This window comes from Pristiophorus japonicus, chromosome 17 (assembly GCF_044704955.1).
Source record: "Pristiophorus japonicus isolate sPriJap1 chromosome 17, sPriJap1.hap1, whole genome shotgun sequence".
Lineage (NCBI taxonomy): Eukaryota > Metazoa > Chordata > Chondrichthyes > Pristiophoridae > Pristiophorus > Pristiophorus japonicus.
The window spans coordinates 41,214,629-41,358,807 of NC_091993.1; the positions used below are offsets into that span (position 1 = coordinate 41,214,629).

The 144,179-nt window shown below is 48.4% G+C and overlaps 1 protein-coding gene across 1 annotated transcript; it reads left to right on the forward strand.

Annotated features, from left to right (window-relative positions):
- Positions 1 to 8,072: 8,072 nt before the first annotated feature.
- On the forward strand, positions 8,073 to 104,452 carry LOC139228166 (transmembrane channel-like protein 3). Its single transcript, XM_070859353.1, has 22 exons — positions 8,073 to 8,188; positions 9,333 to 9,479; positions 26,659 to 26,734; positions 27,196 to 27,277; positions 29,007 to 29,113; positions 30,342 to 30,440; positions 30,553 to 30,695; positions 35,674 to 35,821; positions 36,713 to 36,756; positions 36,862 to 37,009; positions 37,092 to 37,201; positions 38,136 to 38,214; positions 47,044 to 47,265; positions 52,780 to 52,908; positions 52,993 to 53,060; positions 55,088 to 55,216; positions 77,640 to 77,750; positions 77,886 to 78,011; positions 89,866 to 89,944; positions 90,052 to 90,094; positions 102,086 to 102,347; positions 103,582 to 104,452. The coding sequence occupies exons 1-22, from the start codon at positions 8,073 to 8,075 to the stop codon at positions 104,450 to 104,452; spliced, it is 3,339 nt and encodes a 1,112-aa protein (XP_070715454.1).
- Positions 104,453 to 144,179: the final 39,727 nt, after the last annotated feature.

A 144,179-nucleotide genomic window follows, 5' to 3' on the forward strand; every position in this document is an offset into this window, starting at 1 on the left:
CACATCCAGGACCCTAACCCGACGAGCACAGTGAACCGAATGCTGCCCCAAGTCCCGCAACCCTGAGTCCGCCACATGGGGCCAACCGGCTAGCCCCGTGCTGGCGCTGTGGAGGAAACCACAGGGCCCACCAGTGCCGATACAAAGACTATACCTGCAAAGGCTGCAACACTAAAGACCACCTTCAGCGAATGCATAGAAGAAGTTTTACTCACTGAGTCGCTGAAGAGTTGGCCGGTCACCCGGGCTCCAGCGCTGATGAAGACGAAGTGACTCAGCCCCTGGAAGAAGCGGACGGAATATATACCTTCTCCACCGAGAGTTCACCATGGAAAATGGAAGTAAAAATCGACGGTGTTCCAGTCTCGATGGAGATCGACACAGGGGCGAGCCAGTCGTTGATGAATCAGACGGCCTTCGAGAAACTCTGGGACAATCCTACCAAACGACCCAAAATGTCCCCAATCCAGGCAAAACTGCTCACCTACACAAAAGGCACCATCCCAGTCATTGGCAGCGTGGAGGTCCAGGTATCCCACAGCGGCGCGATGCACAAGCTTCCCTTGTGGATCATTGCCGGTGATGGTCCAACGCTGCTGGGAAGAAGATGGATGAAGCAAATCCATATCTGTTGGAGTGACGAAGGCCTCCAGGCCCCGGCGATCGACATCCCACGCAGCCCCAAATTTGGATCCATCGCAGCACCTGAAAATCCTACCGTCCGACTCGACTGCGCTGGCGACGACACAGACTGCACAACTCAACAGCGAGATGATCCAACCTGAATGACCAGACCTCACCTTCCGGGCTCCAGTGGCAGGACTCTGAGGGAAGAAGATCGGCACAGAAGGTAGATTCCCGATGTCCGTGGCAGAACCTGGGGAGAAAAGGATCATCGCAGCCTACCTAGGGGAGAGAAAGAAGATGGCGCCCGCACCACGAAGTGAAGCATCTGAAATCAAGATGGCCACGACCAGACCATGAGGGGCAGCGTTGAGGGAGCAACACGTGTTACTGAGCAGCGAACCAGATTGGGGTAAAGATTGCAAGGCCCTGTTAAAGGAGACCGGCAACCCAAAACAATTAAAGGGACAGTTCCACTCCTGGAACAGCGATGCCGATGACACTAATGATAAAAGTGTAATTAATGAATGCAGGGATATAAATGTACTGTTGAATGGTGATGCCAGTAATGCTAATGAGCAACATGTAACTAATACTCCAAAAAGTGATGTAAATGACAAAATTGTACTGTTGAACAATGCTGCTAGTAATGCTAACGAGACAAATGTTACTAACAAAGGCAGGTATCCAATTGTAACCATGCACAGAGATACTGATAGTACACAAGAAAGCATTGTAACTGACAAATGTGAAAGTGTAAAGAGAAATAACAATGTCGAGTCGGCTGGTTGCAGTCGGAGCCAATGTATCATGTATCCTAATGATAGAATGAGAAACGATACCAGGTTCTACATGTATACTGACAATGCCAAAGGAAACCCCCCGTGGGAAACACCCAGGTCCAGCGAGCTACCTTATCATGTAGCCTGCGCTTCCAGGACCAATGTGATGCCCCAGGGAGGGCTCACACACACCCAGTTGGGGGTGGGTGGGTGAGATTGATGTGTGTAGCCATGAACACATGGATCGCACCCTACAGCCACACAACCCTCACCACAACCTCCCACCGTCCACTACGGATCACCTCCCCATGTCATGGCAATAAGGACTTGGGAAAGACTTAGGGGGGAGTGCTGTTATGTATGTATGTTAATGTATGTACTGTAACACTAGACCACTAAATGTCCCTTTACCCTGCATACACCATACCTGTACCACCAGAGGGTGCTACTGCTGGAGACCCAAGGGTCACCTGTACACTGCAGGTAACCCAGTATAAAAGGGAGCTCAACTCTTGGTGTCCTCACTCTAGGAGCTGCAATAAAGGACTAAGGTCACTACAGTTCAAGTACTATACCCTTACCTCGTGGAGTCGTTATCACAGTGCTTGCATATACTACAGTAATCACCCGAAATGTTGGTGACAATTCCCTTTCCAATTGACCTGCATTACCATAATTTTCTGTTTTGATTTCAGATTTCCAGTATTTTTACAAAAGCAAAATACTGCGGATGCTGGAAATCTGCAATGAAAACAGAAATTGCCGGGAAACACTCAGCAGGTCAGGCAGCATCTGTGGTGAGAGAAATAGAGTTAACGTTTCAAGTCGATGTGTTTAACCTTGTGTATATTTACAGTATGTTTACACTTGTGTATATTTGCATTATCTTTACTCCTGTGTATATTTACAGTGTGTTTACCCTTGTGTATATTTACAGTATGTTTACCCTTGTGTATATTTGCAGTATTTTTTCTCCTGTGTATATTTACAGTATGTTTACTCCTGTGTATATTTACAGTGTGTTTACCCTTGTGTATATTTACAGTGTTTATCCTTGTGTATATTTACAGTGTGTTTACCCTTGTGTATATTTACAGTATATTTACCCTTGTGTGTATTTACAGTATGTTTACCCTTGTGTATATTTACAGTGTGTTTACCCTTGTGTGTATTTACAGTATATTTACCCTTGTGTGTATTTACAGTATGTTTACTCTTGTGTATATTTACAGTATATTTACCCTTGTGTGTATTTACAGTGTGTTTACCCTTGTGTATATTTACATACAACTCTTTTATGCTGATTTTCATTTGACTTTCTATCCAGTCTGAACACCGGTACATTCCGAGCCCAGCTCTGCCCCGACAGGCTTTTTTTTCTTTTTTTCAAAGTCGCAATTGTTGATCAGACACCGACGCCGAGAAATGACCGTGGGCGATATATGTGGGCAAACACTTAACACATTTAAGCTTCCGAAATCCGCTCTTTTAACGCAGGAGTGAACCGTTTATTATCAATGGCTTAACAATTGTAAAGTAGCAGGAGAATGGCATACGCTTCCAGCCAGTGTTTTCTGCTGAAATCTCCCAACATTAATGTATAGGCTGGGATAAAGAAAATGCTACAAGGTCAGAATCGTAAGTCCAAACATCATTTCACACCTTGCTGCATCAATATGGCGATGTCTGTACCAATTATTGCTTTACAGATTCACCTATCTGTAATCGGCCGAACCCCGGATGCAATATCCCATTCAGCATGGACTAGAATTCAATAATTAGCTGGTCATAATTCCCCGCAGTGACATTCTGGCTTCGCACACTGTGCCAAAGATTTAATTGAGGGCCACGGTGATTGATCGGTTAATAACCTTATTGCCTATTTCTAAAAATGTTAGCATAAGTTGTCTGAAAATTGAAGGCAGCCTTACCCACCCCGGATACCAAGTGTCCACATCAAATATTAACATACACAAATAAATGACGGCAGGAATTGCGGAGAGGTAATAGTACGTGTCGCACCTACCAAAGTTTACGATGGGCTGATCATTGAAAGGAAATATGTTTGTGGATTATGTTTGCCAGGTGCTGTACCAGAAGATTAAAGAGGAGGTTAATCTATTTCACCGGTATCTGTCTGAATGATATATGAGCCCATGGTTATACTCAAGTTATTGTAGAACTAATGACAAAAGACCAATAGTGCAGCATTCAGAACTGTTTATAAAGTTGTCCCTTTATTTTGACACCACGATGCTGACTGCAGAAAGCCGAGAAGAGTACAGTAAGTGTAGGGGTGAAATTAAACAGAAAATTAGGAAAGCAAAGAGAGGGCATGAAAAATACTGGTAAGTAAAATCAAAGAAAACCCCCAAAATTTTATAATTACATAACGAGCAAGAGGATAACTAAGGAAAGAGTAGGGCCTATTAGGGACAAAAATGCGGATCTATGTGTGGAGACGTAGGATGTGGGTAAGGTACTGAATGAATACTTTGCGGCTGTCTTCACAAAAGAGGGAACAATGCCGATGTTGATGTTAAGGAAGAAGAGAGTGAAAAATTGAATGGGATAAACGTAGGACGAGAGGAAGTATTAAGAGGTTCAACATCTTTGTAAATAGATAAATCATCAGGACCAGATTAAATATATCTGAAGCTATTAAAAGAAGCAAGGGATGAAATTGCAGAAGCTCTGACCATCATTTTTCAAGTCCTCCCTGGCTACAGGAGTGATGCCAGAGGATTGGAGAACTGTTAACAGGATTGGAGAACTGTTAACGTTGTACCAATGTTTAAAAAGGGAGGAAACGATAAACCAAGTAATTACAGGCAAGTTAGTTTAACCTCTGTGGTGGGCAAATTATTGGAATCAATTCTGAGGGACAGGATAAACCTTCATTTAGAAAGACACGGATTAATCAAGGACAGTCAGCATGGATTGTTAAGGGAAGTACGTGTTTGACTAACTTGATTGAATTTTCTGAGGAGGTAACAAGGAGGGTCAATGAAGGCAGTGCATTTGATGTAGTCTACATGGATTTTAGCAACACTTTTGACAAGGTCCCACATGGCAGACTGGTCACGAAAGTAAAAGCTCATGGGATCAAGGGAGAGTGGCAAATTGGATCCAAAATTGGCTCGGTGGCAGGAAGCAAAGGGCAATGGTTGATGGGTGTTTTTGTGATTGGAAGGCTGTTTCCAGTGGGTTTCACAGGGCTCAGTGCTCGATCCATTGCTTCTTGTAGTATATGTCATTGATTTAGATTTAAATGTAGGGAGCATAATAAAGAAGTTAGCAGATGATACAAAAAATGTCTATGTGGTTGATTGAGAGGAGGAAAGCTGTAGACTGCAGGAAGATATTGATGAACTGGTCAGTTGGACAGAAAAGTGGAAAATGGAATTCAATCCAGAGAAGTGTGAGATAATGCATTTAGGGAGGTGGAACAAGGCAAGGGAATACACAATAAATGGTAGCACACTGAGAGGTGTAGAGGAACAGATGGACCTTGGAGTGTATGTCCACAGATCCTTAAAGGTAGCAGGTCAATAAGGTAGTTAAAAAGGCATAAGGAATACTTGCATTTATCAGCTGAGGCATAGAATACAAGAGCAGTGAAGTAATGCTTGAACTGTATACAACACTAATTAGAACTACGTACAGTTCTGATCATCACATTACAGGAAAGATGTGATTGCACTAGAGAGCATACAGAGGAGATTTATGAGAATGTTGCCAGGACTGGAACATTTTATCAATGAGGAAAGATTGGATAGGCTGTGGTTGTTTTCTTTGGAACAAGGAGACTGAGGGGAGATTTAATTGAGGATCTATTTCCCTTAGTAGAGGGTCAATAACCAGGAGGCATAGATTTAAAGGTAGGAGGATTAGAGGGGAGATGAGGAAACATTTCTTCACCCAGAGGGTGGTGGGGTCTGGAACTCACTGCCTGAAAGGCTGATAGAGGCAGAGACCCTCACCACATTTAAAATGTACTTGAATGTGCGCTTAAGGAGTCATAACCTACAGGGCTACGGACCTAGTGCTGGAAGGTGGGATTAGGCACGGACACAATGGGCTAAATGGTCTCCTTCTGTGTTGTAGTTTTTCTACTGGCTGCAGGGGTTTCTGACTGAGCTAGCTGTCCTTGTATAAAAATAAACATAGCAGTTTTTTTATTCATCTTTGAGTAGATCGGCACTGTCTTGTGTATTGTGGCTGGGGAATTGGATTGAAACTTCTTTCCTTTAAATTAGCTACTGTGTTTCTGTGCTTAAAACAATTTGAATTATTGAATCATTTTGAATTAAGCAATGCAAATAACACAGGAGGAGTGGGAAGGTAGTGCTAAAGGAATTGAATTATCAAATCATTTGAATTAACTTTAAATTATGGATCCAGACTGTAATATCCCATTAAACCATTCTCCTATATCAGACTTCATTACTGCTCCAACCCAGTTTATATAACTCTACCTTTGATCATCTTTTGATCTCATCTGTTCAAGTGCTTTGAAACAAACCAAAAAAAAAGGTGTTGTGTTTGTCTTCTTATGGCAAAACAATTCTTCCAGGTATTATGTGTTTATAGGTTCGGCGCTGTGGGCTTTGGTTGTACTAGACTCATAAAATCATAGAAAAATTATGACACAGAAGGAGGCCATTCGACCCATTGTGTCTGTGCCGGTTGAAAAAGAGCCACCCAGGCTAATCCCACCTTCCAGCACTAGGTCTGCAGCCCTGTAGATTACGGCTCTTCAACTGCACATCCAAGTACCTTTTTTAACTTTTCATGCAGTGAGTTCCAGACCCCCACCACCCTCTGGGTAAAGAAATGTTTCTTCATCTCCCCTCTAATCCTTCTACCAATTACTTTAAATCTATGCCCCCTGATTATTGACCCCTCTGCTAAGGGAAATAGATCCTTCCTATCCACTCTAAGCCCCTCATAATTTTATACACCTCAATTAAATCTCCCCTCAGCCTCCTCTGTTCCAAGGAAAACAAACCTGGACTATCCAATTTTTCCTCATAGCTAAAGTTTTCCAGTCCTGGCAACATCCTCGTAAATCTCCTCTGCACCCTTTCTAGTGAAATCACATTCTTCCTGTAATGTAGTGACCAGAATTGCACGCAGTACTCTAGCTGTGGCTTAACTAATGTTGTATACAGTTCTAGCATAACTTCCCTGCTCTTGTATTCTATGCCTTGGCTAATAAAGGAAAGCATTCTGTATGCCTTTTAGCTACCTTATTGACCTGTCCTGCTAGTTTAAAGAGTTGTGGACATGCACTCCAAGGTCCTGCTGTACCTCTACACCACTCAGTATCCTCCCATTTATTGTGTATTCCTTGCCTTATTCCACCTCCCCAAATGCATTACCTCACACTTTTCCAGATTGAATTACATTTTCCACTTTTTTGTCCAACTGACCAGTTCATCAATATCTTCCTGCAGTCTGGAGCTTTCCTCCTCACTGTCAACCACACGGCCAATTTTTGTATCATCTACAAATTTTGATATCATGAACCCTACATTTAAGTCTAAATCATTAATATATACTACAAAAAATAAGGGACCGAGTATTGAGCCCTGTACAACCCCACTGGAAACAGCCCTCCAGTCAGAAAAACTCCCCTCAACCATTTTCCTTTGCTTCTTACCACTGAGCTAATTTTGGATCCAATTTGCCACTCACCCTTGGATCACATGGGCCTTTAATTTAAGCCTACCATGTGGGATCTTGTCAAAAGCCTTGCTAAAATCCATCAAATGATGTAAACTACATCAAATGCGCTGCCCTCATCGACCCTCCTTGTTACCTCCTCAAAGAATTCACTCAAGTTAGTCAGGCACGTCCTTCCCTTAACAAATCCATGCTGACTGTCCTTGATTAATCTGTGTCTTTCTAATTGAAGGTTTATCCTGTCACTCAGAATTGATTCCAGTAATTTTCCCACCACCAAGGTTAGGCTGACTGGCCTGTAATTACTCGGTTTAGCCCTTCCTCCCTTTTTCAATATTGGTACAACTTTAGCAGTTCTCCAATCCTCTGGCACAACTCCTGTAGCCAGGGCGGGTTGAAAAATGACGGTCAGAGCCTCTGTGATTTCCTTCCTTGCTTCTTTTAATAGCCTCGCTTATATTTCATCCAGTCCTGGCGATTTATCGACTTTCAAGGATGCTAAACTCCTTAATATGTCCTCTCTTACTTTGTTTTTCCCATCCACTATTTTACTAACTTCCTCCTGAACTTCAACATCGGCATGCCCTTCCCCCCCACCCCTTTTGTGAAGACAGCTGCATAATATTCATTTCATACCTTACCCACATCCTCCACCTCCACACATAGATCAGCATTTTGGTCCCTAATAGGCCCTACTCTTTCCTTCGTTATCCTCTTGCTCTTGATATAATTGTAAAATATCTTTGGGTTTTCTTTGATTCTACTTACCAGTGGGTTGAATTGGAAGGGCTGTGGGTTTATGGCTGTGGGGAACCTCCCCTTTAAGAGGCGGTCGGCGAGGTTCTGGCTGCTCTGTGCTTGCTGGGGATCCAGAGTCTCTATGCACAGGAACGGCCAGTGATAGTGTGGACGGGATTGGCGAGCAGGGAGTGACTAGACCCCTCTGTACCGGACCGGGCAGTGCACAGCGCGGCATAAATGAACGAGACTGCGATCAGCAAATCTTCAAAAGCATCGCAACGGCTCAAGAATATTCGCAAAAACTCTATCAACCGCAGGTTCTACTTGGGGGCTTACGAGGAGCATGAGAACAGGTGGGGCTGAGCCTAGGAGCGTATTTTGTGGGGGACTCTTGTGAAAAAGCGGAGTTTGTGCGTTAAATACATCCAAGCATCTTTACTTTCAGTTTCCAGTATTTTGGGAGGTTGTGAATTATTTTTTACGGTGAACATGGTTTCATTCCAAACACACACACAATGTTTAATCAACAACTCATTCTAATTAAGTAATATATATGCTCAAATATATATGTGCTTACTTAAATATATATGTGAATAATTACTTAAGTATATGTGTGTTAATATATATGTGCTATATATAATATATCCAATTACTTAAATATATATATAGCTATAAATAATTACTTAAGTATGTGTGTTATATATTATATCTAATTACTTAAATATTGATATGTATAAATAATTGCTTAAATATGTGTGTGTGAATATATACATATATATGTGTTATATATAATATATCCAATTACTTAAGTATATATATATATAGCTATAAATAATTACTTAAGTATATGTGTGTTATATATTATATCTAATTACTTAAATATTGATATGTATAAATAATTGCTTAAATTTGTGTGTGTGAATATATACATATATATGTGTTATATATAATATATCTAATTACTTAAATATATATACATATATAGCTATAAATAATTACTTAAGTATATGTGTGTGCATATATATATATGTGTTATATATAATATATCCGATTACTTAAATATATATATGTATAAATAATTACTTAAGTGTATGTGTGTGAATATATATATGTTATATATAATATATCCGATTACTTAAATATATATATGTATAAATAATTACTTAAGTGTATGTGTGTGACTGTGTGTATATATGTGTTATATATAATATATCCAATTACTTAAATATATATATGTATGAGTAATTACTTAAGTATATGTGTGTGAATATATGATATAGATAATTTTCTGATGGGGAAAGATTCTCATGCATTATTTGCATTTTACAAACTGCAGGGAGGGTTTGGGGGGAAAACGTGATGGGTTGAAAGTTGAAATGATTGATTTGCTGGGAGTTGGGCTCAGTGCGTTGTACTTATTTGGGTCACTTTTGATGCTATCGTCTTCTTCAATAATGGAGTGAGTGCTTTTTGCCTTTGTCTATAATGCAATCACAGTAATTCGGAGGAGGATGAACACGAAGACGAGAAGGCCGACTGCAAGGATCCGGAGGAGATCTTCCAGAATATTCAGATTCAGAAGGAAATTATCTCTAATATTCGCGGCAGACCGTGGCCAATGGGTCAAAAGCTGAAGGTGCTCAGGTAAGCTGATTGATGGGGCGGGCAGTCCTGGCTCAGGGATTCCTTTCACTGCCGATGGAATAAACATTCAGTGGACCCAGTGTGTCCGGGCAGCTGGTAGACTCCAGAGTCGTGTTACACTTCAACCTTTACTTGTTCATTTCTGGTCAGTTTCATCTGCTCCGAAAGTGCCACAAACACACATGGAGGGTCCAGAGGCATCTTGAAGAGAGGCAGGTGGATCTGTGAGATCACAGTCTGCTTTTGGCACCTTTCCTGATTCAGACCCTGACAGACCTCTTGCTGCTGTGCAATTCCAACATTTTCTGCCCCTGCTCCAGATTTCCAGCAATGAAATGTTTTATCTACAATAAAAACAGAAAACGCTGGAAACGCTCAGTAGGTCAGGCAGCATCGGCGGAGCGAGAAACAAGAGTTAACGTTTGGGGTCAGTGTTGCATCCAATCGGACACAGCCTGGTGTGCTGGTGTTCAGAGTGCCTGAGACCGACAGCATTAACCACATCACCAGAACCTGGGGAAAGGCTAAGGGCGGACAGGCAAGCTGAATGCGTTCAGCCCATTCCAGATTCCAAAGTTTAATACATCAGCCTGAAAAATGATACTTGCAACTTTTACAAAAAGGTGGCGGGATGGGAATAAATATTCTCGCATCTTATTGCGATTGCAATCTCCCGTTACCTTTAGCATGCGTTGTTAAGTAATATCCTGAAACATGCATTTGGGAGTTTAACTGTTTTCAGAGGACTCTGCATTGCAGTCGCCAGAATAGTTCGTCTCCACCTGGAGTGGGCTGCGGAATCCGGTGGATCACACATCCCCAGGACAATCTTCCCACTAGCTATTTTACTTTTCCCTTTCGTTTTATTCTCTCTGTGCCTAAAATCTGTTTGGCAATAAACTCGTAATGTCAGCGTTATTCCATGACAGGAAGATGTGATTGCACCAGAGAGGGTACAGAGGAGATTTATGAGAATGTTGGGACTGGAGAATTTTAGTTATGAGGAAAGATTGGATAGGCTGGGGCTGTTTTCTTTGGAACAGAGGAGGCTGAGGGGAGATTTAATTCAGGTGTATAAAATTATGAGGGGCCTGGATTGAGTGGATAGGAAGGATCTATTTCCCTGATCAATAACCAGGGGGCATAGGTTTAAAATAATCGGTAGGAGGATTAGAGAGTCATTGAGGAGAACGTTATTCACCCAGAGGGTGGTGGGGGTCTGGAACCCACTGCCTGACAGGATGGCAGAGGCAGAGACCCTCACCACATTGAAAAATCTGCACTTGAAGTGCCGTAACCTACAAGGCTACAGAGCAAGAACTAGAAAGTGGCATTAGCTCATTTCCGGCACAGACATGATGGGCTGAATGGTCTGTTTCTGTGCCATAGATTTCTACGATTCTATGATTATTCCTGTAATGTTTTGCCTCGCCCAGAAGATTACATAGTGGGGCGATGAGGTTGGGTGTGGGGGCAGTGTGGGTGTGGGGGAACGTGCGTGTCGGGACGGGTGGGTATGGGGTATTGGGTGTGGCTGGGTATGGGTACCTAACTGTGATGCTCCAATCATCGTGGGTGTGTGGGGCAGGCTCGCTGGACCAGCTAGTCTTTTCCTGTCCTTTGATATCGTATAACATTTTGCATTCCACTGTTGCGCTGCCTGTAACGGTTTGATGCTAATTGTCAGCCCGTGCAAGTGTTCAGCTGCAGGCTGATCACTAATCATTCAATGCAAACATGATTACCCCCAGAAAATGCTGAAAACAGTCAACGGGTAAGGCAGCATCCATAGAGAAGTTAACGGGTGATAATGGCCAAAGGCTGTAGCATAAAATGGACCCATTGACTTCAGTGTGATCGGAAATCGGGCATGGTCTAAAATGGGCTGCTGATTCGCTATCTTTCGCACTATTCGCAAAGACCAATCTCACCCTCAATGCGTCAATTTCCAGACTTCCTTCAGCCTGAAAATGTAAGATGAACAAGCATTTAAATAGAGTCGGAACAAAGTGGTAGAGGGGGAGGGGGATAACACTGAGCAAGTGTCTAGGCAACGTCCTGTAAACTGCTTAAAAGAAACTCAGGAGGTTGATAGATGACTAGGTTAATCTTTGCATAAGACAACGAAAAGATGGATCAAGGAAAGTTAAGACATTGGGGGGGAGAAAGTGGCCTTCTTTGCGCCTCCCGTTTGCGCTTCCGGGGGGGAGGGGGGTGGACAATAACAGGACGCTAAGGTCTTAATGTCCGGGCACGGCAAAATTACCGATGCCCGCAAACTTCCATGGTGGGTTAGCCTGGCACTAAATCTTACCAACTCAATCTCTTGTGCCCCAGGGAACGTGACATCATCCGGTGCGCAGTGCCCCGTTACCGCCCAAGATGCAATATTCGCTCCCGCCCCACTGCGGCATCGCCGGACGTCAACAGCAGCAGTTGCAGGAGGCGTGGTCACCTCGGCTAGCCGCTTGGGGATCATAGAAACATAGACATAGAAACATAGAAAATAGGTGCAGGAGTAGGCCATTCGGCCCTTCTAGCCTGCACCGCCATTCAATGAGTTCATGGCTGAACATTCAACTTCAGTACCCCATTCCTGCTTTCTCGCCATACCCCTTGATCCCCCTAGTAGTAAGGACCTCATCTAACTCCTTTTTGAATATATTTAGTGAATTGGCCTCAACAACTTTCTGTGGTAGAGAATTCCACAGGTTCACCACTCTCTGGGTGAAGAAGTTCCTCCGCATCTCGGTCCTAAATGGCTTATTAAAGGCCAAAATGTAATAATGTCCCCAGTGTGCTGTATTTGTGATTTATTCCAGCCCGTGAATGATCAACCCTGCACTCACTTTGAGTGCATGGAGCTGCTCTGCGTGTATCGCAGGTGCTCTCACCGACTATTCGCAGGTTTAGCCTCCAATGACCTCAAGCATTGGCCCTTCCCTTTAAGGGAGGGGAGGAGCCTGTAAAACCGGCAACGTTGCCCTGAACATTGCTCAGCGCACTGCCGACACTGCCCCTCTCACTCCCTTTAGCACTCTAAGGGAAGAGGTAGCATTTGATTTAGTGTGCCACCTCTCTCTTGCAGTGCTAAAGCAGAAATTCCCATCGGAATCAGTTATGTAGCACCCGCCAATGCTTTTGCGCTCCCACAAAAGTTACCGCCCCAAACGGGGTACGATGCAATTTCTAGCCCGAGGTGGCCAAATGATTAAGGTGATGGGTAAGTTATCCATTGTGCTGGGTAAGGCAAGGGTTACATCGGAACACAAGGAGGCCCTTCATCCACTCAAGCCTTTTCCACCATTCCGTTAGATTATGGTAAACCTGTATCTCAACTCCATTTACCTGCCTTTTCCCCATATCCCCTGACCCAACAAAAATCTATCGATTTCAGTCTTGAAAATTTCAAGAGAGTTCGAGATTTCCCCTACCTTTTGTGTGAAAAAGTGTTTCCTGATTTCACATCTAAATGGCTTAGCTCTATTAAGCCATTTAGAAGTGGCTCTTCCTATCATTGTGAAGCAGAATTCACCAAGCCTTGGATTGTTCACCCACTAATAGGGAACGTGAGATGGGTTTAGACCGTCGTGAGACAGATTAGTTTTACCCTACTGATGATGTGTTGTTGCACCTTGTTCTGGATTTCCTCACACAAGGAAATAGGGTAGAAATGGAGAAACTATTGGATCCCTTAACCAGTTTAAAGGCCTCTCCACAGATGCTGCCTGACCTGCTGAGATTTCCAGCATTTCCTGTTTTTATTCCAGATTCCAGCACCCGCAGTATTTTGCTTTTGTGTTAATTGAGAATTGAGTCCTTGCCAATAGGGTAGTGTCAGATGTTTGAATTGTGGGCATTGCGCTCAATTGGGTAAACTTGGTTAAACTGCCATTGCACGGGTAAAGCGATGGGGCCTCATCCATTGTGTGAAGGAAGCAAGGGTTTGATTTCCAACCTGCTCTACAGAAAAGAAAGGAAAAGAAAGACTTGTGTTTATATAGCGGTTTTCAGACTTCAGAATACCTCAAAGCGCTTTACAGCCAATGAAGTACTTTTAAAGTGTAGCCACTGTTGCAATGTAGGAAACATTTTCACACATCTAGGTCCCACAAACAGCAATTTGTGATAAAGTGATAATCCGTTTTAATGATATCGCTGAGAGAGAAATCCCCTGCTATTCTACAAAATAGTGCATTAGGATCTTTTAATACCACCTGATAAAGCAGACTATGGCGTCGGTTTAACGTCTCATCTGAGGATAAGTGGGTGAGAGCGCTACCCACTGAGCCACAGCTAACACATAGATCTTCTTAGGCAATCCCTCGAAATGAGGATGACTTGCTTCCACGCCAAAAAAGGATGTGTTCATAGCTGTTTCAATGAAGGACCGAATATTCCAGATCCCGAACTACATCTTGGAGGGTGGAAGATGCCTGTGCGTGGATTTTTTTAACGTGTGGTGGCCGTTGCACACCAATCACCACAGGGGCTTGACAGAGTTAGGTCTTGGTCCAGTAGCAAGGATTACCCAAGGCAACTAGAGACCAGCTCTGCTGCACAGATGTAGCGCGCACACATATCACAGTGTGGGCTGGCCCATACTGCCCCTGGGCCCTCGCCGCTTCTGGGTCCCAAACTCACGCTTCTCCTGGGCCCCGATCACGTCACTTTGCAATGTCTCACCGCTCCCTCGCTCCGACCTCGCCGCTCCTGCTGTACCTGCCCACGCTCCAATCAGTGACCTGGGTTATAGTGACATACAATCCAGTCGCCCTCTTCACTGCTGTCACCCTCCTGCTCCAGCACGTGCTGCTCTCTGGGGTGAAACTTAGAAACATAGAAAATAGGTGCAGGAGTAGGCCGTTTGGCCCTTCGAGCCTGCACCACCATTCAATAAGATCATGGCTGATCATTCACCTCAGTACCCCTTTCCTGCTTTCTTTCCATACCCCTTGATCCCTTTAGCCATAAGGGCCGTATCTAACTCCCTCTTGAATATATCCAACGAACTGGCATCAACAACTCTCTACGGTAGAGAATTCCACAGGTTAACAACTCTCTGAGTGAAGAAGTTTCTCCTCATCTCAGTTGTAAATGGCTTACCCCTTATCCTTAGACTGTGTCCCCTGGTTCTGTGTTCCCCAACATCGGGAACATGCTTCCTGCATCTAACCTGTCCAGTCCCATCAGAATTTTATATGTTTCTATGAGATCCCCTCTCATCCTGCTAAACTCCATTGAATACAGGCTCAGTCGATCCAGTCTATCCTCATATGTCAGCCCTGCCATCTTGGGAATCAGTCTGGTGAACCTTCGCTGCACTCCCTCAATAGCAAGAACGTCCTTCCTCAGATTAGGAGACCAAAACTGAACACAATATTCCAGGTGAGGCCTCGCCAAGGCCCTGTACAACTGCAATAAGACCTCCCTGCTCCTATACTCAAATCCCCTAGCTATGAAGGCCAACATACCATTTGCCTTCTTCACCGCCTGTTGTACCTGCAGGCCCACTTTCAATGACTGATGTACCATGACACCCAGGTCTCGTTGCACCTCCCCTTTTCCTAATCTGCTGCCATTCAGATAATATTCTGCCTTCATATTTTTGCCACCAAAGTGGATAACCTCACATTTATCCACATTATACTGCATCTGCCATGCATTTGCCCACTCACCTAATCTGTCCAAGTCACCCTGCAACCTCTTAGCATCCTCCTCACAGCTCACACTGCCATCCAGCTTGGTGTCATCTGCAAACTTGGAGATATTACACTCAATTCCTTCATCTAAATCATTACTGTATATTGTAAATAGCTGGGGTCCCAGCACTGAGCCCTGCGGCACCCCACTAGTCACTGCCTGCCATTTCGAAAAGGACCCATTTATCCCAACTTTTTGCTTCCTGTCTGCCAACCAGTTCTCCATCCATGTCAGTACACTACCCCCAATACCATGTGCTTTAATTTTGCACACCAATCTCTTGTGTGGGACCTTGTCAAAAGCCTTTTGAAAGTCCAAATACACCACATCTACTGGTTCTCCCTTGTCCACTCTGCTAGTTACATCCTCAAAAAATTCTAGAAGATTTGTCAAGCATGATTTCCCTTTCATAAATCCATGCTGACTTGGACCGATCCTGTCACTGCTTTCCAAATGCGCTGCTATGTCATCTTTAATAATTGATTCCAACATTTTCCCCACTACTGATGTCAGACTAACCGGTCTATAATTACCCGCTTTCTCTCTCCCTCCTTTCTTAAAAAGTGATGTTACATTAGCTACCCTCCAGTCCATAGGAACTGATCCAGATTCGATATACTGTTGGAAAATGATCACCAATGCATCCACTATTTCTAGGGCCACTTCCTTAAGTACTCTGGGATGCAGACTATCAGGCCCCAGGGATTTATTGGCCTTCAATCCCATCAATTTCCCTGTCACAATTTCATGCTTAATAAGGATTTCCTTCAATTCCTCCTTCTCACTGGACCCTCGGTCCCCTACTATTTCCGAAAGGTTATTTGGGTCTTCCTTCGTGAAGACAGAACCAAAGTATTTGTTCAACTGGTCTGCCATTTCTTTCTTCCCCATTATAAATTCACCTGAATCTGACTGCAAGGGATCTGACTGCAAGGGACCTATGTTTGTTTTCACTAATCTTTTTCTCTTCACATATCTATAGAAGCTTTTGCAGTCAGTTTTTATGTTCCCAGCAAGCTTCCTTGCATACTCTATTTTCCCCCTCCTAATTAAACCCTTTGTCCTCCTCTGCTGAATTCTAAATTTCTCCAGTCCTCAGGTTTGCTGCTTTTTCTGGCCAATTTCTATGCCTCTTCCTTGGATTTAACACTATCCTTAATTTCCTTTGTTAGCCACGGTTGAGCCACTTTTCCCATTTTATTTTTACTCCAGACAGGGATGTACAATTGTTGAAGTTCATCCATGTGATCTTTAAATGTTTGCCATTGCCTATCCACCGTCAACCCTTTAAGTATCATTCGCCAGTCTATTCTAGCCAATTCACGTCTCCTACCATCGAAGTTACCTTTCCTGAAGTTCAGGACCCTAGTCTCCGAATTAACTGTGTCACTCTCCATCTTAATAAAGAATTCTACCATATTATGGTCACTCTTCCCCAAGGGGCCTCGCACAATAAGATTGCTAATTAGTCCTTTCTCATTACACATCACCCAGTCTAGGATGGCCAGCCCTCTAGTTGGTTCCTCGAAATATTGGTCCAGAAAACCTTCCCTAATACACACCAGGAAATCCTCCTCCAGCGCATTTTGGTTAGCCCAATCTTTATGTAGATTAAAGTCGCCCATGATAACTGCTGTACCTTTTTGCATGCATCCCGAATTTCTTGTTTGATGCTGTCCCCAACCTCGCTACTACTGTTTGGTGGTCTGTACACGACTCCCACTAGTGTTGGGGGTATGGTGTGCTCCTCGCAGGTTGGGGCCGTGCCGGGTGCTGGGCCGCCATGTTCACTGCTCCTTTTAAGGTGCGGACCTGCTGCAGACGTTCCTCGTGGGTCGCGGATTGATATGGCATTGCTCAATGTTTGCACTGGGGCACTGCATCCATTTGGGTAGAATCCCTGGAAAAATAAAGAATGTGTGAATGGCTGAGGGAGTGGGAGGCAAGGTAAGAAAGAGGTGAGAAGACAGGGAGACATTGAAAACGGAGAGACAGCAGAAAAGGGGCTAGATTTTCGGTTCTGGTCATTTCGGGACGGTAATGGTGGCGGGGCGGTAAAGTTTGCGGCAAGAAATGGTTTGCATCCTCAGCCACAAAATTCACCAGCTGGGTCCTGAGTGTGGAGCGGGGCACTAAGGGAGGTGTTGGGCGCTAGGCCGGCTGAGCAACTGAAAATCCTGAGCTAAATAGCCGGCCCCTGAGTGCCCAAAGAGAGGCTTGCTTGAAGAAAAAAAAAAATCGGCACAAAACACACAAAAAACTTTCCTGTCCCTCTGGGACATTAACAGGGGCGGCAGAATACTGAGAATCCAGCTCAAGGTCTCAAAATAAATAGAGAGTGTTTGCAAAGCATGGTGGGCTCCTCGAAGCGTGAAATGAGAATCAGCACCAAGAGTAAAGATTCTGAGGAAGGGTCTCCACCCCAATTGCCTTGTGGCATCAAAATACTTGCCCCACATCAGCACTACTCACTGCCTTAAAGAAAATGGAGTTAGATAATGTCTGAAGTTACTAATGTCATTGTTCAGGTCAGTGGGCTGTAGAGTGCCTAGGAGGAAGAGAAGGGTCTGTACCTCGAGCTTGCATTGAGCTTCATAGAAACATAGAAAGTAGGTGAAGGAGTAGGCCATTCGGCCCTTCAAGCCTACATCACCATTCAATGTGATCATGGCTGACCATGCAACTTCAGTACCCCATTCCTGCTTTCTCTCCATACCTCTTGATCCTTTTAGCCATAAGGGCCACATCTAACTCCCTTTTGAATATATCTAACGAACTGGCCTCAACAACTTTCTGTGGTAGAGAATTCCACATTTTCACAATTCTCTGAGTGAAGAAGTTTCTCCTCATCTCAGTCCTAAGTGGCTTACCCCTTATTCTTAGACTGTGACCCCTGGTCCTGGACTTCCTCAACATCGGGAACATTCTTCCTGCATCTAACCTGTCCAATCCCCTCAGAATTTTCTATGTTTCTTTGAGATCCCCTCTCATTCTTCTAAATTCCATTGAATATAAGCCTAGTCGATCCAGTCTTTCTTCATATGTCAGTCCTGTCATCCCGGGAATCAGTCTGGTGAACCTTCGCTGCACTCCCTCTATAGCAAGCATGTCCTTCCTCAGATTAGGAGACCAAAACTGTACACAATATTCAAGATGTGGCCTCACCAAGGCCCTGTACAACTGCAGTAAGACCTCCCTGCTCCTATACTCAAATCCTCTCGCTATGAAGGCCAACTGTAAGGAGAGGTCAATACTTAAAGACATATGGAAGGCCTTCAAGTACTGGCGATGTTGTTCAAAAAAGAGCCGGCTACCCTGTCAGTCCTTTTACTGTCTTAATGCTAAAGCTGCCTCAGTGGGACTGTTTAAAGAGTTTTCGAATTTCAACTTGGCACCGACACACAGAGGTCCCACATGACTAGAAAACTGAAGTGAGTGGCAGTGCTACATCAGAGTTACATTCTTTGCCGTACAAAGATGTCATGTATCTCACACTACTGTATATAACTGTATCTTACCATGCTATACATGACTGTAACTAGATACCACCAGGGGTGCACTTGCAGGAGACACTGCATACCTGTTCCACACAGGTATATAAAGGCAGGTCTCAGGCGAGTGTGGCACTCAAGAGCTGTGAAATAAAGGTGCAGGTCCAGAGTGACCTTGACTTCAGCATGTTCCTCGTGTAAGTCTGTACTGCAGGGTCAGGACTTTACAGTGGCGACGAGTTACGGGATCACAGAATCCACAGAATGGCTACCAACGTCTCGGATGAGAAATACAATGCTGGAGACAATTGGGAGGACTTTATAGCAAAGCTTTGTAACCAAAGACTGGTTGGGCGACGATAAGGCAGACAAGAGAAGAGCCCATCTCTTGACCAGCTGTGGCTCGAAAACATACGCCTTAATGAAGGACCTGCTGGCACCCGAGAAACCAGCAAGCAAGTCGTTTGATGAGTTGAGCACACTGGTGAGAGACCACCTGAAGCCAGCGAGCAGCCTACATGTGGCCAGACACAGGTTCTACAACTACAGACGCTGTGTGGGCCAGAGCATACCGGACTTTGTGGCGGAACTTCGGAGGCTGGCTAGTTTATGTGAGTTCTCCGATGAACTAAGGAGAGAAGTACTGAGAGGCTTTTTTATTGAAGGAATAGGCCACGCAGGCATATTCCGAAAGCTTATAGAGACCAAGAACTTGACCCTAGAGGCAGCAGCACTGGTCACACAGACATTCTTGGCAGAAGAAGAAACGAGGTTGATCTACACTGCGGGTACGACAACTAACGAAACATCGGAACAAGGGGTTCACAGTGTGAAACAAGCCGCTACCCCCATACACAGACAAAGGCCTTCAACAGCAGGCAGTGGCGCCAGAAGCCATCAAGGGCCACATGAACGGCTGTTCACACCTCATCAACCCACAATGCAAGCAATCAACTACAGACTGAGAGAAGCTCAAGAGAGATCAGCCAGACGCAGCTCATCCTTCGGAAACAATGGAAGCGGTCTGTGCTGGAGATGTGGGGGAAGGCACTCAACAAGGGGGTGTCGATTTCAGCATGCTGTTTGCAGAAACTGCAACTATACAGGGCATCTGGCTCGCATGTGCAGAAAAACGGCAGTTCAGCTGGTATACGAATCGGAAGGGTCAGAAAGCGGACCAGAAGACGGTGGGGACAGTGCCCGGGACACCGAGGTACAGCGGGTCAACACGATCAATGTCCACTGTTATTACAACAAGATGCCGCCAATAATGATGAGGGTCCTACTCAACGGGATACCCATCAACATGGAACTGGACACGGGAGCTAGTCAACCTCTCATGAGCGTCCAACAATTTGAACAGCTGCGGCCGCACAAAAGCAACAGACCAAAACTCACAAGAATCGACACCAAACTAAGGACCTATACCAAAGAAATCATCCCAGTCCTTGGCAGCGCCATGCTCTCAGTCACACACAAAGGGACGGTGAACCAACTTCCCCTGTGGATTGTCCCCGGAGATCTCCCAGCACTGTTGGGGAGAAGCTGGTTGGCAAAACTAAATTGGAAATGGGATGATGTTCACGCCATGTCGTCAGAGGAATGGATCTCCTACTCAACAGTTCTAAATCATTTTGAACATCTTTCAGCCAGGTGTGGGCATCTTCAAGGGGCTAAAGTTAAAATCTACATCACACAGGATGCCAGACTGGTCCATCACAAGGCTGGAGCTGTGCCTTATGTGATGAGGGAAAAGATTGAACACGAACTGGACCGGCTTCTGCGGGAAGGCATTACCTCACCTGTGGAATTTAGCGACTGGGCAAGTCCCATCATCCCCGTCATGAAGCCTGATGGATCCGTACGAATCTGTGGGGATTACAAGTCTACCATAAACAGAGTCTCGCTACAGGACCAATACCCACTGCCCAGAGCGGAGGACCTATTTGCCACATTGACTGGAGGAAAACTTTTCTCGAAACTAGATCTCACATCTGCGTATATGACACAAGAACTGACCAAAGAGTCTAAGCTACTCACCACCATCAACACACATCGAGGCCTTTTTATGTACAATCGATGCCCATTCGGCATCAGGTCGGCAGCTGCTATATTCCAGCGCAACATGGAGAGTCTGCTCAAGTCCATCCCGGGGATGGTTGTGTTTCAAGATGACATACTCATCACGAGCAGGGACACCGACTCCCATCTCCGCAATTTGGAGGAAGTACTAAGTTGATTGGATCGGGTAGGCCTAAGAGTTAAGAAATCCAAGTGTCTGTTTCTCGCGCCCGAGGTTGAATTTTTGGGCAGAAGGATTGCCGCTGATGGAATCCGCCCAACAGAATCCAAAACCGAAGCAATTCACCTGGCACCCAGGCCCCGGAATGTCTCGGAACTGCGTGCCTTTCTTGGGCTACTCAATTACTTTGGGAACTTTATGCAGAACTTGAGCATGCTGCTGGAGCTTCTCCACGTGCTACTCAGAAAGGGGTGCGATTGGTTTTGGGGGGATGCCCAAGAACGCCCCTTCAATAAGTCACGCAACCTTCTGTGTTCCAACAGTGTTTTAGCCTTTTTTGATCCAGGTAAAAAGCTAGTTCTTACATGTGATGCTTCAGCGTATGGGATCGGGTGCGTTTTACAGCACGTCAATGATGCGGGTAAATTACAACCCATTGCTTATGCCTCCAGGTCACTTTCGCGGGCGGAGCGTGGGTACAGTATGGTTGAGAAGGAGGCGCTCGCGTGCGTGTACAGTGTCAAAAAGATGCACCAATACCTTTTTGGGGCCAAGTTCGCGTTAGAAACCGACCACAAACCCCTCACGTCCCTGCTATCCGAGTGCAAGGCAATAAACGGCACTCATGCTGGCGTCTTACGACTACACAATAAGGCACAGACAACTGTGCCGACGCGCTTAGCAGGCTACCCCTGGCGACCACGGAAGGGTCCAACGAACAGGACTGTGAGATGGTCATGGCAATCAATGCCTTTGAATCCACAGGTTCGCCCATGGTGGCTCGCCAAATCAGAGCCTGGACGACCAGAGACCCCACGTTATCCTTAGTCAAAAGATGTGTTTTAACTGGTGACTGGGCAGGGGCTCGCGATGCCTGCCCCCAAGAAGATCAAACCTTTCCATAGGCGCATGCATGAACTATCACTACAGGCAGACTGCCTGATGTGGGGCAGCCGAGTAGTTAGGCTCTTGCAAGGCAGAGAGCTCCACCGCGAGCACCCGGGGATCGTCCTTATGAAGGCCATTGCCAGATCCCACATCTGATGGCCTGGCATTGACGCGGACTTGGAGCTCTGCATCTGGCGGTGCACCATTTGTGCCCAACTCGGTAATGCCCCCAGGGAGGCCCCCCTAAACCCCTGGCCCTGGCCCACCAAACCGTGGTCGTGGGTGCATGTAGACTATGCGGGCCCATTCATGAGCAAAATGTTCCTCGTAGTCATCGATGCATTTTCAAAGTGGATCGAGTACACCATATTAAACTCGGGCACCACCTCCACCTCGGTGGAGAGCCTTAGAACCATGTTTGCAATGCACGGAATTCCTGACATATTGGTCAGTGATAATGGTCCGTGCTTCACCAGCGCAGAATTTCAAGATTTTATAGTTGACTACGGCATAAATCACGTTAAGGCGGCACCGTTCAAGCCGGCCTCCAACGGCCAGGCGGGGCGAGCAGTGCAAATCGTTAAACAAGGCATGCTAAAAATCCAAGGTCCCACGCTGCAGAGCCACCTGTCGCGACTGCTGCTGGCATACAGATCTCGTCCGCATTCGTTGACTGGGGTTCCCCCCGCGCAAGTATTGATGAAACGGACCTTAAAGACTAGGTTCTCCTTAATCCTCCCAGACATGAATGAAATTGTTGAGGCAAAGCACCGGAAGCAAACTGAGCACCATGACCGAAATTCGAGGTGGAGGTGGAATGAGATAGGGGACAAAGTGTTTGTGCTAAACTATGGTGGGGGTCCCAAATGGCTTGCAGGGACAGTAACAGGCAAGGAAGGAAACAGGCTACTGGTTGTACAAATGGACAATGGCCAAACCTGCCAGAGGCATGTAGACCAAGTCAAAAGTAGATTCACCAACAACACTGCAGAACCAGAGGCAGACTACAATGTGGAACTCACACCACACCTGGTGGACAGACAGAGGGAACAACCTGAGGAAAGGGCAATCTCAACAGACAGCCCAGGCGAGATACCAACAATCATACTGAACGAAACAGACAGCCCAGGCGAGATACCAGCAATCACACCGAAAGAAAAACAGGCACCAAGGCAAGCAACTGAATCACAACTAAGACGCTCCATGCGAGAGCATAGACCACCTGAGAGACTGAATCTATAAAGACTATAAGACCTTGGGGGAGGGTGATGTCATGTATCTCACACTACTGTATATAACTGTATCTTACCATGCTATACATGACTGTAACTAGATATGACCTGTAACCACAAGCTTACTTTATCACCAGGGGTGCACTTGCAGGAGATACTGCATATAAAGGCAGGTCTCAGGCAAGTGTGGCACTCGAGAGCTGTGAAATAAAGGTGCAGGTCCAGAGTGTCCTTGACTTCAGCATGTGCCTCGTGTAAGTCTGTACTGCAGGGACAGAACTTTACAAAAGACACGATGCTAAAACCACTGCAAAACACACGAAGCATTAAGCCCCGCCCGGCAAATATCTCCCATTGACTGATGTATAATCTTGCTGTATATGCAAGAGTGCGAGATTAAATTAATTTTAATTGGGAGCTCCTTCGATTTTTTTTATACACTGAGCATTTTTAAAAGTTGAAACTCTTCTGCTTTTCAAATCACATTAGAATTTTCAAAGAAACACATTAACTGGTTAAGTGCCTCTTTGTTACAATTTGCAGAATGGGCTATTTGCGGCTGAAGATATTTATTGCTAACAGGAGTCACATTTGCAAATCCAATTTGCAGCCATCTGCTTGTGAATTTCAGGTCAGCCGATTATATTGGGTCTCATTTGGGAACCGTGTACAATCACCACACAAATGAGCGATGCTTTATCTGTATATTATGGCCCGGAAATTGCGGTCCGTGGAGAAGCAAAGACATTGGCCGCTGGGTCCAAATAAGCTTCCCACAAAGATCTCGCGATCTCTGCGTCGAGAAGTCCCGCTTTTCCAATGCATAATTGAAATCAATGCAAGTTAATGGGGAATTCCTGACGCGAGTTGCTGTGACATCAACAAGCTCTCTAAGCAACCAATCAAAATGAATTTTCACAGACAGCAAATCAGGAAGTGGGTAAGTTCCTTTGGGGCTGAAATTGATCAACTTACCGCTGTTTACTGCCGTCGACATTCCTCTGCTCGAACCGCCCAGTGTCACTTTCGACACGGCCTGGAGCGGGCGGGAGGGGAGAGCCGCCGGGAAGCGCTCACTGACGTCAGCGGACGGCCGAGTGGCGCAACTGACCTCCCGCCCGCCGAGTTCCCAGACTTATGCAGGTGGGAGTCTGTGGGAGTCGGCGGCAGAATGGGGGTGGACCGCTAAGAGGGGGGGGGGGCGATAGATTATGAAAGTAATCTAGCAAGGAATATAAAAACAGATTATAAGAGTTTCTACAGGTACATAAAAAGGAAAAGTGTGGCTAAAGTAAATGTTGGTACCCCTGGAGGATGTGACTGGGGAATTAATAATGGAGAACAGGGAAATGGCAGAGATATTGAACAAATATTTTGTATCGGTCTTCACGGTAGAAGACACTAAAAACATCCCAATAATAGATAATCAAGAGGCTATAGGTAGGGAGGAACTTAATACAATCACTATCACTAATGAAGTAGTACTAGGTAAAATAATGAGACTAGAGGTGGACAAGTCCCCTGGAACAGATGGCTTACATCCTAGGGTCTTAAGAGAAGTAGCTGCAGAGATAGTGGATGCATTGGTTGTAATCTACCAAAAATCCCTGGATTCTGGGGCGGTCCCAGCAGATTGGAAAACCGCAAATGTAACGCCCCTATTTAAAAAAGGGGGCAGACAAAAAGCAGTAAACTATAGACCAGTTAGCCTAACATCTGTTGGGAAAATGCTGGAGTCCATTATTAAGGAAGCAGTAGCGGGACATTTGGAAAAGCATGATTCAATCAAGCAGAGTCAGCATGGTTTTATGAAAGGGAAATAATGTTTGACAAATTTGCTGGAGTTCTTTGAGGATGTAATGAGCAGGGTGAATGTGGTGTATTTGGATTTCCAGAAGACATTCGATAAGGTGTCACATAAGAGTTTACTGCACAAGATAAAAGCTCACGGGGTTGGGGGTAATATATTAGTATGGATATATTAGTACTGGCTAAATAACAGAAAACAGAGAGTCAGGAGCTAAATGGGTAATTTTCCGGTTAGCAAACAGTAACTAGTGGGGTGCCGCAGAGATCAGTGCTGGGTCCTCAACTATTTACAATCTATATTAATGACTTGGATGAAGGGACTGAGTGTAATGTAGCCAAGTTTGCTGATGATACAAAGATGGGTGAGAAAGCAAATTGTGAGGAGGACACAAAAAATCTGCAAAGGGATATAGACAGGTTAAATGAGTGAGCAAAAATTTGGCAGATGGAGTATAATGTGGGAAAATCTGAGGTTATCCACTTTGGCAGTGTGAAATGATGCTGTAATTGTGCACAGTGTGAAATGATGCTGTAATCGTGTGAAATGATGCTGTAATAGTGCACAGTGTGAAATGAAACTGTAATAGTACACAGTGTGAAATGATGCTGCAATAGTGCAGTGTGAAATGACGCTGTAATAGTGTGAAATAATGCTATAATAGTGCACAGTGTGAAATGATGCTGTAATAGTGTGAAATGATGCTGTAATAGTGCACAGTGTGAAATGATGCTGTAATAGTGCGAAATGATGCTGTAATAGTGCACAGTGTGAAATGATGCTGTAATAGTGTGAAATGATGCTGTAATAGTGCACAGTGTGAAATGATGCTGTAATAGTATGAAATTATGCTGTAATAATGCACAGTGTGACATGATACTGTAAGAGTGCACAGTGTGAAATGACGCTGTAATAGTGCACAGTGTGAAATGACGCTGTAATAGTGCACAGTGTGAAATGATGCTGTAATAGTGTGAAATGACGCTGTAATAGTGCACAGTGTGAAATGATGCTGTAATAGTGAAATGATGCTGTAATAGTGCACAATGTGAAATGATGCTGTAATAGTGTGAAATGACCCTGTAATAGTGCAGTGTGAAATGATACTGTAATAGTGCACAGTGTGAAATGATGCTATAATAGTGCACAGTGTGAAATGACACTGTAATAGTGCACAGTGTGAAATGATGCTATAATAGTGCAGTGTGAAATAATGCTGTAATAGTGCACAGTATGAAATGACATTGTAATAGTGCACAGTGTGAAATAATGCTGTAATAGTGCATAGTGTGAAATGACGCTGTAATAGTGCGCAGTGTGAAATGATGCTGTAATAGTGCGCAGTGTGAAATGACGCTGTAATAGTGCGCAGTGTGAAATGATGCTGTAATAGTGCACAGTATGAAATGACACTGTAATGGTGCACAGTGTGAAATGATGCTGTAATAGTGCGCAGTATGAAATGATGCTGTAATAGTGCACAGTATGAAATGATGCTGTAATAGTGTGAAATGATGCTGTAATAGTGCACAGTGTGAAATGATGCTGTAATAGTGTGAAATGATGCTGTAATGGTGCACAGTGTGAAATGACACTGTAATAGTGCACAGTGTGAAATGATGCTGTAATAGTGCACAGTGTGAAATGACACTGTAATAGTGCACAGTGTGAAATGATGCTGTAATAGTGCACAGTGTGAAATGACACTGTAATGGTGCACAGTGTGAAATGATGCTGTAATAGTGCACAGTGTGAAATGATGCTGTAACAATGCGTATTGTGAAATGACATTGATTGTCTGGTGCTTTTGTTACAGACAAGCCAAAGAGATTGTTCTGAAATATGAAGGGAGGTTGACAAGGACAAGAGGCTATCAGGCAGCGGGGGCAGAAGTAAGTTGATTTTTACACTTGGAGACAGCCATTAATTGAAATGGATGTCCTGTGGAAGGCTTTGAAAGCAGCCCAGAAGAGATTGTCTGCCTGAAGTAATTAAACGACTCCCACCCTTTGAATATTTATAACACTATTGTGCTACAGGTTTAATTAAGATGCTCAGAGTCTTGTTATAAAAACATCTCTCGTTATAAAATTAAATGACCTTTTTGTTATGTATGTCAGTTAATGAATTATTTATTTAAACAATTAAGTATTGAATCCTTTGATGTTTTGAAGTCCGTTATAATAAATCTTTAGGTTGGTCTCATTGCCAACTTTTCTGATTGATTGAAGTGATGGTTGTACTGTTTGTTTTGGAGTTCCTCCCATCTTCGAGCTGGTTTGTAGAATCTTTGCATTGGTAGTTTGTGGTTGCAGTGCTGTAGCTCACTCCCAATGTCTATTTTAAATTTTAGATGTGGAAAAAATTTGGGAGACTGGTGTACAATATAACAGTGCTTTTCATCCCTTGGGAAATGAGAATCAAGAAGATAGAAAGTAAGTAAATGGTGCAAAAGCTTAAGATTGTGTATTTAGTTGGGTAGTTGTTTGATTCACTCGTTCCTGTGCCAATGTCCAGGCCCTACACTTTAACCCTCTTACTGCGGCACCGACTGAAAACTGAAAGCAAAGAAACCTAAAAGTCTTGGCGGTAAAAATTTGTCTCAGGTGGTGGCATATAACAGGTTGTATCGGATTGGCTGCCCGTTATACGCAGTGCCTGGTGTTTAATTCCACTGACTGCAATGGAACTGACTTATCAGACACTGCATATAACTAGCAGCCAATCCGATACCGCCATTCTCCCCCACCCCCAAGACGAATGTTAATTGGAATCAAGTGGTGGGTATTAATTGTGATCCCCAGGTGGGCAGAGCAAACGTTACAAGGACACCCTCAAAGCCTCCCTGATAAAATGCAACATCCCCACCGACACCTGGGAGTCCCTGGCCAAAGATCGCCCTAAGTGGAGGAAGTGCATCCGGGAGGGCACTGAGCACCTCGAGTCTCGTCACCGAGAGCATGCAGAAATCAAGCGCGGGCAGCGGAAGGAGTGTGCGGCAAACCTGTCCCACCCACCCTTTCCCTCAACCACTGTCTGCCCCACCTGTGACAGAGACTGTAATTCCCATATTGGACTGTTCAGTCACCTGAGAACTCAGTTTTAGAGTGAAAGCAAGTCTTCCTCGATTTCGAGGGACTGCCTATGATGATGATTAATTGGGGACTCTCTCGTGTATATATATTATATATTAGATATATATGGGAGTAGGCTGGTGAAGGGCTGTAAGCTTATCTTGGAGTGCACAGTATGTAATTTGTATCGCTATAAATAAAGGCTTGTAAGCAACTAAAGACTAGGCTGTAGTCTTCAGTCCTTCACCAACTGGCCATCCAACTTTCGCAACGAATTTCTACCCACTGCAGTATCATTCCAACTTCACATGGAAAAGGAACAGGATAATGTATGAATCTTGTTATATGGTTCTTGCACTCTTGAGATGAAAGGATAAATTCGCAATCCATATTATCCTGTACCTGGTCATGTCTCACCAATCTGCATGAGCGCTTACTAACTGAAGGCTATGTGTGCACTCCGACATTTATAATGGGGAACTGGGGGGTGCAGTGGAGCAGGCACTGGTCTTTCACCACAAGTACCTGGGTTCCAATCTAACCCAGGCGGAAGGAATGAAAGTCTTCTCCAGCTGCATGATCGTAAGTGAAATGAGTTTGGAAACATCAATCTCCAGCGGGCGGAGTTTACTCTGTCTCACTCAGAGAGCTCACCGGACGCCTGGTATGGGAACCGAAGGGCAATGTTACATTGGTGTGAGAGGGCTGCGGTTCTAAGGTTGAGTTTGAGGAACATTGTTGGGACAGAATGGAGGTGGATTTACTCTCCAGCTGTCTGTGTCCTTGACCTGGGAACGCTTGATGTTGGCACTGGGTACCTTAAGTAGGCAGAGTCCCAATCCCAACACACCCCTTGTGCTGAAAGGGAAAATAATGCATGGTAACATATATCGAACGATACTGTTTGAAACACAAACACCGGAGCTTATTACTAATTTGGAGTTGAGACGATCAGCCACGATTTTATTGAATGGCGGAGCAGGCTCAAGGGGCCTACTTCTGCTTCGATCGCTCATGTTCTGAATAAGACATTGCACCGTTGGACGTGAGTGCTGTTGTGTGTGCTATTGAAATGTTTTGTCATTGTTAGGTCACTTTGGTTCTGGAGTTGCTTCTTATTTTATCTTTTTGAGATGGATGTTTGGCATCAACATAGTGCTGACGATAATGACTGGAGCTTTTGTTATATTACCAGAGGTAGGTGTGCACTGCATGGAATAGCTGAACATGTCTTGTTTGAAGTTGATTTGTCCAGAACTCCGCTGCCTGTAACTTGTCCCACACTAAGCCCTGCTCACCCCCCAGTAATTCCTGTCCTCGCTGATTTACACAAGCTCCCTGTCCCCCATTGTACATATTGGGGGTGGTTTTCAGTTTTTGGTCGGAGTGTAACACTAGCGGAAGCAGGTCGACCACCCGTTACACAGCCCGCCCAAATTTCTCTTCCCATTGGGGTCATAAGTTATCCACTTGCCGAATGTGAAAATTGGTCCCATTGAGTATAAAATCAGTCTCATTATCTTCAAAACCTTCCGTGTCCCAGGGTTCCCAATTCTGGTGACATGTATTCCTGGAGGTTTTATCACATGACCGCCCCGCCCCGCCCCCACAGTCCCGCCATTGGTTGCCCCATGCGTCTATCCTCACAGAGCCCCGCCTTCCCGCTGCGAATTGGAAATCAGCAGCCTCTCCAGTACGCGATTGGATGAATACTGGAAAAAAAGCACCATTTCTTTTACTGCCCCAGTGATTTCTCTCCTGGGTTGTGCTCCCAGCAGTGTCCAACAGATTAATCTTTAATTCCTGGAGCCTCCGGGACTATCGCGGAGGGTTGGCTACCTATCTGTGGCCTCACACACCCTACCTCAGCAACCTCCTCCAGCCCTTATGTACCCTCCTGTGTCTTCCTCTGACTCCTCTCTCTCTTTCCTCCTTCCTGCCACTCCTCCATCTGTGGCAGCTGCCTCCAGCTGCCTCGGTCCAACTCCCTTCCTAAACTCCTTTTTCTCATTCTGACCTGCTTTCAAAGTCTTCTCAAGCCCCACCTCGCCAGTCCCTTCTCCAGGCTCCCTACAAAGGCCTAGTCTCTGTTTCCCTTCTCCTCTGCAAAGCACCTTGGCACATTTTCTCCCTGAAGGACGCTCGATAAATGCAAGTTGTTGCCGGGTAAATTGAACTCAAAGGAGAGCCGGTTATGTGCATGCAAGTTGCTCAGTTAGAACAAGATTTAAAATAGCATGAATGTTTCAGGCAATATTACAAAAAGAGGCATATTCTTTAATTAAATAACTTTTAAAAGTAATATTTGCATTGTGTGTTAGCAGCTTGCAAACATCAGTGTATTCAATTCCCTTTTCAATCAGTCTGATATCTGGTGCCATCAGCTCAGTAAAGTCGCTAATGTGCATCTGTTTTTTTTTGCAAGCTTCTAGCAGGTGCTCCATTTGGAAGCACTCCAAGCAAGACGATCCCTGCAGGATACATCGGGTCCGCACAAGATCTGGACACCATCTGGTCACTCGGGGCAAGCCTGTCTACATCTTTTACTGCTTTGCCAATATTACACCCCAGTCAATTGCTCAAACTTTTCATGAAGTCAGTGCCTTACTGTGACTTTCATTCTCTCCACCGTGTAGGGCTACCTCCAGTATTCGGTTATGTTTTACGGCTACTATGGCAACGAGAGGAAGATTGGGAGGGCAGGCTACCGTTTGCCGCTGGCCTACTTTATGGTTGGGCTAGCAGTGTTTGCCTACAGCTTCATCATCCTCCTGCGGAAGTAATCATCGCAGCACACATCCTGTGATACCAGCACGGGTTTCGAGTTATTTGCTGTATTTTCTGCTCGTTTCCCAATGTTTCTATGACTATTAACAGGGAGGGTGCAGGGGAGGGAGGGAATGTGGGAGAGGGAGGAGAGCGAGGAAGGGGACAGTGCAGGGGAGGGGAGGGTGCGGGGGAGGGGGAGGGAGGGGAGGGTGCGGGGGAGGGGGAGAGCGGGGGGGGTGCGGAAGTGAGAAGTGTGGGGGAAGCGGGAGTGCGGGGGAAGGGGAAGAGCAGGGGAGGGGGAGAGCGGGGCAGGGGGAGTGCAGGGGAGGGCCGAGGATCGGGGAGTGTGGGGGAGTGGGGAGCGCGGGGTAGTGGGGAGCGTGGGGGAGCGGGGGAGTGGGGAGGACGGGGAGGGGGTGGGGGAGTGGAGAAAGTGGGGGAACAGGAGAACGGGGGAGGGGAAGTGCGGGGGGGAGAGCAGAGGAGCGGGTAGTGTGGAGGAGGGGGAATGCGGGGGAGTGGCAAGAGTGGAGGAGGGGGGAGTAGCAGGAGTGTTGGAGGGGGGAGTGCAAGAGGGGGGAGTGGCGAGAGTGTGGGAGGGGGGAGTGCGGGGGAGGGGGAGAGCGGGGGAGTGGGGGAGGGGTGAGAGCGGGGAGGGGCGTGCCGTGGAGGGGGGAGTGCGGGGGAGGGTGTGGGGGAGGAAGGAGTGGGGGGGGTGTGTGGAGGAATGGGGAGAGCGGGGAGGGGGAGAGCGGGGGAGGGCAAGAGTGGGGGGCGGGTGAGTGCGGGGGAGGGAAAGAGCAAGGGAGGGGGGGACGGGGGAGCAGGGGAGGGGGCGTGCGGGGGACGGGGAGAGCGGGGGAGTGGCGAGGGTGGGGGAGGGGGTAGTGCGGGGGAGGGGGAGGACGGGGGAGGGGGTAGTGCGGGGGAGGGGGAGGACGGGGTGCGGGGGATGGGGAGTACGGGGAAGGGGGGAGTGCGGGGGAATGGTGAGAGTGGGGAACGGGGGAGTGGCGAGAGTGGGGGACGGGGGAGTGGCGAGAGTGGGGGAGGGGGGAGTGCGGGGGAGGGGGCGTGCAAGGGAGTGGGGGGGGGAGTGCGGGTAGGGAGGTGAGTGAGAGTGAGGGGAGTGCGGGGGAGGGGGTGTGTGGGGAAGGGGGAGTGCGGGCGGGGGGGGTTTGCAGGAGAGGAGGGAGTGCGGGGAGAGAGCAGAAGAGCGGGGAGTGCGGAGGAGGTGGAGTGCGGGGGAGGGGAAGTGCGGGGGGGGGAGCGAGAGTAGGGGGAGTTCGGGGGACGGGGGAGTGCGGCGGATTGGGGGAAGGGGGATAGCGGGGGAGGGGAGAGCGGGGGAGTGGCGAAAGTGGGGAGGGGGAGCGCAAGGGAGTGGCGAGAGTGGGGGAGGGGGGAGTGCGGGGAGGGTGGAGAGCGAGAGTGGGGGGAGTGCAGGAGCTTGGGGGAGGACGGGGTGCGGGGGATGGGGAGTACGGGGAAGGGGGGAGTGCGGGGGAATGGTGAGAGTGGGGAACGGGGGAGTGGCGAGAGTGGGGGAGGGGGGAGGGGGGGGAGGGGGCGTGCAAGGGGGTGGGGGGGGAGTGCGGGTAGGGAGGTGAGTGAGAGTGAGGGGAGTGCGGGGGAGGGGGTGTGTGGGGGTCAGGGCGTGCGGAGGAGGGGGGAGTGCAAGGGAGTGGCGAGACTGGGGAAGGCGGGAGTGCGGGGAGGGGAGAGAGCGAGAGTGGGGGGAGTGCAGGGGGCGGGGGAGTGTGGGTGCATGGGGGAGGGGGGAGCGGGGGGAAGGGGAGAGCGTGGGAGGGGAGGGTGCGAGAGAGCAGGGGAGGGTGCGGGGGAGGAGGGAGTGCGGGGAGAGAGCAGAGGAGCGGGGGAGTGCGGAGGAGGGGGAGTGCGGGGGAGGAGGGAGTGCGGGGGGGGGAGAGCGGGTGAGGGGGAGAGCGGGGGAAGGGGAGAGCGAAAGTGGGGGGAGAGCAGCGGGCGGGGGAGTGTGGAGGCTTGTGGGAGGGGGGAGAGCGGGGGAGGGGAGGATGCGGGAAAGGTGGGTGCGGGGGAGGGGGAGAGCAGTGGAGGGTGCGGGGGAGAAGGGACATTGGGGGAGGGGGAGTGGGGAGAGCGGGGGAGGGGAAGTGCAGGGGAGGGGTGTTTGCAGGAGAGGAGGGAGTGCGGGGTGAGAGCAGAAGAGCGGAGAGTGCGGAGGAGGTGGAGTGCGGGGGAGGGGAAGTGCGGGGGGGGGGAGAGCGGGTGAGGGGGAGAGCGGGGGTGAGGGGAGTGCGGGGAGGGGGGAGAGCGAGAGTAGGGGGAGTGCGGGGGAGGGGGAGTGCGGGGGGGGCAGAGCGAGAGTAGGGGGAGTGCGTGGGAGGGGGAGTGCGGGGGGGGGGAGCGAGAGTAGGGGGAGTTCGGGGGACGGGGGAGTGCGGCGGATTGGGGGAAGGGGGATAGCGGGGGAGGGGAGAGCGGGGGAGTGGCGAAAGTGGGGAGGGGGAGCGCAAGGGAGTGGCGAGAGTGGGGGAGGGGGGAGTGCGGGGAGGGTGGAGAGCGAGAGTGGGGGGAGTGCAGGAGCTTGGGGGAGGGGGGCGCGGGGGAGGGGAGGGTGCAAGGGAGGTGGGTGCAGGGGAGGGGAAGGTGCAGGGGAGGAAGGAGAGTGGGGGAGGGGGTGTGTGGGGGAGTGGGGAGAGCGGGGGAGGGGGAGTGCAGGGGAGGGGAGTGCGGGAGAGGGGCGAGAGTCGGGGGAGTGAGGGGCAGGGGTGAGAGCGGGGGAGGGGGAGAGCGGGGGAGGGGAGTGTGCAGGGGTGGGTGGGTGTGGGGGATGTTGCGAGTGAGGGGAGTGTGAGGGAGGGGGGAGGGAGGGGCGAGTGCGGGGGAGGGAGGGGGAGAGCAGGGGAGGGTGCGGGGGAGGAGGGAGTGCGGGGGAGGGGGAGAGCGGGGAAGGGGGGAGTGCGGATAAACCTCTGCATGGCTGATCTTACCGACAGGGCCTTATTTAAATAATCCACTGCAGACTCCCTCCTGTTGGCCGGCGAGCAGCGACTCAGACAAGCGGCAGGTGGCCTGAGCCGGAGACCCCGGCAGCCCGTACAGGACGAAGGCTCTGGATCGTCATCGGTGGGGGGCAAGGGATGTTGACCAGGCCACAATCCAGGCTAGGGTAGGGGGCAGAAGGTTTCCGTGTGAGGCCTGTGGGCAGCACTCCTGCTCCTCCAGGCCCACAAGGAGAGCTAAAAGGAGCTGATCTGTAGCACATACCATGGCCAGTCGCCCCCCACCCCCCACATCACCCCCCATCTCGGAGCCCATGGCACGGACCTCCCCCTCACTGTTACATTTAAGCTGCGGCACCAGTGATGTCATCAAGCCCCAACTTTTGAACGTTTGACATTTCTTATCTCATAACACTGCTGTGAAGCATCTTGGGACGTTTCACTACATTAAAGGCGCTATATAAATACAAGTTGTTGTTGTTAATTAGGCCCCTGCTGCTGATTTGTGTTTGTTAAATTTTAAATGGTCGGGTTGTTCAGTTGGTGGGGGAGGGTGGCTTAAAATCGAGGCCCACGTGTCTGTTTAGGGATTTGTATACCTTGCTTTTTCTGTTCGTTTTTGGTTTCATCCCTTTTATTTCATTCTTGTATTTGTTTGGTTACAAGACACTGAGAGGGTTATTATCGACACTTACAAAATGTGAATTCAATTTAGCCACACTGGTGCGAAGGTTGTTCTCGGCTTTTAACATATTTTGCTGGCGATGAAACAAACACACAGTTAGAAAATCACAATACAAACAGTGGAAAATTACTAAACCATTTCTTAATTGCCAGTGCTCTGAATAAAGCATTGTAACCTTTCATGTGTGTGTATGTGTTCAGCCGTGTCCGTGTGTATCTGTATTTATGTCTGTCTCCAGCCGAGATGGTCAGCCTCCTAAGCCTCCAACATGGCGGACAGGAAGCCCACACTCTTTACAAGCCAGAGGTGTGCTGCCCGCCATATTGGTAAAGGCCGGAAAATCGTTGTGCGGTGCCCACACCTGAAAAAGGCATGAGACTCTTTGCAAATGCAAATAACAGGCCTACCGCCGGTCCGACACCCCGCCTCCCCCCTCCCCGCAGTTTTCTTTGGCCTGAGGCAGTCGGCTGCACTCCAAAAACCAGGCCTTAAAGGGATCGCTGCGCACCTCAACCAACAAGGCGAGCTTTTAAAATATACTTACCTGAATGTGGAGCCGGGAGGAGCAGGAGTGCTGCCCCCGACCCCACATTCAAACCACGCCACCTACACCCCACACCGACCCCTCCCAAATTTACACCCGGTCCGAACGCCCCTCTTCCTCACTTGCCTGTGGGGGGCTGCCACACTGGCAGCAGCCCCCGAGCATCCATCGTACGTCGCCAATGAGCTGCGTGAAGCCCTCCTCAGCTCAGCAGCTCGGCGACAATGAAGCCTGAGGCACAATATCAGGGGCAGCTTAGACCTCAGTATTCAGCTGCATAAGAACATAAGAAATAGGAGCAGGAGTCGGCCATTCGGCCCCTCAAGCCTGCTCCACCGTTCAATAAGATCATGGCTGATCCGATCATGGACTCAGCTCCAGTTTCATGTCCAGTCCCCATAACCCTTCACTCCCTTATTGCTCAAAAATCTGTCTATCTCCACCTTAAATATATTCAATGACCCAGCCTCCACAGCTCTCTGGGGCAGAGAATTCCACAGATTCACGACCTACTGAGAGTAGAAATTCCTCCTCATTTACGGTTTAAATGGGCGGCCCCTTATTCTGAAACTATGCCCCCTAGTTCTAGATTCCCCCACTGGGGTAAACATCCTCTCAGCATCTAACCTGTCAAGCCCCCTCAGAATCGCGTCCGACTATCTCGGCCTCTGTGTTTGTGTCTCTCTGACCTGTGTGTGTGTGTTTGTCAGTGTGTGTGTGCGGGTGTATCTGTTAAAATGTAGAATAACTCTTTGCTTGTTTTGCTGCTTAGAATGGCAAAGAATTCGAGGTTGAGCATGGCCAGTGCGTCTGATGAGAACTATACCTTCTGCTGGAAGGTCTTCTGCGCCTGGGATTATCTGATCGGCAATCCAGAGGCTGCGGAGAGCAAAACGGCCGCAGTGGTCAACAGTATCCGAGTAAGAGGCACCTAATGATCAACCCCAACTGCTACAACTATCAGAATCTCAGAATCACACAGCACAGAAGGAGGCCATTCGGCCCATCATGCCTGTGCCCGCTCTTTAAAAGAGCTGTCCAATTGGTCCCACTCCCCTCCTCCTTCCCCAAAGCTCTGCACATTTTTCCTTTTCAAGTATTTATCTAATTCCCTATTGAATCTGCTTCCACCTCCCTTTCAGGCAGTGCATTTTGGATCACAATAAGTCGCTGCGTAAAAACATTTCTCCTCATTTCTCCTCTCTAATTCTTTTGCTAATCCTCTGGTTACGTGTCAGCCAGTGGCTCAGTGGGCAGCACCCCTGCCTCTAAGACAGAAGGTCTTGGGTTCAAGTCCCATTCCAGAGACTTCAGCACGTAAATCTTGGCTGACACTCCAGTGCAGTGTTGAGGGAGTACTGTGCTGAGGGGGTACTGCACTGTCAGAGGTGTCGTCTTTCAGGTGAGATGTTAAACCGAGGCCCTGTCTGCTCTCAGGTGAACATAAAAGACCCCATGGCACTATTAAAAGACGAGCAGGGGAGTTATCCCCAGTGTCCTGGCTAATATTTATCCCTCAGCAACATAACAAAAAACAGATTATTATTATTTGTGCGAGCTTTCTGTGTGTAAATTGGCTGCCTTACAAAAAGTACTTCACTGGCTGTAAAGCGCTTTGGGACATCCGGTGGTCATGAACGACGCTATATAAATGCAAGTGAAAACAGTTTCTCCTTATTCACTCTGTGCAAAATCCTACATATTATCTCATCTTTGTACATTAATCCAATGTGGCTTTATGTGCATTGTAATAGTTATCGCGTTTGTCGTTTACTAACAGGCTAATACAAAATGTCCATCTTTTTGTTAAGGAAGCAATTCTCGAGGAACAAGTCAAAAAGAAGGACAGAAGCTTGTAGGTATTGGCGGCAGGGAAAATACAAGAACAGAACAGCAACAATCAAAGACACTGTTTGTAACTCAATGAAAAATAATACATTTCATCTTAATGTCTTTCCAGGGCGGTGATAATAAGTTTAAGGATTCTTGCCAATATTCTGGTACTTCTCTCCCTGGCGGGCAGTATTTACATCATTTACTTTGTTGTGGATCGCTCACAGGAGTTGGAGCGCACGAAGATCGAGCTGTCACTGTGGGAAAAGAACGAGGTAGGCACTTGTCCCTGAGGGGGTTCCAGATCGAAACCCCTGTTGCATAAATGTGCTCACACACTGCCTGCTTTCTGTTTAGGTGAGTGTGGTTGTTTCGCTCATCACCATGATTGCCCCCTCGGTGTTCGAACTCGTGGCTCAGCTTGAAATGTTGCATCCCAGGACCACACTGCGCTTCCAGCTCGCCAGGTACGACCTCGCCTCCAGCCCTCCCCCCCACCCGCCACCTAACCCCTGCCCCCCCCAGCACCCCACCACCTCCCCCCCCGCACCACCTGCCCCTCGCCACCCCACGACTTAACCCCCGCCACCCCAACCCCCCCATCACCCCGCCACCTAACCTCTGCCCCCCCAGCACCCCACCACCTCCCCCCCCCGCACCACCTGCCCCTCGCCACCCCACGACTTAACCCCCGCCACCCCACCACCTAACCTCTGCCCCCCACCTGCCCCACCCCACCTCCTCCCCTCCCCCACCACACCCCCACCCCAGCCACCTCTCCCCCCCCACCCACAGCCTCCCACCACCTAACCCCCGCTCCGTCCCGCCATTACCATCGCCCCTTCCCCCTCCCGCCCCCGGTGGAAGACTACATGAATTGCTTGTTGGTATTAATTTAGTCACCAATGTATGCTAATATATGCCAGAGAGTGAGTGCCTTGGCAGCACACGGCAAGCCGTGAACTCTCATTCACCTTGTGCCTGACGGGAGGCTGAGACACCATTAATGGCACAATTTCTGCTCTCAGACCCGAGCCCCAAAGCAGGTAAAACCCCTCCAGTAAACCTCACTGGGAGCAGAGGCGAGGGAGCTGAATAGTTCTATGAAATATTGTAAGCATCATGAAAAATAAAACAGGCTTGGGTAATGTCATAGAGCAGCAACTTGAGGCAATTCAAACCCTCTAATATCCGAAGATGTGGTTTGACTTTTTTTTCTTTCTAAAGGATAACGCCCCGTGTAATCCTCTTGTAACGCATGCAGCTTTCGCTGCAACTGCAATTTATTTTTTTAGATACGAGATGATAAAAAAAATAATTTTCTGCAAAGATTTGATTGTGATGAATTGTGTTACCTTCGCCTCCAACTTGTTCAATGCGTCCTCTCTGTTTTTAATGCAGGGTGTTGGTGCTGTACTTGGGCAATCTTTACAGTTTGATCATTGCTCTACTGGATAAAGTGAACAGTATGAGCATGGTGGTAAGCATTTAAGCTTAAGACAATCCCTTTGTGTTTCCAACGAAGGCCCGTAATTAGGGGGGCAGTGTGTTACCCTTTTGATAATCGCAGTGTTATTTCAGCAACAAAATGATAGCACTCCTCCAGTAAATGCACCCCCTCCACCCTTCCACACCACAGCTTTGCAGTGTTAGGATATAGTAGGAGCAGGATTCCCCAGACTTCTCCCAGATAACTCGAGCACATTCCCAATCCATTATCAACTCCCAGATAACATATCCTGTTCAAAACGGGGGCGAGGGATAACTCCAGCAACTGCAGGCCAGTCAGCTGAATGTTGGTGGTGGGGAAAATTTAGAGACATTAATCCAGGACAAAATTAATTGGCACTTGGAAAAATATGGGTTAGTAAGTGAAAGTCAGCAGGGATTTATTAAAGGCAAATTGTGTTCACTAACTTGATTGAGTTCTTTGACAAAGTAATGGAGAGGGTAGTGTGATTGACGTTGTGTATATAGGCTTTCAAAAGGCGTTTGATAAAGTACCATGTAATAGACTTGTTAGCATAATTGGAGCCCGTGGGAGTAAAGGAACAGTGCTGTGTGGATATGAAACTGGCTAAAGGACAGAAAGCAGAGAGTCGTGGTGAACTACAACAACACAGAAGCACAATACTGGGGATGCTGGAATCTGAAACACAAGCAGAAAATGCTGGAAATCTCAGCAGGTCAGGCAGCGTCTGTGCAGAGAAACAGAGTTAACATTTCAGGTCTCTGACCCTTCGTACAGGTGAACTGTTGTTTCTCATACTGGAGGGATGTGTGCCGAGGTGTCCCCCTAGGGGTCGGTGTTGGGACCACTGCTCTTATTGATATACATTCATCATCATCGTAGGCAGTCCCGCGAAGCGAGGATGACTTGCTTCCACGCCAAAAGGGATGAGTTCACAGGTATTTCAATGAAGGAGCTGATATTCCGGATCCTGAACTACATGTTGAAGGGTGGAAGATGCCTGTGCGTGGATTTTTTTAACGTGTGGTGGCCGTTGCACACTAGCCACCACACGGGCTTGACAGAGCTAGGTCTTGGTCCAGTGGCAAGGATTAACCAGGACGACTGGAGACCTGCTCTGCTGCACGGACCTAGCGCACACATATATCGCAGTGTGGGCTGGCCCTGGGCCCTTGGCTCCTCTGGGCCCCGAACTCACACCTCTCCTGGGCCCCGGTCACTTCCCTCTACAATCTCTCGCCGCTCCTTCGCCCCTCCTGCTGTGCCTGCCCGCACTGCAATCAGCGACCTGGCTTTGCAGCCATTGCCCTCCTGCTCCCTGCAGCGGTATGCCGCTGCACGCTGCAGGGAGCAAGAGATGAGGAGAAACTTTTTCACCCAGAGAGTTATGAACCTGCGGAATTCTCTACCACAGAAAATTGTTGAGTCCAGTTCGTTGGATATATTCAAAAGGGAGTTAGATGTGGCCCTTACAGCTGAAGGGATCAGGAGAGAAAGCAGGAATGGGGTACTGAAGTTGCATGATCAGCCATGATCCTATTGAATGGTGGTGCAGGCTTGAAGGGCCGAATGGCCTACTCCTGCACCTATTTTCTGTGTTTCTATGTTTATCTCCTGCTTTGCTGCATCGCTGTATTCTTTCTCCCTTTCTCAGGGCTGTCAACCCTCAACTTTGGCCCATTGCTCCTTCCAAACCCTGTTTCTTCACAACTTCCCCACACACCCACTCTCAGTTCTGCTAACCCTTTTGTTTTAAAGGCCCCTTTTCTGATCAGGTGTCCTGTATATTAATTTGACATTTTTCATTAAATGGGAGCTGGGGCAGTGCAGACAGAGGCACTGGCACTCTAATGGAAAGTGTCACAATTCGGAGAATGAAAAGAAATATTTGCACTTATATAGCAGCTTATCACATCGCTGAGAATCATGTTTCACACAAATTTCTTTTGAGTACAGTCACTCTCGATATGTAGGCAAATACAGCAGCCAATTTGCACACTACAAGTTCCCACAAGCAGAAAATGTCCAGTTAGCCTGTTTTGGTAGTGTTAGTTGAGGGATGTTGGCCAAGACACCAGCAGAACTTTCTGCTCCTCCTAGACTGGTGCCACGGGATCTTTATCATCCACATGAACTGACGGGGTCTTGGTTTAACATTTTACCCAGGGGTCAGTGCCTCTGGCAATGCAGCACTCCCTCTGCCGCATTAAAGCATCACTCGAGATTTTGTGCCCAGCTCCTGGAGCACGGCTTGAGCCCGTGAACTTCTGACACCGAGGCAAGAGTGCTACCAACTGAGCCCGTCGGCACTCGGTGGTTAGGTAGTGAAAACACCCAGGACCAAAGTTCTGAACAGGTTCTGGGAACCGATAACTCACCACAAGGACCTCACATGACAACATCACATCAAAAAAAACATCATACCAATGGACACGTTGAATTGGGCCTGTGCTTCCCATGAACCAATCAGGTCATGGCTTCAGCATGTACAGGGACCAATCACAGAGCTTCAGGCACTGGTTTGAATAATAGATGCTGAGAAGTTCGACTTCTGCCCATAACGGGTGTAAAATCGAGGGAGCGATGGTTCCATGCTGGCCTGAGGCCTGAGGCCAGAACTTAGCTTCAGACCTCATTTAAATGCCGCCAATCAGTTGCCCCCCGCACCCCCACCCCCAACGTCCCGTCGCAACAGTTCACCAGTCGGGTCGGGTGGGGGAGGGGACAGCAACTGACCCAGCCGGAGGGCGGGACCGGCAGGGGAGGTGATCCCTGGGGTGCTCAGGCATGCAGGCATCAGGCTAGAGATTATTGTGGGCTGAGGAGGAGCTGTTTTTGAGTGACCTCCAGTGGTCCCTTTAACAATTATAGGTTATGATATGTCCTCACTACACAGTATAAATGCACACGAGACACATGCTTGAGAGAAGGTCAGCCTGTGACCTGTCCTTTATTCCTTAGCACTCAAGTGATGAAAGTGGGTGGAGCTTCCCCCTTTATACCTGAAGGTCCAGGTTAGGAGTGTCTCCCACAAGTTCACCACCTAGTGGTCATTGTTCTCACGGTGTACAACTTAGGTCAGATTATACATGGGTTACAATGCTGGTTGAATACATGACATCACCTCCCCCCAAAGTCTTATTGGGATCACAGGTTAAGTCTCTCTGGTGGTTTACGCTCCCTTGCAGAGCGCCTGAGTTGGGGCTCCGGTTGTTGGGCGCTGGCCTGAGTGTCTGCTGTTTGCGGTGCCTCAGGCCTGTCCGGACTGCCCACAGTGACTGGGCTCTCCTCCCTTTGGTTCCGATGTTCGGTCACCTGTGGCGGAGTAAACTCTATATTGTGTTCTTCCTCTGCTTCTTCTATGGGGTTGCTGAACCTCCTTTTTGTTTGATCCACGTGTTTGCGGCAGATTTGTCCATTGGTAAGTTTAACTACCAGAATCCTATTTCCCTCTTTGGCAATCACAGTGCCTATGAGCCATTTGGGCCCTGCAGCGTAGTTGAGGACAAATACAGGGTCATTTACATCAATACATCGTGCCCTCGCATTCCTGTCATGGTAGTCATATTGTGACTGGCGCATGCTCTCGACAATTTATTTCATGGTGGGGTGTATAAGGGATAACCGGGTTTTGAGCGTCATTTTCATTCGCAGCTCTGCGGGTGGAACCCCTGTGAGCGAGTGTGGTCGGGATCTATTGGCCAACAGGAGGCGTGATAAGCGACTTTGTAGGGAACCTCCTTGGAATCTGAGCATCCCCTGTTTGATTATCTGCACTGCTCGTTCTGCCTGGCCATTTGAGGCCGGCTTGAATGGTGCCGTTCTAACATGGTTAATTCCATTGCCTGCCATGAAGTCCTGGAATTCAGTACTTGTGAAGCACGGGCCATTGTCGCTGACCAAGATGTCCGGTAGACCGTGGGCGGCGAACATTGCCCGTAGACTTTCTACCGTGGCAAAGGATGTGCTTGAATTTAAAATATCACACTCGATCCATTTGGAGTAGGCGTCTACTACAACCAAAAACATTTTTCCCATGAAAGGACCTGCGTAGTTCACATGGATGCATGACCAAGGCTTGGCGGGCCATGGCCAGGGGCTAAGGGGGGGCTTCCCTGGGCGCATTGCCCAGCTGGGCACACGTGTTGCACCTGCGAATACAAAGTTCCAGATCTGCGTCTATCCCTGGCCACCAAACGTGTGACCTGGCAATTGCCTTCATCATGACAATGCCTGGGTGCTCATTGTGGAGTTCTCTGATGAACACCTCTCTGCCCATCTGGGGCATGACTACGCGATTTCCCCACAGTAGGCAATTGGCCTGAATCGAGAGTTCATCCCTGCGCCTGTGAAATGGTTTAAATTTCTCAGGGCGTGCCCTGTACGTGGCTGCCCAGTTCCCATTCAGGACACATTTCTTGACGAGAGACAATAGCGGGTCTCTGTTTGTTCAGACTTTAATCTGACGGGCTGTCACAGGTGAGCCTTCGCTTCCAAAAGCTTCAACAGCCATGACCATCTCAGCAGCATGCTCGGTAGCCCCCTCAGTGGTGGCTAGTGGGAGCCTGCTGAGTGCATCGGCGCAGTTTTCAGTACCCAGTCTGAGCCGAATTGTATCGTCATAGGTGGCTAATGTGAGTGCCCACCTCTGTATGCGGGCCGATGCATTTGCATTTATGGCCTTGTTGTCAGCCAAAAGGGACGTTAGGGGTTTGTGATCTGTCTCCAGCTCAAATTTCCTGCCAAACAAGTACTGGTGCATTTTCTTTACCGCATATACACATGCGAGCGCCTCCTTTTCTACCATCCCGTAGCCCCTTTCTGCCTGGGACAGACTTCTGGAGGCATAAGCTACTGGCTGTAACTGACCCTTGGCATTGACATGCTGCAACACACACCCGACACCATTGGATGACGCATCGCACGTTAACACAAGTTTCTTACATGGGTCATATAACGTTAACAGATTGTTGGAACATAACAAATTGCGTGCTCTATTAAAAGCCCTTTCCTGGCTGTCCCCCCAGACCCATTCGCGACCTTTGCATAAGAGCACGTGTAATGGCTCTAGCAGCTCAATTTGGGAAGAAAGTTACCAAAATAGTTCAGGAGCCCCAGGAACGAACACAGCTCCGTCGTGTTACGAGGTCTGGGTGCTCTCTGGATCGCTTCCGTCTTGGACGCAGTAGGGCTGATCCCGTCTGCTGCTACCCTCATCCCCAGGAATTCTACCTCTGGAGCTAGGAAGACGCACTTCGCCTTTTTCAGTTGCAGCCCTACCTGGTCCAGTCTGCGTAGCACCTCCTCCAGGTTGTGGAGGTGTTCTTCAGTATTGTAACCCGTGATGAGGATGTCATCCTGAAAAACCACCGTCCCTGGTATCGACTTGAGGAGGCTTTCCATATTTCGTTGGAAGATCGCGGCGGCCGAGCGAATCCCGAACGGACATCTGTTGTACTCAAACAACCCCATGTGTGTCGTGATGGTGGTCAGCTTCTTCGACTCACTCGCCAGCTCCTGGGTCATGTAAGCTGATGTCAGGTCCAATCTTGGAAAAGGTTTGCCACCGGATAGCGTGGCAAAGAGGTCCTCCGCTCTCGGTAGCGGCTACTGGTCTTGGAGTGACACCCGATTGATGGTGGCCTTGTAATCACCACATATCCTGACCGACGCATCTGCCTTGAGCACCGGCACAATCAGGCTTGCCCAGTCACTGAATTCGACTGGCGAGATGATGCCTTCCCTCAGCAGGCGGTCCAATTCGCCTTCTATCTTTTCCCGCATCACGTACGGCACCGCTCTGGCCTTGTGGTGTACTGGCCTGGCGGCCGGGTTTATGTGAATCACTACCTTGGCCCCCATGAAAGTGCCAATGTCGGGTTGAAATAATGAGTCAAATTTGTCCAGGATCTGTGAGCATGATACTCGCTCCACAGAGGAAATTGCATTGACATCGCCCCATTTCCAGTTCATGACAGCAAGCCAACTCCTCCCCAGTAGTGCGGGAACCATCCCCCGGGACAACCCTGAGTGGCAACCTGTTCTCTGAATCTTTGTGGGTCACGACTACCGTGGCGCTGCCTAGCACCGGAATGATCTCCTTTGTGTATGTCCGTAGCTATGCGTCAATCGGCGATAATTTTGGCCTCCTGGCCTTGGACGCCCACAACTTTTCGAACTGTTTGATACCCATCAGGGATTGGCTGGCCCCCATGTCTAGCTCCATTGATACTGGGATGCCATTGAGGAGCACTTTCATCATTGTCGGTGGTGTCCTGGTGTATGAACTGTATACGTGCTCCACATGAACTCGCTGAACTTCAGCTTCCAGCGATTTCCCGCAGCGTTCATTTCTGTAATTTCTGCAGGTATTTTGCTCATCTCTGCAAACTCCGGCTGAGTGTGTGCCTCCACGCCTCCAACATGAGCTGTTGTTGGAAACAAAAGGTCCCTTGCCAGTCGATCGTCCCTGACTGCCCCTGTTATTGTCCTTGAGTGCACCATTAACAGGTGTTGATGGCCCCATTGCTGGCCGCATTGTCCCTTGCAATGGCGTGAATCACCATTCAGTTTGCCATTGTCTCTGTCGAACTCCCCCTCTGGGTTCAACTACATGTTGAAGCATGCCCGATTGCCCTTGTCTGCCCGGAGAACTGTGTGCTGCTTTAACAATGTTGAATCTCTGTCCCAACCATTCCTTAACACAGTACCTCTCGTCTGTTCTGCTAGTGGCCATGCTCGCGTGGCTTAAATCCCAGTTTCTTGTCGCCATTGATATGTCCTTACTATACAGTATAAATGCACATGAGGCACATGCTTGAGAGAAGGTCAGTCTGTGACCTGTCCTTTATTCCTTAGCACTCAAGTGATGAAAGTGGGTGGAGCTTCCCCTTTTATACCTGAAGGTCCAGGTTAGGAGGGTCTCCCACAAGTTCACCACCTAGTGGTCATTGTTTTCATGGTGTACAACTTAGGTCAGATTATACATGGGTTACAATGCTGGTTGAATACATGACAGGTTAGGCCGCACAGCACCCGGTGACAGGCAGCACAGTGCAACTCATTGTTACCTGAAGTTTGCACTCAGTGGGGTTCCTACAACCGGTGTGGCACCTCGATTCGCATGTTTAAGGAGCTTGGAGGAAAGAGAGGTGCTCTTATTGGAGCTTGTGGGATTCTGAGGGGGCTTGGTGGGGTGGATGCAGAGAGGATGTTTCCCCTCGTGGGGGAATCTCGAACTAGAGGGCATGGTTTTAGAATAAGGGGCCGCCCATTTAAAACGGAAATGAGGAGGACTTTCCCCTCTGAGGGTCGTGAATCTTTGGAATTCTCTGCCCCAGAGAGCTGTGGAAGCTGGGTCCTTGAATATATTTAAGGTGGAGATAGATACATTTTTGAACGATAAGGGAGTCAAGGATTATGGGGAGCGGGCAGGGAAGTGGAGTTGAGGCCATGATCAGATCAGCCATGATCTTATTGAATGGCGGAGCAGGCTCAAGGGGCCGAATGGCCTACTCCTGCTCCTATTTCTTATGTTCTTATGTTCTAACGTCTGGATGACTAAAAGTCACCCTAACAAATATAGCGTCCGATACAATTCTAGCACTGTTCAGATGTGAAATTCGAAGATTTTACGCCGATTTTACACGAGAAAACGGGAGGCTATGGGTTACACATATGCCCCAGAATATCTTTAAATACAACCTCAAACTTGTTGCATTTTGATGTAAAATCTAGCTTAGAATTAATTCCATTAATCATATAATGGGCTGGAGTACAAGCTGAATTGGGAAGCAAGGTATATTAAAGACATTGATCCCGTTAATGAAACACAACAATCGGAAATCAATATTAATTTCTGCGATCTGTCGGAGGTGAAGCCTCTGGATTTAAACCAACGTCATAAACCTGCCAATCTCAGAAACTGGCCCAATCTTCAGCTGCCAGGAATGTAATGACAAGAGAGTTAAGCCAATCAAATCTTCAATTTGTCTTTCAAAGTAGGACGGATTGTGCAACTCCATCAACTGTTTGGCTCATGTTGCCATTCTTTAAGACAAAAGGCAGCTTAATGATAGCATAAATACTCTGGGAATCAATATGGTAAGAGATGTGACGGGCAATCAACTCACTGTGCATTCTTCACACACAACTTCAATCCACATCAGTGCTCAAATAGCTAAGTAACCATATGTAAGATTCAATAAAAAAGATTTCAATTTGTTTATGAATAATATATTATACGTCAATACTTTTACATGATTATTTTCCACCCATTAAAAAGAAGTGCTTGTATTTCTATAGTGCCTTTCACATCCACAGGTCATCCCAAAGCGATTTACAGCCAATTAAGTACTTTTCGAGTTAAACTGAGGCCCCATCTGCCCTCTCAGGTGGACATAAAAGATCCCACAGCACTATTTCAAAGTGGAGTAGAGTTCTCCGCCAATGCCCTGGCAAATATTTATTACTAAAACGGATTATTTGATCATTGCCACGTTACTGTTTGTGGGACCTTGTTGTGCGCACATTGACTGTCACGTTTCCTACATTGCAACAGTGATGACACTCCAAAAAGTACTCCGTTGGCCGTGAAGCTCTTCGGGGCGTGCTGAGATCGTGAAAGGCGCTATATAAATGCAAGTCTTCATTTAAATACAAAGATTGGGTTGAAGTGGCTGAAATCTAAAATAAAATGAACCTGACGGAATAAAGAGATATCGAACCATAATGTAGCCTGAACTATTAATAAGAGTTTGAAATGTCGCCGAAGAAATGGAGTAGTGTTTATTGCAAGACTGCCAATTCCCTGTGTTGTGTGTGAACCATTCTCTGCAGGATAACTCCAATGACACAGGCACGTCATTCTTGGCAACCAGAGCCCTCCCCGAGGAGGAAAGCCTCTCGACCATCGTGCCCGAGATCAGGCTGAGGCGGAACAGCACATTCAGTTCAGAAGACAACAAAACAAAACCTTTAACTAAGTTCAACAGGACGGCTCTGTTTGATTACAACATCCTGTCTCAGCAAGACCAGTGCTGGGAAACCTACGTTGGGCAGGTCAGTGAACGTTTCTCTGCACTAACCTCGTTCTTTATCTCATTGAAACAGACAAGAGAGTGTTTCCCCTGGCTGGGGAGTCTAGAACCAGGGGTCACAGTCTCAGAATAAGGGGTCGGCCATTTAGGACTGAGATGAGGAGAAATTTCTTCACTCAGAGGGTGGTGAATCTTTGGAATTCTCTACCCCAGAGGGCAGTGGAGGCTCAGTCATTGAGTAGTCAAAGAGCTGGTCTCCAGTCGTCCTGGGTAACCCTTGCCACTGGACCAAGACCTAGCTCTGTCGAGCCCGTGTGGTGGCTGGTGTGCAACGGTCACCACACGTTAAAAAAATCCACGCACAGGCATCTTCCACCCTTCACGATGTAGTTTGGGTCCTTCATTGAAACACCTGTGAACTCATCTTTTTTTGACATAGAAGCAAGTCATCCTCGTTTCGAGGGACTGCCTATAATGAATGATATTCAAGGCAGGGATCGATAGATTTTTGGATATTAAGGGAATCAAGGGATATGGGGAAAGTGCAGGAAAGTGGAGTTGAGGTAGCAGATCAGCCATAATCTCATTAAATGGCGGAGCAGGCTCGAGGGGCCAAATGGCCGACTCCTGCTCCTAATTCTTATGTTCTTTATAGTTTATATATGCGATGTCATTCTGCGTTAGAATAGCAGGGTGACTCAGCAAACAATGAGCACTGCGATCACCTCTGGGCCTAGATTTGCCAACTCTGGTTGGGTGAATTCCTAGAGGTTTCCTCACATGACCTCCCACCCCCCAACCCCCACCTTCCCACCATTGGTCCATCCTCCGGGCGCACTGCCTTCTCGCAGCCAATTGGAAAACGGTTACCCGATTACATTAATCTTGATAGTTATTGAAACCGCCTTTTTCCCCCCAATAATTGAATAACTAATAAATTAAAATGTTAATAGAAAATGAAAGAATAATGCAAAACTAGTTTTGAATGCCCCTCTGATTTTTTTCCCGGGTTTTGCTCACAGCGATGTCCAGGAGATTAATCTTCCATTTTTGGTAACTCCAGGGCAATCCTGGAGGGTTGGCAACCCTTCTGGGACCTGGGTTCAAATTCATAGGGCCGGATTTTTGGCTTCGATGATTTTGGGGCGGTAAACTTTGCACCCGGGAGCAGTTTGCGCCTCAATCAGTAACATTGGGCAGCTGGAGGCTGAGTGTGGGGCGCAGCACTAAGGGAGGCGTTGTACACCACTCCTGGGCATTGGCATGGGAAGATCCCGAGCTAAAGAGCCGGGCCGGGAGTGCTCCAAGAGACGCCTGGGGAGACACAAACACCTGAAATAAAATGACAAAAGCACTGCCAATACATTATAAGTCACAAAATAAACAAAAAGACAAAATGATCACACTTACCTTAGGACGGCATTACTTACCTGTGTGCAGTTGGTATAGTTGCACCGCCCGATTTCCTGGGTGATCACTGCGGGGCGCGCTACGGGGCATACGGGTCAGGCGCGCCGTGTCAGAACCAGGGGCGTTGCACACCCGGCACCGCTTTTCCGGGCAGTGCTGCTCTGCGCCGTCGCAAAACCGGCCCCGAAACCCCCGCGCCCCCCCCGCCACCCCTTCACGGGGCGCTGGAGGTTGACCGCCCACACAGAAAACCTCACCATCGCCATTGACGCCCCTCTGGGGCAAAAAAACGGAGCACAAAGGACCGGAAAATCTGTCCCATAGAAGCATAGAATGGTTACAGCCATTCGGCCCATCGAACCCGTGCCGACTCTCTGCAAGAGCACTTCAAACATTCATCCCATCGATCGCGGCTGATCTATTTGGTGGCGGTAAGGGTCCAATGTGAGCGGAGTTTGGGGATCTCAATCCAGTTACGCGCAGGGGTTGGGCCGACAGAACAAAACATAGATTTAACTCCGCACTAATTGCCAATCACACTCAGAGAAGCCACAGGTCGGCTGATGTGGGATTTTGATAAAATATCACCCTAGTGAACAAAAGGAAAGCTCTGTGATAGGGTGGGAGGCAGGAGAGATTAAGAGACAAAAGGGATGATGGTGCGAGGCAGAAGGAGATGGTAATGGGACAAGTAAAGAAACAAAAGGCACTTGAAGTACCGTAACCTACAGGGCTGCGGACCAAGAGCTGGAAAGTGGGATTAGGCTGGATAACTCTTGGTCAGCCAGCGCGGACACGATGGGCCAAAATGGCCTCCCTCCGTGCTGTAAATTTCTATGATTCTGAGTTGTGAAGTTGTTAAACTCGGTGTTGATGCCGGCAGGCTGTAAAGTGCCTAATCTTCCCACATTACAACAATGACCACACTCCAAAAGTACTTAATTGGCTGTAAAGCACTTTGAGACATGCGGTGGTCATGAAAGGCGCTATGTAAATGCAAGTCTTTCTTTTAATCGAAAGTAGAGGTGTTGTTCTCCGAGCTTGCATTCTCTTCTATAAAGAGCCAAAGTTTGAATCCCAGCTTTGAGTCGTGCTTGTACCCAGCCAGACTCAATGGTTGTGTTTCGATAATTCTGGCAGGATACTTGCAGGAGCTCCTTCGCATGCCTCCTCTCGACCGAGGGAAGCCTGTAACCCACACTGCGTCAACCTCTCCACTGAATGAGAGACGCAAGGTACTAGGGTCTGAGAAGGAGGTGTAATGAAAGAATTATCAAATAAAGCTGGGTTCTGACTCCAAAAGTTACATCAGATCATTTCATAATGCATTTCCTGACCAGAAAGTGCTTTTCTGAGTGATTCGGAATAATCGAATGAAGTTGCATATTTGCTATTGATTTGTAAAGAACACTTTCAGCTGGATTTTAGCTCCGTAGCTGAACCTTGGTGTGCGAACCGAAATCCCGTTAGCAAGGTAAAACCTCAAGGTCACAAGGTCAAGTTACATTCCATCACCTTCAAATCTCCCAGCATCCCTTGTGAGGAGTGCAGCCCAATCCCACCAGATGTACCTCCACCCCCTCCCACCCTCTACCTCCCCCCTCCCCCTCCCCCTCCACACCCCCTCTTTCCCCCTCAAGTTCACAGCAATCTGCCAATCACAGAGCACCTTTCGCTCAGTGGGGCTGCCAGGGGCTGCCTGTCTGTCGGGAAAAATAAACTAATGATTCCACACAAAACTGGGGAACAGTGTGGAAGCAGTGGAAGGATCTGCAAGCTGATTCACAGTCGAACTGGCAGCGGCATGAACACTCTTCCCACGTCCTTAGCCATCTCTATACCAGTCCATAAGATGGTCACTCATATACAGCGAGAGAATTCCCACAACCCATACAATTGTGAGGGGCGTGGGGGGGGTCCTGCCATCTGTAATGTATGCTCAGAGGTTTGTAGAGCTGTTGATGAAATTTCTGTGGTCTGGAAAAGTCCGTGTTCCATGTCTACGTCCAATGTATAAGGTTCCACTATTTAAAGGGGCTGCTCCTGAAATTCTGGTTGCACTTCAGTCCCACACTCCTGATCTTTGGGCACCCCGGGCGGAGGGGAGCGGGCAGGTCCAAGGGCCTCCTCGTAGGCCTGCTCCTGGGCACGGCCAAGGGGGCCATCAGCCGGTCCAGGCAGTGGGCGGTTGAGGGGGTCGTTCAGCCCGACTGCCTGCCTCTCTTCCGCGCTTACATCCGGGCCAGGGTGTCCCTGGAGATGGAGCACGCGGTGTCCACCGGTACGCTCGCGGCCTTCTGCGAGAGGTGGGCACCAAAGGGACTGGAGTGCATTATTACCCTCGGCAAACAAATTTTAATTTGATTTTATATGTTTTAAAGTTTAATTTGTTTTAAATGCCGGTTTTAGTGTCCCCCTCCCCTTTTATAGGGGGCACTTGTAAATTATGGTTTTAGAGCCCAAAAAACCCCACAAAAAAAACCTACAAAAATACAAAAAAAAAAGGGCCTTGGGAAATGTTTGGAGTCGGGGGGCACTTGATCTAATGTTTATTTTGTTTACTCTAAAAGAGTTGTAGAGCTGTTGATGAAATTTCTGTGGTCTGGAAAAGTCCGTGTTCCATGTCTACATCCAATGTATAAGGTTGTAGCCCCTCTTCCATTATTTGAAAGGGCTGCTCCTCAAATTCTGATTGCATTTCAGTCCCACACTCCTGATCTTTGGGCATCCTGTGCGGAGGGGAGCGGACAGGTCGGAAGGCCTCCTCGTAGACTGCTCCTGGGCACGGCCAAGGTGGTCATCAGCCGGTCCAGGCAGCGAGCGGTCGAGGCGTCGTTCAGCCCGACTGTCTGCCTCTACTCCGCAGTTACATCCGAGCCAGGGTATCCCTGGAGATGGAGCACGCGGTGTCCACCGGTACGCTCGCGGCCTTCCGCGAGAGGTGGGCGCCGGAGGGACTGGAGTGCATCATCACCCCCGGCAATCAAATTTTAATTTGATTGACAAATTTCCCAGTTAATTTCTAAATTTATGGGTTTGAGTGCCCTTACCAGAAAGGGAGCACTTGTTTTAAAGTTACATTTAAAATAGTTGAAGAGATGTTGAGTTGGGAGTGGCTTAACCAATCATGTGATGTTCACAAGACTCAATAAAACCCCAGCCAGTTGGGTTCAGGGGGATCCACAATGAGGTAGGTGGCTGTGAGCCTGGTGGATGAACTGGTAATGTGTAGTGTAATTGTTAAAACTTTTGCTAATAAACCAACTAGTTCTTCGTGTCAATGTGTTGCTATGAATTCTTAAGCAAAAGGACCCATGAAGCAAATACATTACATCACCCACACCCACCAAACGTGAGTATCCTGTTGGATGTCAACCCAGAAATCGGGACCGGAGCTCTGGTCTCCACTCACTGGGACTACCTGGAGCGCGACTTGAACCCTGCACCTTCCGACTCATGGGCGGCAATGCTACCCCTCAGCCAAAGGCTCACTCCATTACTCATTAATCATAGAATCATAGAATGATTACAGCACAGGAGGCCATTCAGCCCATCGAGCCCATGCCGGCTCTCTGCAAGAGCACCTCAGCTAGTCCCACTCCCTTTCTCCGCAGCCCTGCATTTTTGTTCCCTTCAGATACTTATCCAATTCCCTTTTGAAAGCCATGATTGAGTCTGCCTCCACCACCCTTTCAGGCCGTGCATTCCAGATCCTAATCACTCTCTGCATAAAAAAGCTTTCCCTGATGTTGCCTTTGGTTCTTTTGCCAATCACCTTAAATCTGTGTCCTTTGGTTCTCGACCCTTCTGCCAATGGGAACAGATTCTCTCTATCTACTCTGTCCAGACCCCTCATGATTTTGAACACATCTATCAAATCTCCTCTCAACCTTCTCTGCTCCAAGGAGAAAAACCCCAGCTTCTCCAGTCTATCCACTAATGAAGTTTATAGAAAAGCCCCAATAAAATGTTACGTGTGAAGCATTCCGAAAGGTGGTCACCATGAGGCAACGGCAAAGAATGTCTCCACACAGCGAATTCATTTCATCCCTGTGGCAAGCTATTCATGTAAACCACTGTCCTTATGCTAAGCACGGATTAAATAACCAGTTGTTTCTGTTTTCAGGAGATGCTGAAGCTGTCTATTATTGACATGCTATTCACAGTGGGTAGCATCCTGCTCATCGATTTCATCCGTGGCCTTTTCGTGCGATACTTGAGCGACTGTTGGTGCTGGGATCTGGAGAGTAAATTTGTCAGTATTGCACAGATTTGAGCTTTGCACAGTTTCACTATTGATTGCAGCGTGTTCTCACTTTTTATTCCAAATCTCTTGCAGCCCGAGTATGGAGAATTCAAGATTGCCGAGAATGTTTTGCATCTGATATATAATCAGGGAATGATATGGTATGTAGCAAGATTCATACGGGGGGGGGGGGCGGCAGAGGGTAGATTGTTCTCATGGGTTATTGGAACAAATAAATAAAGATAGAAATGGGAATCGGACATTGAGCCCCTCGAGCCTGTTCCGCCATTCAGTTAGGTCATGGCTGATCTGTAGCAAACATGCTGGGACGTTTGGATGTTTCAGGCCAGTAGCAGGCCAGGTGGATAAGGTGGTTAAGAATGCATACGGAATGCTTGCCTTGTATTAGCTGAGGCATAGAATACAAGAGCAGGGAGGTTATGCTTGAACTGTATAAAAAACTGGTTAGGCCGCAGCTAGAGTACTGCATGCAGTTCTGGTCACTGCATTACACGAAGGGCATGATTGCACTGGAAAGGGTACAGAGGAGATTTACGAGGATGTTGCCGGGAGTGGAGAATTTTAGCTATGAGGAAAGATTGGATAGGCTGGATTTGTTTTCATTGGAACAGAGGAGGCTGAAGGGAGACCTCATTGAGGTGTATAAAATTGTGGTGGCTGATGTGCAATGGTCACCACACGTTAAAAAAATCCACGCACAGGCATCTTCCACCTCCTAAATTGGAGTTCAGGACTGGAACATCGGGTCCTTCATTGAAACATTTATGAACGCTTGTGGAAGCAAGTCATCAATGTTCGAGGGACCACCTATGATGTATAAAATTATGAGGAGCCTAGATATAGTGGCTAGAATGGGCCTATTTCCATTAGCAGAGGGGTCAACAATCAGGGGGCATAAATTTAAAGTAATTGCTAGAAAGTTTAGAGGGGATTTGAGGGGAAATGAGGGGAAATTTTTTCACGCAGAGGGTTGTGAGGGTCTGGAACTCACTGCCTGAAAGGGTGGTAGAGGCAGAAACCCTCACCACATTTAAAAAGTACTTGGATGTGCACCTGAAGTGCTGTAACCTGCAGGGTTATGGACCAAGAGCTGGAAAGTGGGATTAAGCTGGATAGCCTCTGGTTGGCCAGCATGGACACGATGGGCCGAAATGGCCTCCTTCCGTGCTGTAAACTTCTATGATTCTATGATTCTTCTCTATCAATGCAATTGCAATCTAAATATTATCATTAATTTTGGAGATATTCAGAGGATGAAGGATTGATAATGTTTGAGATTAGTGATGTTATAAGTGTTACTTTCCAAATCAGGTGCATGTCTTTGTGATGACGTAATGTGAGGCACCTCATTAGATTGGAGTATGGGACCTAGGATTGGTACTATAGCTCCACCTGTCACCTGCACTCCCACCTAGTGACACACCATTCCTGGAGCAGGAGCTAGGAAACTTGCCTCTTGCAACTAATAGAATTGCTGCAATATTGTACTCAAAGCCCCACATTCAGTGGGGTCATTGCGAGATTTTATCGTGGTTCACTTTCAAAAAAGATGTGAAATATGATCGTAGAGGAGGTCTTTGTCCGAGACGTAACCTACATTGTTTTTGTTCGAACAATGCAGATTTCGAGGCAATATGTTTAAAATGATGGAAGGAGTAGATAGGAGATTGTTTTCAGTAGTTGAGGGGGTCAAAAACAAGGCCCAGGATGCATGATTGAATCGATAAGATTTAGAACAGAGGGAAGGAGAAATCTTCACACAGAGAGTCGTGAGGCTCTGGGATTCACGATACAGAAATGATGTTCAAGATCAGATTCGATAGGTGGATGAAGGAATAGAGGATTATGGGAACGGGTGGGTAAATGGTCTGTTTCTGTGTTGTACCAACTTTGTATTTTTATGTGATGCACTTTGGCGTGACAACTATAATCCTTACTAATAAAAACAGAAAATATTGGAAATATGCAGCAGGCCAGTCATCTCTGGAAAGAAAAAAGAGCGGTTAATGTTTTGGGTGTGGACCCTACCTTCGGGTTGTGATGGCGGGACTAAACATGACACAGTAAGCGGTCTTTCCTCTTCACAGAGGCTGGCTGACCCGCCGTGCATTTCCAGCACATTTTTATCTCAGTTCTCCAGCTTTTCCTTTTCCCCTTCAATCTCTAGGATGGGAGCTTTCTTCTCTCCGTGTCTTCCGGCGTTCAATGTCCTCAAACTGATTGGCCTCATGTATTTAAGGAGCTGGGCAGTGTTGACTTGCAACGTTCCACATCAGCAAGTATTCCGGGCTTCGAGGTTAGTGCGCGAGATAAATAACTCCATGTTCCTGGTGAGTGAGTTGTGATGGACGTGGTTACTTAGCTTAATATTGAACCCAATTACAAGGTATCATGAAATCATTGGCTTAATTAGAACAATACAATCCTTGTGGCACTTAGTGATCAATCAGGTCGTGACTGATGATATTTGTTAAATTAAACTCCCTCGTTAAAATAACTTCTTAATTACATCACTCCCTTGTCTCTGTGTAATTAGTGTCAATGTTTCTCCTCTGTGCTTTTTATTCTCCTGATCAGATGAGAATCTGCTCACTTGATTTAAGTCACCTGGATTTCCATGACTTTAAGTTTACCTTCTACGAATTTGGAGCTAAATTCTATAGTTGAAGCTGTGTAATGGGTGATTCCCCGACCCCATTAACAATGATGAGGTTAGCAACGCTGTAGTCCCAATTCCCTTAGAGTGGGGCTCAGTGCTTGGGACACGAGAAGATGGATTCACCGCCCCCCAGTGATTTCCCCATGTGCGGTGGTACTGGCAAGACTTAACTAGGAAGAGTTGGAAGTCGGAGAATGACAGGACATTTCTTTGGAGCTGTGACGGTCGGGAATCCCCGGCAACAGCTCCAAGTAAATTCCCAGCGAATGTCTGATGCAACCTGATCCATTTTTATTCCAGCCCAAGAGTGCCAGTGTGACAAAGACACCCAGCTTATATACAGGTGACCAAGCACACATGCAACATGCGTACAGCCCGATGACCTCCGACCACAGCGCCCTCTGCTGTCTGGTGACCCCCAAGCATTAATACATAACAATGAGAATCCTACTACTGTTAGACTAACCACCAGTTAGCATCCAGTTAGTGCTCATAACTAGCAATAATACATGTAACCGAGTCAATAATAACTAAACTATAAATAAGGGGTTGGAATTCCCCAGCTGTGTTTTTGGAATACAAGTGCTAGTGCAAAACACTGGGGGAGGGGAGTGATTCTGAGGGGGATTGACAGGGTAGATGCTGAGAGGCTGTTTTCCCCCTGGCTCGAGAGTCCAGAACTAAGGGACATAGTCTTAGGATAAGTGGTCGGCCTCTTAAGACTGAAATGCGGAGGAACTTCCTCACTCAGAGGGTGGTAAATCTTTGGAATTCTCTGCCCCAAAGGGCTGTGGATGCTCAGTGGTTGCGTATATTCAAGGTTGAGAGAGGTTTTTGGACTCTGGGGAATCGAGGGATGTGGGGATCGGGCGGGAAAGTGGTGTTGAGGTCGATGATCAGCCGTGATCTTATTAAATGGCGGAGCAGGCTCAAGGGGCCGAATGGCCGACTCCTGCTCCTAATTCCAAATGACCTCTGTCACACAGGAGTTAAATGGGAGGTAACATTTTTACTGCCTTTCACCACTTAGTCTGTGTACCTTCTGGAGCTCGGGGTCATTAAATGGCGTTAAAAATAACGCGCAATTGCGTGGCCAAGCGGAAAGCACATGCAAGAATGCTGCTCACCGAGCGAATCAGCCACTTGAACTGCAAAGGTACCCAAGTTTCAATCGTCGCCCCATTTACAGGCTGGTATGAGCAGCACACCGTGCGCCGGACATGATTGCAGTTTTGGTGAGAAGTGACAGATCTGCCGGTCGTGGATCGATACTGCGGCAAAGTGTTGCCTGCGGAGGAGGGGGACCCAGCACTGGCCAGGGGATGAAGCTGAGGTGGGAGGCCACTGCAGAGGAGGTCGGTGTGGGGTCATGTGACAGGAGGAACTAGAAGGATACCAGAAGATGCTATCAGACTTGAAGAGAAGTATCACTGAGGAGCAAGACTGAGCAGGATGAACATAGTCTGTTCCATAGAGAAGGACCCACGAATGAGAAGTGGATACTGTCCCATAGGGAGGTACCACTGGAGGGGCGTGGTTTCAGGCCTGTAATGACTCAAGAGTCTGGTTACTGTAAACTCACTCGGGTGCAACCTGATCCATCTTTATTCCAACCCAAGAGTGCCAGCTTGACAAAGACACCCAGCTTATATACAGGTGACCAAGTACACATGCCACATGCGTACAGCCCGATGACCTCCAACCGCGGTGGCCTCTGGTGTCTGGTGACTCCCAAGCATTAATACATAACAACATCCCCCTTTTAAAATCTTAACAACAGTTTTTACAAATTAAGACGGTCTGAGGCTTTCCTCTCACGAGTTGATCGTCTCAGTTCAACTTTGACTCTGGGCGAGCGTTCTGAGTCCGTTGAGACTGAGGGCTGAGTAGCCGATCTGATGGGAGTGGTCATGACCACATCAGAGACTGAAGGTTCAGAGTCAGTAATGTCAGCAGAGTTCTCTGATGAGTGAACAAAGGTTGGTTGGTCACTGACTGCATCTTCCTCACTCGGTTCCAGTTCATCCGTGTGCCGCAGTTTAACCTGGTCAAGGTGTTTCCTGCATGTTTGCCCATTCTTGAGCACGACAATAAGCACTCTTGTTACCCACCTTGGCTGTAACAGTGCCGGCGATCCACTTTGGACCTTGACCATAGTTCAGTACATAAACCAGATCGTTGCCCGAGATGTCATGTGACACGGCAACACGATCATGACACCATTGCTGACTTTGACGTCTGTTTTCAACACGATCATTCAAATCAGGATGAACAAGAGAAAGCCTGGTCTTGAGATTTCTCTTCATCAGTAGTTCAGCAGGAGGAACCCCAGTAAGTGTATGAGGTCTTGACCTGTAACTGAGCAATATACATGACAACCGTCTCTGCAGTGAGCCCTGAGTTCCACGTTTCATAATTTGCTTGATTGTTTGAATGGCACGCTCTGCTTGACCATTAGAAGCAGGCTTGAATGGAGCTGATCTCACATGTCTGATGCCATTGAGTTTCATGAACTCCTGGAACTCAAGACTTGTGAAGCAAGATCCGTTGTTGCTCACAACAATGTCAGGCAAACCATGAGCAGCAAACATGATACGAAGGCTCTCAATGGTAGCTGTAGATGTGCTGTATGACATAATAATACACTCTATCCACTTAGAATATGCATCTACCATGACAAAAAACATCTTTCCTAGGAACGGGCCGGCAAAATCAATGTGGATCCTCGACCATAGTTTGGATGGTCACGACCAAAGACTCAACGGAGATTCCGCTGGTACTTTACTTAGCTGCATGCAAGTATTGCACTGATGCATGCATGATTCCAGAGTCAATTCCAGGCCACCATACATGAGACCTAGCAATGGACTTCATCACGACGATACAAGGATGAGTGCTATGAAGTTCACGTACAAATTTTTCTCTACCTTTCTTAGGCACGATTACACGATTACCCCACAGTAAACAGTCTGTGAATAGACAGCCGATCCGGTTTATGTACTGAACTATGGTCAAGGTCCAAAGTGGATCGCTGGCACTGTTACGGCTGTTGTAAGGTTTGGTCTCCTTACGCATCTCCATCTCCATAGGTATGGCAGACCAATCACCACTGAGTACACACCGTTTCACAACCGATAAAATAGGGTCATGGCTGGTCCAGATCGCAACTTGTTGAGCAGTGACAGGGGTTCCTTCACTCTCAAAAGCATCCATTACTAACAGTAGATCTGCAGGTTGAGGCGTCTCCATCTCAGTTGTGGGTAAGGGCAGACGACTCAGTGCATCGGCACAATTCTCAGTACCAGGTCTATGACAGATGATGTAATCATAGGCAGACAGTGTTAGTGCCCACCTTTGAATACAGGACGATGCATTGGTATTAATACCTTTGTTTTCCGCAAACAATCAAATGAGCGGCTTGTGATCCGTTTCTAGTTCAAAACGAAGACCAAGCAGGTACTGGTGCATTTTTTTTACCCCATACACACAGGCCAAAGCTTCTTTCTCTACCATACTGTAAGCTCTTTTCGCTTTAGACAGACTTCTCGAAGCATACGCCACAAGTTGTAGCTTGCCTGATTCATTTGCTTGTTGGAGTACGCAGCCAACCCCATATGATGAAGCATCACAGGCCAATACAAGACACTTACATGAATCATAATGAACAAGCAACTTGTTTGAACATAGCAGATTCTTGGCTTTCTCAAAGGCTGTATCTTGAGATGCTCCCCAGATCCAGTTGTCGCCTTTTCTTAGTAACACATGCAGTGGCTCTAGTAAAGTGCTCAATCTGGGTAAGAAATTACCAAAGTAGTTGAGTAGCCCAAGGAACGAATGCAGCTCCATCACATTCTGAGGCCTGGGTGCATTTTTGATGGCCTCGGTTTTCAAATCAGTGGGCCTGATGCCATCAGCAGTAATCTACCTCCCGAGGAATTCGACTTCAGGTGCATGAATACATACTTCGAGCGTTTCAGCCTGAGTCCTACTTTGTCCAGACACTGTAGGACTTCTTCAAGATTGTTCAGATGTTCAGCAGTGTCGCGACCTGTGACCAGAATGTCATCTTGAAGCACAACAATTCTAGGAACGGACTTCAGTAAACTCTCCTATTCCTCTGAAATATGGCTGCAGCCGAACGAATCCCAAAAGGACACCTGTTGTAAACAAACAGTCGCTTATGGGTGTTGATGCAGGTGAGTTTTTTCGAAGTGTCGACAAGCTCCTGTATCATATCGGCCGACGTCAGATCCAGTTTCGTGAACGACTTTCCACCAGCTAGCATGGTGAACAGGTCATCAGTCCTCAGTAATGGATACTGATCCTGTTTCGAAAATCGGTTAATCGAAACTTGTAGTCTCCTCAAATCCTGACAGTGCCATCACTCTTCAACACAGGAACAATGGGACTATCCCACTCGTTAAACTCGACCAGTGATATGATCCCTTCACGCTGGAGTCTGACAAGCTCAATTTCAACCTTCTCCCTCATCATGTACGGAACAGACTGAGCTTTGTGGTAGACAGGCCTTACTTTGGAGTCCAGGTGAATCTGCACCTTGGCTCTTGTAAAATTGCCAAGCCCGGTTCAAACAAAGAAGTAAACTTTTTCAATACTTGAACACACGAAGTATCATCCACCGAGGACAACATCTTGCCATCATTCCAGTTCAGCTTGATTTTCTCAAGCCAATTCCTGCCAAACAGCATTGGACCATTACCTGGGATGATCCACAATGATAGCTCGTGAACCACACCATCATATGACACCTCGATTGCTGCACTGCCGAGCACCGGTGTGAGTTCCATTGTGTAAGTATGCAACCTGCCATTGACTAGACTCAGCTTCGGTTTCACAGCCTTAGTGTCCCACAGCTTGTCGAATGTCCTTTGGCTCATTATCGACTGGATCGCACCCGTGTCCAGCTCCATTGATACAGGCATGTCATTCAGCTTCACATTAACGACTGTCGGCTGGCTCTTGCTCAGGAACGAATACAGCCCATTCAGCTTCCTCCTCGGGTTGCGAATCCAGGCTATCACTGAACTGGTCCTCATCAACCACGTGGTGAGCTGCACCACGCTTGCTCCATTGTGGACACATCCTGTGAAGATGCCCCACTTTCGAACATCCATTGCATGAGTATTGTCTAAACTGACACTGATGAGGCCGATGATTGCCCCCACAATGTCAACAGAGTGAAATCTGGTTCGAACCAGTTGGCGGGCTCTGATCAGCAGCAGGTTTCACGTAAGCAGCTCTGCCCGAAGACGGCGCCATCTTGTTTACAGTACTTGCCCTGGAACTCCGACTCGTCGATGATATCTGCCTCAAATTCTCATCTCCTGGGCAGTCGCGATGGCCTTTTTCAAATCCAGCATCTCTGCAGTCAACAGCTTCCTCATGCAGCATGTCTTCCAGCATGTTCCCGAACTTACACGGCTCAGCAAGACATCGCAGGTCGGCAACAAATCACGACACGTCCTGGCCCTCAGCACGAACATGCATGTAGAAATGGTAGCGTTATATGATGATCCCCTCTTTTGGCTTCAGATGGTTACCCACCAACGTACACAATTCCTCGTACCCTTTTTTTCACCAGACATACAGGCGAGAGAAGATTCTTCATGAGGCAGCGAATTTTCAGACCACGAACGGTGAGGAGAACTGCCCTGCGCTTAACTGCCTAGGCCTCAGCCTCCATGCCATTGGCCACAAAATACTGATCCAGGCGGTCGAAAAATCCACCCAATCCTCATCCTCCACGAATCTCTCCAGGATTCCAACCGTGCCCATTGTGCATGCGAAGGTTCTTAAATTACCTCGTCGCCAATTGTAATGACTCAAGAGTCTGGTTACTGTAAACTCACTCAGGTGCAACATAGAAACATAGAAAATAGGTGCAGAAGTAGGCCTGAACCATCTTTATTCCAGCCCAAGAGCGCCAGCTTGACAAAGACACACAGCTTATATACTGGTGACCAAGCACACATGCCATATGTGTACAGCCCGATGACCTCCGACCGCGGCGCCTTCTGGTGTCTGGTGACCCCCAAGCATTAATACATAACAAGGCCCATATGTAAATAGCCACTGATGAGAGTCAAAGCATGTTAGAGATGTCAGATGTTACTTGAGTATCTTGGATAACTTTCCCTGAATCAGTTAAGTTACTGCAAAATACAACACAAATGGAAGCAGCTGATGGTTGAGAAGGTGGTTCAGGAGGATCCAGAAAGTGATGATATGAACATACAATAATGTCGGCCAGGAAAAGACCGCCTGGTCCATTTTTTAGCCTCTCCAACACAGTTTTGATATCTTATGTATAATGATACAAACACTCCCCATCCCGCCCAGAGCCATGGAAATTCCTGGCAGAGGAGAAAAAAACAGATTCAAAAACCCCAGGCCAAATAGGGACCAAAAATCTGAAAAATTCCTCTCTGACCCCGAGGTGATCGAACCTAGTCCAAGAGATCACATTGACGCGAACTTGTATTATAAGACACCTACCTCTTGTGTGAAGTGATCTCCGCCCCAGCCAGAAATCGGTCCCACTCGGAGTATAGCGCAGCGCATTATTCTCCTCATGCGCTGGGAGACTGGTCCACAGGTCTACTATTCTCTGGGACAAGAACCTCCCAACATCTAACCTAGTTCTGCCTTCTGTAACTCTTAATCGTGACCGTGGTCCTCCCTAACCTATCCAGTTGAAATAATTTGTTCATGTTAACACAATCTAGCCTGTTCATTATTTTATAAACCTTGATCAAATCGCCCCAGAGTCTACCCCTCTCTAAAATATAGAGACCCTGCTCCTTGAGTCTATCTGGGTAGCTAAGGTGTTTTAAACTGGGAACAAATCTTATGGCCCTCCTCTGCACCCTTTCCACAGGGTCAGTATTCACTACAACACAAAACATACCATATTGTAAAGACCTTGGTTAGGCCTCACTTAGAACACTGTGTGAGAAGACCAACACTGGACACAGTATTCTAAGTGAGGCCTAACCAAGGTCTTTACAATATAGTATGTTTTGTGTTGTAATGAATTTTCCTGTGTAGCCATTTTGCTTTATCAAGTAGCCATTTTGCTTTAGATATAACTTCACGGCATTGATCATGAACCTTTAGAGAGTCATTGAAAGTTAACATACAGGTACAGCAAACAATTAAGAAAGCAAATGGAACGCTGGCCTTTATTACAAGAGGATTTGAGTATAAGAGTAAAGACATCTTACTGCAATTATATCGGTCCCTGGTGAGACCGCACCTGGAGTATTGTGTACACTTTTGGTCTCCTTATCTAAGGAAGGATATACTTGCTATAGGGGGAGTGCAATGAAGGTTCACCAGACTGAGTCTTGGGATGGGGGACTTGTCCTATGAGGAGAGATTGAGTAGACTAGGCCTAAACTCTCTAGAGTTTAGAAGAATGAGAGATGATCTCATTGAAACATAAAACATTCTTACAGGGCTTGACAGGGTAGATGCAAGGAGGATGTTTCGTCTGGCTGGAGAATTTAGAACCAGGGGTCACAGTCTCAGAATAAGGAGTTGGCCATTTAGGACGGACCTCTTCACTCAGAGGGTGGTGAATCTTTGGAATTCTCTACCCCAGAGGGCTGTGGAGGCTCAGTTTTTGAGTATTTTCAAGACAGAGATCGATAGATTTTTGAATATTAAAGGAATCAAGGGATATGGGGATAGTGCAGGAAATTGGAGTTGAGGTAGAAGATCAGCCATGATCTTATTGAATGGTGGAGCAGGCTCGAGGGGCTAAATGGCTGACTCCTGCTGCTAATTCTTATGTTCTTATGATACATTGAAACACCCGAATCTTTTATGTCAATAAACTGGCTTTAATTCTGATCCTTGTAGGATGTGAGCTGTGAGGGGGATGCTAAGAGGCTGCAGGGTGACGTGGACAGGTTAGGTGAGTGGGCAAATGCATGGCAGATGCAGTATAATGTGGATAAATGTGAGATTATCCACTTTGGGGGCAAAATCGCGAAGACAGAATATTATCTGAATGGTGGCAGATTAGGAAAAGGGGAGGTGCAACGAGACCTGGGTGTCATGGTTCATCAGTCATTCATGCAGGTACAGCAGGCGGTGAAAAAGGCAAATTGTATGTTGGCCTTCAGAGCTAGGGAATTTGAGTATAGGAGCAGGGTGGTCTTACTGCAGTTGTAAAGGGCCTTGGTGAGGCCTCACCTGGAATACTGTGTTCAATTTTGGTCTCCTAATCTGAGGAAGGACATTCTTGCTATTGAGGGAGTGCAGCGAAGGTTCACCAGACTGATTCCTGGGACGGCTGGACTGACATATGAGGAGAGACTGGATCAACTGGGCCTTTATACATTGGAGTTTAGAAGGATGAGAGGGGTTCTCATAGAAACATACAAAATTCTGACGGGACGGGACAGGTTAGATGCGGGTAGGTTGTTCCCGATGTTGGGGAAGTCCAGAACCAGGGGACACAGTCTTAGGATAAGGGGTAGGCCATTTAGGACTGAGATGAGGAGAAACTTCTTCACTCAGAAAGTTGTTAAGCTGTGGAATTCCTTGCCGCAGAGAGTTGTTGATGCCAGTTCATTGGCTATATTCAAGAGGGAGTTAGATATGACCCTTACAGCTAAAGGGATCAAGGGGTATGGCGAGAAAGCAGGAAAGGGGTAGTGAGGGAATGATCAGCCATGATCTTATCGTCTGGTGGTGCAGGCTCGAAGGGTCGAATGGCCTACTCTTGCACCTATTTTCTATGTTTTCTATGTAAGTATATTCAGCATTTGATCTGCCCATGTGGATAACACTACATGATTCTAAGTTAAACATTATTTGCCAAACGCAGGCCCATTCCCCCAACACAGTACAATCTGCTTGTAGTCATTGAGCATTCTCTACAGTAACTTGGTATCATCTACAAACTTGCAAATCAGTCCTCCAGCACCTACATATAGGTCATTAATGGAGATAATAAAGAGAAATACCCCAGGTAGTAAAGAGTGATACTTGCCCTCCTTTATGCTTCTGAGACATGGACTATGTACAGCAGCATCTCAAAGCACTGGAGAAGTACCACCAACGCTGTCTCTGCAAAATCCTGAAAATCCATTGGCAGGATAGGCGCACCAACGTCAGCATTCTCTCTCAGGCCAACATCCCCAGCATCGAGGCATTGACCGCGCTCGATCAGCTCTGGTGGACGGGCCACATTGTCCGCATGTCCGACACTAGACTCCCAAAACAAGCACTCTACTCCGAGCTACGTCACGGCAGGCGAGTCCCAGAAGGGCAGAGAAAACACTTCAAGGACATCCTCAAAGCCTCCTTGAAAAAATGTAACATCCCCACCGACTCTTGGGGATCCCTGGCCCAAGACTGCTCACAGTGGAGGAGGAGCATCCGGGAAGGCGCCGAACACTTTGAGTCTCTTCGCCGGGAGCACGCGGAAGCCAAGTACAAACAGCGGAAGGAGCGTACGACAAATCAAGCACCCCACCCACCCGTCCCTCCAACCACTGTCTGCCCCACCTGTGACAGAGACTGTAGATCCCACATTGGTCTCATCAGTCACTTTAGAACTCATTTTAGTGTGGAAGCAAGTCATCCTCGACTTCGGGGGACAGCCAAAGAATAAGAAGAAGAAAGCAAAGGTCCTAACAGCGATCCCTGTGGGACACCATTGGGAACCGGTCTCTGAGCTGATCCAAATCCATTGATAGCAATCTTCTGCCTACAGGCATTCAGACAAGTCCTTAATTCTCCACAGTAGATTATCGCCAATCCCACAGGATTCTATTGTGTAGAGTCATCTCTTGTGAGGTACTTTATCAACATTTTCTGAAAGCCCTGATAGACAATATCTACTGGGCTACCCTCATCAACCAACTGAGTAATTGCTTCAGAAAATTCAATCAAATTAGTAAGTCTTGAATGTCCTGATGAGGCCTTCTCTGTCCAGGTGGCCATATAGGGTATTCTTGATACCTTCAAGCATTTTACCTATTATGGAAGTCAAACTAATGGGCCTAAAGTTACCTGGCTCCACTTTGTCTGTCTCTTTAAAAAATAGAGTTACATTAGAATCCTTCCAGTCAGAGGGAACAGCTCCAGACATGAGCGATCTCTATTAAAGATACGGCCAAGCATCTGTCCCATTGCTTTAAGGATTTTTGGGTGTATGTTGTTGGGTTTATACAAGATATTGCCCTGATGTAGAGGTATGATAGGATATGGTCATATGTCCTTTATCTCTAACGTAAGTTTGTGGACTAGGAAACACTGAAACGTTTGGTTAATTCTCTTTATTCAATCATGTCAAAAAGATAATAAAACACAACCCCTTACATGCAATGCAGACTGCACGTGAGATATGTCCCCACCCCTTTACACGCGCCCCTTATACACCCACCCATTATACACTCCTTATACACCCGCCCCTTATACACCCCGCCCCGCCCGTTATACATTACGCCCCTTATACACCCGCCCCTTATACACCCCGCCCCGCCCATTATACATTCCGCCCCTTATACACCCGTCCCTTATACACCCCGCCCCGCACGTTATACATTCCGCCCCTTATACACCCACCCATTATACACCCCTTATCCACCCCACAGTGACCCGTTATACCTCCCGCCTGATTTTCCACTCCATTGAACCAGCTGTATAACAAGCGGCTGATTTGCTGCTGCCTGTTTTACGCCTCCACCAAGATTGAATGTCCGTTCACCCTCCCTGGGTGGTTGACGTCTCACTGGTTGGAAAGGGACTGAGGCGGCAGGCTGAGGATGAACTTTGCTGAGTTACTTGGTGGTTTTGGCCTCATTAGCTCGCTATGAAACGGAGGAAACATTTGACGAGTACGAGCAGGTGGTGCAAACAGTTGATACAAGATGGGCCGATACTCCGACACTGGGGGTCTCGGCTCTGCGGGTGGTCACTGGTCAACGTGCAGCATCAAAGGTCTGCAGATGAGGTCTCAGGCGCACAGGTAGGCCGTACAGATCCAGCATCTCTCATTGATGTGTTGCAGTATAAACTCTGTACTATGAGAATAGTGGTTCCATCACACGTGTAGACAGACTCTCAGCAGCCAGAGTGAGGGCTCACCCTCCCGCAAGGGGTATGTGACTTGAAGCACCAGAACAGAGAGGTGGCACTCTGGTCAGCAGTTTACCAACAGTCCCTTCTGGACAACCTGAAGCCCCTTACAACCAGCAGGCCCTTGCAATTGGTGTAAGGCAGGCACGGCTGCCTGGGTCAGTCACTCATCGAGCTAAGTGAATTGCTGAACTACAAATGGGTGTAGGACAGATTCCTGACCTGCCTCCTTATCTTCTCCTTCCAGAAGGACATCATGTAGGAGGAATAGAGTTGAAATATCACACTGCTCTACTTTATGTACAGTGACACATAATGTTAAATATACAATATAATCTCCACTCTTACCTTCAATAAAGACACAACATATCATCACATTAAACTTTACAGCCAGTGATTCATTTTGAAATTAATAGTTTCCACCGAAACAGCACTACTGAGGACTGGTCGTTCAAGTCAAGAGCAGCCAATGCAACGTGCAATTATGGGTCAAGGACAGGACTCAGTCAGAGCCTGGTGACCCAACACGGCCTCTGAATTCCTGCTGAGCTGCTGCTAGCTTTTCATTCTCATCCTGTTCCTCCTCCTCCTCCTGTGCCGTGGCTTGTTGCTCTTACTCTGCCATGAACGTGCACGTTCCCCTGCAACAGCTATGTTGTGCAGCATGCAGTTCATCACAATCATCTGGGACACATTTAAAATGTCTGTCGTTATTTGCTCTTTGTTCAGTGACATGGGAGGAGCTCTATCCTGTCTGGAGTCAGCATGGCTCAAATTACACTTTGCAAAGTCACTGAGAACTTGGGCTGGGTGATTCGAATTACACATTCCAGAGAAATTGTTGGATATGTCTTATCCTCCAAGGAATGAGATCATGTGATCACAGAGACCCAATCAGAGCATTTTTCTGGTGCAAATAACTATGTCCATAAAATATGAGGTCAATGGTACTCCCTAGAAAGCATACAGTCACACGTGTAATTCATCAGCATTAGGAGAGGTGAGATTAGCTTCACTTGGCATCAAATATTAATCTAGCTCTTCTTTTGAAGGTATTAATCAACACAGCTCCAGCTGCTTCTGGTAGGAGGTTTAGTCCACTTGCTAACCAGAGGCCACAGATTTAAGATAATTGTCAAAAGAACCAGGGGGCGATGAGGAGAAATTATTTTATGCAGTGAGTTGTTATGATCTAAAATGTCTTGCCTGAAAGAATAGTTAAAGTAGATTCAATAGTAACTTTCAAAAGGGAATTGTATGTATACTTGAAAAAAAATGCAGGGCTCCATATAGTGAGAGAGGAAGTATTAAGGGGTTTAGCAGCTTTGAAAGGAGATAAGTCCCCAGGCCCGGATGAAATGCATCCCAGGCTGTTGAGCAAAGTAAAAGAGGAAATAGCAGAGTCCTTGACCATCATTTTCCAGTCCTCTTTGGATCTGGGCATGGTGCTGGAGGATTGGAGGACTGCTAATGTAGTACCCTTGTTTAAGAAGGGAGAAAGGGATAGGCTGAGTAATTACAGGCCTGTCAGCCTAACCTCAGTGGTGGGAAAATTATTGGAAAAAGTCCTGAAAGCCAGGATAAATCTGCATTTGGAAAGGCAAGGATTAATTAGGGACAGTCAGCACGGATTTGTTAAGGGAAGATCGTGTTTGACCTGATTGAATTTTTTGAGGAGGTAACCAAGAGGGTCGATGAGGGTAGTGCGTGCGATGTAGTATATATGGACTTTAGCAAGGCTTTTGATAAGGTCCCACATGGTAGATTGGTCATGAAGGTTAAAGCCCATGGGATCCAGGGCACAGTGACAAGTTGGATCCAAAATTGGCTTGGAGGTAGGAAATAAAGGGTAATGATTGATGGATGCTTTTGTGACTGGAAGGATGTTTCCAGTGGGGTTGCGCAGGGCTCAGTACTGGGACCCTTGCTTTTTGTGGTAGATATCAATGATTTAGATTTGAACAAAGGGAGTATGATTAAGAAGTTTGCAGACGACACTAAAATTAGCTATGTGGTTGATAATGAAGAAGAAAGTCATGGGCTGCAGGAGGATATCAATCTACTGGTCAGGTGGGCAGAGCAGTGGCAAATGGAATTTAATTCAGAGAAGTGTGAGGTGATGCACTTTGGGAGGGTTAATAAGGAAAGGATATACACATTAAGTGGTAGGCCACTTAATAGTGCAGATGAACAAAGGGACTTTGGAGTGCTCATCCACAGAACTCTTTTTGTGAGAAAATTAAAACATTAGATCATTAAATCGTGTCCCCCCGATCTGGGGGGCGCACCAAACATTTCCAAGGCCCTTTTTTTGGTCTTTTTTTTTGTTGTATTTTTTGTGTTTTTGTTGTTTTTTTTTAAAGTTTTTTTTTGGGCACTGAAATCATTTTTTTTTCTCTAAGTGCCCCCTATAAAAGGGGAGGGGGACACTAAAAAACACCGGCAATGAAAACAAAATTAAACTTTAAAATATAAAATCAAATTAAAATTTGGTTGTCGGGGTGTCGATGCACTCCAGTCCCTCCGGTGCCCACCTCTCGCGGAACGCCGCGAGCGTACCGGTGGACACCGTGTGCTCCATCTCCAAGGACACCCTGGCGCAGATGTACACGCGGAAGAGAGGCAGGCAGTCAGGTTGAACGACCCCCTCGACCGCCCGCTGCCTGGACCGGCTGATGGCACCCTTGGCCGTGCCCAGGAGCAGTCCTACGAGGAGGCCCTCGGAACTACCTGCTCCCCTCCGCACAGGGTGCCCAAAGATCAGGAGTGTGGGACTGAAGTGCAGCCAGAATTTCAGGAGCAGCCCCTTTAAATAATAAAACAGGGGCTGCAACCTCGCGCATTCCATAAAAACATGGAACACGGACTCTTCCAGACCGCAGAAATTGCAGGCGGCCTGGGAGCCCGTGAACCGGCTTAAAAATTTATTGCACGGGACTGCTCCGTGCACCACCCTCCAGGCCAAGTCCCCGATAAATATTAGGAGGACTCCCGCGTAGAGTGCCCTCCATTGGGGACCCCCGCCTCCTCCGGACGGCAAGATGGTACGCCATGGCGTGTCCGGACGGCAGGCGAGGATGGCAAAGTTGAGAGTTTGCAGGAGCAGCCCGTACAGGAAACCCCTCCGCGCAGAACTGAAAGGCACGGAGGGGATTTCCTCGAGGCGGCTCAAGTTGTGAGGCGCCGGCTCCCGAGGGAGGTTCCGGGGTTTGGCGCCGATGAGGAATTCCGTCCGGACGGGGGTCAGTTCGGACGGGATCTCCCCACGTGCTTGAGCCTCCTCGATGCACCTAACGGAGTCAGGGCCCAGAGCTGTTTTTAGTGACTCGATGGCATCGGCCGCGTGGCGGATGTTGGCTGAATTTAAGCGCCGCGCCAGCGTGTCTAGCGCCATCCAGCCCGCTCCTCCGCCATCGAGCAGGTCCCTAACCCTGGTCACCTCACCAGCCACAGCCCTCTCGTCCGACTGCCACCTAAAACCTTGGTCGTGGAGGTACGGATTCCCGAGCAGCGGCTCCTGCAGGACAGCCGCCACTCCAGCCGGTGGAGAGCTGCGCTTGGTGGAGACTTTGTTCCAGACCCTGGTGAGTTCCTTGTAAAAGACAGGCAGCTCCTGGAAGGCGGTCCTGACGCCCCCCCAAGCTCACAAACAGGAGCTGCATGTCGTAGTTGAGGCCGTGCTGCTGGCAGAAGAAATACGTCGCCAGAGCACGCCACCTAGGAGGGGGCTCGACGTAAAGGTATCTCTGCAGGGTCTGAAGACGGAAAGTCGTGAGCTGGGTGCTGACGCACACCAACGACTGACCGCCCTCCCCAAGCGGGAGACTCAAGACCGCGGCAGAGACCCAGTGCTTCCTGTTGTTCCAGAAGAAGTCCACCAGCTTCTTCTGTATCTTGGTGACAAACGCAGGGGGAGGGGTCAAAGTGACCAGCCGGTACCACAACATGGCGGCCACCAGCTGGTTTATGACTAGCGCTCGACCCCTGTAGGACAGCACTCGGAGCAGTCCTATCCAGCGCCCTAGGCGAGCGGCGACCTTGGCCTCCAGCTCTTGCCAGTTCGCCGGCCAGGCTTCCTCGTCGGGGCTAAGGTAGACTCCCAGATAGAGGAGATGGGTCGTGCTCCAGGCAAAAGGCCTGAGCTCCTCCGGCAGGGAGTCCACCCGCCACTGACCCACCAGGAGTCCGGAACATTTCTCCCAGTTGATCCTGGCAGAGGATGCGGCCGAGTAAATCTCCTGGCACTCACGCATCCTCCGCAGGTCAGCGGGATCCTCTACCGCGAGGAGCACGTCATCGGCGTAAGCCGAGAGGATGACCTCCACGCCCAGCCCTTGCAGAGCCAGTCCCGTCAACCTCGTCCGCAGGAAGCGCAGGAAAGGCTCCACGCAGATGGCATATAACTGGCCGGACATGGGGCATCCCTGGCACACCCCTCTCCCAAAGTGAAAGGGCGCCGTCAAGGACCCGTTAACCTTTATCAGACACTCCGCGGCGGCGTAGAAAAGTCGGATCCGGGCGACGAAATGCGTCCCGAACCCGAAAGCGCGCAGAGTTCCGAACGGATAGTCGTGATCCACCCTGTTGAACGCCTTCTCTTGGTCGAGGGATAGGAAGGCGACCGACAGACCAGCCTCCTGGGAATGATGGATGAGGTCCTGGACCAGATAGATGTTATCGTGGATTGTCCGGCCCGGGACCATGTAGGACTGGTCGAGGTGGATCATGTTGTCCAGCACGGCGCCAAGGCGAGCAGACATCACCCTGGCGAAGATTTTGTAGTCCTTGCTGAGGAGGGAGACCGGGCGCCAGTTCTTAAGGAGGCGGAGATCGCCCTTCTTAGGCAGCAGGACGATGACTGCCCTACGCCAAGAGAGGGGCATCTCCCCGGTCGCCAGACTTCCCCTAGGACCTGTGCGTAGTCGCCCCCCAAGACATCCCAGAACGCCCTGTGGAACTCCACGGTCAGCCCGTCCAGCCCCGGGGCTTTTCCCCTCGAGAGCCGGGCAAGGGCGCCGGTCAGCTCTGCCAGGCTTAGCGGAGCTTCCAGATTTTCGCCGCCCTCCGGGCCGACCTTCGGCAGGTCCTCCCACAAGACTTTACGCGCTTCCTCGCTGGACGGCTCCGGAGAGAACAGAGCCCCATAATATTCACGGGCCCTGTTGTTGACGCCCTCCGGATCCGAGACGAGAGAGCCGTCGTCGGCCAGCAGCGTCAAGAGCTGCTTACGGACACGCTGTCTTTTTTCCAGCGCGTAGAAGAAGGGGGAGCCGCGGTCCAGATTCCGCAGGAACCGGATCCGCGACCTCACGAACGCGCCTCGTGACCCGACGAGCTGCAGGTCCTTCAGCGCGGCCTTCTTCGCTTCGTACACCGTCCGCAGGGCCGGGTCCTCGACGACTTGACCGAGACGGGACTCCAGATCGAGCACCTCTTTTTCTAGGCGCCCGACCCTGGCCGCCCGCCTCTTGGTCGACCCCCTCGCGTACTCTTGACAGAAGACACGGACGTGAGCCTTGCCAGGAGGGGCAGCCCCCCTGCTTCCTTCTCCAGTCGGCCCAGAAACAACGGAACGAGTCCTGGAACCGCACGTCCTCCAGCAGCTGGTTGTTAAAATGCCAGTACGCGGACCCCGTCCTCGCGCGGAGCGAAGCGAGCTCCGCCCACACCAGGTGGTGGTCCGAACACGGCACCGGCTGCATGGAGGCCGCCGGGACGCAGGAAACGTACGCCCGAGACATGTAAAGGCGGTCGACTCTGGACCATCCTACTCCAGGCCTCACCCAAGTAAAGGCGCTGGAGTCAGGATGGAGATTTCGCCAGACGTCCACCAAGTCGAAGGACCCGACCATGTCTCTCAACTTCTCCATCGCCGTCATGCTCTGCGGGGCACCGGAGCGGTCCCTCGCCTCGAGTGTGCAGTTAAAATCCCCCCCGAGGACAATGCAGTCGCCGACGTCGACGGAGCCAAGAAGAGCGGACACTTCTTCGAAGAAGCGCGTTTGCTGCGAGCCGGGCTGAGGGGCGTACACGTTCACGAGATGGAGCGGCACGTCCCACAGGCGAACTGTGACATGCAGCAAGCGGCCTGGCATGGGCTCCTCGACCCCCAAGATCTCCGGCTGAAAATGCGGGGCCAACAAGATGGCCACCCCACAAGAAGTGGTAGTGAGATGGCTCATGCGGACCTCTCCTTGCCATTCCAGGAGCCACGTGGCTTCGTCTCCAAGAACGGTGTGGGTTTCTTGCAGGAAGCACACCGCATATTTTCCCTCCCGCAGGAGCGAAAAATTGTTAAATCTACGGTGTGCCTCTCTGCCGCCGTTGATGTTGAGGCTGGCTATGGTTATCTTCATGACAAAAGCATAGTGCAACCTATTGTGGGGGGTGGAGTGGAGTCGTTTGTTGACCTCCACTCCTTCAGCAGCCCAGCGAGGAACTTTTTGAGCCGGCGCAGCTCAAGGCCTTGCGCCTTTGATAAGGGCCCGCCCACGGCCATGGTTTTAGCGGCGACGCGGACGGAAGCGATGAGTAGCCCCGGCTCGGACCATCTTTCCCGGGCCAGATGGGTTCGGTTGCGGCGACCCTGGCTCTGGACCAAAAAATCCCGGAGTTCCTCGACGGGAATGAGGGGCGACTCAGCGGCGGGCACGAGGAGATCCACCGCCTCACTGGCGATGGACTCGAGATCTTCTCCCTCATCCCCCACCGAGTCCCCATCCCCCTCCGGGAGGTCGCCGCTAGCAGCCGGCCCGTCGACCGCACGAGGTACGGCAAACGGCCCGGCCGCTCCATCCGGCCCTGGCTCTGCCCCGATCCCACCCCCAGGATTGTCGACAGAGGAGTCCCCACTGGGCTCTTTTAAAAGCGGTGCTGGGTCAGGAAGTGAAGGGGTTCCTCCTCCGCCCCAGGAACCGGGGAACACGGAGAGACCTGGCCAAAGTAATGTTCCAGGTCCTCCAAGTACCCCAGCTCCAAAGTAGGGGGCGAGGGTTGGTGTTCTTCTCCCTCCCCGCCGCCACCCACCGGCCCAGCGTGTACAGATTCATTAAAATTGTTAATACTGTGTATTTCTGCCGAGTCGAGCAAGTCCCAGGGGATGTTGGATATTGGCTGGGCGGGCTCAGGTTCGGCCTTTTCGGCCCCGCCCGCCTCAGTCCCCAGGACGCTCGACCCGGCGGCAACGCATTCCTCCGCTGGCCCCACGCCCCCCACGACAGGCAGATCCTCCACGCCATCCCCGGGAGGCAGAGGCTGGGCAGCCTCGACTGTCTCACCCTCCCCAGGGACAGATTCCTCCCATCTACGGCGCAGTTTGGGGTCGCTGGCGGGGGACGCGGGACATGCGGCGGGCACCGACTCCTCCGCAGAGGGATGTTGTTCCCCCTCCGCCTCATTGGAGCGGCACCTCCTTTTGTTCCTGGGGGTGCGCGGAGGCAGGGAGACCTCCATGTCTGCCGAGGCCTCCCGCTCCGCCCCCCCCCCCTTTTTCTTATCTTGCCCGCGCCCGAGCCCCTCTGCGGTATTGGTCAAGGGCTCGGGCACGGGCTCAGGGCACCCCGCGCTCGCCGGTGACGGGGTTGGGCTGAGCGCGGTGGTCAAACTTTCTGGCGCACTGAGGGGACCCGCCTCGAGATGTTTTGCCTTCCTCCGCGCCTTCCTTCCGATCGGACGCTCTCCCTCCCCCCCGCCGGAGGCCGTGAAAACAAAGGCCCCCGACGATGCCCGCGCACCTACTGCTCCGGCACGCGGACGCAACTAGGGGGAGGGGTGGCGGCAGTGCCAGCCTTGGCAGCCCTCGGTGGTTTGGCGGCCTTGGAGGCGGGGCAGTTCTTGCGAACGTGCCCCACCTCCCTACAGGCATGGCACCGCACGCCGTCCGACGTCCAGAAGACGCGGTAGGCAGTCCCCTCGTGCACCACATTAAAATTGCCCTCTGTCGTCTCCTCCCGCGCCAGCCGGACAAAAAGCTGGCGGCGGAAGGAGAACACATGGCGCAGGCTGTTCTCCCTGAGGCCGAGCGGTATGGGGTTGATCCCTGACCTTACCTCCCCCAGTTGGTGCAGGCGAGGGAGGAGGAGCTCAGCGGGAACAAAGGGCGGGACGTTTGAAATGATGACCATCTGCGCGGTGGCCTCGAGAGGATCCACCGGCAGGAACGTCCCGCCCACCGTGAGCCCCTTTTCGAGGGCCAGGGACACCGCCCGCTCCGACCCCAGGAAGAATACAGCCTTCCCAGACATCTTGGAGGCTGCGACAATGGCCGAGGGGCCGACTACCCCAGCCATCGCCCGCACGCACTCCTCGATGCTCATTGTGGGGTGAGTGTAGCTCTTGACCCCATTTTTCTTAGTAATTAGTCTGAACGGTGGCAGGGCAGCAGGAGGCGCAGGAAGTGCCGTGGATGCAGACACCGCCTGCGCATAAGTCTTAGCTGGCCCTGCCACCGGCGTGAATGGATTCACCGTCACGGGGTCCCTTTAAGGGCTACACCCACCCCAGAGTCACAGGCCTTAATGGTCTTTAATTGGCCTCATTTGAATTTATGAGCAGAGGAGCTCTCAATGAGGCACACCTCTCCCCTAGTTGACAATTGGGGAGGGGCCTTGCTCCCTCTGCTCAGTTGTCTTAATAGTTTTTCCAATTAAGGAGGAAAGGAGCTCTGAGAGAGAGAGGGGAGAGACAGAGAGAGTGACAGAGAGAGAGAGTGGGGGGTGGGAAAGAGGGAAGCTGTGAGGGCAGGTCTCCCCTCACAGCGATGGGTGGGTGTTTTTCTGGGGCGCACTCCCTAGATGATGGAAAACAAAGCAAGGCACAGTCTTATGGGATGGTCTTCGGGTGGGAGGAGAAGATGTCTTCACCTGGGACAGCTGGAGCCACCCAGGCACACACTCCCAATGATGTTTAATAGGGTGATTAGTAAATCTTCAGCCAGGTAGCTGCAGCTATCCCAGGCTAGGCAATGGGGGAGGGGTGCTTCAGTGGTGTGTGGGGCCTAGCTGTAAGCAAGACCCCCACACACACTTCCACACACACACACACCCCCAGCGATGTTCCGGGCCTCGAAGAAAATCTTCTTTTCTCCCCCCACCAATAAAACAATGTCTTTCGGGGAATGCACCAACACCCACCTGTCGAATGTTGTAGAGTCTCCCTCCTTCCACACAGGTTGTTGCTCTTTTCCCCCTCTCTCCAACTCTTTGTAGAAGTAAATAAAGTTGTTGAATTTTTCAGCTCTCCTCCTCTCCCTCTGGATGTTGAGTTGTAGTAAGCCAGCCCCCTCCTCCTCTTCCTGGGCTGGTCTCAGGGCTCACTCCAGGCCTTCCAGGCAGGAGCAAAGCAGGGAGTTCCTTCTCTCACTGCAGCTCAGCTCCAACTGAATAGGCCACGCCTCCAAAGCTCCACCATTGGTCCACAGATCCCTGAAAGTAGCAGGCCAGGTGGATAAGGTGGTCAAAAAGGCATACGGAATGCTTGCCTTTATTGGCCGAGGCATAGAATATAAGAGCAGGGAGGTTATGCTTAAATTGTGTAATACTTTGGTTAGGCCACAGCTGGAGTACTGCGTGCAGTTCTAGTCACCGTATTATAGGAAGGACGTGATTGCACTAGAGAGGGTGCAGAGGGGATTTACTAGGATGCTGCCTGGAATGGAGAATCTTAGTTATGAGGACAGATTGGATAGGCTGGGTTTGTTCTCATTGGAACAGAGGAGGTTGAGAGGAGACCTCATCGAGGTGTACAAAATATTGGGGGGTCTGGACACAGTGGATAGTAAGGATATATTTCCATTGGTGGAGGGGTATAGTACAAGGGGGCATAGTTTTAAGGTGGTTGGTGGAAGGTTTAGAGGGGATTTGAGGGGGGGCTTCTTTACGCAGAGGGTTGTGGGGATCTGGAACTCGCTGCCTGGAAGAGTGGTGGTTGCAGAAACCCTTTTAAGAGATGGTTGGATGGGCATTTAAAGTGCAGTAACCTGCAGGGTTACGGACCTAGAGCTGGTAATCGGGATTAGACTGGATGATCTTTTGTTGGACGGCGCAGATATAAATTTTCCCAGATTTTTTCTCCCTAAATTGGCCTGGGTTTTTATCTGGTTTTTGCTTCTCCCAGGAGATCACATGGCTCCGGTTGGGGTGGAGTGTAGAATGTTTCAGTATAAGGGTTGTCGCAGTTGTGTGAGGTGGACTGGTTGGGCTGGGTGCTCTTTGCCTTTTCGTCATTGTTCATAGGTTTATATGTAACCTTTAGGGCTGCTGACCGAGGGCCGTGCAGCTCTTTGTCGGCCGGCACGGACACGATGGGCCGGAATGGCCTCCTTCTGCGCTGTAAATTTCTATGTTTCTGTGTTTCTATGGAAGGAGCAGGGGAGTGGGACTGATTGGAGAGCTCTTTCAAAGAGCTGGCACAGGCACGATGGGCCGAATGGCCTCCTCCTGTGCTGTAGGATTCTATTCTGTACAGAAAGGGGTATGATTTCTTTGATTCTCTATCCTCAGCTGAAGTTTGTTAACCTTGAATCTGTGTCCTCCATCTTTGTGCTCACAGTCCAAATCAAATAGGCTGCTTCCATCAACAGTCAGTATTGGTATCATTTGCCTGTAATTCTTACTGGGACAAAGGCTGGGACCAAGGTGGATTAAACAAGTGAATGTTGACTGTTGTGTAGCTCGCTGAGAATGGCTCATGAAGATGAATTTATCGAGACTACACTCCGAGCTTACAGCCTCAGCAATGTGCAGTGGAGAATTGGATGTGGAGGTGAAAGATTTTAGCTGCTTGAATACCAGGAGTGATGCAACTTCCTCACCCAAACCTTCAACTCACGCTGCTATTGAGTTACACTCCGCACTGGGAGTGGAGTCCCCTCAACATTACCCCATAGCCACAGTCAGTGATAATGAACAGTGAACATATTGATAATGTTGTGTATTTTCCCTCCCAGGTCGAACAATTTCTACCTGGCCATGACCCTGTTCATGCTCTTCTTATGCATGTTACCAACTGTCTTCGCTATCGCGAGATACAGGCCATCTCCGAGTTGTGGGCCTTTTAGGTAACGTACTTTAATACCAGGTCATTTATGAAAAGAATTGTACGTGTCTGAGGTGCTGCCTTACTCTGATTTACTGAGGTACAATAACATACCATCAGAGCAATGTTAATTCAGATTTTGCTCTTTTTTCAACAGTGGTCAGGATAAAATTTATGACATTGTGTCTGAGACGATAGTGAATGATTTCCCCGTCTGGTTCAACACTGTGATGAGTTACGTCACCAGCCCTGTGGTAGCTCTACCAGCCCTGCTATTGCTCTTGTAAGTACAACCACCACTGGGTGTGACGATTTTATCCTGCTGTATGTGTACCTCTTTCAGAAACCATCAACTTCACAGTCTTTATTGTTCTCTCTACCACACATACAACAGGAGTGAATTTAAATTAAAAGGGAACAGGGAAGGATCAGCAGAATCAGTCCAGGTTTAGAGCATCTTTTGTGACATAACATTTGTTAATTCTACTACTTGATCGTTCAGTATTAGACAGAAAGAAATAAAGTCTTGCATTTATATAGCACCTTTCATGACCTCAGAACATCCCAAAGTGCTTTACAGCCAATGAAGTGCTTTTGATCTGTAGTCACTGTTGTAATGCAGAATATGCGGCAGCCAATTTGTGCACAGCAAGCTCCCACAAACAACAATGAAATAAATGATCAGATTTTCTGCTTTAGGTGATGATTGAGGGATAAATATTAGCCAAGACGACAGGGAAAACTCCCCTGCTCTTCTACAAAATACATAAGAACATAAGAACATAAGAATTAGGAACAGGAGTAGGCCATCCAGCCCCTCGAGCCTGCTCCACCATTCAATAAGATCATGGCTGATCTGGCCGTGGACTCAGCTCCACTTACCCGCCCTCTCCCCGTAACCCCTAATTCCCTTATTGGTTAAAAATCTATCTATCTGTGACTTGAATACATTCAATGAGCTAGCCTCAACTGCTTCCTTGGGCAGAGAATTCCACAGATTCACAACCCTCTGGGAGAAGAAATTCCTTCTCAACTCGGTTTTAAATTGGCTCCCCCGTATTTTGAGGCTGTGCCCCCCAGTTCTAGCCTCCCCTACCAGTGGAAACAACCTCTCTGCCTCTATCTTGTCTATCCCTTTCATGATTTTAAATGTTTCTATAAGATCACCCCTCATCCTTCTGAACTCCAACGAGTAAAGACCCAGTCTACTCAATCTATCATCATAAGGTAACCCCCTCATCTCCGGAGTCAGCCTAGTGAATCGTCTCTGTACCCCCTCCAAAGCCAGTATATCCTTCCTTAAGTAAGGTGACCAAAACTGCACGCAGTACTCCAGGTGTGGCCTTACCAATACCCTATACAGTTGCAGCAGGACCTCCCTGCTCTTGTACTCCATCCCTCTCGCAATGAAGGCCAACATTCCATTTGCCTTCCTGATTACCTGCTGCACCTGCAAACTATTTTTTTTTGGGATTCATGCACAAGGACCTGGCGGAGCTGACCGGTGCCCTCGCCCGGCTCTCGAGGGGAAAATCCCCGGGGCTGGACGGGCTGACCGTGGAGTTCCACAGGGCGTTCTGGGACGTCCTGGGGAGCGACTACGCGCGGGTCCTGGGGGAAAGTCTGGCGACCGGGGAGATGCCCCTCTCTTGGCGCAGGGCAGTCATCGTCCTGCTGCCTAAGAAGGGCGATCTCCGCCTCCTTAAGAACTGGCGCCCGGTCTCCCTCCTCAGCACGGACTACAAAATCTTCGCCAGGGCGATGTCTGCTCGCCTTGGTGCCGTGCTGGACCACATGATCCACCCCGACCAGTCCTACACGGTCCCGGGCCGGACAATCCACGACAACATCCATCTGGTCCGGGACCTCATCCATTGCTCCCAGGAGGCTGGTCTGTCGGTCGCCTTCCTATCCCTCGACCAAGAGAAGGCGTTCGACAGGGTGGATCACGACTATCTGCTCGGAACTCTGCGCGCTTTCGGGTTCGGGACGCATTTCGTCGCCCGGATCCGACTTTTGTACGCCGCCGCGGAGTGTCTGATTAAGGTTAACGGGTCCTTGACGGCGCCCCTTCGCTTTAGGAGAGGGGTGCGCCAGGGATGCCCCATGTCCGGCCAGTTATACGCCGTTTGCGTGGAGCCTTTCCTGCGCCTCTTGCGGACGAGGTTGACGGGACTGGCTCTGCAAGGGCCGGGCGTGGAGGTCGTCCTCTCGGCTTACGCCGATGACGTGCTCCTCGCGGTAGAGGATCCCGCTGACCTGCGGAGGATGCGTGAGTGCCAGGAGATTTACTCGGCCGCGTCCTCCGCCAGGATCAACTGGGAGAAATGTTCCGGACTCCTGGTGGGTCAGTGGCGGGTGGACTCCCTGCCGGAGGAGCTCAGGCCTTTTGCCTGGAGCACGACCCATCTCCTCTATCTGGGAGTCTACCTTAGCCCCGACGAGGAAGCCTGGCCGGCGAACTGGCAGGAGCTGGAGGCCAAGGTCGCCGCTCGCCTAGGGCGCTGGACAGGACTGCTCCGAGTGCTGTCCTACAGGGGTCGAGCGCTAGTCATAAACCAGCTGGTGGCCGCAATGCTGTGGTACCGGCTGGTCACTTTGACCCCTCCCCCTGCGTTTGTCGCCAAGATACAGAAGAAGCTGGTGGACTTCTTCTGGAACAACAGGAAGCACTGGGTCTCTGTCGCGGTCTTGAGTCTCCCGCTTGAGGAGGGCGGTCAGTCGTTGGTGTGCGTCAGCGCCCAGCTCGCGACTTTCCGTCTTCAGACCCTGCAGAGATACCTTTACGTCGAGCCCCCTCCTAGGTGGTGTGCTCTGGCGAGGTATTTCTTCCGCCAGCAGCTCGACCTCAATTATGACACGCAGCTCCTGTTTGTGAACTTGGGGGGTGCCAGGACCGCCCTCCGGGAGCTGCCTGTCTTTTACAGGGAACTCATCAGGGTCTGGAACAAAGTCTCCACCAAGCGCAGCTCTCCGCCGGCTGGAGTGGCGGCCGTCCTGCAGGAGCCGCTGCTCGGGAATCCGTACCTCCACGGCCGAGGCTTCATGTGGCGGTCGGAAGAGAGGGCTGTGGCTGGTGAGGTGACCAGGGTCAGGGACCTGCTCGATGGCGGAGGAGCGGGCTGGATGGCGCCAGTCACGCTGGCGCGGCGCCTAAATTCTGCCAACGTCCGCCGCGCGGCCGATGCCATCGAGTCGCTAAAAACAGCTCTGGGCCCTGACTCCGTTAGGTGTATCGAGGAGGCTCAAGCACGTGGGGAGATCCCGTCCGAACTGACCCCCGTCCGGACGGAATTCCTCATCGGCGCCAAACCCCGGAACCTCCCTCGGGGGCCGGCGCCTCACAACTTGAGCCGCCTCGGGGAAATCCCCTCCGTGCCTTTCAGTTCCGCGCGGAGGGGTTTCCTGTACGGGCTGCTCCTGCACACCCTCAACTTTGCCATCCTCGCCGGCCGTCCGGACACGCCATGGCGCACCATCTTGCCGTCCGGAGGAGGCGGGGGTCCCCGATGGAGGGCACTCTACGCAGGGGTCCTCCCACTATTCATCGGGGACTTGGCCTGGAGGGTGGTGCACGGAGCAGTGCCGTGCAACAAATTTTTAAGCCGGTTCACGGACTCCCAGGCCGCCTGCAATTTCTGCGGTCTGGAGGAGTCCGTGTTCCATGTTTTTATTGAGTGCACAAGGTTGCAGCCCCTGTTCCATTATTTGAAGGGGCTGCTCCTGAAATTCTGGCTGCACTTCAGTCCCACTCTCCTGATCTTTGGGCACCCTGTGCGGAGGGGAGCGGGTAGGTCCGAAGGCCTCCTCGTAGGACTGCTCCTGGGCACGGCCAAGGGTGCCATCAGCCGGTCCAGGCAGCGGGCGGTCGAGGGGGTCGTTCAACCTGACTGCCTGCCTCTCTTCCGCTCTTACATCCGGTCCAGGGTGTCCTTGGAGATGGAGCACGCGGTGTCCACCGGTACGCTCGCGGCCTTCCGCGAGAGGTGGGCACCGGAGGGACTGGAGTGCATCATCACGCCCGGCAACCAAATTTTAATTTGATTTTACGTTTTAAAGTTAATTTGTTTTAATTGCCGGTGCTTTTAGTGTCCCCTTCCCTTTTATAGGGGGCACTGGGGAAAAATTGTGATTTTAGTGCCCAAAAAAAAAAAAACAAAAAAAAAGAAAAAACAAAAAAAAAAAAAAAAAAACACAAAAAAGGGGGAAAAAAAAATGGGCCTTGTAAATGTCTGGAGTGTCACCCAGGTCGGGTGGCACCGTTTAATGTTTTATGTTTTGCAGGTGAACTCCCAAAAGAGTTTCATGCACAAGGACTCCCAGGTCCCTCTGCCTCTCAGCATGTTGTAATTTCTCCCCATTCAAATAATATTCCCTTTTACTGTTTTTTTTCCCAAGTTGGATGACCTCACACTTTCCGACATTGTATTCCATCTGCCAAACCTTCGCCCATTCGCTTAACCTATCCAAATCTCTTTGCAGCCTCTCGATGTCCTCTACACAACCCGCTTTCCCACTAATCTTAGTGTCATCTGCAAATTTTGTTGCACTACACGCTGTCCCCTCTTCCAGGTCATCTATGTATATTGTAAACAGTTGTTGTCCCAGCACCGATCCCTGTGGCACACCACTAACCACCGATTTCCAACCCGAAAAGGACCCATTTATCCCGACTCTCTGCTTTCTGTTCGCCAGCCAATTCTCTATTCATGCTAATACATTTCCTCTGACTCCGCGTACCTCTATCTTCTGCAGTAACCTTTTGTGTGGCCCTTATCGAATGCCTTTTGGAAATCTAAATACACCACATCCATCGGTACACCTCTATCCACCATGCTCATTATATCCTCAAAGAATTCCAGTAAATTAGTTAAACATGATTTCCCCTTCATGAATCCATGCTGCGTCTGCTTGATTGCACTATTCCTATCTAGATGTCCCGCTATTTCTTCCTTAATGATAGTTTCAAGCATTTTCCCCACTACAGATGTTAAACTAACCAGCCTATAGTTACCTGCCTTTTGTCTGCCCCCTTTTTTAAACAGAGGCGTTACATTAGCTGCTCTCCAATCCGCTGGTACCTCCCCAGAGTCCAGAGAATTTTGGTAGATTATAACGAATGCATCTGCTATAACTTCTGCCATCTCTTTTAATATTCTGGGATGCATTTCATCAGGACCAGGGGACTTGTCTACCTTGAGTCCCATTAGCCTGTCCGGCACTACCTGATAGTGATTGTCTCAAGGTCCTCCCTTCCCACATTCCCGTGACCAGCAATCTTTGGCATGGTTTTAGTGTCTTCCACTGTGAAGACCGAAGCAAAATAATTGTTTGAGGTCTCAGCCATTTCCACATTTCCCATTATTAAATCTCCCTTCTCATCTTCTAAGGGACCAACATTTACTTTAGTCACTCTTTTCCGTTTTATATATCTGTAAAAGCTTTTACTATCTGTTTTTATGTTTTGCGCAAGTTTACCTTCGAAATCTATCTTTCCTTTCTGTATTGCTTTTTTAGTCATTCTTTGCTGTTGTTTAAAATTTTCCCAATCCTCTAGTTTCCCACTAACCTTGGTCACCTTATACGCATTGGTCTTTGATTTGATACTCTCCGTTATTTCCTTGGTTATCCACGGCTGGTTATCCCTTCTCTTACTGCCCTTCTTTTTCACTGGAATATATTTTTGTTGCACACTATGAAAGAGCTCCTTAAAAGTCCTCCACTGTTCCTCAATTGTGCCACCGTTTAGTCTGTGTTTCCAGTCTACTTTAGCCAACTCTGCCCTCATCCCACTGTAGTCCTCTTTGTTTAAGCATAGTACGCTCGTTTCTGACACAACTTCCTCACCCTCAATCTGTATTACAAATTCAACCATACTGTGATCACTCATTCCGAGAGGATCTTTTACTCGGAGATCGTTTATTTTTCCTGTCTCATTACACAGGACCAGATCTAAGATAGCTTGCTCCCTTGTAGGTTCTGTTACATACTGTTCTAAGAAACAATCCCGTATGCATTTTATGAATTCCTCCTCCAGGCTACCCTGTGCGATTTGAGTTGACCAATCGATATGTAGGTTAAAATCCCCCATGACTACTGCCGTTCCTTTTTCACATGCCTCCATTATTCCCTTGATTATTGCCTGCCCCACCATGAAGTTATTATTTGGGGGCCTATAAACTACGCGCTTACTATCTCTAATCTCCACCCACAATGATTCAACATTTTGTTCATTAGAGCCAATATCGTCTCTCACAACTGCCCTGATATCATCCTTTATTAACAGAGCTACCCCACCTCCTTTCCCTTCTTGTCTATCTTTCCGAATCGTCAGATACCCCTGTATGTTTAATTCCCAGTCTTGGCCACCCTGCAACCATGTTTCTGTAATGGCCACCAAATCATACCCATTTGCAATGATTTGTGCCGTCAACTCATTTACTTTATTTCGAATGCTGCGTGCATTGAGGTAGAGTGTTTTAATCCTAGTTTTTAAACCATGATTTTTAGTTTTGACCCCACCTGCAGCCCTTTTATATTCAATGGCCCTTTTTGTTTTTTGCCTTGGGCTTCTCTGCCCTCCACTTTTACTCATCTCCTTTCTGTCTTTTACTTTTGTCTCCTTTTTGTTTCCCTCTGTCTCCCTGCATTGGTTCCCATCCCCCTGCCATATTAGTTTAACTCCTCCCCAACAGCACCAGCAAACACTCCCCCTAGGACATTGGTTCTGGTCCTGCCCAGGTGCAGACCGTCCGGTTTGTACTGGTCCCACCTCCCCCAAAACCGGTTCCAATGCCCCAGGAATTTGAATCCCTCCCTGCTGCACCACTGCTCAAGTCACGTATTCACCTGCGCTATCCTGCGATTCCTACTCTGACTAGCATGTGGCACTGGTAGCAATCCCGAGATTACTACTTTTGAGGTCCTACTTTTTAATTTAGCTCCTAGCTCCTTAAATTCGTCTCGTAGGACCTCATCCCTTTTTTTACCTATGTCGTTGGTACCAATGTGCACCACGACAACTGGCTGTTCTCCCTCCCTTTTTAGAATGTCCTGCACCCGCTCCGAGACATCCTTGACCCTTGCACCAGGGAGGCAACATACCATCCTGGAGTCTCGGTTGCAGCTGCAGAAACGCCGATCTATTCCCCTTACAATTGAATCCCCTATCACTATCGCTCTCCCACTCTTTTTCCTGCCCTCCTGTGCAACAGAGCCAGCCACGGTGTCATGAACTTGGCTGCTGCTGCCCTCCCCTGATGAGTCATCCCCCTCAACAGTACTCAAAGCAGTGTATCTGTTTTGCAGGGGGATGACTGCAAGGGACCCCTGCACTACCTTCCTTGCACTGCTCTTCCTGCTGGTCTTCCATTCCCTAGCTGGCTGTGGACCCTTCACCTGCGATAAGACCAACTCGCTACATGTGCTACTCACGTCATTCTCAGCATCGTGGATGCTCCAGAGTGAATCCACCCTCAGCTCCAATTCTACAACGCGGTCCGTCAGGAGCTGGAGGCGGATACACTTCCTGCACACGTAGTCGTCAGGGACACTGGAAGTGTCCCTGAGTTCCCACATGGTACAGGAGGAGCATATCACGTGACCGAGCTCTCCTGCCATGACTTAACCCTTAGATACCCTTAAATTGACAACAACAATGATAACAGGTTACTTACTGATATAAAAAATAAAGAGAAAAGCTACTCACCAATCACCAGCCAATCACTTACCCCCTTGGCTGTGACGTCACCTTTTGATTTCTTTCTACTTCTTTTTTGCCTTCTCTCCCCGCTGCAGCTGCACAGGTACGCCTCTCGCTGCCGCTGGGCCTTTTATAGGCCTCACCAACCACGAACTCCCACCTCTCGGACTGCCATGGGATCTTTTACATCCACCTGAGAGAGCAGACGGGGCCTCGGTTTAACGTCTCATCCAAAAGCGGGCACCTCCGACATAAGAACATAAGAACATAAGAAATAGGAGCAGGAGTAGGCCATTCAGCCCCTCGAGCCTGCACCGCCATTTAATGGCTGATCTGAACTTGGTCTCAGCTCCACTTCCCTACCCGCTCCCCATAACCCTTTATTCCCTTATCACTCAAAAATCTATCTATCTCCTTAAATATATTCAATGACCCAGCCTCCACAGCTCTCTGGGGCAGAGAATTCCACAGATTTACAACCCTCTGAGAGAATAAATACCTCCTCATCTCAGTTTTAAATGAGCGGCCCCTTATTCTGAGACTATGCCCCCTAGTTTTAGTTTCCCCAATGAGTGGAAATATCCTCTCTGCATCCACCTTGTCGAGACCCCTCATTGTCTTATATGTTTCGATAAGATCACCTCTCATCCTTCTGAACTCCAATGAGTACAAGCCCAACCTACTCAACCTATCTTCATACGTCAACCCCCTCACCTCCGGAATCAACCTAGTGAACCTTCTCTGAACAGCCTTCAATGCACGTATATCCTTTCTTAAATACAGAGACCAAAACTGTACGTAGTTCTCCAGGTGTGGCCTTACCAATACCCTGTACAGTTGTAGCAAGACTTCGCTGCTTTTATACTCTATCCCCCTTTCAATAAAGGCCAAGATTCCATTTGCCTTCCTGATTACTTGCTGTACCTACATACTAACTTTTAATGTTTCATGCACAAGGACCCCCAGGTCCCTCTGTACTGCAATACTTTGCAATTTTTCTACATTTTAAATTATAATTTGCTTTTCTATTTTTTCTGCAAAAGTCGATAACCTCACATTTTCCCACATTATACTCCATCTGCGAAATTTTTGCTCACTCACTTAGCCTGTCTATATCTCTTTGCAGATTTTTTGTGTCCTCCTCACAATTTGCTTTCCTACCCATCTTTGTATCATCAGCAAACTTGGCTACATTACACTCAGTCCCTTCATCCAAGTCATTAATATAGATTGTAAATAGTTGAGGACCCAGCACCAATCCCTACGGCACCCCACTAGTTACTGGTTGCCAACCAGAAAATGGCCCATTTATCCCGACTCTCTGTTCTCTGTTAGTTAGACATCCTTTATCCATGCTAATATATTGCCCCCAACCCTGTGAACTTTTATCTTGTGCAATAATCTTTTATGTGGCACCTTATTGAATGCCTTCTGGAAATCCAAATACACCACATCCACTGGTTCCCCCTTATCCACCCTGCTCATTACATCCTCAAAGAATTCCAGCAAATTTGTCAAACATGATTTCCCATTCATAAAACCATGCGGACTCTGCTTGACTGAATTATGCTTTTCCAAATGTCCTGCTACTGCTTCCTTAATAATGGACCCCAGCATTTTCCCAATGACAGATGTTAGACTAACTGGTCTATAGTTTCCTGCTTTCTGTCTGCCTCCTTTTTTAAATAGGAGCGTTACATTTGTGGTTTTCTAATCTGCTGGGACCTCCCAAGAATCCAAGGAATTTTGGTAGATTACAACCAATGCATCCACTATCTCTGCAGCCACTTCTTTTAAGACCCTAGGATGCAAGCCATCAGGTCCAGGGGACTTGTCCACCTTTAGTCCCATTATTTTACCGAGTACTACTTCTTTAGTGATAGTTATTGTTTTTAGTTCTTCCTTCCCTACAGCCCCTTGATTATCCACTATTGGGATGCTTTTAGTGTCTTCTACCGTGAAGACCGACACAAAATATTTGTTCAAAGTCTCTGCCATTTCCCTGTTCCCCATTATTAGTTCCCCAGGGACCAACATTTACTTTAGCCACTCTTTTCCTTTTTATTTACGTGTAGAAACTCCTACTTTCTGTTTTTATATTTCATGTTAGTTTACTTTCATAATCTATCTTCCCCTCGTTATTGTTTTTTTAGTTGTTCTTTGCTGGCGTTTAAAAGTTTCCCAATCCTCTGGCCCCCCACTAATCTTGACCACTTGGTATGCCCTTGTTTTCAGTTTGATACCATCCTTTATTTCCTTAGTTAGCCATGGATGGTTATCCCTTCTCGTACAGTCTCTTCAAGGTAATAAGGGGTTATGGGGAGCGGGCAGGGAAGTGGACCTGAGTCCATGATCAGATCAGCCATGATCGTATTAAATGGCTAAGCAGGCTCGAGGGGCCGTATGGCCTACTCCTGCTCCTATTTATTATGTTCTTATGTTCCTCCTCATTGGAATATATTTTTGTTGAGAGTTATGAAATAGCATCAACCGTCCCACTCTTTAATCTATTTTCTAAGTCCACTCTGCCTTCATACCTTTGTAGTCATCTTTATTTGAGCTTAGGACACTGGTTTGAGATCCAACATTCTCATCCTCCAACTGAATTTGAAATTCAACCATGCTATGATCACTCATTCCTAGAGGATCTTTTACTGGGAGATCATTTATTAATCCTGTTTCATGATGGTGCAGCACTGCATTGGAGTGTTAGCCTAGATTATGGGCTCAGATAACTGGAGGGGGACTTGAACCCACAACCTTCTGATTCAGAGGCAAGCCTGCTACCAGCTTTTTAAATGTACTTTGTGACTTTTTTTAGTACGGAGTTTCACATACAATTGGTACCAGTTAGTGGTGCCTGGGTGATGTCTTGCAGTCATGTGACAGACTGCAGCTTCATAAGTAAACAGGCAATATAAAGAGTTTCCCGTCATGATGTTATTGGAGTTAATTTCCTCGGCGTTTCCTCATTGCAAATGCAACAGAAGCCCCGTTTACCCCCGTAACCATGGTTTCCACCTCATTTCCTGTGAAGTAACAGCAGCGAAGCAGGAGCAGTTAGGAAATTCCGAGCCAGTGTATATAAGGGTTAATTTTCTCAATGCATGCTACCCGTGGGTTGTCTTGCTATCATCCGCCTGTATGAGCAAATTGCAGGCAACCTATCTATAATTCTCCATCGATTATAGATTCTCCCTCTCCATCCACAGTGTCTCAGTGGGTAGCAATCTCACCTCTGAGTCAGAAGACTGTGGGTTCAAGTCCCTATTCCAAGGATTTCAACTCAGACTACAGGCTGACAGTGCAGTTCCGAGGGAGTGCTGCACTGTTGGAGATGCCTTCTTTCGGATGAAGCATTAAACAAAGTTCACGTTTGCCCTCTCAGGTGGATGTAAGAGATCCCAGAGCACTATTTCTAACCAGAGCAAAATGAGTTATCCACGGTGTCCTGGCCAATATTTACCCCTCAACCAACATCACTAACACAGATTATCTCGCCATTTTGTTGTTGTTTGTGGGAGCTTGCTGTGCCCAAATTGGCTGCAGTATTTCCTACTTTACAACAGTGACTACACTTCAAAAGTACTTCATTTGCTGAAAATGCTTTAGGACGTCCTGAGGTCATGACAGGTGCTAAATAAATGCAAGTCTTCTTTCTTTCCTATTTGATGGATAATCCTGGGAAGTGCGATTGCAGGTGCCTGATAGGCTCGCCCTATGCTCCTCATGGCCAAGGCACTCCCAATACTCCCCATGGCCAAGACATGTCCAATACTCCCCATGGCCAAACTCAACCAATACTCCCCATGGCCAAGACATGCCAAATACTCCCCATGGCCAAGACATGCCCAATACGCCCCATGGCCAAGACTCAACCAATACTCCCCATGGCCAAGACATGCCCAATACTCCCAATGGCCAAGACATGCCCAATACTCCCCATGGCCAAGACATGCCCAATACTCCCGATGGCCAAGACTCAACCAATACTCCCCATGGCCAAGAATCAACCAATACTCCCCAAGGCCAAGACACACAATAATCCCCATGGCCAAAACTCGCCCAATACTCTCCATGGCCAAGACACACCCAATACTCCCCATTGCCAAGACATGCCCAATACTCCCCATTACTAAGGCATGCCCAATACTCCCCATGACCAAGGCACGCTCAATATTTCCCATGACCAAAACATGCCCAATACGCCCCATGACTAAAGCATGCTCAATACTACACATGACCAAGACACTCCCAATACTCCCTATGACCAAGACACTCCCAATACTCCCCATGCGCAAGGCTTGGTAAAATACACTGTAACTGCATGACAACCTAGCAACGAGCTAAATCCTACATATCACACTGATGTAAATTAATACAACTTTGGGACATAGAAAGGCATGATGTATATATTCCTGTTTTCTCCTTCTAGTATGCTGATATATTATCTCCAGTCAATTGCACGCTCGCTGAAGTTTACCAATAACCAGCTCAGAATGCAGCTCCAAGCTGTACGTATATTATATTTGACCGTTGAAACCTTTAGCATGCTCGCTCACATGTAAATCTCCTTAGAACAGAGAAGTAATGTAAATATTTGGGTCCTTTCTATCTGCAGGAAAGAACAGAGGATAAAAAGAAAGTACTCCAGATGGCAGTAGGTAGGAGAGTTTCTTATTTCATATCTAACAAATCCCTGATTATATTACTTCAAGCACTATCAGTATTGGTATGCAAATGTTAGAGCTCTCAGAGAGTTGCTAAGGAGCCTGCACGCTCTCAGGAGAGACGACGTTCCAGGTATCTCCCTGATTGTTGAGGGAAATAGAAGGAAATAGAGCCCCCTCACAGGAAAAATATGGGAGAAGACCGGGAGCAGTGTTGACGTGAATGTGTAAGGGGTGATTCCACAATCTCGTGCTCTCAACCAGAAACCTCACTCGTAGGGAACGTTGTGTGGAGAATCGGCGCGACAGCGTACTGACCTTATCTCTGACCCTTGCTTCTCACTGGGAGTCTCTGATCATCCCGAGCTGCCAATCAAAAGAGCAATAAAATGAATGATTTCCTCCCAGTTTTCTCCCCTCCGCTGGGGTACCAGCAGCCCTCCGCCACCTCACCCTTCGAATGTTAGCCTGGACCCTGACCCTGAACATCGCCTTTGATGAGGTTCCCCTGCCCGCAAAAGCTGCCCAGCTGCATTATCGATAGAACATAAGAACAGAAGAAATAGAAGCAGGAATAGGCCATTTCCAGTGAGTGATATTTCGACTCATAGGGGAAACTAAAACTAGGGGACATACGGCTAGATTTTACACTTTTGTCCATGTCGCCGTAAAGTGTCACCGTCCTTAGCAACGACATGGAAATGCTCAATTCCCGTGATTCAGGAGGTCAAGGGTCATCATGACACGGGCAGAAGACGAGACAGAGAGAGCGGGAGCTGAGAGGGTCTGAAAGTGTGGCTTGGTGTGGCGTGCATGCTTTGGGAGGAAGGAGGGAGACTTTAGAGCTTCACAGCAAGTAGGGAAACAAAAATTTGCCCGAATTTGGCCTATAATGGAGGGAGAGGAGGAGGCATCACAGCATGCTGTGGAGACTGATGCTGGCGAGAGCAGTGAGGTGGGAGAGAAGCACATTGGAGGGCGCAAAAGAGCGAGGAGGTTCTCGGACGAGGCAAATGCCTCCCTTCTTAGGAAGTCGAGTCACACTGGGGTGATTTGACACAGGGAGGACACGGGAAACACACCCCAAAGGCCGACCAGAGGATATGGACCGAGATAGCAGAGGTGGTTTCGTCGGCGACCAACGAGGTTCATGAGGGTAACCAATGCCATAAACAATGGAACGACCTTGTGGGATCCGCAACAGTAAGTATTACATTGATTTACATGTACTTATGTATTTATATAATTTGATTTATAACAATGCGGTGCTAATTTATCTTTAATAATTGATTCCAACATTTTCCCCACTACTGATGTCAGGCTAACCGGTCTATAATTACCCGTTTTCTCTCTACCTCCTTTTTAAAAAAACTGGTGTTACATTAGTTACCCTCCACTCCATAGGAACTGATCCAGAGTCGATGGACTGTTGGAAAATGATCACCAATGCATCCACTATTTCTAGGGCCACTTTCTTAAGTACTCTGGGATGCAGATTATCATGCTCCGGGGATTTATCGGCCTTCAATCCCATCAATTTCCCTAACACAATTTCCTACCAATAAGGATATCATTCAGTTCCTCCTTCTCACTAGACCCTCGGTCCCCTAGTACTTCCGGAAGGTTATTTGTGTCTTCCTTCGTGAAGACAGAACCAAAGTATTTGTTCAACTAGTCTGCCATTTCGTTGTTTCCCATTATATATTCACCTGAATCTGACTGCAAGGGACCTACGTTTGTCTTCATTAATCTTTTTCTCTTCACATATCTATAGAAGCTTTTGCAGGCAGTTTTTATGTTCCCGGCAAGTTTCCTCTCATACTTTATTTTCCCTCTCCTAATTAAACCCTTTGTCCTTCTGTGCTGAATTCTAAATTTCTCCCAGTCCTCAGGTTTGCTGCTTTTTCTGCCCAATTTACATGCCTCTTCCTTGGATTTAACACTATCCTTAATTTTCCTTGTTAACCACGGTTGAGCTACCTTCCCCAGTTTATTTTTACTCCAGACAAGGATGTACAATTGTTGAAGTTCATCCATGTGATCTTTAAATGTTTGCCATTGCCTATCCACCATCAACCCTTTAAGTATCATTTGCCAGTTTATTCTAGCCAATTCACGTCTCATACCATCGAATTTACCTTTCCTTAAGATCAAGAATCTAGTCTCTGAATTAACTGTGTCATTCTCCATCTTAATAAGGAATTCTACCATATTATGGTCACTCTTCCCCAAGGGGCCTCGCACAACAAGATTGCTAATTAGTCATTTCTCATTACACATCACCCAGTCTCGGATGGCCAGCCCTCGAGTTGGTTCCTCAATATATTGGTCCAGAAAACCATCCCTAATACACTCAAGGAAATCCTCCTCCATCGTATTGCTACCATTTTGGTTAGCCCAATCTATATGTAGATTAAAGTCGGCCATGATAACTGCTGTACCTTTATTGCACGCACCCCTAATTTCCTGTTTGATGCCCTCCCCAACATCACTACTGCTGTTTTGAGGTCTGTACACAACTCCCACTAGCGTTTTCTGCCCTTTGGTATTCCGCAGCTCCACCCATACAGATTCCACATCATCCAAGCTAATGTCCTTCCTTACTATTGTGTTAATTTCCTCTTTAACCAGCAACGCTACCCCACCTCCTTTTCCTTTCTGTCTATCCTTCCTGAATACCCTTGGATGTTGCGTTCCCAGCTTTGATCACCCTGGAGCCATGTCTCCGTGATGCCAATGATATCATGCTCATTAATTGCTGCCTGTGCAGTTAATTCGTCCACCTTATTACGAATACTCCTCGCATTGAGGCACAGAGCCTTTAGGCTTGTCTTTTTAACTCACTTTGCCGTTTTAGAATTTTTCTGCAATGTGGTCCTTTTTGATTTTTGCCTTGGGTTTCTCTGCCCTCCACTTTTACTTTTCTTCTTTCTATCTTTTGCTTCTGCCCCTATTTTACTGCCCACTGTCTCCCTGCATAGGTTCCCATACCCCTGCCATATTAGTTTAACCCCTCCCCAACAGCACTAGCAAACACTCCCCCGAGGACATTGGTTCCGGTCCTGCCCACGTTTACACCATTGCGTGATGTAAAGTCAATAGATGCCACACCCACTCATATCCGAACAATCATATATGATAGATGATTTCTAAAATTGTCCTAGAAATAATGCTTGCCGAATGAAAATCATTGCAATGCAAATGTGTTGATGGTCATGAAATGTGATGTCTGTGATGATTTTGATAGCGGTGGTGCTTTTGTCGTGCATATGCTGTGTGCAGCACTGGACTCACCTTGTGACCCTAGCACCCCCTTCTCCTCTAATAACCTCATTTGTGTTTTGCAGCTCAGCCAGCAGCGCGGCCCCAGGCAAGACCACAGAGGCCAGAAGGTGGGGGCGCGGGGCCCGACTCTCCAGACGATCCTACACCTGGTGCTGAGGAACTCCAATTTTTGTCCGTCAATCCGCTGGGTCTGTTCTCTACGGTTGAGAGCGCGGACTTTGAGGAACCTGCATCGCCACGCTCCAGAAGCCATTCCATCCCAAGGCCATCTAGTGGTCCTCTGGTCATTCCCGTCTCCACTCTGGAGGTACTGGCCCCAAGCACCTCACCACAGGGCACCCCATTTGTCCCCAGGATGGCGCCGACTCCGCGAAGGTTTCATGGACACGGCAGGTTTGGTCCACAAGCGCCACATGAGAGCAGAGAGATGGTACAGTTGTCCAGGAGGACTGTAGACATTAGTGACCAGCTCATCGAAGCATTGGGGGGCATATCCCATATCCCGACAACTGGCCACCATGACCGAGTACATTCCATGCATGGCAGAGTCCCTGGATGTGATAGCCAGGAACACTGCTGGCACAGGCCTCCCAGTGGTCCAGGAGTGCGGCATTTCACCCCTAGGTTCTGTACCACCACTGCGAACGACAGATGAGATGCAGGACCAAGATCCTGCTTCTAGATCCGAGAATGTTGCACCCTCAGCACCCCCCGCTCCCGTACCTATGCAACCACCGCCTCTGCCTTCATCCCCTCCAATGAGGCACCGCCTGAGGAGCGCCTCGGCCAGATGGTGTGGAGCGAGGAGGGGAAGGAGTAGAGATGGGGAGAAGAAGGGGAGAGGGGAAGGAAGTGAAGTGCATGTCCGCAGGTGATGGCTGTGTTATATCTCCATCTGCGTGTATGCAATTTGTTGCAATGTATGGGGGGAGGGGACCACCCTCCTGCTTTGCCTTTGTATTCTGTGTTGCTGGACATGTTGAACATTTGATTGATGTCAATGGTGGAAAAAGTGGGGTGTGGGCGGGGGTTGGATGTTTTTACCTGTGATACTTATGATTTCAGACCAATGTTGGTATAGAAGTTTTTTTGTTGAACATTGTCTCAGAAAGCTGGACCGTTACACACTGGTGATTCCTTAACATGAAAGGGTTAAATAAAACTTAACATCAATCAACATAAACTTTAACTGGCATCAAGGTGATGGGCACCATTGATGTCTGAGCTGCTCACACACAGTAGTGTGTCAGCATTGTCACTCACAGCAACGTTCTTTCAGGCAAATCGTTCAGATATCAGCTCCTCATGTAAGAATCTTGTAGCTATGTAGCCACGACGGGTCCTTTCCTGCGGTCTGGAGGGGGTCGTGGGCATGGTTGCATCGCCAGCCTGATTGTCTGGCCTTAGGTCAGTGTCCAGCTCCTCGTTCTCCCCTTCCTCTCTCTCCTGAGGGGGACCATCAGTCCCTTCTGGCAATTCTTGTCCCCTCCTGATAGCCAGGTTGTGCAGCATGGAGCACACGGCCATGAATTTACCCACTTGCTCAGGTTTGTCTTGTAGCTCCCCTCCTGAGTAGTCCAGACATCTAAAGCGCTGCTTAAGCACAGTTATTGTTTTGTGGACCAGATTGCGTGTGTCTCTGTGGCTCCGGTTGTATCGCTTCTCGGCCTCGGTGTGGGTGTAATGCAGGGGGGTCATCAGCCAGGTGGCTAGGCCATATCGATTATCACCAAGCATCCAGCATTGTCCTTGTGGCTGACTCTTAAAGATGTCAGAGACAGCGCTCTCACGCAGGATGTGAGCCTCATCGAAGGTGCCCGGACATTTGGCATTCACCACCATTATGATCTGGTTGTGGTCGACAACTAGTTGGACCTTCAGGGAGTGAAATTCTTTTCTGTTACGAAAAAGCTCTGGGTCCTGAGAAGATGACCGCATGGTGATGTGAGTGCACTGTACAGCTCCCTGCACCCTGGGGAACTTAGCAATGCGGTACAATGCTCCAGCCCTCTCAGTCTGAGCCTCCGTGGTCATGGGGAAGCTGATAAAGTCCATCCTTCATGCGTACAGGGTCTCCGTGACCTGTCTAATGCAGCGATGGGTTGCATGGTGAGATAGAGGGAAAATCTCGATCGCGGAGGCTCGAAAGGAACCGGATGCATAGAAAGACAGTGCCGTGGTGACCTTGACCTCGATCGACACTGATGTCCTGATGGCAGGCTGCATATGTGGCCTGATGAGCTCACATATTTCACTGATCACCACCTTGTGGAAACACAGTCTCCGCAGGCAGGTGTGCTCGGACACATCGAGGTAAGATCTCTTTTCCCTGTACGTGCTGGGTGTGTATAGTCTGGCCCTCCTCCTCATTCTTGCATGTCATTAATTGGGGACATAATGATGTGCATCATACATTGAGCCATCTGCACTCTGCAGCATCTACATATTAATCAATGCAGGCTGAGAAATGGCTGGCCCCATTGCAATGAAAGTAGAATAGCGATTGATCAGAAGCAATAATTACCTCACTAAAATACACCTAGAGTCCGTGATCGGATCAGCCATGATCTTATTAAATGGCGGAGCAGGCTCGAGGGGCCAAATGGCTTACTCCTGCTCCTATTTCTTATGTTCTTATTTGGCCACTCAAGCCTGCTCTGCCATTCATAAAATCACGGCTGATTTGATCATTGACTCAGCTCCACTTCCCTGCTTGCTCCCCATGACCCTTTATTCCCTTATCGTTCAAAAATATAAGATAGGCCCAGCCTCAGTTTTGCATTTCTGTCATGTCTTTCACGACCTCAAGATGTCCCAAAGCACTTTACAATCAATGAAATACTTGTGAAGTGCAGTCACTGTTATAATGTTGAAACACAGCAACCAATTTGCGAGATAAATATTGTTTGAGGGATGAATATTGGTCAGGACATTGGGAAAAACTCCCCAGCTCTTTAAATAGTGCCATGGGATCTTTTACATCCACCTGAGAGAGCAGACGGGGCCTCGGTTAAACGTTTCAACCGAAAGACGGCATCTCTGACAGTGCAGCGCTCCCTCAGTACTGCACTGGAGTGTCAGCCTGGATTGTATCAGGAGTGGGACTTAAACACACAACCTTCTAGACTCAGAGGTGAGAGTGCTTGCAACTGAGAACTGAGTCGCTGCAGTTGGCAGAAACTGAACTGTAACAAAGGGGGATATTTGACAGGAATTCTTCCTGTAATGATATAAATCTTACATCAAAATAAACACTCAAGCTGGTGTGGCAATGGCTGCTTTTCCTTGTTTGCAGTTATTTGCATTGTAATTGGGCTGATTGGTTCTCCATTATCACATGACCTGATTGCTGATTGGTCTCCTTGGAGGATCAACCACATCCAGAAGTCTCTCTGGAATGTGTAATTGGAACCGCCCAGCCCAAGTTCGGAGTGACTTTGCAAAGTGTAATTGAAGCCATTCTGACTTCAAAACTCCCCTGCAAGCAGTCACAGAGAGGATAGAGCTCCACAAACCCAGCAAAAGCCCCCCAAATCCCTGACCCCAGCCCAAGTTCATTCCCACCAGCCCAAGTTCATCTCCCCCAGCCCAAGTTCATCCCCACCAGCCCAAGTTCCTTATCTCCCCCAGCCCAAGTTCATCCCCACCAACCCAAGTTCATTCCCCCCAGCCCAAGTTCATCCCCACCAGCCCAAGTTCATCCCCCCAGCCCAAGTTCATTCCCCCCAGCCCACGTTCATTGTCCCCCCCCTCCCCAGCCCAAGTTTGCACCACCACCCCAGCCCAAGTTCCTGACCTTACCCCTTCCCTCCCCCGCCATAGATGAGGCATTGTGTGTGGGTCACGGATTGTTAACAGGTTTATTGGATATGAAGTGAATAGCGACAGTGTCGTGACTTCCGGATTTAATCCATTCCAACATTATCCCTTGTACAGGGTGGATAAAGGAGAACCAGTGGATGTGGTTCATTTGGCCTTCCTGAAGGCATTTGACAAGGTGCCACATAAAAGGTTACTACACAAGATAAAAGTTCACATGGTTGTGGGTATCATATTAGCATGGATAGAGGATTAGCTAACGAACAGAAAACAGAGAGTAGGGATAAATGGTTCATTCTCTGGTTGGCAATCAGTAACCAGTGGGGTGCAGCAAGGATCAGTGCTGGGGCTCCAACTATTTACAATCTATATTAATGACTTGGAGGAAGGGACTGAGTGTAACATAGCCAAATTTGCTGATGTTACAAAGATGGGAGGAAAAGCAATGTGTGAGGAGGACACAAAAAATCTGCAAAAGGACATTTACAGGCTAAGTGAGTGGGCAAAAATTTGGCAGATGAAGTATAATATTGGAAAGTGTGAGGTCATGCACTTTGGCAGAAAAAAAATCAAAGAGCAAGTTATTATTTAAATGAAGTGAAGGTGAAAAATGGGAAGGCCTCTTTTCCCACGAGCGGGCCCTCTGATATAAAGGGTCGATGCTCGACCCAACCCGCGTAGCAGCCTTCGAAGTTATTAGATGGAGACGGATGGCAAGGTATAACGATCTTTAATTGCGGATGTCCGGGAACACTTCTCATCACAGCCGCCTGTGAGTGCAGATGTTCCCCGAATAGCAAGATCATACATCATTTATACATTTCATAGATCCCTTCGTTCCCCGGTATGACCTCCCTCGATCTCTAATTGGGTTACCTTATCAGTAATATTTTGGATTGACAGACCAGGATCTCAAGGCAACTTTAGACCTTAACTGGGGTGACCTCATTGAGTTAGAATTTGCTGATCGCACATGGCGCCTAAAAGTCTGTTTAGAGTTTTTTCACAGAGTCTTATCATTATCTGTTTCGAGTCTTCTATGGTGCCTTATCTTGTCGGACTGGACGTACCTTAATGTTATCTAGTATTCTAGTGCATCAGTGTTGAATCAGAGGCCTCTGGGTCCTTGGTACTGGAATATGTTAGAATGTGTGAGGTCAGCTACAGACCTTCTGCCCTTTTTTGCTGAGCCGATGTAGAAGCCGGCACTTTAAACCTTATTTCGCTTATACACCTAATGCCAATTTTCTCTTACATGGAGAAAGATTGCAAAGTGCTGCAGTACAGCAGGACCAAGGGGTATTTGTGCATGAAACACAAAAGGATAAGTATGCAGGTACAGCAAGTGATCAGGAAGGCCAATGAAATCTTGACCTTTATTGCAAAGGGGATGGAATATAAAAGTAAGGAAGTCTTGCTACAGTTATACAGGGTATTGGTGAGACCACACCTGGAATACTGTGTGCAATTTTGGTTTCCATATTTAAGAAAGGACATACTTGCTTTGAAGGCAGTTCAGAGAAGGTTTACAAGGATGATTCCGGAGATGAGGGGGTTGACTTATGAGGAAAGGTCGAGTAGGTTGGGCCTCTACTCATTGGAGTTCAGAAGAATGAGAGGTGATCTTATCGAAATGTATAAGATTATGAGGGGGCTTGACAAGGTGGATGCAGAGAGGATGTTTCCACTGATGGGGGAGACTAGAACTAGAGGGCATGATCTTAGAATAAGGGGCTGTCCATTTAAAACTGAGATGAGGAGAAATTTCCTCTCTCAGAGGGTTGTGGATCTGTGGAATTCGCTGCCACAGAGAACTGTGGAAGTTGGGACATTGAATAAATTTAAAACAGAAATCGACAGTTTCTTAAACAATAAGCGATTATGGGGAGCGGGCAGGGGAGTGGACCTGAGTTCATGATCGGATCAGCCATGATCATATGTAACATTCTTATCTAACACATGCTCCGAGCTTTCCGAGAAATCAGGTGTGGGTGTGAAGAGTGTTGGAAGAACGTGATACCATCTCTCGCTCCCGCCCCCCCACCCTGCCTCAGTCCCGTCTCTCCCTCCCCCAATCTCTCTTCCCCACCCACTCTCTCTCTCCCCCATTTCTCTCTCTCTTCCCCCCCCCACACCCCCGTCTCTCTCTCGCCCCATCTCTGTTCCCCTCCACCTCATCTCTCTCTCCCCCCGCTGCTTCTCTCCCCCCCTCTGCACCGCCTCTCTCTGCCCCTCCCACTACCTCTGATGTTCTCTCCCACAGAAGGCCGCAATAATGCGAAGGCTGGAAGTCGTGGCAGCGGACTCCATGCGAATCCATCAGTTCCAGTTCCTGGCCCGAGGAGTCTGCGCATGCGCAAGAGGCATCGGGGGGAGAGTCCAGAGGATGCAGGCGCAGAAACAACACAGTGCAAATAATCAGAGTGTTTTATTTCAAACTATTCTCCCCTAAGATATTCAGTAACATGAGGAAACCTTGGAGTGTAATTTTTACAATGAACTCACTCCCATCAGAGGGCCCTCTAATGTTCGATGAAGAATATGCAAGTACCTTACATATTTGCTGATATCCCACCAGGTAACACATATAAGGGAAGTAACCTGCACTCAAAAATATCTGGACCAATTAGCAGATGGGCCAAGGAATTGGAGGTAACGTATTGTAGATAAATGCAAGGGAATACATAGTGAACCAGCGAATGAGTCCACAATAATAGGGTGTCCTTTAGCAAAGAACCAGAAGGAGAGGATTTAGATGTGAATATTGATCATTCACTGAAAGTGTTCGGTGAATGTGAAGTTATTGTCAACAAAGCGAATCAAATATTCGGATATAGCTCAAGTTTTAACAAATTTTTCTAGCCTTGATCACTGGCGAGGCCACATTTGAAACCAGGTGTGCAGTTTTGGGCTCACTCACCCAAATTTCCTCTTCAATATTGGCGGAACAATTGAGGGGCTGGCGGGATTGGATTATGTGGAGCGATTATGTAACTTGGACATGTTTCTCACTGGAAAATAGAAGGTTGGGCGACGAAGTGATTGCTGTTTTAGGATGCTAATGGGACTAGATAATGTCGACCATGCCGAGCCATTCTACCTTGTCCAGATCAGTAGAAGCAGAGGACAAGGTCTGCACTTGAATTGGGGGTAAATTCAAAAACTAATCTGCGGAAACAATATTTCAGGGAGTCAGTGCAAAATCAGTGAAACAGACTTCCTCATCAATCATCATCATAGACAGTCCCTCGGAATCGAGGAAGACTTGCTTCCACTCTTACAATGAGTCCTTAGGTGGCTGAACAGTCCAATACGAGAACCACAGTCCCTGTCACAGGTGGGACAGAGAGGCGTTGAGGGAAGGAGTAGGTGGGACAGGTTTGCCGCAGGCTCTTTCCACTGCCTGCGCTTGATTTCTGCATGCTCTCGGCGATTAGACGTGAGGTGCTCAGCACCCTCCTGGATGCACTTCCTCCACCTTTGGCTCGTTTGCCATGAAGGAGTACCGAGTAGAGCACTTGTTTTGGGAGTCTTGTGTCTGGCATGCGGACAATGTGGCCTGTCCAGCGGAGCTGATCGAGTGTGGTCAGTGCTTCAATGCTGGGGATGTTGGCCTGGTTGAGGGCGCTAATGTTGGTGCGTCTGTCCTCCCAGTGGATTTGTAGGATTCCTAGGAAGACCGTGGGGGCAGTTAGTATTCATTCACTCAAATGCAACTTAGATCGATTTCTTTTAAAATCGTGATCCACCCTGTCGAACGCCTTCTCCTGATCGAGGGAAAGGTGGGCGACCGACAGACCAGCCTCCTGGGAATGGTGGTCCAGGTCCTGGACCAGCTGAATGTTGTAGTGGATTGTCCGGCCCAGGACCGTGTTAGACTGGTCGGGGTGGATCATGTGATCCAGCACGGCGCCAAGGCGAGCAGACACCACCCTGGCAAAAATGTTGTAATATGTGCTGAGGAGGGAGACCAGGCGCCAGTTCTTTAGTAGGCGGAGATCACCCTTCTTAGGCAGCAGGATGATGACTGCCCTGCGCCAAGAGAGGGGCATCTCTCTGGTCGCCATACTTTCCCCCATGACCCGTGCGCAGTCGCCCCCCTCCCCCCCCACCGCCCCAGGACTGTGGAATTCTACAGTCAGCCTGGCCAGTTCTGGCGTCAACAGCTCTACAACTATTTTGTGTAGAAACAGTCAAGTGCCCCCTGATTAAAGGGGGGGTCACACTCCAAAAGTTTTTCAAGTGCCCCCTTTTTTATTTTTTTTTTTGTGGGTTTTTTTGAGGGCACCAAAAACACAAATTATACAAGTGCACCCTGGCTAAAATCAACAGCTCGACAAACCTGTGAGCATACTCACAGGGGCAGACAGTACAGCATGTTTGGGAGGAATCGGTGACTTTGTGCCAAGGGTTCCCAAACCTCACCACCTGTGGGGATTTCCTCGCCTCATGTCCATGCCCATTGCAGACTCATTGATCGAGATTGATTGCAAAGATTAGTCAACAACTCCATTATCATTCTATCATGTGACTACCAGGATGCTAAAAGGCAAACTAAATGGACCTTGGTCTTTTATCATCGAGCAATTCCTGTGTCAAGAACGCCTTTACTGGGGTGGGTGCAGGAGGAACAGAGATTGGAACGAGACCGGGTTACACCCAGCTCCCATTCATTTCTCCACCTGTCAAATTTTCCAAAGTGTGATCAATTATACGCGGATGGAGAATTGTGCGTAGCGCATGCCTGGATTTTGGATACAAGCTTCTAGCAGGCAGGAGGGCTGCACCCCAGGCAAACCATTTCCTCAAATCACCCCACAATGTTGTGCATGAGCAACATGCGGAAATGTATTTTCTGGGATTTCTTTTGCTCTTTTTCAGCGAGGTTTCAGAACTTGGAGGGTGGCGACAAGAAGACGGAGCACGAAAGTGACGTCACCAGCCAGGAGTCCTCGATTCAATCCTCACCTCGCAGGAACGGGAGCGTCACCAATTGTGACTCCCCGGTCAGCGCAGGGAGTCACATTCGGAGCGTTTCACAGCAAGTGGCCCACGCTGCTGATGTCACTCGGGTTTCCGGCCTTCCTCAAAATCCAATGGCTGCCGCTGCGCAGAAGCACAGGAGCGAGCACGTCTCGCAGAGGTCAGAACACCCTTTCATTCCTCCGAGAGAAAAAACAAACCTTTACAAAGATTCATTATAAAACGGCCATCATTTTTGTTGCTGCTCCTTGCTCTATGAGGTAAGAGTGAATTTCAGTACCCTGAGGTCACAGTGAGGTGCTGCATTCAACGGGGTTGGGGAGCAGAGAGTCAGGACTCTTATGCTGTAGCCCTGTTTCTGATCCTTGTTCCTTTTTCCTTTTTCCAAGACTTAAGAACATAAGAAGTAGGAGCAGGAGTATGGCCCCTCAAGTTTGCTCCTCCACTTAATAAGATCACGGCTGATCTTTGGCCTCAACTCCACTTGCCCGCCCGATCCCCATATCCCTTGATTCCCCTAGAGTCCACAAATCTATCGATCTCAGCCTTGAACAAACTCAACGACTGAGCATCCATAGCCCTCTGGGGCAGAGAATTCCAAAGATTTACAGCCCGCTGAGTGAAGAAATTTCTCTCCATCTCAACCACCTTTCAAATGCTAGAGTCATATACCCTGAATGTGATTCCTTTTGACCAGTTATAACAGGACCTCTTCCCCTTGCCCACTGTGCAGCTTGCCTGGCAACGCTTTGCCTTTACTTTTACCGATAAAGTGTTGAGCCACTTTTCGAACATCTAGCCGCCATAATGCCAGGGTGACCAGGATTGGTTAGATCTCCAGCGTTCATCTCCCAGACATAGAGCGACACCTCTATTCCCGGACAGAATGGAGGTGTTGGTTAATTCCCCCGTTAATCATGCCTGGAGGCCGCACTGCTGCAAGCGACTGGGATTGATGTTATGCACATCATTTGCATTATATTATCATCCTCCACACTGCACTTTGCTGGAGAAATAATCTTGCTTTTATCTGGAGACTGTGCTGTAGGTTTGACCATGAGCTCTGTTTTCTGTCGTTTGTTGAGACTCTGTTTAAATAGACACTGTTTGCTGTAAAATAGACTCTGCTGTAACCCCCGCCCCCAACTCCAATTCATTGGCTGGCATCGTGGAGACAATACTCGGTAATTTGTACTCCAAAAATGGCAAGTACTTCTCCAGGTGGAGGGTAGAAGGAATTTACTAGGAGGCATGCCAGGGAGAACGAGCCCCAGAAAATGGGACTCAATAAGACTCTTCAAAAAAAAAGGCAGGCATGGAAAACATCTCCACTTGTGACCCCTAGCTGGCTGTCAGTTTATTGATCACTGAAATGTTATCTTTACTCTCGCTAGGAATCCAGGCGTCTTACAAGGAGCCACAAGCGGTCTCTACAGAGCAAAACCATCGTCCAGCCGGTCAAGCAAATTACCTGAAGATATTCGCTCGGATGCCCCATTTAGAAAATGCGTCAGACCACTGCACTATTCCCCCGCAGAGGGGGCTCCGCAAACCATCCTAGGCCGCAGAGTGCACACAGCCCGTTACATACTCGTCAACGAGCGCGAGTCGAGGAAGAGATTAATACGCTCCGCCACTCGAATCCCCACACACTACAAGGTGGACGAGTCCAGGGAGGTGGTGGAAATGTTGCCCAGAAATCTGAAAAGGTACCTCGTGCACGGTGTGCAAAGGGCGACTCCACAGCTCCACTTCAGCGAGGAGGAGGAGGACGAGGAGGAAGTGGTGCAGAGCTCGTTCAGCAGGTCACCTCGCCCCCACTCGCTGTCCGACCTCCACCAGCCCACTCGCTTCTACATCGGGGACAGCAAGGACAGTCGGATACTGATCGGGAAAGACCTGACTCAGATTCACTACGAGTCGTACAACGAAGTCAGCGAGCCTCCGCGGGATCACGATGGTCCGGGGTCATCGCGCACTCAGCACAACAGCAAAGGTCCGGCACCTCCCAGTCAAAGCGTCGGACCTCACGTCAAGTGGAAAACGAAGCACAAAGCAGACCATTCGCTGACCGAATCGGACTCGGTATCGATAGCATCGAGTAGTGACCAGCAGAATAGCAGCACCGACCAGTACATCCAGGTCATCCACAGCAAGGAGAAGTACTTGAAATCTTCCAACGAGAAACTAAGTAGAACCAAGTCGAGAGCGAGCATTGAACCAAATGCCGCAGAGCCAAATGATCTAATATGTTCAAATGTCTAGACCAGTCCCTTTGTATACACATAAGGAAGAACAGTATAGAACTTGCTACTACAGGGAGTAGCTGAGGTCAATAGCATAGATGCATTTAAGGGAAAACTAGATTAGCACACAAGGGAGAAAGGAATAGAGGAGTATGCTGATAGGGTGAGATGCAGAGGTTGGGAGGCTGCGTGTGTGGAGCATAAACACTGGCATGGACATGTTGGGCCCAATGGCCCGTTTCTGTGCTATGTAGTATAGGAGCTCGGTGACCTGATTCAGGATAGTTCAGCTGCCAATTAAAAAAAAATTGAGTGTGTTATCTTATTAGATCACTTATTATATTGTGAGGTTTTTTTCCAAGACTGGGTAAAGGGTATCAAGGATATGGATCAAAGGCTGGTAAATGGAGTTAAGATATAGATCAGCCATGATTTGATTGAATGGCGGAACAGGCTCGAGAGGCTGAATGGCCTACTCCCATTTCTATGTTGTTAAATGTTCCGTAATCACAAAATTAGCAAAGCAGGAAATTCTGCTGACTATTTAACTGACTATCGTACTTTGTAGAAGCTTCACAGGTTATAGGTAGAGGGGCTGTAACTGTGGGGCACATTGTATGTCTGCTGAGCGACTGTAGATTCACACTTGTGAATCAGCAAGTGTCCATGAATTTTAAAAGGAGTGCTTTTTCATTAGTAAAGAAAATAAAAATGACCCTCCCTCAGTCTAATCACTCATTTTCCAACCAGGAGCCCTCCATTTTGTGGCCAGTGAACTAGGTTCTGGGCTGGCTGTGCTCATTCAGAAAATTAGCCCTTAAATTCCCATAACAACAACTTGAGCCTTTAACATAGTAACATGTCCCACGGCATTATCAAACAAAATTTGACACCGAGCCACATAAAGAGATAGTAGGACAGGGGGCCAAAAGCTGGGACCAAGCGGTTGGTTTTAAGGAACATCTTAAAGGAGGAGAGTGAGGTTTAGGGAGGGAATTCCAGAATTATCCCCAATTAGCTGAAAGTGGGTAAATTCCATCTCAACTGAGGCTGGCTTGAGGATATTATTATTTTGTGCTTTTCATGTGAATTTAGGGCACCTGTATTAAAATAAAACACTGATTTTACAGCATGTCAGTTGTAAAATGAAAGAAAATCTATCTTTATACTAAATCTGCCAACATTCACATCCGCTGTTTCTGTATCTTATATGCGATATATTCACAGACCATTTACTTTACTGCATGCATGAAGCTGTCAGCCTGAATTTAAGTCTCACATTTTGTGTTACAATTAGAATTAATAAAATACTGAAATACTGTTGTGTTCATATATAAATATTCATTAAAAAGAATTCCTTAAAAACCTTGAGTAAGTCGGCTTCTATGGCTTGAACTGTATTGGGGTGGCACAACGGTGGGGGCAGGACTCTAAGCAAACCCCGCCCCATAAAGTGAGCTCAGCTAATTTACATATTTAGACCCACCCCCCACCCCAGTGCATAGTGCATGGTAATGCACGGTGCATTGGGAGAGCGCTGGCGGCTGGGTTGCAGGAAATCACCAGCTATGACTCGGATGGGTGAGATGGGCAGCTCGATACACAAAGTGAGCATCGGAGCCAGGAGGAGGTGCTACAACAAAGGATGGCTCAGTGGGTAGCACTCTTGTCTCTGAGTCAGAAAGTTGTGAGTTCAATTCTCACTTGAGCACAAAAATCTAGTCTGATGCTCCAGTGCAGCGCTGAGGGAGCGCCGCACTGTCGGAGGTGCCGTCTTTCAGATGAGATGTTAAACCGAGGCCCTGTCTGCACTCTCAGGTGGACGTATAAGATGCCATGGCACTGTCTTGAAGAAGAGCAGGAGAGTTATCCCCGGTGTCGTGGCCAATATTTATCTCTCAACCAAAAACTAAAACAGATGATCTGGTCAATTATCATGTTACTTCTTTGTGGGAGCTTGCTGTGCACAAATTGGCTGCCACGTTTCCATTTCAACAGTGACTACACTTCAAAGGTAGTTCATTGGCTGTAAAGCATTTTGGGTCATCCTGAGGTCATGAAAGGCGCTATATAAATGCAAGTTTTTCTTTCACTACTTGGCCCAGCCAGCAATAAACAAAACCACTGCTAACCAGGTCCCCCTTGAAGCATCCATTTTGAATGGTCACTGTGCACCTGCTCAGGCACTGCGAGTGCATTATGGGAATTTCCCCATATTTAAATAAAACGAATCTCCTTCATGAGCACTGCACACAAAGCATGAGGAGCTCCAAGCAGTCCCGAGGTGCGGTGCGTAGGACACAGACAGCAGAGCCAAGGCCTCAGGCTTTCATAGCTCCAGAACGTAGAGCGCACCAGAACATTGGGTGCCACTGATCGTACGAGCGAGCCCCTTTCCCGCTCAAGTCAAGCGGGAGACGGCAGAAGTGACCAATACCATGGGATTGCGGTACACCGAAATGCTCGGCCTCGCAATTCCAGCAATTGCGAGACAAAACGTTTGTGAGAGTAAACGTGCTGGTAAACGCCTCATTATCATATCATCATAGGCAGTCCCTCGGAATCGAGGAAGACTTGCTTCCACTCTAAAAATGACTGAACAGTCCAATACGGGAATTACAGTCTCTGTCACAGGTGGGACAGACAGTGGTTGAAGGAAAGGGTGGGTGGGACTGGTTTGCCGCACGCTCTTTCCGCTGCCTGCGCTTGTTTTCTACACGCTCTCGGCGATGAGACTCGAGGTGTTCAGCGCCCTCCCGGATGCACTTCCTCCAGCTAGGGCAGTCTTTGGCCAGGGACTCCCAGGTGTCAGTGGGCATGTTGTACTTTATCAAGGAAGTTTTGAGAGTGTCCTTGAAATATTTTCTCTGCCTACCTGGGGATCGCTTGCCGTGTAGGAGTTCCGAGTAGAGCGCTTGCTTTGGGAGTCTTGTGTCAGGCATGCGGACAATGTGGCCCGCCCAATGGAGCTGGTCAAGTGTGGTCAGTGCTTCGATGCTGGGGATGTTGGCCTGAGCGAGAAAACTAACGTTGGTGTGTCTATCCTCCCAGGGGATTTGCAGAATCTAAAACGTAAAACAGGTAAATGTCTAACTAATGGCGCACGCCAGGCGATGCCCTGCTCCAGCAAATTCAGGGCCCAGATAATTCCACACACCACAGTAATGTTCTATCTGGTGTGCTGTAATATAAACTGGCACACAATCCCCAAACTGTAAACCACCCGTAGATAAAATGAGAGCAACAACACCACAAATCTCTTTAATATCTTCAGGTGATGATTGCCTTTGTCTAGAGAATCTGGGAGATATTGTTACTAAATTATCACCCACACGAATCACAATAACACCCTCACTACATTCACAGGCTTAGAATCAAAAGGAACATTGCAGTATTTTATAATATAACCCAGAGAGGTATAAAGAATACCTGATAATAAATTTTAAAAACAGCAGATTAGACACTTTATGAAACAACTGTAAAATGTTTTATCTGGGCCCAACTTTCCCCAGGAGTTGCTCCGTTTTTTTTCGGAGCAACTTGATTTTTCTGGAGTATCTTAAAAATCCCAATTCTGCACATTCAATTTGCGCCAGTGTAAATGAGTTCGTTAGGATTTTTTTTAGTTTAGTTTTTTTTTGAAAAGGGGGCGTTACCAGCCACCTACACCTGTTTTGGCCATTTAAGCCACTTTGGACAGCTAATAGTTGTTCCAAACTAACTTAGGCCAGCGTATGTGACCGCACAGAAAACCCTTGCAGAGAGTTAAGAAATCAGCGCAGGTAGCCAGAGATGGGGGGGGGGGGAGGGAAGCGGAGAGCACCTTGCAAAGCACTGAACACATTCACAACAACAGTCAAGAAGCATAAAAACCATCAATAATAAATAAAAAATAAAACTTAAGTCTACCTTCCTAACTCAGCCCAGGAAGTCAGCGGGCCGGCTCCGACACCTCTCAGACTCTGACTCTCCCGAGGACTCTCTAACTCTCTAAGTACTCTCCGACGACTCTCCGAGGACTCCATGAGGACTCTCTGACGACTCTCCAAGGACTGGACTTCTCCAAGGGACTGGATTTCACTTCTCCGAGGGATTTCACTGCACTTCTCCGAGGGACTGCATTTCTCCAAGGGACTGGACATCTCCGAGGGACTTCTTCGAGGACTTCACCGAGGGACATCCGGCTGGAGGCAGGAGCTACTGCGCATGCGCGAAACCTCCAGTGCGCATGTGTTGTGCTGCCAGCACTGTTTTTCGCGCAGGGCACTAGCTCCGCCCCCTAATGGACAGGCCACGCTGCGCCAAGCCATGGGAGAGGCCACTGAGCGGCCAGAATCCGGGGAGATATTTCGGCGCCATTTTCACCCTAGGAAGTCGCCGCATCTCCAGTGAGTGCGCTGAAAAAACAGCTGTGCCAAATTTGGGCCCATTGTTACTGATTAACATAAGATTGGGCACGTACTAGCAAACTCGCTATGTTCAGCTTGCTCATAATGCGCTGGAGCTGTATAGGTCCTCCCCATGCGCTAGAGAACTGAGTTCTCGCGCACACTTCCACATGTTAGAGATCTTCTGCCCAGGATTAGGGCACGAAGGTTCTGTGACAGATAAAGCAGGCGTGCGGCCTACATTCTATGTGCAGAGCTGCTGGAGGAAGCAGGTAATTAGGGGACATTACAGGTAGTTTACTGTTTAAAGCCTGACATCAGCATTGTAGTTGTTAATATTTATTAGAAGGATTGTTTGAGATTGTCCTTCATAGCTGCTTTGAAGTTTGTGTGTTGAATGGAAACATTTCAATAGTAAAAGAGCTGGTGCTTTCGATAATGGTTGTAGTATACTTAACATAGACCGGGAATAATTCTCTGATCTTCCTAGTCTGCGAGGTGGTGGTGGTGGTCCAGCATCTACCAACTTAGCCATCGGGGGAAGCTCCTTATTTCTATTTTTAACCCATAGAAACATTCTGACCTTCTTTCACTCACAAACATCATTGCAAGTTGTCCCTATTTATTGGTGCCTCTCCCCAAAATTAAAGCAATGGTCAGTTTAGACAATAAGCCGAATTAAAAGACACTCCTGTACTTTAATTCATTGCTAACCATTCATTGTGGTAAGCAACCACCAAAGCATGAGTGGCTGGAGCTGGAGCCGGTGGGCCTGGGGTACAGGGTCAGTATATGGACAAATACGCAAGCTGAAAAACAGGGCAATGCAAAGTCCTGTCCCCTCAGTACAGATTCACACGAGGCATGTAGTGAAGTCAAGGTCACTCTGGACCTGCACCTTTATTTCACAGCTCTGGAATGCTGCACTTGCCTGAGACCTGCCCTTATATACCTGTCTCTTGCAAGTGCACCCCTGGTGGTAAGGTATGCTGGTGGTTACAGGTCATATCTTATTACAGTCATGTATAGCATGTTAGGATACAGTTATATATAATAATGTAAGATACATGACATCACCCTCCCCCAAGGTCTTATTGTCTTTATAGGTTCAGTCTCTCAGGTGGTCTACGCTCTCGCGTGGAGCGTCTGAGTTGTGGTTCAGTTGTTTGCCTTGGTGTTTGTTTTTCTTTGGGTGTGGTTGCTGGTATCTCACCTGGGCTGTCTGTTTCGATTGGTGTGATTGTTGTTGACTCGCCTGGACTGTCTGTTGGGATTGCCCTTTCCTCAGGTTGTTCCCTCTGTCTGTTCACCAGGTGTCATGCGAGTTCCACATTGTAGTCTGCCTCTGGTTCCGCAGTATTGTTGGTAAATTTGCTTTTGACTTGGTCTACATGCCTCCGGCAGGTTTTGCCATTGTCCATTTCCTTCCTTGCCCGTTACTGTCCCTGCAAGTCATTTGGGACCCCTGCCATAGTTTAGTACAAGCACTTTGTCCCCTATCTCATTCCATCTCCCCCTCGAATTTCTGTCATGGTACTCAGTCAGCTTACGGCGCTTTGCCTCAACGATTTCGTGCATGTCTGGAAGGATTAATGAGAGCCTTGTTTTTAAAGTCCTTTTCATCAACAGTTGCGCGGGGGGGATCCCAGTCAGTGAGTGCGGACGAGATCTGTGTGCCATCAACAGTCACGACAGGCGACTCTGCAGCATGGGACCTTGGATTTTAAGCATGCCTTGTTTAATGATTTGCACTGCTCTCTCCGCCTGGCCATTGGAGGTCGGCTTGAACGGTGCCATCTTGACGTGATTTATGCCGTGGTCAATTATAAAGTATTGGAATTCTGTGCTGGTGAAGCGCGGACCATTGTCACTGACTAATATGTCAGGGATTCCGTGCGTTGCAAACATGGTTGCGGGGCTCTCCACAGTTGTGGAGGTTGTGCTCGAGTTTAAAATGGTGCATTCGATCCACTTTGAAAATGCATCTACAACTACGAGGAACATTTTGTCCATGAATGGGCCCGCATAGTCTACGTGCACCCGCGGCCACGGTTTGGTAGGCCAGGGCCAGGAGCTCAGTGGAGCCTCTCTGGGGGCATTGCTGAGTTGGGCACAAATGGTGCACCTTCGGATGCAGAGCTCCAGGTCCGCGTCAATACCAGGCCACCAGACATGAGATCTGGCTATGGCCTTCATGAGAACGATCCCCGGGTGCTCACGGTGGAGCTCCCGGACAAATGCCTCTCTGCCTCGCAGAGGCATGACTACTCGGCTGCCCCACATCTGGCAATCTGCTTGTAGTGATAGCTCATGCATGCGCCTGTGAAAGGGTTTTAATTCCTCGGGGCAGGCATCGCGAGCCTCTGCCCAGTCACCGGTTAGAACACATCTTTTTACTCAGGATAACGTGGGGTCGCTGGCCGTCCAAGCTCTGATTTGGCAAGCCGTCATGGGCGAACCTGTGGACTCAAAGGCATTGATTGCCATGACTATCTCACAGTCCTGTTTGTCAGACCCTTCCGTGGTCGCCAGGGGTAGCCTGTTGAGTGCGTCGGCACAGTTATCTGTGCCTGGTCTGTGCCTTATGGTATAGTCGTAGGACGCCAGCATGAGTGTCCACCGTTGAATTCGCACCGAGGCGTTGGCGTTTATTGCCTTGCTCTCAGATAGGAGGGACGTGAGGGACTTGTGGTCAGTTTCTAACGCGAACTTGGCCCCGAAAAGGTATTGGTGTATCTTTTTGACACCGTACAGGCACGCGAACGCCTCCTTCTCTACCATTCCATACCCGGGCTCCGCCCGCGAAAGTGACCTGGAGGCATAAGCTATGGGTTGTAATTTGCCCGCACTATTGACATGTTGCAAAACGCACCCGACCCCATACACTGACGCATCGCATGTGAGAACTAGCTTTTTACCTGGGTCAAAGAAAGTAAAAAAACTGTTGGAACACAGAAGGTTGCGTGCCTTATTGAAGGCGCGTTCCTGGGTGTCCCCCCAAAACCAATCGCACCCCTTCCTGAGTAGCACATGGAGAGGCTCCAGCAGCGTGCTTAACTTCTGCATAAAGTTCCCAAAGTAATTGAGTTGCCCGAGAAAGGCGCACAGTTCTGAGACATTCCAGGGCCTGGGTGCCAGGCGAATTGCTTCTGTTTTGGACTCTGTTGGGCGGATTCCATCAGCGGCAATCCTTCTGCCCAAAAATTCAACCTCGGGTGCGAGAAACAGGCACTTGGATTTCGTGACTCGTAGGCCTACCTGATCCAACCGCTTTAGTACTTCCTCCAAATTACGGAGACAGGAGTCGGTGTCCCTGACCGTGATAAGTATGTCGTCTTGAAATACAACCGTCCCCGGGATGGACTTGAGCAGACTCTCCATGTCGCGCTGAAATATGGCAGCTGCCGACCTGATGCTGAATGGGCATCGATTGTACATGAAAAGGCCTCGATGTGTGTTGATGGTGGTGAGTAGCTTAGATTCCTCGGTCAATTCTTGCGTCATATACGCAGGTGTGAGGTCTAATTTTGAGAAAAGTTTACCTCCAGCCAATGTGGCAAATAAGTCCTCCGCTCTGGGCAGCGGGTACTGGTCCTGTAGGGAGACTCTGTTTATGGTAGATTTGTAGTCCCCACAGATTCGTACGGATCCATCAGGCTTCATGATTGGGACAATGGGACTTGCCCAGTCGCTAAATTCCACAGGTGATATAATGCATTCCCGCAGAAACCTGTCTAGTTCATGTTCAATCTTTTCCCTCATCACATAGGGTACAGCTCTGGCCTTGTGATGGACCGGTCTAGCATCCTGTGTGATGTAGATTTTGACTTTGGCCCCTTTGAAAGTGCCCACACCTGGCTGAAAGAGATGTTCAAATCGCTTTATAACTGTTGAGCAGGAGATCCGTTCCTCTAATGACATGGCATGGACATCATCCCATTTCCAGTTTAGTTTTGCCAGCCAGCTTCTCCTCAGCAGTGCTGGGGGGTCTCCGGGGACAATCCACAGGGGAAGTCGGTTCACTGTCCCTTTGTGTGTGACAGAGAGCATGGCGCTGCCGAGGACTGGTACGATTTCTTTGGTATAAGTCCTTAGTTTGGTGTCGACCCTTGTGAGTTTTGGTCTGTCTCTTTTATGCGGCCACAGTTGTTCAAATTGTTGAGCGCCCATGAGAGAGTGACTCGCTCCCGTATCCAGCTCCATGTTGACAGATATCCTGTTGAGTAGGACCCTCATCATTATAGGAGGCATCCTGTTGTAGGAGCAGCAGCCATTGATCGTGTTGACCCGCTGTACATCGGTGTCCCGGGTACTGTCCCCACCATCTTCTGGTCCGCTTTCCGACCCATCCGATTCGTATACCAGCCGAGCTGCCGTTTTTTTGCACATGCGGGCCAAATGCCCTGTATTTTCACAATTTCTGCAAACAGTCTGCTGAAATCGACATCCCCGTGATGAGTGCCCACCCCCACACCTCCAGCACAGACCTGTTCCATTGTTCAAAGTGTTCCCAAAGAATGAGCTGCATCTGGCTGATCTCTCTTGAGCTTCTCTCAGTTTATAGTTGACTGCTCGCATTGTGGGTTGACGAGGTGTGATCGGCCGTTCCTATGGTCCTTGATGGCTTCTGCCTGCTGTCAAGAGCCTGTTCTCCAGGTTTTGTCTGTGTTTGGGGGGTAGCAGCTTGTTTAGTGCTGTGAACTTCTTGTTTCGATATTTCGTTAGTTGTCATACCTGCATTGTAAATCAACCTCGTTTCTTCTTCCCATACTAAGAATGTCTGTGCAACCAGTGCTGCTGCCTCTAAGGTCAGGTTCTTGGTCTCTATGAGCTTTCGGAATATGCCTGCGTGGCCTAATCCTTCAATTAAAAAGTCTCTCAGCATTGCTCTCCTCAGTTCATCGGAGAACTCACATAAACTAGCCAACCTCCGAAGTTCCGCCACGAAGTCGGGTATGCTCTGGCCCACACAGTGTCTGTAGTTGTAGAACCTGTGTCTGGCCATGTGTAGGCTACTCGCTGGCTTCAGGTGGTCTCTTACCAGTGTGCTCAATTCTTCAAACGACTTGCTTGCTGGTTTCTCGAGTGCCAACAGATCCTTCATTAAAGCGTATGGTTTCGAGCCACTGCTGGTCAAGAGATGGGCTCTTCTCTTGTCTGCCTTATCATCGCCTAACCAGTCTTTGGTTACAAAGCTTTGCTGGAGCCTTTCTATAAAGTCCTCCCAATTGTCTCCCGCATTGTACTTTTCATCTGATCCGTTGTTCGCCATTCTGTGGATGCTGTAATCCCTTAACTCGACGCCACTGTAAAGTCCTGTCCCCTCAGTACAGATTCACATGAGGCATGTAGTGAAGTCAAGGTCACTCTGGACCTGCACCTTTATTTCACAGCTCTGGAATGCTGCACTTGCCTGAGACCTGTCCTTATATACCTGTCTCTTGCAAGTGCACCCCTGGTGGTAAGGTATTACAGTCATGTATAGCATGTTAGGATACAGTTATCTATAATAATGTAACATACATGACAGGCGAGAGGACCCGAGGGAGGGAGGGAGGGAGGAGGTTAGTGTGTGTTAGGCCCTACCGACTTTAAAAGTGAGTTCTACAAGTATTTCCTTCTTTCTTCCTATGTGTACAGCATCTATCTGTGAGGGAGAAACATGTCTGCGTATGATATACTTACCATGCAGACGTGTGACATTCTGGATCAGAGAAATACACGTCACAGGGAACAACTATGAAGATTTCTGAACCATCAACGCCTCCACATCAGAAGGAATAACTACCCCCCACAGACAGTGTTCAGGGAGAGGCTATCGCTTGAAATGATGTCGGAGGAGTTATGTGTGAGGAGGCTGCGCTTCAGCAAAGAGGCAATCGGACGACTGTGTGACAAGTTGAGGGACGACCTTCAAACACGCCCCAAGACCCGCACTGCTTTGTCTGTCCATGAAGGTGACCACCGCATTGACCTTCTTTGCATCAGGGTCATTTCAGACAGGTAATTGAAAAGTGAATATTGCTAATTGTACTTGTATTTATTTTTCCGATTCAGATCTCAGTTGGCTTGCAACAGCCGTAGCCTTTATGGGCAAACTAGGAATCACTATAAGCTTCGAAATGGTGGTATTTGTAAATGCTGAATTATACCCAACATTTATAAGGTGCGTGCTGAATAGAAATGATTCTCTACATGGAACCAGCAGTCTTTTAATGAATCTTTTAATTAAATTATCGTTCTAGTATCAGCTGTGGCTCAGTGGGTAGCACTCTTGCCTCTGGGTCAGAACGTTGTGGGTTCAAATCCCACTCCAGGAATTTGAGCACAAAAATCTCGGCTGACACTCTGGTGCAGTGCTGAGGGAGTGCTGCACTGCCATCTTTCAGATGAGACATTAAACCATGGCCCCTCTGCTCTTTCAGGTGGTCATAAGAGATCCCACAGCACTATTTCGAAGAAGAGCAAGGGAATTATCCCTGGTGTCCTGGCCAATATTTATCCCTCAATCAACATAACAAAAAAACAGATTATCTGATCATTATCACATTACGGTTTGTGGGAGCTTGTTGTGCACAAATTGGCTGCTGCGTTTCCCACCTTACAACAGTGACTACACTCCAAAAGTACCTCATTGGCTGTAAAGCGCTTTGAGACATCCGGTGGCCATGAAAGGCGCTATATAAATGCAAGTCTTTCTTTCTAATTCAGTTATCGATTACACATAGCATCTGGTCTAAGTCACCCATTGTCTTGAACTGTAACATAAAGATGAAACCTGAATTGCTGGAAGTATTTTGTGCTCGTGAAATGGAGAAGTTGCTTTCTGAGGAGGTAAAGGTGCATTTTCCTATATACAGGAATCTTGGTGTTGCTGTGTGACATCGGAGGGATTGCTGCCCCATTCATCGTGTACAGGCTGGCAGATATCTGGATGGGAACGTCCATTGTGGTTTTAGGTGAGGATCTTGTATTTCGTGCAATGCACTTAGCGAGTTTAATGTTGGGCTTTTATCACTTGCTGACATAAGATGCACAACTATAACGATTGCAATTCTCAAAAGTCCCAATAAGTCCACAATGGGCAAACGAGCTCAGATTTCACACTCACTAAAACACTTATTGCATCACTGTCTCGAATAATTCCTAGTCTCAAGAAAAGGACCAGTCACATCCCTCCATTCAAGTGGGGAGATCAGACCGAGGGGAGATCAGACCGAGGGGGGAATCACACCGAGGGGGGAATCAGACAATGGGGGGAGGGGGGGGCGGGAAATCAGGCACCAGGGGGGAGGGGGAATCAGACACTGGGGGGTGGGGGGAATCAGACACCGAGTGGGGGGGAATCAGACACTGAGGACGGTGGGGGGGGGGGGAAATCAGACACCAAGGTAGGGGGTGGAGGGGAAATCAGACACCCGGGGGTGGGGGGGGAAATCAGACACCGCGGGGGGGGGAATCAGACACCGACGAGGGGGGAATCAGACAGCGAGGGGAGTGGTCGAGGGGGGTCACACTGAAGGGAGATCTCAGACTTGGGACAACCCCTCAGGGACAATACAATTCAGGATTGTTCAGAATCCAAACTACTGTCTTTCTGCAAACAATGGCCCAGAAATCCCGGCCTCCCCGGGTCTGTACGGAGTGTGTATGGACCCAGAAAGGCATCGGAAAAACTGGTTTCGGAGCGCAATGCTTTTCCGATCTGTCAAGTTTCTGGTTTGACAGACGGTCGCGTCTCGGGGAGAAGGACATTCTCATGGCAGGGATTGGGCTATTTGCCCGTCTCTTGCCCAGCGAATGTCCTTCAAACTCTTGCGCCTGGTAAAAGCAGTCGCATAGCCTACTCTTACCAGCGTAAGAGTTTTAAAACATATGAAAAACATTTAAAAATAAAATTTTAAAATGCATATTTATGTTAAAAAAAACCCGGCCCACTCAGGTAATTTTATTTTAAACCATAATTAAAACTTTTTTAAAAAACATTTCTATCAACTTTAATTTCTATAATATATTTATGCGAAGTGTTTTTTTTAATGTTTTATGTAGTGTTTGGGTGTTTGTGGGTATTTCTCATTCATAGCAATAGGAGTTTCAGACTTACGAAACACCTATTACTATGAATGAGAAAATACTTACCGTGATTGGGTGTCCAGGCCCATGTGACTCCTACGGACATCCCAACGTGAACGCGCTCCATTGCGCAAGAAGAGGCGGCCTTGAGTCTGGGATCTCAGGCGAGCGTTCGACCAAAAGGTAAGTGTGCATCTTTTGTCCTATTTTTAGTCGAACGCCCGCGGGAAGAAGAAACCGGGATTTCAGAGCAGGGATGACGGGTTTGATTTCTGGCGGCCTGGTGCTGCTCTTGCCTGAAACAAAGCGATTAACTTTACCCGACACCATCGAGGATGTGGAGAGGATCAGGCAGTGAGTGAGTCAGTGAACAATTGTGGTCGGGCTGGTCAGCCCTTGCCTTCAACGTTCCTCCCACTGAACTATTTTGCCCAATGTTGAAGTTTTTTCCCTTCTCGTGTTTAAACTCCCTCCCACCCCCCCCTCCACCCGCCCCCACCATTACCACAGGTTCCCAATCTGGTCCACACATGCTCCCGAACTCCTGTCCATTCTTCTGGAGCTCTGGACCCATTCGGTGGCTGGTTTAGTGCAACAGAGCTTGGTTTCCAGTCGTCTTGGCTAAACGTTTGCCACTGGACCAAGACCTAGCTCTGTCAAGCCCGTGTGGTGGCTGGTGTGCAACGGCCACCACACATTAAAAAAATCCACGCACAGGCATCTTCCACCCTTCAACATGTCGTTCTGGACCTGGAATATCAGGTCCTTCATTGAAACACCTGTGAACTCATCCCTTTTTGCCGTGGAAGCAAGTCATCCTCGATACGAGGGACTGTCTATGAGAAGATGGTTTAGGAGAGTGACCAGTGATGACACTTCCTCCCTCCCTGTGAGACAGCAACCAGCATTACCTCAGTGTCATGGCCCAAGGAGCCGGGTAAAACCCTGAGCTGGGGTGGGAGCTTGCATCGACTGGGGCTCAGCTTGTCGGGCGTTGCACTCCACGTGTGGGAGAGTTATCTTCACAGATGTGGTGGTCGGTGCAGAGCATCAAACATAAGATCTCCAGAATGCAGCTGAGTGCTTCCTCGGGGTCTGGTGGAGGTGCTTTCTGTAACCCCGCACCTGCTGAATGTCACTTGAAAATGCTGCAATTGTCCTTGGACCTTGCTGAATCACAAGGGCTTTCAACAGTACTGAGCTGTGCTCAATTTGCTGCTGGGTTTCTGGCCTTGGGCCCTCTGCAGTGAGCAGTCACTTGTATTGTTGTAGCTCCTGTAACGTGCTCCTGTGCTCACCGACCGACATTGGCTCCCGGATAAACAATGCCTCCATTTCAAAATTTTCATCCTTGTTTATAAAGCCCTCCATGGCCTCGCCCCCTCCCTATCTCTGTAATCTCCTCCAACCTCACAAAACCGCCCCCCTCCACACCCGGGATATCTGCGTTCCTCAAATTCTGCCCTCTTGAGCATCCCTGATTATAATCGCTCAACCATTGGTGGCCGTGCCTTCAGCTACCTAGACCCCAAAGCTCTGGAACTCCCTGCCTAAGCCTCCCTACCTCTCTTTCCTCCTTTAAGACACTCCTTAAAACCCACCTCCTTGACCAAGCATTTGATCACCTGCCGTAATTTCTTTTTATGTAGCTCGGTGTCAAATTTATTTGTTTGTCTTAAAACACACCTGGGAAGCTAAAAAAGTAGGGTCAGGACACACCTGATTGAGTTCACAGTACTAAGCCTATTGAGTTATTACATACACATCATGCAACTGCCCTGGGAGAGTTTGATGCGACTGCATAGCGGGAGCTTTACTCTGTTTTTAACACGTGCTGCACTGTGACGTATGTTTGCCCCGGTTTATCTGCCACCAGGGGGACCGACCGTCAAAGGACATTGGACCACAGACACACACGTGCAGCCCTTGTATATAAAGAAAGTCTCCATGTTTAATCGTTTATTCAAAAGCTAATATATTAGAGTCAGGTCACACCTGATTGAGTTCACAATACTAAGCCTATTGAGTTATTGCATACGCAACATGCACCTGCCCTGGGAGAGTTTGATGGGACTGTGTAGCGGTAGCTTTACGCTGTATCTAATTTGTGCTGTATATGCCCTGTTAGTTTGATGGGACAATGTAAAGGGAGCTTTCCTCTATATCTAGCCCTGTGGTGTACCTGCCCTCGGAGTGTTTGATGGGAATGTTTAGAGGAATCTTTACTCCGTATTTAACGCATGCTCTACCTGCCCTGGGAGTGTTTGATGGGACAGTCTAAAAGGAGCTTTACTCTGTATCTAACCCCGTGCTCTCCCTGCCCTTGGAGAGTTCGCTGGGATAGTGTTGAGCGAGCTTTACCCTGTATCTAACCCTTCCTGTACCTGCCCTGGGAGTGTTGATGGGACAGTGTTGAGGGAGCTTTACTCTGTATCTAACCCCGTGCTGTAAGTGTCCAGGGAGTGTTTGATGGGACAGTGCAGAGAGAGCTTCCCTCTGTATCTAACCTGTGGTGTACCTGCATGGGAGGGTTTGATGTGACAGCGTCGAGAGAGCTTCACTCTGTATCTCTCGTGTACTGTACCTACCCTGGGTGGATTTGATGGGACAGTGTAGCGGGATCTTTTCTCTGTATCTAACACGGGCTGTACCTGCCCTGAGAGGGTTGGATGGGTCAGTGTAGAGGGAGCTTTCCTCTGAATCTAACCCGTGCTGTGCTTGCCCTGCGTGTGATTGGTGGGACACTGTCGGTGGTGCTTTACTCTATGTCTTACATATGCTGTACCTGACATGTGAGTGTTTGATGGGACAATATAGAGGGAGCTTTACTCTGTATCTAACGTGTACTGTACCTGCCCTGGGAAGCTTTGATGGGACTGTGTAGTGAGAGCTTTACTCTGTATCTAACATGGCTGTACCTGCCTAGGGAATGTTTGTAGAGACAATATAGAGGGAGCTTTACTCTGTACCTAACGCGTACTGTACCTGCCCTTTGAGGGTTTGATGGGACAGTGTAGAGGGGAGCTTTACTCCGTATCAAACTCGTGCTGTACCTGCCCTGGGAAATTTTGATCTGACAGTATATAGAAACATAGACATACAAACAAAGAAAATAGGTGCAGGAGTAGGCCATTCGGCCCTTCGAACCTGCACAACCTTTTAATATGATCATGACTGATCATGCAACTTCAGTACCCCATTCCTGCTTTCTCTCCATACCCCTTGATCCCTTTAGCCGTAAGGGCCACATCTAACTCCCTTTTGAATATATCTAATAAACTAGCCTCAACAACTTTCTGTGGTAGAGAATTCCACAGGTTCACAATTCTCTGAATGAGGAAGTTTCTCCTCATCTCGGTCCGAAAAGGCTTACCCCTTATCCTTAGACTGAGACCCCTGGTTCTGGACATCCCCAACATCGGGAACATTCTTCCTGCATCTAACTTGTCCAATCCCGTCAGAATTTTATATGTTTCAATGAGATCTCCTCTCAATCTTCTAAATTCCAATGAATATAAGCTTAGTCGATCCAGTCTTTCTTCATATGTCAGTCCTGCCATCTGGGGAATCATCTGGTGATCCTTCGCTGCACTCCCTCAATAGCAAGAATGTCCTTCCTCAGATTAGGAAACCAAAACTGCACACAATACTCCAGGTGTGGTCTCACCATGGCCCTGTACAACTGCAGTAAGACCTCCCTGCTCCTATACTCAAATTCCCTTGCTATGAAGGCCAACATGCCATTTGCCTTCTTTACTGCTTGCTGTACCTGCATGTCTACTTTCAATGACTGATGTACCATGACACATAGGTCTTGTTGCACCTCCCTTTTTAATGATCTGTCACCATTCAGATAATAATCTGCCTCCTTGTTTTTGCCATCAAAGTGGATAAACTCACACTTATCCACATTATACTGCATTTGCCATGCATTTGCCCACTCACCTAACCTGTCCAAGTCCTCCTGCAGCCTCCTAGCATCCTCCTCACAGCTCACACTGCCACCCAGCTTAGTGTCATCTGCAAACTTGGAGATATTACACTCAATTCCTTCATCTAAATCATTAATATATATTATAAATAGCTGGGGTCCCAGCACTGAATCTTGCGGTACCCCACTAGTCACTGCCTGCCATTCTGAAAAGGACCCGTTTATTTCCACTCTTTGCTTCCTGTCTGCCAACCAGTTCTCTATCCACGTCAATACATTACCCCCAATACCATGTGCCTTAATTTTGCACACCAATCTCGTGTGGGACCTTGTCAAAAGCCTTTTGAAAGTCCAAATACACCACATCCACTGGTTCTCCCTTATCCACTCTACTAGTTACATCCTCAGAAAAATTCTAGAAGATTTGTCAAGCATGATTTCCCTTTCATAAATCCATGCTGACTTGGACTGATCCTGTCATTACTTTCCAAATGCGCTGCTATTACATCTTTAATAATTGACTCCGGCATTTTCCCCACCACCGATGTCAGGCTAACCGATCTATAATTCCCCGTTTTCTCTCTCCCTCCTTTTTTAAAAAGTGGTGTTACATTCGCTACCCTCCAATCCATAGGAACTGATCCAGAATCTATGGGATGTTGGAAAATGACCAGCAATGCATCCACTATTTCTAGGGCCACTTCCTTAAGTACTCTGGGATGCAGACTATGGAGACCCAGGGGATTTATCGGCCTTTAGTCCCTTCAATTTCCCTAATATCATTTCCTGACTAATAAGGATTTCCCTCAGTTCCCCCCTTCTCACTAGAAACATAGAAACATAGAAACATAGAAATATAGAAAATAGGTGCAGGAGTAGGCCATTCGGCCCTTCGAGCCTGCACCGCCATTCAACAAGATCATGGCTGATCATTACTTCAGTACCCCTTTCCTGCTTTTTCTCCATACCCCTTGATCCCCTTAGCCATAAGGGCCATAACTAACTCCCTCTTAAATATATCCAATGAACTGGCATCAACAACTCTCTGCGACAGGGAATTCCACAGGTTAACAACTCTCTGAGTGAAGAAGTTTCTCCTCATCTCAGTCCTAAATGGCCAACCCCTTATCCTAAGACTCTGGACTTCCCCAACATCGGGAACATTCTTCCCACATCTAACCTGTCCAGTCCCGTCAGAATCTTATACATTTCTATGAGATCCCATCTCATTCTTCTAAACTACAGTGAATAAAGGCCCAGTTAATCCAGTCTCTCCTCATATGACAGTTCAGCCATCCCTGAAATCAGTCTGGTGAACCTTCGCTGCACTCCCTCAATAGCAAGAATGTCCTTCCTCAGATTAGGAGACCAAAACTGAACACAATATTCCAGCTTTGGCCTCACTAAGGCCCTGTACGACTGCAGTAAGACCTCCTTGCTCCTATACTCAAATCCACAAACTATGAAGGCCAACATACCATTTGCCTTCTTCACCGCCTGCTGTACCTGCATGGCCACTTTCAATGACTGATGAACCATGACACCCAGGTCTCGTTGCACCTCCCCTTTTCCTAATCTGCCGCCATTCAGATAATATTCTGCCTTCATGTTTTTGCCCCCAAAATGGATAACCGCACATTTATCCACATTATACTGCATCGGCCATGCATTTGCCCACTCACCTAACCTATCCAAGTCACCCTGCAGCCTCTTAATGTCCTCCTCACAGCTCACACCACCACCCAGTTTAGTGTCATCCGCAAACTTGGAGATATTAAACTCAATTCCTTCATCTAAATCGTTAATGTATATTGAAAAGAGCTGGGGTCCCAGCACTGAGCCCTGCGGCACTCCACTAGTCACTGCCTGCCATTCTGAAAAGGACCCGTTTATCCCAACTCTCTGCTTCCTGTCTGCCATCCATTTCTCTATCCACATCAGTACAATACCCCCAATACCATGCGCTTTGATTTTGCACACCAATCTCTTGTGCGGGACCTTGTCAAAAGCCTTTTGAAAGTCCAAATACACCACATCCACTGGTTCTCCCTTGTCCACTCTACTAGTTACATCCTCAAAAAATTCCAGAAGTTTCGTTAGGCATGATTTCCCTTTCATAAATCCATGCTGACTTGGTCCGATCCTGTCACTGCTTTCCAAATGCTCTGCTATTTCATCTTTAATGATTGATTCCAACATTTTCCCCACTACTGATGTCAGGCTAACTGGTCTATAATTACCCATTTTCTCTCTCCCTCCTTTTTTAAAAAGTGGTGTTACATTAGCTACCCTCCAGTCCATAGGAACTGATCCAGAGTCGATAGACTGTTGGAAAATGATCACCAATGCATCCACTATTTTTGGGGCCACTTCCTTAAGTACTCTGGGATGCAGACTATCAGGCCCCGGGGATTTATCGGCCTTCAATCCCATCAATTTCCCTAACACAATTTTCCGCCTAATAAGGATATCCTTTAGTTCCTCATTCTCACTAGACCAACTGTCCCCTCGTACATTCGGAAGTTTATTTGTGTCTTCCGTCATGGTCTGCCATTTCTTTGTTCCCCGTTATAAATTCACCTGAATCTGACAGCAAGGGACCTATGTTTGTCTTCACTAATCTTTTTCTCTTCACATATTTATAGAAGCATTTGCAGTCAGTTTTTATGTTCTCTGCTAGCTTCCTCTCGTACTCTATTTTCCCCCTCTTAATTAAACCCTTATGCTCCTCTGCTGAATTCTAAATTTCTCCCAGTCCTCAGGTTTGTTGCTTTTTTTAGCCAATTTATATGCATCTTCCTTGGCTTTAACACTATCCTTAATTTCCCTTGTTAGCCATGGTTGAGCCACCTTCCCCGTTTTATTTTTATTCCAGACAGGGATGTACAATTGCTGAAGTTCATCCATGTGATCTTTAAATGTTTGCCATTGCTTATCCACCATCAACCCTTTAAGTATCCTTTGCCGGTCTATTCTAGCCAATTCACACCTCATACTGTCGAAAATACCTTTCCTTAAGTTCAGGACCCTCGTTTCCAAATTAACTTTGTCACTCTCCATCTTAATAAGGAATTCTACCATATTATGGTTACTCTTCCCCAAGGGGCCTCGCACAACAAGATTGCTAATTAGTCCCTTCTCATTGCACATCACCCAGTCTAGGATAGCCAGCTCTCTGGTTGGTTCCTCGACATATTGGTCTAGAAAACCATCCCTAATACACTCCAGGAAATCCTCCTCCATCGCATTGCTATCAGTTCTGTTAGTCCAATCAATATGTAGATTAAAGTCGCCCATGATTACTGCTGTACCTTTATTGCACATCTCCCTTATTTCTTGTTTGATGCTGTCCCCAACCTTACTACTACTATTTGGTGGCCTCTACACAACTCCCACTAGCGTTTTCTGCCCTTTGGTATTCCGCAGCTCAACCCACACCGATTCCACATCATCCAGGCTAATGTCCTTCCTTACAATTGCATTGATTTCCTCTTTAACCAGCAACGCCACCCCACCTCCTTTTCCTTTCTGCCTATCCTTCCTAAATGCTGAATACCCTTGGATGTTGAGTTCCCAGCCTTGGTCCCCCTGGAGCCATATCTCCGTGATGCCAATCACATCATATCCGTTAACTGCTATCTGCGCAGTTAATTCATCCACCTTATTCCGAATACTCCTCGCATTGAGGCACAGAGCCTTCAGGCTTGTCTTTTTAACACACTTTGCCCCTTTAGAATGTTGGTGCAGCACCGGTTAAGCTCCCTCTCCACCGTCCCATCAAACAGTCCCAGGGAAGGTACAGCACGGGTTAGATCGTGAGTAAAGCTCCCTCTCCACCGTCCCATCAAACAGTCCCAGGGAAGGTACAGCACGGGTTAGATACAGTGTAGAGCTCCCTCTCCACCGTCCCATCAAACAGCCCCAGGGAAGGTACAGCACAGATTAGATCGTGAGTAAAGCTCCCTCTCCACCGTCCCATCAAACAGTCCCAGGGCAGGTACAGCACGGGTTAGATACAGTGTAGAGCTCCCTCTCCACCGTCCCATCAAACAGTCCCAGGGAAGGTACAGCACAGGTTAGATCGTGAGTAAAGCTCCATCTGCAATGTCGCATCAAACTCTTCCAGGGCAGGTACAGCATGGGTTAGATACAGTGTAGAGCTCCCTCTACACTGTCCCATCAAAGATGCCCAGGGCAGGTATAGCGCAGGTGAGATGCAGAGTATAGCTCCCTCTGCAATGTCCATTAAACACTCCCAGGCCAGGTGCAGCATGTGCTAGATACAGAGTAAAGCTTCTGCTACACTATCCCATCAAACACTCCCTTGGATGGTACAGCACGGCTAGGATACAAAGCAAAGCTCCCTCTACACTTTCCATTAAATACTCCCAGGGCTGGTCCAGCAGGCGTCAGATACAGAATAATTCTCCCTCAACACTGTCCCATCAAACACTTCCAGTCCTTCTTAAGGACGATAAATGTTGGCCTTACCAGCAACGTGAATAAAAAAAACTTAACATATACTTAAGAGATGGCGCTTACAACCGCACCAGGTCATGGCTGGGTTGGGGACTCAAATATCTTCGGCTCAATATCTTAGGCCTTTACCAATCCAAATAATCATTACAGTCAGCCTCTTTTCATACATTTCTATCACATGTGACAATTTGCAGTTTCTGCTTTACATGATTATACAAAAAAGTTAAAGCTGCAACTCCATGTAAGGAGAATTTAATTGAACTTGTTCCTTATCAATAACTTATGTTCATAAACTAGTTTCCTCACTTAACAAGCTCTTTTTCCATTGGGCTAATGATATCAGTATAACTACCTTACTTTGTTATCTTATCAATAATTTTGCTCTTGTTACATATAATTGCTGTTTCATAATGTGAAACATTTAATTATGAGCATGACTTTGATTGTGTGATTGATTCAATAACAGATAAATGTCCTCATTTGACAGAAATCCCAGTTACAAAGATGGGGCTAGAAATTCGACCACACTATAATTTTTTTCACTATATTTGTGCAGGCAAAAAAATAGGAAGGTAGGGCCCACACCTGAAACAGGCATTAGGGAATTTGATTATTCAAGCCTAATGCCTCTGCAATATTGTCAGCCGTGTCTCAGTGGGCAGCACTCTCACCCCTAAGTCAGAAGGTTGTGGGTTCAATTGCCACTCCAGAGACTTGTGCACAGAAATCTAGGCTGATGTTCCAGGGTTGTACTGCCGGAGTGCTGCACTGTTGGAGGTGCCATCTTTCAGATGAGACATTAAATTTGAGGCCCTATCTGCTCCCTCAGGTGGACGTAAAAGATCCCATGGCACTACGGCTGTATTTCGAAGAAGAGCAGGGGAGTTCTCCCTGGCGTTCTGGCCACTATTTATCTGGTCATTATCAACTTGCTGTCCTGGGATCGTGCTGTGTGCAAATTGGTTGCCACATTTCCTACATTAAACTTCAAAAAGTACTTAACTGGTTGCAAAAGCATTTTGGGACGTGAAAAGCACTATATCAATGCAAATCTTTCTATTTGGTTGCTCAGAATGCCACTGGCACTTGGCCTGCGATCCAATATCTTGCGTGCGCCTTGGGCCTTTCCATTCAGGCATGGGGATGGTTTCCTGTGCCCCCAGCATGCTTTCCTAGGCCAGGATGTTTGCTTTCCATTTGCATGACTTTGATTGTCCCTGCCCTATTATTGGTGAATACAATTCCCTGAAAGTTAGGAAGTGCTATGCAATAGAACATAGCAACACCGGAACAGGAGGAGGCCACTTAGCCCCACGAGTCTGTTCCGCCATTCAATGAGAAGCTTCCAAAATTCTATAGATTATGGAACAGTTCCTGCAGACTGGAGGATGACAAATGTAACCCCACTATTTAAAAAAGGAGGGAGAGAGAAAACGGGGAACTACAGACCGGTTACCCTAACATCAGTAGTAGGGAAAATGCTAGAGTCTATTATAAAGGATGTGATAACGGGACACTTGGATAATATCAAAGGGATTAGACAAAGTCAACATGGATTTATGAAAGGAAAACCATGTTTGACAAACCTACTGGAGTTTTTTGAGGATGTAACTGATAGAATTGATAAGGGAGAACAAGTGGATGTAGTGTATTTGGATTTTCAGAAGGCCTTTGAAAAAGTCCCACAGAAGAGGTTAGTGTGCAAAATTAAAGCACTTAGGATCGGGGATAATGTATTGGCATGGATTGAAAATTGGTTAACTAACAGGAAACAGAGGGTAGGAATAAAAAGGTCTTATTCAGGGTGGAGGGCAGTGACTAGTGGGTACTACAGGGATCAGTGCTTGGGCCCCAGCTATTCACAATATATATAAATGATTTGAATGAGGGAACCAAATGTAATATTTCCAAGTTTGCTGATGACACAAAACTAGGTGGGATTGTGAGTTGTGAGGAGGATGCAAAGACGCTGCAAGGTGATTTAGATAGGTTGAGTGAGCGGGCAAACACATACATGGCAGATGCAGTATAACATGGATAAATGTGAAGTTATCCACTTTGGTAAGAAAAACATAAGGACAAAGTATTATTTAAATGGTGATGGCTTGGGAAGTGTCAATGCACAGAGGGACCTGGGTGTCCTTGTACACCAGTCATTGAAAACAAACATGCAGGTGCAGCAAGCAGTTAGGAAGGCAAATGGTATGTTGGCCTTCATTGCAAGAGGATTTGAGTACAGGATCAAGGATGTCTTACTAGTTATACAGGGCTTTGGTGAGACCGCACCTGGAGTATTGTGTGCAGTTTTGGTCTCCTTACCTAAGAAAGGATATACTTGCTATAGAGGGAGTGCAGCGAAGGTTCGCCAGACTGATTCCTGGGATGGCAGGACTGTCATATGAGGAGAGATTGGGTCAACTAGGCCTGTATTCACTAGGGTTTAGAAGAATGAGTAAGGATCTCATTGAAATGTATAAAATTCTGACTGGGTTGGACAGACTGGATGCGGGGAGGCTGTTTCCCCTGGTCGGGAAGTCTAGGACAAGGGGTCACAGTCTCAGGATACAGGGTAGGAAATTTAGGACCGAGATGAGGAGAAATTTCTTCACTCAGAGGGTGGTGAACCTGTGGAATTCTCTACCACAGAAGGCTGGAGGCCAAGTCACTGACTGTATTTAAGAGGGAGAGAGATAGATTTCTAGAAAGGAAAGACATCAAAGAGTATGGGGAAAAAGCGGGAATATGGTGTTGAGATAGAGGATCAGCCATGATCATATTGAATGGCGGTACAGGCTCGAAGGGCCGAATGGCCTACTACTGCTCCTATTTTCTGTGGCTGATCTCATGGCCCGTCTTTATAGAAAGAAGTTCCTTCATCGTGCGAGTGTTTACTTCATCCTGAAGCTGACCATCGCTGTAGGCTCAGCCTTGGTTCAACAGTTGGGAGGTTATGGCTTTAACATTGGCTCATTCTTCCCTGCTTAGCAAACAGAGACTAAAGGCAAACATTACTGCAATAATCAATAGCAGTATAACATCCATAGACTTCAGGACAATCTGATTAACTCTCTCTTTACAGCTGTAAATGACAGCCTCCATCGACCAGCTGGTCTTTTCCTGTCTCTCATTTTCCGTATGGTCCTTTAAAACCTTTGGTTCAGTGGCAGCATTCAGAGCCCTGAGCCAGAGGTGAAGGGTTCGATTCTCACGCCAGACAGTGCCGGCGAGTGGAGACTAGAATATAGGGGTCGAAATTCGGTACTGTTGTTTCTGAGGCGGTGACACCTCCTGAAGGGTGATTTTACCGCCAGGCGGCAATCACCACCTCAAACTGCCAAATTCAGTTTTACCGCCCAAAGATGAGAGAGTGGCATTGCACACTCACCCTTGGGTGCTAACAGACAGGAGCTCAGGAGGCCGACCGAATTTCCCGGTGGGAGGCTGCCGGTACGAGAGTTGAAAAAACTGAAGAAAAAAATGTTGCGAAAATGTCACTGATTCACACCCACACCTTCCCCACTGGTGCCAGTCATACATGAATGCTGAAAAAATTAACGGTTACAGCTTACCTTGCTCGCAGGACGCTCCCGCCCCGGGATCCCCGATGTACCGACAGCTTTCCCAGCCGGTACAAACGCCTGCCCTTAAGGCCACCGTACATACCTAATTTCACAGCCTCGATGACGTCACCGCGTGGGTGACGGGGTAGAGCGCGGTGTCCCCACCACCCAACTACATTTCTCCGGAGGCCAGGAACCTGTCCCCGCCGCTGGTAAGTCCTTCGCCATGCTTTTGCCGCCCCTCTCCGGGGCTAACAGATGTTGCAAATCTCAATTACATCATCAGACCCGATCTGCATATTTAAACTGGGATTCCACTTCTGTAATCATAGAATCATAGAAATTTATAGCACGGAAGGAGGCCATTTCGGCCCATCGTATCTGTGCCAGCCAATAAAGATCTATCCAGCCTAAACACACTTTCCAGTTCTTGGTCTGTAGCCCTGTGGGTTACAGCACTTTCAGTGCACATCCAAGTTTTTTAAATGTGGTGAGGGTTTCTGCCTCGACCACCCTTTCAGGCAGTGAGTTCCAGACCCCCACCCCTCTCTGGGTGAAATAATTTCCTTTCAAATCCCCTCTAAACCTCCTCCCAATTACTTTAAATCTATGCCCCCTGGTTATTGACCCCTCTGCTAAGGGAAATAGGGTGGATAGGAAGGACCTATCTAGGCCCCTCAATGTTATACACCTCAATCAGGTCTCCCCTCAGCCTCCTCTGTTCCAAAGAAAACAACCCCAGCCTGTCCAATATTTCCTCATAGTTAAGATTCCCCAAACCTGGCAACATCCTCGTAAATCTCCTCTGCACCCTCTCGAGTGCAATCAAATCTTTCCTGTAATGTGAAATGTAGGCCACAGTATTCTAGCTGTGGCCTAACCAGTGTTTTATACAGTTAGCATCATAGACTGACTGGCCTGTAATTACTCGGTCTATCCCTTTCTCCTTTTTTAGACAATGGTTCAACGTTAGCAGTCCTCCAGTCCTCTAGCACCACACCTGTAGCCAGAGAGGATTGGAAAATGATAGTCAGAGCCTCTGCTATTTCCTCTTTTGCTTCTCTTAGCAGCCTGGGATACATTTCATCCAGGCCTGGGCATTTGTCCACTTTCAAAGCTGCTGAACCCTTTAATACTTCTTCTCTCACAATGTTTATTTCATCTAATATTTCACACTCCACTCTGATTGCAATGTCTGCATCGCCCCTCTCTTTTGTGAAGACAGACACAAAGTATTTGTTAAGAACCATACCCACGTCTTATACCTCTACACACAGATTACCTTTATCATAGAATCATAGAAATTTACAGCACGAAAGGAGTCCATTCGGCCCATCGTGTCCGCGCTGGCCAACAAGAGGTTATTCAGCCTAATCCCACTTTCCAGCTCTCGGTCCGTAGCCCTGCAGGTTACAGCACTACAAATGCACATCCAAGTACTTTTTAAATGTGGTGATGGTTTCTGCCTCTGCCACCCTTTCAGGCAGTGAGTTCCTGACCCTCACCACCCTCTGGGTGAAGAACTTTCCCCTCAAATCCCTTCTACCAATTACTTTAAATTTATGCCCCCTGGTTGTTGACCCCTCTGCTCAGGGAAATAGGCCCTTTCTATCCACTATATCTAGGCCCCTCATAATTTTATACACCTCAATGAAGTCTCCCCTCAGCCTCCTCTGTTCCAAGGAAAACAAATCCAGCCTATCCAATCTGTCCTCATAGCTAAGATTCTCCACTCCCTGCAACATCCTCATAAATCTCCTCTGTAACCCTCTCCAGTGCAATCACATCTTTCCTGTAATGTGCTGACCAGAACTGCACGCAGTACTCTAGCTTTGGCCTAACCAGTGTCTTATTCCTTTCAAGCATAACCCCTTGCTCTTGTATTCTATGCCTCGGCTAATAAAGGCAAGCATTCTGTATGCCTTCCTAACTGTTACGTCTATAATGCACTTATGAATGACTCCATGAGGCAATGTGTTGTACTCAAACTGTAGTGACCTTGGTCCTTTATTCGTAACTCCAGAATGAGGCACAAGCGTGGCGGGCAGCCTTTTATACTGGGCCCTGCACACCTATGCAGGTGACCCTTGGGTCTCCCACCGCAGTGCCCTCTGATGGACAGCCTCAGCCACAGGGGCAGGAAACCCCGGTCTCCACCAGTTGCACCCTCTAGTGGTGCCAGCATAGTATATACACAGTGTAAACCTTATTGACAGTACATCAAGTAACAAGCCTCCATCTTATGTAACTATACAGTGACTACACAGAAAGTATATCTATAGTCTGCATATATAACATCACTCTCCCCCAAGTCATTTGTGCCGATTACTTTTGCACTATGTGCTCTGGCTTAGCTCTCCCCAGACTTAAGTGCCAATAGCCCTTGCACCTTGGCTGCGCTTTGGCTTGGCTCTCTCCCTGTTAACCCCCAAGTCCTTTTGCCATAACATTAGGTAGTGGTTACCAGTTTGGATGGTTCGATGATGCAGTGGAGGTTCCTGTGGCTCTGGGTGTGATCGATGTGTGTGTCCATGGCTACATACATCCATTCCCCCCCCCACCCCCATCCCCCACAGCAAGATCATGCAGCAGGCCCATTACATTGACATACAGGATCGGACACAGTGCAAGTACAAAGAAAGGAAGTTACAGTTTGTATCGTGACACCTTGGTTCAGTGACTTACATTCGTTACGTTTTGCGATCGTGCACCAGGATTGGGTAGATTGCATTTATGGTTCTGTCATGGTAAGTACTGAGGTAGCAGTACAGGTATGTGAGGACGCAGGTGAGGACGCAAGCGAAGGTGAGGTTCTGCTCTGCCTCTGAGCACGGGGGACATCGATTGCTGGAGAGAAGAGGTCTTCTCATTTCCACTGGATCTTCCCCATCCACCTTCTTCCGAGTAGCGTTGGACCATCACCTATAACAATCCACAGAGGTAACTTATGCACCACGCCATTCTGGATTACACTTACATCCGCACTACCAAGGATTGGGATCAGCTCCTTGGTGTCGGTGCGCAGCTTTTCCTGTACTGGAACCAGCTCGGGTCGTTTTTCGTTCCATAGCCTCTCAAAGGCATCCTGGCTCATCACTGACTGGCTCGCTCCTGTGTCCACTTCCATGAAGACTGGAGCGCCGTTTATCTCGACTTCCATCTTCACTGGAGGACAATCAGTGGTCCATACACTTCTTCTTGGGGCTGAGCTGCCTCTCTGGCTAAATCATCATACTCCCCGCTGGATTCAAAGTCATCTACCAACTCCTCTGCTAGACGGTGAGTCGTATTTCTTTTACACATACGCTGGCGGTGGCCCTTCGTGTTACAGGCTTTGCATTTGTACTCAGCAAACCGATACTGGTGAGCCCTATGGTTTCCTCCGCAACGCCAGCATGTTGCTACTTGATTAGCACCCCTCGGCGGACTCTGAGTTCTAGAACCCTGAGGTCTGTGCTCTCTGCCCTGGGCAGAGCCATGTTCTACAGTGGTGCCTGTGAAAGGCACCATTCTGTGTACAGTACTTGCCGGGTTTGAGTCCACAGGATGAATAATTTGCTTGGTGCTGTAGATCGAGGTCATGAATGCCTGACTGATGCTGATGGCCTTCTGCAGATTGACTGTGGTGTCAGCAGATAATAGCTTGTGAAGGAGGCCCTTCCTATAATGAAGATGTCTCGCAATGCTTCGTTGAGGTGCGTGCCGAAATCACACAGTGCCGCAAGTCTCCTGAGGTCGGCAGCATATTTTGCAATCTCCTGGCCCTCAGGTCTGTGGTAAGAGCAGAATCTGTGCCTGGCCGTGAGGATGCTCTCCTTTGGTTTTAGTTGGTCGCGAATTATTTCAATCAGCTCATCGTATGTCTTATCCTTGGCCTTCGTGGGTGCCAGCAAGTCCCTGACGAGGCAGTAGACCTCAGGCCCACAACTGGTCAGCAGTATAGCCTTGCGCTTCTCCGCCAATGTGTCCGTCTCCCCTGCCAGGTTGCTTGCCACGAAATATTGCTCGAGCCTTTCCGTGAAGGCATCCCAATCATCACCCTCTGCGAAGTCTTTTAGTGTGCCAAAGGTAGCCATAATCACGTGAAAGTCCATATTCTCATCGCCAGTTGTTATGTCTGTAATGCACATGAATGACTCCATGAGGCAATGTGTTGTACTCAACCTTGGTCCTTTATTCGTAACTCCAGAGTGAGGCACAAGCATGGTGGGCAGCCTTTTATACTGGGCCCTGCATACCTATGCAGGTGACCCTCAGGTCTCCCACCTCAGTGCTCTCTGGTGGACAGCCTCTGCCACAGGGGCAGGAAACCCCGGTCTCCACCAGTTGCATCCTCTAGTGGTGCCAGCATAGTATATACACAGTGTAAACCTTATTGATAATACATCAGGTAACAAGTCTCCGTCTTCTGCAACTATGCAGTGACTACACAGAGAGTATATCTATCATCATCATAGACAGTCCCTCGGAATTAAGGAAGACTTGCTTCCACTCTTAGCATGAGTTCTTAGGTGGGCTGTACAGTCCAATACAAGAACCACAGTCTCTGTCACAGGTGGGACAGATAGTCATTGAGGGAAGGGTGGGCAAGACTGGTTTGCCGCATGCTCCTTCCGCTGCCTGCGCTTGATTTCTGCATGCTCTTGGCGACGATACTCGAGGGGCTCAGCGCCCTCCCGAATGCACTTCCTCTACTTTGGGCGGTCTATGGCCAAGGACTCCCAGGTGTCAGTGGGGATGTCACACTTTATCAGGAAGGCTTTGAGGGTGTTCTTGTAATGTTTCTCTGCCCACCACGTCTACGGCAAATGAGCCAAAGGTGGACAGAGGAGTATATCTATAGTCTGCATATATAGCACTATCCACCTTATCTACCTAGCCTGCTACCTTCAGGGATCTGTGGACCTGCACTCCAAGGTCCCTCTGTTCCTCTGCATTTTTCAATATCCTATCATTTTATGTTTATTCCCTTGCCTTGTTAGTCCTCCCCAAATGCATTACCTCACACTTCTCCAGATTGAATTCCATTTGCCACTGTTCTGCCCACCTGACCAGTTAATTGATATCTTCCTGCAGTCCACAGCTTTCTTCTTTATTATCAACCACACAGCCGATTTTAGTATCATCTGCAAACTTCTTAATCATACCCACTATATTCAAGTCTAAATCATTGACGTATACCACAAAAAGCAAGGGACCTAGCACTGAGCCCTGCGGAACCCCACTGAAAACAGTCACAAAAACACCCATCAACCATTACCCTTTGCTTCCTGCCTTTGAGCCAATTTTGGATCCAACTTGCCACTTTGCCCTGGATCCCGTGACCAGTCTGCCATCTGGAACCTTACTAAATTTAGCCTTGCTAAAATCCATATACACTACATCAAACGCTCTACCCTTAATTGACCCTCCTTGTTACCTCCTCATTATGGTCTCTATTAGGTCCTACTCTTTCCTTCGTTATCCTCTTGCTCTTAATGTATTTATAAAACATCTTTGGGTTTTCATTGATGTTACTTGCCAATATTTTTTCATGCTCTCTCTTTGCTTTCCTAATTTCCTTTTTAATTTCACCCCTGCGCTTTCTATACTCCTCTCGGGTTTCTGCAGTATTGAGCCCTCGGTATCTGTCATAAGCCTCCCTTTTATTCTTTATCCCACCCTGTATGTCCCTTGACATCCAGGGGGCTCTAGATTTGTTAGTCCCACCCTTTGTCTTTAAGGCCACATAAGGCTCTGAACCCTCAGGATCTCCTCCTTGAATGCCTCCCACTGCTCTGACACTGACTTACCTTCAAGTAGCTGATTCCAGTCCAATCTGGCTAAATCACGTCTCAGTTTAGCAAAATTGGCTTTGACTCAATTGAAAACTTTTATTCCTGGTCCATCTTGGTCCTTTTCCATAACTACCCTAAATCTAACTGAATTATGCGGCTCAATTTTGGCCGAGCCCGTTCTTCGGCGCACTTACTGGAGTTGCGCCGCGTATGTACGTTCCCAGATGCGCCGAAAAAAAATGTTGGAACTTTGGCCGCTGTCTGGCCTCTTCACTGCAGTCGCGCAGCGCGGCCAGTCGTTCTGCGCTGGAAAATGTGTCGGGACGTTTGCACATGCACAGTGGTGATTCGTGGTGTCCGCGCATGCGCAGTAGCACTGCGAGTCTAACAACAGTCCCAATTTGTCAACGTACTGATGTAGGTCTCTCTGTCAGTTTGAGAGTGTGCCAATGTTCTTCCTCCCTCTCGTCAGCCTTGTGCTGTTTTTCCTCACGCTGCCGCGATTTTGCCATCTCATTGGTGCTGAATTTACATCATTCACTCTCTTCGAATCTGTGTTGCTGGGGTCCTTTAGATAAAATTCTCTATCTCATAAATTCTGCCTCCTATCAGTGCTCCTGCCTGCCTCTAGCCCTGGCCGAGTGGCCTCCCAGTGCGTTGTCCCGCCCCTAGACCTGGCCGAGTGGCCTCCTGGTGTGTTGTCCCGCCCCTAGCCCAGGCCGAGTGGCCTCCTGGTGTGTTGTCCCGCCCCTAGCCCAGGCCGAGTGGCCTCCTGGTGCATTGTCCCACCCCTAGCCCTGGCCGAGTGGCTCCCGGTGCGTTGTCCCGCCCCTAGCCCAGGCCGAGTGGCTCCCGGTGTGTTGTCCCGCCGCTAGCCCAGGCCGAGTGGCTCCCGGTGTGTTGTCCCGCCCCTAGCCCAGGCCGAGTGGCTCCCGGTGTGTTGTCCCGCCGCTAGCCCAGGCCGAGTGGCTCCCGGTGTGTTGTCCCGCCCTTAGCCCAGGCCGAGTGGCTCCCGGTGTGTTGTCCCGCCCCTAGCCCAGGCCGAGTGGCCTCCTGGTGTGTTGTCCCGCCCCTAGCCCAGGCCGAGTGGCTCCCGGTGTGTTGTCCCGCCCCTAGCCCAGGCCGAGTGGCCTCCTGGTGCGTTGTCCCGCCCCTAGCCCAGGCCGAGTGGTTTCCGGTGTGTTGTCCCGCCGCTAGCCCTGGCCAAGTGGCTCCCGGTGTGTTGTCCCGCCCCTAGCCCAGGCCGAGTGGCCTCCTGGTGCGTTGTCCCGCCCCTAGCCCAGGCCGAGTGGCCTCCTGGTGCGTTGTCCCGCCCCTAGCCCAGGCTGAGTGGCCTCCCGCACCTACTGCCTTCCCGGGCCGAGTGCAGAAAGGTGAATTGCAGTTTGAAGATGAAGGTAGGACTTCAATTTTTTATTTCTTATAGAATTGTTAGTCGTCTTTGTTTGCAAACATTGCTAAGGGTAAGGCTTGGTTGGTTTAGGTCCAGATCCTCTCCACTTCCCGCCCCTAGCCCAGGCCGAATGGCCTCCAATGTACCTACCTGCGCCGATTTCTTTAACTCTCCGCAAGGGTTTTCTGAAGTGGCCACATACGCTGGCCTAAGTAGAAATGGAGTAACTATTAGCTGGCCAAAGTTGCCTAAATGGGCAGAACTGGCATAGGGGGCTGGTAACGCCCCCTTTTGAGAAAAAAAAACGAACTTAAAAAAACATAACTAAGTGAGTTATGCTGGTGCAAATTGATTGGGGAAACTGGGGATTTTTGAGTTACCAGGAGGCCACTCGGCCAGGGCTAGGGGCAGCCAGATAAAGCAGGTTACTCAAAAAAAAACGGAGCAACTCCTGACCAAAATTGAGCCCATTATCACGAGCACCAAAATGCTCTCCCACTGATACCCCCTCCACCTGCCCAGATTCATTCCCGAAAACTAAGTCCAGAACTGCTCCCTCCCTTGTTGGCCATGTTACATACTGGCTAAAAAAGTTTTCCTGAATGCATTTTAGGAATTCTGCACCCTCTGTACCTTTCACACTAATTCTATCCTAGTTAATCATCATCATAGTCCCTCGGAATCAAGGAAGATTTGTTTCCACTCCTGAAGTGAGTTCTTTGGTGGCTGAACAGTCCAATACGAGAGCCACAGACTCTGTCACAGGTGGGACAGATAGTCATTGAGAGAGGGGGTGGGTGGGATTGGTTTGCCGCAAGCTCTTTCCGCTGCCTGCGCTTGATTTCTGCATGCTCTCGGTGATGAGACTCGAGGTGCTCAACGCCCTCCCGGATGCACTTCCTCCACTTAGGGTGGTCTTGGGCCAGGGACTCCCAGGTGTCAGTGGGGATGTTGCACTTTAACAGGGAGGCTTTGAGGGTGTCCTTGTAACGTTTCCGCTGTCCACCTTTGGCTCGTTTGTTGTGGAGGAGCTCAGAATAGAGCACTTGCTTTGGGAATCTCGTGTCTGGCATGCAGACTATGTGGCCTGCCCAGTGGAGCTGATCGAGTGTGGTCAGTGCTTCAATGCTGGGGATGTTGGCCTGAGTGAAGACACTGATGTTGGTGCGCCTGTCCTCCTAGGGGATTTGCAGGTTATTTGAAATCCTGTAGAATTTACCAATATCACCAAAGATACCGTGGTCACCGGCATCTGAGCCTCAGCGATTCTACCCGAGGAGAAGGGCAGCCCGACAGGAAAGGCCGAAGGTCAGAAGTACAGAGGCCGCTCAGAGTAGAGACCACCAGCCAGCCGCCTCCAGCGGTGAGGGTCTCACAGGAGCAGTAGCAACGAGCTGTCCCAGAGACAAGGGTCTCCAGCTCATCGGCTGCGGGGAAACCCTAGCATCCAGGCGGCTATCAGGCCGCACAAGGTATGGACCTGACAGGGACTAACCAGGCCACCCGGAGATGGGTGGCGGTTGTACATAGCTCTAATTTTAGTTTAAGGCAGCCGACTGCACCATTTTACATTTTAAGGTTTAGTTTAGAAATGAGGGTAATGTAGCAGTAATGTTTAGGTGATTATTTTGAGTTTGTCTTGTGTGTCAGCCAGCCTGAGAGCAGTTCTCAAGGGCAGGATCCAGACATTACCGGGTGATGGACAAACCTCAGGAGACCAATTGATGTTGTTTAATTTTAATCTATGTTCTTTTCCTTCTGTAATGTGGTTGTATGTTGCCTATATGCTGGTGAATATAATGTAGCTGAAATGAAATGTAACTGTGCTGAAATGCAATTGTAGTGATTAAACCCCCTCCAAGCTGGGAGGGTATAAATGGAAAAAGTTTGTACCTGTAAAGGGAAAAGTGTGCATCTATGGTGATGTTGCATAAGTGTAATGCATTTTGGGTATTAGTTTAGCTAATTTACAGGGAAGGTTATCTCTTGGGAGTCAGGAACTTTGCTCACCTCGAAGATGATACCATAAGTGATATGGTATCACAGGGGGGAATGTAGAATTTACCAATATCTCGCAAAGATTCCAGGTACCTTTCCCCTGCAGAGGAGAAGAATCCCTTTCTGGGCTTTTAAAATGAGTTTAAAGGGGCAGACGAAGCCTGTGGGGGATAAAAGGAGACGCATTCATGGAGACCCCCCAGCCCCCCCCCCCCCCAAGTGTGAAGACTATAGGAAAGGGAATTCAAAATGGACCTAAATTACAGAAGCTTGAGATCCCCTAAACATCTATGGGAAGGAGCATATCAATTTTAAGATTCAACAACATTTTGGCTGCGAAAAAGAGTTACCAAATACAGGAGGTGGGGCCAACCTCTGAAGCAAATTCGTGCATTAAGGATCCCAGGCTATTCACCCTCTAAGAGATAATTGAATTACCCAATCAAGCACAATGGAAATCATGGTCAAGAAAGTGGACAATCCTAAAACAATGCAAAACCAGTGATAGCACATTCTCACATCCTAATCGAGTTACTGCTGACAAAGAAGACATTTGAAAATCAATGGACAGAACAGTTTAAACAGAGCCCAAGAGATTTGATGGGAGATAACGGAGCTTTTTTTGGGGATATATCTATCCCCCAGTTTTACAAGGAAAGTAGCAGAACACAGACTCGAACAAGGACACAGACGGGAACACAGACACAGACACAAGCAGCCTGCTTCCTCTACAGTGAAGAAATGGAATAGTGAAGGAAACTACCAGAACTCATCAGGAACTGACGGAGCACGAGGCTCACGAAACGGAACGTTGTCAGCAACCAAATTGACAACCACTCTACAATCTACTTCTGAACGACCCAAGGGGGGAGAAATTACCAAAAGGGACTAACTAAAACTATTCCTAACCAAAGAAAGTGGGTACTTACCCCATACATCTAAAACGCAACTTAGCGCATCAACGGACGCACCCCAACCGAAGACTACGCAGTCCGACGTCCTCTCCTCCGTCTGGGGTGCGGCTCGCCTAGAAGGCCAAGTGCAGCGAACCCCGAAACCGTGATTCACCGGCAACTGTCTAAAGGGATTGGTGAGCATAGTCCCTGAACCCTCAGAGCTATAACTTAGTTAGTTAGGGGAATTGGGATGGGGGAGGCTGGGATAACTTGTGTAAATGTATCTGCAGTCTCCTCTTTACCCCATTTAGAGTTTAAGCTGTATTCTTTTCCCCACAGGCGTAATTTGACATTTTATTCAATGTGTTGTACCCTTCAGCGTGTATTGGTCTGTGTGTGTTATTCAAGGTGTGCCTTTTCCTTCTTTTTAAACACAATAAAGCCATACCTGCTTCCTACCTTGAAAGCAATTGTCTGTCCAAGTCTGTCACAGTCCCTTCATAATTCCAGTGTCTAGAACCAAGGGTGTGGGAGCGATTCGGAACCGCTCATATAAGGTCAGAAGGGAAAGCTGACCCCCTGAAAACCACCCCTTACAATCCGCTACTATTACTGCCCTATAGTTTTGCACTTCTCAGAAATTTGGCTACATATTTGCTCTTCTATCTCCCCTCTGACTCTTTGGTGGTCAATACTAAACTTCCAGCAGTGTGATCACCCCTTTTTTGTTCTTCAATTCAACCCATATAGCCTCATTTGATGATCCTTCTAACATGTCCCAGGCAAGGGAATACACATTAAATGGTAGGACACAGATCCCTGAAGGTAGCAGGCCAGGTAGATAAGGTGGTTAAGAAGGCACATGAAATATTTGCCTTTATTAGTCGAGGCATGGAATAGAAGAGCAAGGAGGCTGAGGGGAGACCTGATTGAGGTGTATAAAATTATGAGGGACCTGCATAGAGTAGATGGGAAGGACCTGTTTCTCTTGGCAGAGAGGTCAACAATCAGGGGGCATAGATTTAAAGTAACTTGGGGGGGGGGGGGGGCGGGTGGTATAGAGGAGATATGAGGGGAAATGTCTTCACCCTGAGAGTGGTGAGGGTCTGGAACTCACTGCCTGAAAGGATGGTAGAGGCAGAAAGCCTCACCACATTTAAAAAATACTTAGATGTGCACCTGAAGTGCTGTAACCTACAGGGCTATGGACCAAGAGATGGAAAGTGGGATTAGCATGGATAGCTCTTGGTTGGCTGGCGTGGACACGATGGGCCGAAATGGCCTCCTTCTGTGCTGTAAATTTCTATGATTCTATGATATCATCCCTCCTCACAGCTGTAATTGTTTCTTTAATTAATACTGCGACCCCCGCCCTCCTTTCATATCCCCCTCACTATCCTGTCTGAAAACCCTGTAACCAGGAATGTTGAGCTGCCATACCTGCCCTTCTTTCAGCCATGCCTCAGTAATAGCTGTAATATCGTATTCCCGAGTGTCTATCTGTGCTCTCAGCTCATCTGCCTTATTCCCTAGACTCCTTGCATTGAAGTATATACAATTTAGCACTGCCAAACTCCCTTGTCTATTTTATAGCTTTTGTTTCCTCTGCCTTCCAAATTCACTTTCTAATGCTCTGCTTTCCAGTTCCAGCTTTATTTCTCTCCCTAGTGAATCTACTCTCGGGTTCCCATACCCCCGCCAAGCTAGTTTAAACCCTCCCCACAGCTCTAGCAAACCCTCCCGCGAGGATATTGATCCTAGCTCTGTTGAGGTGTAACCCATCCAGCTTTTACAGGTCCCACCTTGACCAGAAATAGAATCTAAAGCCCTCCCACCTGCACCATCTCTCCAGCCACACATTTATCTGCTCTATCCTCCTATTTCTGTACTCACGAACATGTGGCACTGGGAGTAACCTGGACATTACTACCTTTGAGCTCCTGCCTTTTAATCGCTCTCCTAGCACCCTAAACTCTGCCTGTAGGAGTTCAACCCTCTTTCCACCTATGTCATTGGTACCGATATGGACCACGACCTCTGGCTGTTCACCCTCTCCCCCAGAATGCCTTGCAGCCGCTCAGTGACATCCTTGACCCTGGCACCAGGGATGCAACATACCATCCTGGAGCCACGTCTGTGGCCGCAGAAACGCCCGTCTGCTCCCCTAACTATCGAATCCCCTACCATTATTGCTCTTACACTCTTCTTCCTCCCCTCGTGCAGCTGAGCCACCCGTGGTGCCGTGGACTTGGCACTGACTGCACTCCCCAGAGAACAGAATACTGATCGGAGAGCGGGATGGGCTCAGGGGACTCCTGCATTCCCTGCCTGGTCCTCCGCTCCTGTCTGGAGGTCACCCATTCTCTCTCTGGCAGCACACACTTAAGTTGCCAGGTGGCCACCTCGAGAAACGTGCTATCCACGAAGTTCCCAGCCTCGCGGATGCACTGAAGTGACTCCGAGTGCCACTCAAGCTCCAAAACCCGGCTCTCGAGCTGCCGTACCTGGCGACGCTTCCTGCAAACATGGTTGTCCAGGCCGCGAGAGGCATCCAGGACTTCCCACGTGGCACAGGATGTGCATTCCACGGGACTGAGCTGCCCTGACATGGCGCTATTTAATAGACAATGAACTTACTTAGCAGAAATAAAGTTAAAACTAAAAAAAAACACTCACCAGCTACTCACCAATCAGCTCCGTCCCTTGAACCGATGTCACTTTCTCAACTTCTGCCTCAGTTGAGTCGCTGCCTCTCGGGTCGGCACTGCGCTCAGACAATTTTGCTGCCGTTGTTTAAACCTCCTCAGGCTGCTCCCATGGTGCTCTGCATGCATTGTAATGTATGCACCTGTGAGTATGCTCACAGTTCTGGAGAGCTGTTGCCGTCATCGGCGCCAAGCCCCGAAACCTCCCTCGGGAGCCTGCGCCTCACAACTTGAGCCTCCTCGAGGAAATCCCCTCCGTGCCTTTCAGTTCTGCACAGAGGGGTTTCCTGCACGGGTTGCTCCTGCACACTCTCCACTTTGCCATCCTCGTCTGCCATCTGGACACGCCATGGCGCACCATCTTGACGTCCGGAGGAGGCGGGGGTCCCCGATGGAATGCTCTTTACGTGGGAGTCCTCCCTCTATTTATCGGGGACTTGGCCTGGAGGGTGTTGCACGGAACAGTCCCGTGCAATAGGTTTTTAAGTCGGTTCACGGGCTCCCAGGCCGCCTGCAATTTCTACGGCCCGGAAGAGTCCGTGTTCCATGTTTTTATGCGAGGTTGCAGCCCCTCTTCCAATATTTGAGGGGGCTGTACCTCAAATTCTGGTTGCACTTCAGTCCCACACTCCTAATCTTTGGGCAGCCTGTGTGGAGGGGAGCGGGCAGGTCGGGAGGCCTCCTCGTAGCTCTGTTCCTGGGCATGGCCAAGGGTGCCATCAGTGGGCGGTCGAGGGGGTCATTCAGCCCAAATGCCTGCCTCTCTTCCGCGGTTACATCTGAGCCAGGGTATCCCTGGAAATGGAGCACGCGGTGCCCACCGGTATGCTCACGGCCTTCCACGAGAGGTGGGTGCCGGAGGGACTGGAGTGCATCATCACCTCCGGCAACCAAATTTTAATTTGAACCATTAGTGTCTAAAGTTTAATTTGTTTAATTTGCCGGTTTTAGTGCCCCCCTCCTTTTAGCCAGGGGGCACTTGTATAATTTGCGTTTTTAGTTCCCTCAAAAAAAACCAAAAATCCCCACAAAAAACAAGGGTGCACTTGTTTGAAAGTTTTTGGAGTGTGCCCCCCCTTTAACCAGGGGGCACTTGATTAATGTTGTCTACAAAAATAGTTGTAGAGCTGTTGCCGTCATCGGCACCATGCCCCGAAACGTCCCTCGGAAGCCGGCGCCTCACAACTTGAGCCTCCTCCGGGAAATCCCCTCCGTGCCTTTCAGTTCTGTGCGGAGGGGTTTCCTGTACGGGCTGCTCTTGCACACTCTCCACTTTTCCATCCTCGTCTGCCATCAGGACACGCCATGGCGCATCTTCTTGCCGGAGGAGGAGGGAGTCCCCAGTGGAGTGCACTCTACGCGGGAGTCCTCCCTCTATTTATTGGGGACTTGGCCTGGAGAGTGTTGCATGGAGCAGTCCTGTGCAATTGGATTTTAAGTCATTTATGGGCTCCCAGGCCGCCTCCACATTTTTATGGAGTTGTCAGGTTACAGCTCCTCTTCCAATATTTGAAGGGGCTGCTCCTCAATTTCTGGTTGCACTTCAGTCCCACACTCCTGATCTTTGGGCACCCTGTGCGGAGGGGAGCGGGCAGGTCGGAAGGCCTCCTCGTAGGACTGTTCCTGGGCACGGCCAAGGGGGCCATCACCCGGTCCAGGCAGCGGGCGGTCGAGGGGGTCGTTCAGCCCGACTGCCTGCCTCTCTTCCATGCGTACATCCGAACCAGGGTGTCCCTGGAGATGGAGCACGCGGTGTCCACCGGTACGCTCGCGGCCTTCCGCGAGAGGTGGGCGCCGGAGGGACTGGAGCGCATCGTCACCCCCAGCAACCAAATTTTAAGTTGATCGTTTAAGGTTCATGTAAAGATTTATTGTCAATTTGTGGGTTCTAGTGTCCCTTTAATAAGGGGGCACTCGACTTTATCTGTAACCAAAGTAGTTGTAGAGCTGTTGCAGTGTGAGTGGCTTAGCCAGTCACGTGATGTTCACAAGACTCAATAAAACCCCAGCCAGTTGGGTTCGGGGGACCCACGATGAGGCAGGTGGTTGTGAGCCTGATGGATGAACTGGTAATGTGTAGTGTGATTGTTAAACCTTTCTTAATAAACCATCTAGTTCGCAATAGCAATATGTTGCTATAAAATCTTAAACAAAGAACCCATGAAGCAAACACATTTCAACTTCATTCCTATGGGTGGCCCGCCCACCTGCTCAAAAGATCCGGTTAATGTGGGGACACGGCGGGATGGAGGTGTGTTCAATGGGGGTTACTTACACCGGTTATGTTAACAGCACCCCTGTCCCCCTCCCACTGGTCCGGCTTCTGCCAGGTGTGGACAGTTAAAATCGGGGCCAGTCATTTTGCAGAGAACAAGAGGATTTTATTTCCTTGGCTAACTCAGCATTCGGCTCAAGGCCTCTCATCCAACTGCCAAGCCTTCGACAAAAGACCACCAAGCCTCTTCTCTTAGCCCCGGCGCTCACTGCTAATCGTGCGCTTGCACGATAAGTAAAGCTTTATTCCTCAGTGATAAGCACGGGGTCAC

What these genes read in the sequence shown, in the direction of transcription:
- LOC139228166 (XM_070859353.1), top strand. Translation starts at nt 8,073, where the DNA reads ATGAACGAGACTGCGATCAGCAAATCTTCAAAAGCATCGCAACGGCTC. An exon ending in CTGCGCTTCCAGCTCGCCAG is followed by an intron (nt 37,202 to 38,135) that starts GTACGACCTCGC and finishes TTTTTAATGCAG; the next exon opens with GGTGTTGGTGCTGTACTTGG. An exon ending in CCAGCCCTGCTATTGCTCTT is followed by an intron (nt 78,012 to 89,865) that starts GTAAGTACAACC and finishes TTCTCCTTCTAG; the next exon opens with TATGCTGATATATTATCTCC.